This window comes from Tamandua tetradactyla, chromosome 6 (genome assembly GCF_023851605.1).
Source record: "Tamandua tetradactyla isolate mTamTet1 chromosome 6, mTamTet1.pri, whole genome shotgun sequence".
Lineage (NCBI taxonomy): Eukaryota > Metazoa > Chordata > Mammalia > Pilosa > Myrmecophagidae > Tamandua > Tamandua tetradactyla.
Genome location: NC_135332.1, coordinates 59,325,258 through 59,468,701, shown reverse-complemented (window position 1 = coordinate 59,468,701; position 143,444 = coordinate 59,325,258). Strand labels below are relative to the sequence as shown.

Here is a 143,444-nt window from a genome sequence, read left to right as displayed (position 1 = left end):
GGCCGTGCTCTCTCTGGAGCTTTAGGGAAGGATCCTTCCTGGCCCCTGCCAGCTCCTGGTGGCCCCAGGTGTTTTTTGATTCGCGACAGCATCTCTCTAATCTCTGTCTCTGTCCTCTTCTTCCTGGGTCTTTACATGGCCTCCTTATAAGAACACCACGCATTGGATTTAGGGCCCACCCTTATTCATTATGACCTCATCTTAACCTGTTGTATCTGCAAACACCCTATTTCCATTTCCAAGTAAGGTACCAGGTGGATTTTTGGACAACGTTATTCCACCCAGTACACTTAAACAAATAATTCCGAGTGCAGCATGAGAGAGGTGATCAGGGCACTGCAGGGGCTAAGGTTGCCCACGGACGGAGAGTTGACCTGTTGAGAATAGGCATCCTGAGGAAGGACATACAAGCTGAGACTTAAAGGCTGGGTAGGAATGAGCTTGGCAGAGGCACGTGGGGAGTGAGAGCTGGGGAAGCATAGTGGGCAGAGGAAACAGCCTGTGCGAATGCCAGAGGTGAGAGGAAGAAACTGGCTTATGGAGGTTGGGGAAGAGGCAGAGCGTTGGGTGGGGCAGGTGTGAAGGGCTGCATGAGATGCACTGAGGAGTTCAGACTCTGTGCTGAGGGCCAGGAGCAGGTCCTAAAAGATTGTAAGCAGAGGCAGGACCTGGTCAGATGCACACTTTTTGGAAGACCACCACTATGTGCAGAGTGGGTGTGGGGAGCCGCAGAGGGTGGGGACACTGTAGGGGATGCAGGGCCGGGGGCAGGAAGACCAGTTGACAAGGCCAATATGACCACTTGCGATGTGAGTTGAATGTAGGTGCCCTGTCTGGAAGGACACATTAGAGAAAGGAGCCTTCTTCCCACGTGGGTGCAGGGCTGGTCTGGGCCAGCAAGGAGCAGGCTGGAGTCCAGCCCCTGCTACCCCGGGCCGGGCATGACTGAATGACATGTGTGGCTGCTTTGCAGGCTGGGGGCAATTGAGAGGTTCAGGGAAGAGGCAATGATGGCTGAACTCCAGAGGAGCAAGCGGGATGGACAGAAAAGGCACATTCAAGAACTATTTGTGAGTCAAGTATCAGATGATGGAAGGTGGGGCAGGTATCTTGAGGCTTTCTTTTTTGCTGTAAGACTCTGGCTTTCTAACCAGCCTCTGCCCATCTTCCTCTCCCTGTCCTGGCCTCTTGCTTCAACTTTGTGTTTCTCCAGGGCTGAGCAGATGCAGTGGGGTGGCTTTAGGGAGGGGTGTCTGGAGCCTGAGCCAGAGGTGGGGAGGAGAGGTCCTGGAGGTAAGACTGCCTTCCCCTCTTCCATAGAAGGTGGGGTGGTAGTGGTGGTGTCAGGGAGTGGAGGAGCAAACCAAGCCCCCTCCCCATTTCGGGCCTCTGGAGCAATAACCCTGGCCAGGTTCTGTCCAAATTGTCCTTAGGTCTCTGCTATAGCAGGGAGGGACAGTTAAGGTGGCACAGCTGAACCCTAGCTGGAGGAAAACACAGCTCTGCCATGTTTGCTCTCCACCAAAGTGGGCTGTGTAATAAACCCGAGTGGCCTCAGTTCTGCAGCTCGCACCCTCTCGTCTCAGCCCAAGCCCTGCGCATCCTGCCCTCTGCTTTCTCCTCCTGGGTGGGAAGCACGGGGTGTGGGATTCTATCCCCATCGTAGCTCCTCCCCTCCCCAGACAGGGAGGGCTTCCTCTGTTCCCACAGCAACTTCAGGACCAAGGTAGATCTGGTTCAGGGACAAAGGGTAGGAAGACTTCTTTCTGCTTCTGGTCAGAGCCAGGTTCTCCAACCCAGCTTTACAAGCCAGTCCTGAACTTGGGATAATAAAGCAGGGACTGTATTGTAATAGCATTAATTTTGATGCCTTCAATGGGCTAGAAAGCATAGGGGCTGTGGGTGTGAGCGTGGGCAATGAATCAAACTTCCTCGGTCCTCAAGTAAGCTTTGTGTTCTCAGGCCAGTCAGTAAACTGCACCAATCCTACTACTCCCACCCAGTGTCTAAAATAGGGATGCAAAGGCCACTTGGAGATTTAGACGTGTGGAGAGCATGGCGTCTGCCACGTCTGGATGTTATTTTGATGAATGGACTGATCTTCCAGATTGCACAGGCTGGCCTGTAGGTCAGGGTCCATGTCAGGTATCAGTCAGAGCTCTCCAGAGAAACAGAACCAACACAATGTATGCATATAGTGTAAGAGATTTATTTTAAGGAATTGGCTAATGTGATTGTGGGTGCTGGGAAGTCCTAAGTTCAAGAACCACAGGGTGGCTGAGCAGGCTGGAAATGCGGAGGGAAGCTGATGCTGTGTCTAGAGGCAGAATCTCTCCTTGGATCCCTCAGTTCTTGGCCAGTAAGGCCTCTGACTGATCGGGTGAGACCCACCCATACCATCAAGGCTAATCTTCTTAAAGTCAACTGATTGCGGCTGCTAATCACAGCTACTCAATACTGCCACTGCAACATCCAGCTCAGCGTTTGGCCAAATAAGTGGGCACCACCACCCTGCCAAGTGGACACTCAAAATTATACCATCCCAGGGACTCAAGCACCTGGCCAGAGAAGACTGAGATGAGAGAGCGGGGGAGGGGGGGAGGGGTGCATCTCAGCCAGCATCTCTGGGGCCGCGGGGGTGGGAGCCTGGCAATGCCAAGACCGCAAGATGGCACGGCAGCAGCAGCCAACAATTCCCGAGTGTTTGTTGTGCTCTCGAAATGGGCTCAATAATCCAAACCCGCTGGGTCCTCCCAGCAAGGATTATAGTCCTCAACAGGAAACCGAAGCCCAAAGAGAGAAAATTATTCAGGGACAGGCAGCTGCTACATAGACAAGCTGAGCTGCAAAACCATGGCTGCCTGGCTCAGAAGCTGCTCAGGGGCAAAGGAGCGTGAGGGCCGAGGGAGGACAAATTGGGACAAAGCAGGAGGAGGTACCAGGACCTTTCATGCAGACCCCTGAGGGGTCCTTTCTTTACCTGCCCTGCCGGGGTGTGTTCAAGTCAAGCTGGTCCCAGGCTAGGGAGAGTTGCTGTGGCTCTACCAAGTTTGAGAAAGCAAATTATAAATCAAAAATCATCGTGTGATTTCAGAAGCAGGCACATCCCCACCACTGGGTGCTCTCCGGCTCTGACTTCTCACACACACACCTCCTTCCTTATCTGGCTCCAAAGATTTTCTTTCTTCTTGCTCAAAAATATTTTTTTTTTTGGTCTTCTGTTTAAAATTAATTCCACAACACTGAATAACCTTCCCCCACAAGGTTGGAGTTAATCAGGCTGAATTTATTAAGATCTTTACAATTAAATGAGCTCATACCAGGAGGAGAAAAGTTACCTTATTATCCCATTTTAAGAGCTTGAATAATTTTAGCCCCTAACTTTACTGTCCACCCCCACCTACTTCCGTCGCGGTCTCCAATGATTTTGGAGGGCACTGGACCATGCTCTTCTCCGTGCTTCCCATCTCTGATGTGGGAGGAAATGGGGACAGACGTGCTCAGACCAGTGAGTCATCGGAGAAGGGACACCAAGACAACAGAGCATATGCAGTTCAGCAGGGATGGAGCTGCGCTAGTTTTACAAGCATGCTTGGGCTTAGGAGGACACGTCAGGAAGGGTTGGTTGACCTCCAAAGAGCTCATCACTGGGACTGGGACTGGGTAGGATCACTGGCAGAGTCTCCTGGATCCCTGCTCCTTCCTGCCCCCCTCCCCCAATCTTTTCTCTCTTCATTGCAGGGAGCTCTTGTTTGCCACCTGCAAGATTAAACAGACCCAGATTTTGGGAGGTGTCAGTAGCCTTGAGGAAGGTTCTCAGCCCAGCCATGGCCCTGATGTTGGCCTCACCCTGCCTTGTACATGAGTGTTGTGCTTTTTGGGAGCCACCCTACAGGTGGGTGCACTAATGTCTGGGGGTTTCCTGCTTTGGTCTCGCCAGCCTTGCTCACCAGAGCCTGCCCCTGGGGAGACACTTGGCATCGGTGAGGCTGATGCCTATGGATTTCTGGATACTCCTCCCTCTCAGCTGCCTCCTGGAGCGTCCCATCTGCTTATTGGATTCATCACTCTTTGTGGCTGAGACCAACCTTCCCACCTCTGCTCCGGATAATCTTCTAATTTCTATCACCCACACTCTGGGGTCACCACTTTCTGCCACATTCTTGTTACCTTCTCCTGGCTCCCCTCCTTTTGTGCTACTTCCTAGCTACCAGCCCAGCCTCAGGGGGCTTATCCAGTTCTCAGACCTCCCTTGCCTTGAATGACATATTCCAGAGGTGGAAGCTCAGATTCCTGTCACTGGGCCCACGCGGCTGACCCCAGGGCCCCTGGGCACAGATCTTTGTGTGTGTGCCTGCTAACCAGTGTGCAGAGCAGCATCCAACCCCCCAAGCCCTCTCCCAATTGTTGGCCCACAGTTCTACCCTCCCTGACCCCCTTGAGCTATAGGAAGGGCACAAAGCACAATCTAGGCAGCTTGCTCAGGGAAGTGCTTGGGCTGGCTTACACTGAGCACCATGAGAGTGAATTCTGCTATCCAGGCAGGGATGCTGGCGAGTCGACAGGCTAAACAAGGGAGCCATGCACCTGCGGGATAGCCAAACCACTCTGACTTCAATGAAAATCAGGGGCAGACGCTACAGGCATACAGAGAAACCCTTTCTTAATTGCTCAGGCTCAGTTCATCTTTGTAAGTAACTCACGTTCTATTCCTTCATAACCAGCATTTGCTGCTGCAGGGACTCCTCTTTCCCCCCTGCAGTTCTTCCCTGAACCTTTCCCAAAGATGAAACCAACTAGATAACATTTTCTGCCAACTTCATATATATGTGTTTTTTGTTTCTCCCTGTAATGTCATTGCCCTGGGGAGGGAATCCCATTGTCAGAGAGAGATGGACAGTACAGCCCTTTGAGGAACCCCAACCTTCTCACTCACTGAGTTCTTGGCTTGCCTCACGTTTTGGGTTTAAGAGTGTACATATTCGGTACTTTCCCCCACCTGATTCTGTCTGTTTCTCTGCAAGGTTTTAGAGATCTGGCCATCTTCCCAACGAGTCTCTGATTTCATATACTGTATTTCTACTAACTAATCCTACTGACTTCCCTCTTCTACTGCGGTAGATTCACCTCTGGTCAATTCTGCCCACTTGATCCCAGCCATTTTGCCCTGACCTTTGACCCTGTCTCCTGGCTGCAATCCTATTCTTGCCCCTTTGAATTTGCAGCTTCCCAGGTCTGTGTTTTCTGACTTCAAGTTATGGGCCCCAGAAACATATGCACATGCAGCTGCAGGAATGCCTAAGCTCTCCCGAAGATTCTCTCTTGGGTTCTCCTCACTGACTTTCTCCTTGTTGCAGGCCAGCGCACTGGACAGCTCCTGTCCAGCAGCCTAAGGAAGGGGTGGGTGAAATGTGAACAAGGGTGAGGTGTAGTTTGAGCAAGATCTTGCATGAAGGTTATAATGTTCACAAGCAGAGAAGGAAGAATAGGCATTTCAGGCAGACAGATGGCCCATGCAAAAGTGTAGCCTAGAAAAGCAAATTTCAAAATATAGTCCTGAGCTCTTAGGGGCTTCTGAGACCCTTTCAGGTAAGCCTATGGGTCAAAATAATTCCAATAATAGTAATATATTATTTGTCTTTCCTGCCATGCTGATATTTGCACTGATTGTGTAAAAGTAATTGTGGGTAAAATTTCTTAGCCATGAATGAAGGCATCAAACTACCAGCAGTTATTGTGTTCTTCACTGCCAAAAAATACAGAAAAACGTTCAATGTCACGTAAAAATGTCTTTAATGAGGCAGTAAATATTATCAATTTTATTAACTCTTGACTCTTGAGTATCTGTCTTTTCAATATTCTGTGTGGTGAAATGAGAAGCAGACATATACTTTCTTAGACATATAGAAAGTATATGTGTTTCTAAATGTCTAAGAAAAACATATACTTAGTTACAGTATACCATATACCCAGGTATACTCCTGGGGTATACCAAAGTATGCAAAGTGTGCAGGTGTTTGAGTTGCAAACTGAACAAGCCCCTTTCGTTGTGGAAGACATCTGTACTCGGAAGAATGACTGTTGGGCATCTATGGTCATTTAAATGTGGGTATATTGCAGATATTTCTTGAAAATGAAATAAGTGAACTTACTACTTTAAAGAAAATAACTGAGTGCTTCCAAGTGACGAGACTCAAGCTTTCAAATGAAAAGTAGAATTCTGTAAGTCTAACAACTGCCAGGATGAGCCTGACAGCTTCTCAACCCTTAGAGACTTTTCTGATGAGATCACTGAACTTTTGATATCGTTTAATGAAGTATGTCAACATTTGGAAGGTCTGCACAGCTCAGTGGACCAATATTTTCCAAATGATCAATGCATGGTGTTACAAAATTATGCATGGGTTAAAGATCTGTTCAAAGTGTAAGGTAGTCCAATGAATTTTAATTTTGTGGAATACAAAAATTGTGTCTAACTTTTAAGCAGGTTAGTAGCATCAAAGAAGACGATCCACAATCATCTTTAAAAGATTATGAAAGTGTTTTTCCTTTCTTCCAACTACTTACCTGCATGAAGCTCCATTTTCTTGATATTGTTAACCAAAGCAACATATCACATTAGAACAGAATGAATGCTATGGATCCTGCTATGGGCATCCAGCTATTTCTATTAAGTCAGACATTAAAGAGATTTGCAAAGATGTAAGACAAAACCACACTCCTAACTAATTATTTTTGGTTTTGTTTTGGAGGCTAATTTTTGGTTTTAGTTTTCATAAAAATATGTTATTTATGTTAGCAAAAATATGAGTTTATTTTTGTTATTTTAAAATGAATTAAGAAGTGAATGTTTTAATAATTTCTGTTTTGATTTATAATATGGTAAATGTTGGTAAATATAATCTACAGAAAGAAAACATCTTTGAAACGATAAATTGATATAGCTGGGGCCTCTGGAGTGTGAGATTAAGGAGGGCTAGAGTGGAGATGAGCTTGGAAAGGAGATTTTTTTGTTGGTGGTGGATATGGTCTTATTTCCTTTGTTCCTTTGCTGGCTGTTTTCTTGTAGCCCCGGAGACTCTGAAATGAGTCCTCCTATATTGTCCTCCTGGCTCCCTTCACCTGGGAACCCAGCATCCAGGATCACTGCAGTGGCCTTCTTTTTGGCCCAGGGCTCCAACCCATAATAATATCTCCTCTCACCTTTTGCGCAACCCCAAAGCATCTCCTTCCCTTAACTTTCATCATCCTGATAGCAATCTTGTTTAGAGCAGGCACCCACACCCTCATTTTTCAGATGAGGAAGCTGAAGATCAAAAAAGGTAAGTAACTGGCTTAAGAATTTATAGCAAACCCATGACTCAGACTCACAACCTGGTACCATATGGTCCTTGACTCTGTTCCTAACCTGGAAACTCCTGATTCTCTCCACTGCAGCTGACATTCAGGGTAGAATCGAATCTCGAACTCTCTGCTCAAGACCATTCCACAGAGTTCCCCACCAGATTCTACTAAGTTACAAGGATAAGATTTTGATTGCTCTTTCTCCTTTGTTCAAATTGGTAGCCAGTAGCCACATGTGGCTATTGAGCACTTGAAATATGGCTGGTTCTAATGGAAATGTGCTTGAAATATAAAATATTCATTGGATTTCAAAGCCTAGTAAGAAAAAAAGAATGCAAAATATCTCAATCATCTTTATTTGATTATTGATTATATTGATATCCATATAATATTTTGGATGTGACGAGGAAAATAAAATATACTATTAAATTTATTTTTATTTGTATCTATTATTATAAGCATGGCTAGTAGAAAACTTAAAAATTACATATGCGATTGATACTATACTCTTATTGTGAATATAAGAGTGCACAGCATTGCTCTGCATCTTGCTTGACCAATGGGTCTGTAAACTCTTCCATGGTAGAAATTTGGCCTTTTTTCTTCCCTTATATCTACTACCACTTCTGCACCCAGAATGTGCTTGAAATAATATAACATCAGTACACACAACAAGTCATTGAGGGTCTGCATGAAGACTATACTCCTAGCACAACCCAACTTCAATAAATGGAACTGTCAGTGAGAATTGAAGTGCTTAAGTATCCTGAAGCTGAAGCTGTCTTAAAAGGTAGCACTATAGATGAGTAGGGAACGGTTGCCTAGTGGGAGTTACATCCTAAACCAAGACTTGTAGGTAGGAATGGACAGGGAAGATCAAAGGGACTGTGCTCAGTGAAGTGGGAGTTAAATTAAAGTCAGATAGAATAGGAGGTAACATGTCTGGGTTTGAGTTTAGACTAAGACAGAAGTTCTCAAAGTCTGGTTTTTGCTCTATCACCTTTAGCATCTCTTGGGAGTTTTTTAGAAATGCAAATATTTGGGCTCCACCGCAGACCTACTAAATCAGAAACTCTGGAGCTGGAGTTCAGAAATCTGTATATTGACACCCACCTGGAGAGGTGATTCTGATGCACACTTGTGTTGGCCCACGCTAGTCTTAAGGATTTGGACTTCATCCGTAAGGCAATGAGAGGCTGTTGATGGGTTTTGAGTTAAACCGTGATGAGATCATGATTGGGGAAGTTGAGTCCTGAGGACCAAGGGTGAGCCTGATCTCTCCACCTGGTCTGGAGAAAGCCTCTGTCTTCTTTATTCATCTTCCCCGTCCATCTGAGCTTGGTGAACAACAATCAAGGACTGGTCGAGTGCCTGGAGGTAGACAGCACCTTTGCGAATGAGCCCCAACTGCAGAAGTGTTGTTTCCCTAAAGCATCTCAAAGGCTTTCTTTAAAAGCCAGCACAGATTCCCGCCTTGGTTCTGCAACCCGAACCAGGAATCAGTCTGTGCCTCCTCACCTGTGTACCATTCAGGGGGACGAGCTTCCCACTGGGTGCCTGGCAGATCCTGCTTGGTTTCGCTGGAAAGGAAACAAGAGCTAGCTGTTCATAACTGTGCGGGGGAGAGCATGTCCCTGAGTGTTGGTGGGAAGAGGTGGGACCTGTTCTTGCGGGCAGACGAAGTGCTTATGAAAAGCCTGAATCGCGTGTTACTGATTCGGTGGGAAATGGTCCAAAGTCAGTAGGTGGTTTGTAAATCCAGGCCGGTCTGCTCCTTCCCTCCCACCCTCCCTCCCCCATCCTCTTCATTCACTGAACTAACTTTTCCTACAACATGCACACAGCACTTAAATGCCAGGCACTTTTCAAACACTCCACATATTAACTCATTTGTCCTCCAAATAACTCTGCACATAGGGAGACCACAATATTTTATCATCTACTCCAAGGCATCTTTGAGAGTGAAAAGAAGAGCAAGGACAACAGAATAAGTCAATATGAATAGTCACCATAATTATAGAGGCAGTTTAAAATCCTTATTTTAGAGATGAGGAAACCTAGGCACAGAAAGGTCAAGTAATGCACTCAAATAAGTAGGGGGTAGAATCTGGATTCAAACTCAGGCAGTCTGGCTCCAGCGTTTCATCTCTAAACAGTAGCTTGTCCTCCTTCTCCATCACCCACAGTCTAAATAACCAAGTAGCAGGACTGTATTTCCGCTGGGGGTGGAATAGCATCTGCAAAGGTGGAGAGTTGCCATGGTTTGGGGCCAATCTCCTTATACGTGGAGCATAGTTTATATGGGAACAGTGGCATGAGAAGATGATTTTCTAGTTATCAAGCGCCAACGTATTTGCTCAGGTGTTTGGAATGTGTCTTGGGGGGGGGCAATGGAGATCCAGGGAATGGTTTAAATAGGGCAGTGCCATTGGTCATGGAGAATCCATTTTGGTATGGTATGTGGGAGACTGGAATCTGATAGGACAGTGAGAAATGATGAGGGAGTAGACAGTGGGAAAGAGAGCCAGACGTGAGGAAGAAAAATATTTAAGTGGTAGAATCAGTGGGATTTAATGACTGGAAGTTGGAAGTGAGGGAGAAAAGGGAACCTATGGATAACTCTCAGGCTTCTGGCTTGGGCAACTGGGTGCCATTCGTGAGGAAAGGGATCACTAGGAGAAAGCCAGGATTTGTGGGAGATGATGGGTTTGGCTTGGACATATAAGGTCTATTTGTTTATTTATTTATCGAACCCAGGTCTCCTGCATGAAAAGAGAGAATTCTACCACTGAACCACCTGAGCACTCTATTAAGATTTATTTTTTAAGTCAGGATTATTGAAGCATAAATTACATATAGCAAAATTCACATTTTTTCAGGGATGCTTGACAAATACAGTTGTATTACCTCTACCGTGTGGTCAAGATATAGAATCCTTCCATTCCCCCAAAAGTTCTCTCCTTCCCCTATGTGGGCAATACTGAATGTCTGGCAAACACTGGCCTGGTTTCTATCTCCACTGTTTCGACTTTTCCAGAATGTCAAATAAATTTAATAACATGCAATGCAGCCTGTTCTGTCTGGCTTCTTTCACTTAGTATCATGGTTATGAGATTCATTTATGGTGTTCTGTGTATAAGTAATTTTATCTTTTTTTTTATTTTCTGGGAAGTATTCCACTGTTTGGTTATACCGTAATTTCTTTATCCATTTACCTATTTTTGGGGGGAGTGGTGGTGGTGCATGGTCCAGGAATCGAACCCGGGTCTCCCGCATGGAAGGCGAGCATTCTACCACTGAACCACCCGTGCACCCTTATCCACCTACCTCCTAAAAAGCTTGGTTGTTTCTAGTTTTGGGCTATTTGAACAAAGCTGTTATAAACATTTCCACACATGCACATCTTTGCATGGACATATTTTCATTTCTCTTGGGGAAATACTCAGTAGTGGAATTTCTTGGTCATATGGCAAGTGTATGTTTATCATATGAAACTGCTAAACTATTTTCCAAAAGTGGCTACCATTTTCCATCCCCACCAGCAATATATGCAAGTTTCTGTTTCTCTGCATCCTTACTAGCACTTGCTATGGCTGGTTTTTAAAACATTGGCTATTGTAGTTGATCTACTGTGATGGTTCATATTGGTTTTAATTTGCATTTCCCTCTGATTAATGTTGAGCATTTTTCATTTGCTTATCTGCTGTCTGCATATCTTCTTGAGTTAAACATCTGTTTGAGCCTTTTGCTCATTTTTGATTGTGCTGTGTGTTTTCTTCTTATTGAGTTAGAGTTCTTTGTGTATTTTGGACATAAGTCCTTTATCACACAGGCATTATTGCACATATTTTCTATCTGTTTGAGGCTTGTATTTTAATTTTCTGAATATCTTTAAAAGGCCAGGAGTTTTAATTTTTGATGAAATCCCATTTATCAATAGTTTATGGTTTGTGCTTTTTGTGTCCTAAGAAATCTTTGCCTAGCCCAAAGTCACAAAGTTTTCTTTTAGAAGCTTTAAAGTGTTAGGATTTTTTTTTTTAACTTTTTTTATTGTATAGATAACATATATACAAAGCGAAGAAATAAAAAAGCAATAGTTTTCAAAGCACTCTTCCACAAGTAGTTACAGGACAGATCCAGAATTTGTCATGGGCTACCATATGATCTTCTCATATTTGTTCCTTCTAACTGCTCCAGAATACAGGAGGCTAGAAGGCTTAAATATTTTTTTATCATCACAATTGACTTTTTTTTCCTTTTTTTTTGTGAAAAATAACGTATATACAAAAAAAGCAACAAATTTCAAAGCACAGCACCACAATTAGTGGTAGAAAATATTTCAGAGTTTTGTAACACGGGTTACAATTCCACAATTTTAGGTTTTTACTTCTAGCTGCTCTAAGGTACTGGAGACTAAAAGAGATATCAATTTAATGATTCAGCATTCATACTCATTTGTTAAATCCTAGCTTCACTGTATAACTCTGCCATCACCTTTGATCTTTCCATACCACTCATTGGAGTTGTTTGGTCTATGACCATTCTAACTTTTTCATATTGGAAGGGCCTGTCACTTTATACGGAGTAGGGAGATGGAACCATCTGATGTCCTGGCGAGGCTGGGCCCTCTAGGTCTCAGGACTTATCTGGCTCAGGGACCCACCTGGAGGTTGTAGGTTTCTGGAAAGTTACTCTAGTGCCTGGAACCCTTGTGGAATCTTATATATTGCCCTAGGTGTTCTTTAGGATTGGCAGGAATGGTCCTGGTTGGGGGTTGGCAGGTTATGATAGGTAGCAAGGTCTAACTGAAGCTTGTGTAAGAGCAACCTCCAGAGTAGCCTCTCGGCTCTATTTGGACTCTCTGCCACTGATATAAAGTGTTACGATTTAACTTAAGGATTATAATTCACTTCAAGTTAATTTTTGCAAAGTTAGGGGTTCGCACATGAATGTCTAGTTTTTCCAGCATTATTTGTTTGGAAGGTGTTCTTTCTCCATTGAATTTCCCTGGCACTTTTGTAGAAAATCAATTGATTGTACATGTTTAGATCTATTTATGGACTTCTTGTTCCTCACTACTATTGATCTGTGTGTCTGTCCTTGTGTCAATATACGGAGCCTTGACTACAGTAATTTTAGAGTAAGTTTTAAAATCAGGTAGTGTGTGTCCTTCAACATTGTTCTTTTTCACAATGCATTGGCTATTCTAAGTTCTTTGTTTTCCAAATACATTTTATAGTCAACTTGCTAATTTTTACCATATAGGCTCCTGATATTTTGTCTGGGATTGTGATCAATTTGGGGGGAATATTGGCATCTTAACAATTTTTGATCCATGACCATGGTCTATGTCTCCATTTATTTAAGTTCTTTTTAATTTCTCTCAGTAATGTTTTGCAGCTTATGGGTAAAAATCCAGCATATGTTTTATTATATATCCTTAACTATTTCATCCTTTTGATGCTATTATAAATGACATTGTTTTAAAATTTTCAATTCTAAGTGTTCATTGGTAGTATATGGAGGTACAATCAACTTTGTATTCTGTGACCAATCTTGCTGGATTCACTTATTTTTAAAATTAACTTTTTGTAGACTTTTGGGATTTTCTACATAAACAGTCCTGTCAGCTGCTAAATAGAGTTAAGCTTCTTCCTTTCCAACCTACATGCCTTTGATTTCTTTTTCTTGCCTTTTGCATCAATAGGATTTCTAGTACAATGTTGAATAAGAGTGGTGAAACCAGACATCCTTGGCTCGTTCCCAGTATTTGAGGGAAAGTATTCAGTCTTTTGTTATTGGGCATAATGTTAGCTGAAAGTTTTTTCATATATATATTTTTAATCAGGTTGCAGAAGTTCCTTCTATTCCTAGATTGTGGAGGTTTTAAAACATGCATCATATTGATATTGTCAGATACTTTTTCAGCATTGCATTTATTGAGATTATCATACGATTTTTCTTTTTTAGTCTGTTGCAATGGTGTATTACATTGGTTGTTTTTTTAAATTCTTGTGTGATGTTCCCTACTTGGTCATGAGATATCCTTTTAATATAGTTTTGGATTCAGTTTGTTAATATTTCATTAAGGATTTTTGCATGTATATTACATGACGGATATTGGTGTGTAGTTTTCTTATCATTTCTTTGACTGTCTTAAGTTTTAGGGTAATGATGGCCTGACAATACGAGCTGGAACGTTTTCCCTCCGATTTTCTGGAAGAGAGTTCGTGTTCACGTTCTCTGATTTTGTTGTTCAGGTCATTTATATTCTTACTGATTTTCTGTCTACATGTTCTATTGATTACTGAGAGAGTGGCGAAGTTGCCAACTGTAGTTGTAGATTTGTCTATTTCTCCTTCCAGATTTATCAGCTTTTGCTTTATGCACGTTGAAGCTCTCGTTGCTAGATGCGTGCCCACAGGATTGTAGTTTCTTCTTGATTATGTAATGTCCCCCTTTATCACGTGCAATGTTTTGAAGTCTGCTTGGTTTGATATTATACAGTCACACCAGCTTTCTTTTGATTAGTGTTTGCAAGATATATATTTTCCCATTTTTTCCTTTTATCTATGTCTTCATATTTAAAGTGTCTTTCTTGGAGACCGCCTATAGCTGGGGCATGCTTTTCTGTTAATCCAATTAGACAATTCTGATTTTAATTGAGTTGTTTAGGCCATTTATATTTAATCCTATTATGGATATAGTTGGATTTAATTATACCATTGTGCTAGTGATTTTTTTTTTCCTTTTTCTTTCATTTAAAAAGGCCCCCAATTGTTTTTTCTTTTTTTTTCTTTCTTGGGCCCCCAATTTTATCCTAAACACATCTTATGTTCAAAATTCCTTTTCAGCCTGAGAGCAAACATGTAGGGACTCTGGGATGAGGAGCAGGAGCCAAGCATGATGGAAAGGGGAAGGCTTTGTTTCCCAGGAGATGTTTTACTTGCTAAGGAGCTTAGCACGGGGCAATCTTCAGATAACGGGTTTGACTCTGATGAACCCTTGATAAAATCAACAACCTTTTGCAAAGACTTTTTAGAACCTGAAATGTTCTGTGGCTTGAGCTAAGGGACAAAGGAAAACAATCCATTTTCCTCCAGCAATGGCCTTGCCACTTTCAGAAATAGCCCGAAGAATGCTGGGTGTTGATTGAACAGGCTAAGGCTCCGTGGGACTGATTCACTCACTTATATATGACCCCAGAAAATCATGCGGGAAGGTGTATTGTCTTTTATGATCTAGCTTTGGAAGTCACGTAGCAACAAGAGTTAAGGGGAGGGGACACGGGCGTCACCTCTGAATGGAAGGAGTGCCCAAATCAGATTATCAGGAGTGCATGTAGGATGGGAGCTATTGATGGGCTATTTTTGGAAAATACAATCTGACTCAGGACTAAAATTTAGAAGCAGCCTGATAAGGACGGGACATTGCCTAGTGTTCCATCTCCCAGAACCCTCAGCAGGACTAGCCCTGAAAAGAGAAATAGGAGGAGACCCAGGGTGTCCCGCCCCAGACTGCCCTACATGGGGCCCCTTGCGATTCTGAAGAAAGAGGCAGTAAAAGCTGGGGTGGTTGGCTCCAAAGCATTTATTAGGGGAACCTGTATCCAGAAAGCTGCCGTTACGGACCCCTAGACCCCAAGGATTCTACTGGGGTATCTGCACCGACGCCAACCACGGCACAAGTTTATGCGGTTGAGAAACAAAGGTAGCTGTTCGTGTGCAAGAATTGGGAACACCTTTTGGTATGTGCTCTTTTCTCAAAACAGAATGCACTTGGGGTGAGCTGCACTCAAGGTCATAGTAGCAAAGCTTGGTGTGCTTCCAGGGGGCCATGCCAGGGAGGAGGGCGATCCTCGGCCAGGCGGGAGATGCTCTATTTATCACCCATCTGTGTCAGAAACCTCCCCCCCGGGAAGTCTTGGAATCTTTTCTGGCTCCTACAGGAGAGGGTTGGGGATGGGATAGAGTATATTCTAAGGCCATTAGTTCCCTACTTTCATAAAGGTTACTTTGAATCCCAGAAGACTAAAAGAAATGGGAGAAGGTGGGAGGAGCCCATCAGCTTGGGGTGGAATCCTCACTTCACTGCTTTCAACCTGAGTGGCGTTGGGCGCATAGAATGACCTCGCTGACCTTATTCTTTCCCATCAGTAAAATGAGGATAATAGTTCTACTTCTTAGAATTGTCATAAGCATCAAATGAGATAATGCATAATAGAGGCCTTAGCTTTGTACCTGGCACAGAGTAAGTGTGCACTGCATGTTATTCATATATAATTACAGAAAGAAATCTTAACTCAAATGGGCTGCAGTCAACTAGTGATAGCTATTATAGAAGCTTCCAAATAAAGTTTCACAATTTTGAGTTCTGAATAAAAATATCTGAGAGCATATTTCTTGGTGGATGCTAATAGTGCTTGGCAGTTTGTGAGCATTTTCTGTATTTCTTTTGAAGTTCATTCTCTCAGGAATCGTTAGAACAACCCAGAGAAGAAAACTCATGCTCAGAGAAGTGAAGTAATCTGCCCACAGACCCACAGCCAGGAACCGTAGTGCAGGAATTCAAGCCACCGGTCGATTAGATTGTCTGGCTCTGCTTGGCAAACTTTTCCCTAACCTAGGACAGTCCTGTGGGGAGGAACAAAAATGAGACACTCCTGGTGGTTCTCCCTGGAAATTCCCACCTGTCATTAATTATCCGTGGCAATGCTTCAGGTTTGCAGCTTCGACTGAGCAGTGCAAGATCATTCCAAGTTATCACTTTTACTAATAATGATCAAAAGCATCCAGCAATGTTTAATGAGATTCTTTGGAGAGACAATTACCAAGGCAGTGAGAGCTGAGAATAATTCATTACATGCTAATGATAAAAGCAGTCTGCCTTAATAAAAAGTTTATAACTTCCAGTCTTAAAACGTTGGACTCTGCCCCTTTTCCTTTCTTGCTCTGAGCCTCTTTTAAAAGCAGAAACGATGGTCTCGTCCCACTTTTTTATGTTGGAGTACAGTGGAGGAAAGGGTAATTGGGGGCTATTTATGATCTCCTAGAAGGAGCATGAAGATGGTCCATTTTCTCACAGCAGTCTCTGTAGAGTTATGTCCCTGCCCTCTTATTGTCCCAGGTGTTGCAAGGAGCAGTGTAGGAAAGAGGGTAGAAGCTGCGCTTGGGATCAGGAGACCTGGGCTGGAATCCCAGCTCTGCCAGTAAACCTCTGGGAGCTCCAGTCCCTGGCTCTCATACTCGCACTCCCAGAGCTGTCATGGAGCTCAATCGCTTTAATTGTTTTGTGCATTGGAAGCCCTTCGAAAGTTATTCCAGAATAACAGTCCCATGCCCAACCAGACGCATGCAGGGTGGATGGGACTGGGAAGGTTTCGGTGACAGCTGCTGGGGTCTTGAGGTTAGTGAAGTGGCTGTGGACAGAATCACAGTGACAGCTGCTTTAATGAGCAAATAGGCTTGCAGAGTGTCTTAAAATGTGGCAACAAAAGTGTGAGAGCCATCGGTAAACACACACAATGTAGACCTCTAGCTATGCCTAAAGCCAGCTTCAGCCCCAGGCTTCTAATTAGGAGGGAGCAGCCTCGAATGCCCAGGTCTGATTGCCACATCAGGATGCAGAGTTGGGTCTGAGCCCTGGTTTATCTACCCACTCATTGTGTGATCCTGGGCAGGTCGCTTGCCTTCTCTGAGCCCATGTGCTCATTTGTTAATTGGGCTTGCCATCAAAATTGCAAGACTGTAAAAAAAATGATAAACTGTAGTCATAAATGTGAAAATGCCTTGTAAGTTAGAAAACACCATGCAGACCTAAGGGATTAGAGTCACAGCATTGATTGAACTTGCAGGGCCATCACCGTGGGTAGTGGATGCTGATGGCATTGCAGGCCCCTGGCTCTTCCCACTATTTCCCATGATTTCAGTAGCAAGCCTCCAGCCGCCATTTTGCACAAAACCCCATTGTTCCCTGGGCCACAGTTGATGGGTTCCTGATTCGACTGGACCAGCTAGAGACCTTTCCACAGTGTCGACCACCCTGACTAGAGTGGTTGGCTCAAGGTTGGGTGCTGAAGCTGACCAGTCACGCTTCTTCCCTAGGAATCTGTAAGACATCCTAGCCTTGTTGTGGCTATCTCTAAGCAGAATTCACCCCACGGTAGTGATGGTGGTGATGGCGGCAGTGCTGGGTTTTTTAAAATTCTGCATACATAAAGCTCATTCTTTGTGATGTAAAGTTCTATGGCTTTGGACAAATTCAGGTATCTGTCCACCCCAGTTTCATATAGAATTGCTGTCCTATCTGCATTTGAACTTTTCATAAAGAGATTCATATTGCATTTGGTTTTCTCCTGTTTTTTTCATTTAATGTTGTTTGTCAACTGCATCCATGTTATTGGATGCTACTATAGTTTCTTTCTTGTAATTGTCCATAATTGTTCATCATTTGAATATAATTGCTATTTATTCATTCTACATTTGATGGGCATTTGGGTTGCTTCCAACTTGGGGCTATTAAGAAAAATGCTGCTATGAACATCTTTGGTTTTCAAACTTGCTTACTGGAAGGGTGATGCTTCTCTATCATTTATGAGGAGGTAGGAGTGAGGGACAGGGGGAATGACACAGGAAAGGAGGAAAGCTCATAGAACGAGGCATGATCAAGCATGCTGCCAAAATCTGAATGATTCTCGGTTTCATGAGGTGACCCCCGGGAAGTGAAACATTTTGTATTTCAGGACAATCTGTCCAGGGAAACAAAGTTGGAAGAATTTATCCACCGAACTCCATCTCCCGTTGGTTAGCGATTCACTCTGCAAGGAAACACCCCTGCACTTCCACATTGCACATGTGAGGGCCCCTCTCAGGGCCTCTTCGTGTCCCATGCCTTGTCCTCAATGAGGAAGCCCCAGGGAGGAGGCGAGAGGTAGAGGGCACTTTTGCGGGGCACAGTGCTGTCAGGGTGTGCCTGCATGAAGGGGTCAGAATGCCTGCAGAGCTGGTTCCTGCAATGAAAGCTGGAATGGGAGACTGGAGAGGACAAGAAGATCCAAACTGGTGCATAAAAGTTGGTGGATGCGAGTATAAGACAGTTCTCATTATCAATGGCAGTTACATTCCATAAAGCCTCTGCAAACACTTCATTAGTGAATACTGAACAATTGCTCTTAGGAGATCTGGTTATAACATTGTCATCAACTGAATAATATATGTAACCTTGTTCTATGTGTGTTTCTGTTTAAAAATGTCTTATTTAATGTATATTGTTAATTCATCAACATCAAGCTCATGGCCAACATCACATATCTATACCTGAATGAAGCTTTTCAAACACGTGTTTTCTCCGTAAGGCACATTGCAACCTTCGTGTGCTGGGAACACCAGACTCGTGGCTCAGCAGGTAAGAGTGCTTGCCTGCCATGCCCGAGGACCCGGGTTCGATTCCTGGTGCCTGCCCATGTAAAAAAAAAAAAACAAAAAACACTAGACAGCACTTCAGGACCACACTTGTGGGCCATTTTAGACAATGAAATCATCAACAAAGAGCACAAAAATGAGGGAACCATAGCACTAAATCTATCAAGAAAAAGACACGTATTTACTGTGTGAGAGCTGAAACAAGAAGGCGGACTTGTTCACCTCAGCTGGGAACACATGTTGAGTCACATTTTTTTGTGGCTCTGTGCATATCCACAAGTGCTGTGAGCATTGATTTTGAAGTGACGAACAAATTTTAGCAAGGAGGTGAATTTGCAAATACAGAATCTGAGAATAATGAGGACCAACTGTCTCTGAAGTTAAAAATGTATCCATTAAGAGAAATAAAAGCAAGTTATCTTTCAAATTATCAGGAGGAAACATTTCAAAGAAAACAGGCCATATAACAAAAACACTTTTTGAAACAACAAAATAGAAGCACTGAAAGTATAAAAGCAGAACATAAAATGATGACAGGATTATGCACAAACATGAATATCTTATCTGTTATTGCAAATGAGATTAAAGGAAAAGCCTTTCAGATGGCATAAAAAAGCAAAGGCGAATTGCATGCTGTGGACAAGAGCATCGAAAACCAAGTGACACAGAAACACTGAAAAATAAAAGGGTGGTTAAGTGCATATCTTGCAGATGCAGGGAAAGGAAAGCAGACATCAAGTTCTCAGTATCAGACAAGGCTGAATTTAAGGCCAAAAGAGCCATTAAACCAAAGGCCAAGAAGAGCTTTTTTTATTCTGCCAAGGGTACAATCCTCAATGATTTGTCATGAATGCTGCACTAGTTTGAAACTGTTACGTACCCCAGAAAAACCCTGCTCTTTTAATTCAATCTTGTGGGGCAGATCTATTGTTGGGAGGGACCTTTTGATTAGGGTGTTTCCATGGAGATATTATTGCACCCATTCAAGGTGGGTCTTAATCCATTGCCTGGAGTTCTTTAAGAGGGGGACATTTTCAGGAAAGCTCAGACAGAATTGCCCCAGGAGATGCTAAGCAAGGATCCACAGAACCTGGTGGATCCAGAATCTGGAAAGAGATGAGAGACTTTAAGGGATGAAATCCAGAGTTTGCCCTGGAGAAGCTAAGAGAGATCCCACAGATGCTCAGATAGAGAAAGCAATGAACCCAGGAGAAGGGACCAGTAGATGCCAGCTACGTGCCTTCTTAGCTGACAGAGGTGTTCCAGATGCTGACGGCCTTTATTCAGAGTCAAGGTATCTTCCTTTTGATGCTTTAATTTGGACATTCTCATGGTCTTAGAACTGTAAATTTGTAACCTAATAAATCCTCTTCATAAAAGCTGATCCATTTCTGGTTTGTTGCATTCCGGCAGCTTTAGCAAACCCAAACAAATGCTTTTGTATCAAAACATAGCAACCAATACACTAGTAATGAACAAGCTGAGGGGGAAATCAAGAAACGAATCCCATTTACAATTGCAACTAAAAGAATAAAATACCTAGGAATAAATTTAACTAAAGAGACAAAAAACCTATATAAAGAAAACTACAAAAAACTGCTAAAAGAAATCACAGAAGACCTAAATAGATGGAAGGGCATACCGTGTTCATGGATTGGAAGACTAAATATAGTTAAGATGTCAATCCTACCTAAATTGATTTACAGATTCAATGCAATACCAATCAAAATCCCAACAACTTATTTTTCAGAAATAGAAAAACCAATAAGCAAATATATCTGGAAGGGCAGGGTGCCCCGAATTGCTAAAAACATCTTGAGGAAAAAAAACGAAGCTGGAGGTCTCGCGCTGCCTGACTTTAAGGCATATTATGAAGCCACAGTGGTCAAAACAGCATGGTATTGGCATAAAGATAGATATATCGACCAATGGAATCGAATAGAGTGCTCAGATATAGACCCTCTCATCTATGGACATTTGATCTTTGATAAGGCAGTCAAGCCAACTCACCTGGGACAGAGCAGTCTCTTCAATAAATGGTGCCTAGAGAACTGGATATCCATATGCAAAAGAATGAAAGAAGACCCATCTCTCACACCCTATACAAAAGTTAACTCAAAATGGATCAAAGATCTAAACATTAGGTCTAAGACCATAAAACAGTTAGAGGAAAATGTTGGGAGATATCTTATGGATCTTACAACTGGAGGCGGTTTTATGGACCTTAAACCTAAAGCAAGAGCACTGAAGAAGGAAATAAATAAATGGGAACTCCTCAAAATTAAACACTTTTGTGCATCAAAGAACTTCATCAAGAAAGTAGAAAGACAGCCTTCACAATGGGAGACAATATTTGGAAATGATATATCAGATAAAGATCTAGTATCCAGAATTTATAAAGAGATTGTTCATCTCAACAACAAAAAGACAGCCAACCCAATTACAAAATGGGAAAAAGACTTGAACAGACACCTTTCAGAAGAGGAAATACGGATGGCCAAGAGGCACATGAAGAGATGCTCAATGTCCCTGGCCATTAGAGAAATGCAAATCAAAACCACAATGAGATATCATCTCACACCCACCAGAATGGCCATTATCAACAAAACAGAAAATGACAAGTGCTGGAGAGGATGCGGAGAAAGAGGCACACTTATCCACTGTTGGTGGGAATGTCAAAGGGTGCAACCACTGTGGAAGGCAGTTTGGCAGTTCCTCAAAAAGCTGAATATAGAATTGCCATACGACCCAGCAATACCATTGCTAGGTATCTACTCAAAGGACTTAAGGGCAAAGACACAAACGGACATTTGCACACCAATGTTTATAGCAGCGTTATTTACAATTGCAAAGAGATGGAAACAGCCAAAATCTCCATCAACAGAAGAGTGGCTAAACAAACTGTGGTATATACATACGATGGAATATTATGCAGCTTTAAGACAAGATAAACTTATGAACCATGTAATAACATGGATGGACCTAGAGAATATTATGCTGAGTGAATCCAGCCAAAAACTAAAGGACAAATACTGTATGGTCCCACTGATGTGAACGGACATTCGAGAATAAACTTGAAATATGTCATTGGTAACAGAGTTCAGCAGGAGTTAGAAACAGGGTAAGACAATGGGTAATTGAAGCTGAAGGGATACAGACTGTGCAACAGGACTAGATACAAAAACTCAAAAATGGACAGCACAATAATACCTAACTGTAAAGTAATCATGTTAAAACACTGAATGAAGCTGCATCTGAGCTATAGGTTTTTGTTTTGTTTTGTTTTGATTTTACTATTATTACTTTTATTTTTTTCTCTATATTAACATTCTATATCTTTTTCGGTTATGTTGCTAGTTCTTCTAAACCAATGCAAATGTACTAAGAAATGATGATCATGCATCTATGTGATGATGTTAAGAATTAATGATTGCATGTGTAGAATGGTATGATCTCTAAATGTTGGGTTAATTTCTTTTTTTCCGATAATTAAAAAAAAAAAAAAGAGAAGGGATAATTGGAGATGAAGGGATACAAACTGTACAACGGGACTGGATATAAAAACTCAGAAATGGACAGCACAATACTACCCAATTGTAATGCAATTATGTTAAAACACTGAATGAAGCTGCATGTGAGGTATAGGTTTTTTGTTTTTTTTTTCTTTCTATTATTGTTTTAATTCTTATTCTGTTGTCTTTTTATTTCTTTTTCTAAATTGATGCAAATGTACTAAGAAATGATGAATATGCAACTATGTGATGTTATTAAGAATTACTGATTGTACATGTAGATTGGAATGATTTCTAATTGTTTTGTTAATTCTTTTTTTAATTAATAATAAAAAAAAAACATAGCAACCAAATTCCTAAGGCAAAAATAGCATAAATTAAAAGGAAAACATAATATTCATAGGTAGCTTCATTTCTCAAACCATGATAGATCAAATAGGTAAAAATAATACACAAAGTTGAGCTACACTTCAAAAAATGGCTTACTCACTCCTCCCAGCCCCGAAGCATCTGATGGAATATTTATCAAATTGACCTTATAGGCTATCAGATCACAAAATAACCCTCAATGCATTTCCAAAGAGCAAAAATAATAAAATTGATCTGATTATAATTTGATAATATCAGACAAGAATTATAATAAAATACAATCATAACAAAAACCTGTCACTTAAAAAAATTCCCACACAAGTCTCATGTCAGGAAATCCAAAGCAAAATTGCAAATATTTATAAAAACAAGATCAGTGAAAATGCCATCCATCTACTCCCATGGGCTACAACTAAAGCAGTGCTCAGAAGAAAAATCATGATCTTAAAGACTTCCATTATTAATTTTTAAAATGAAAATAAATTAAGGGCTCATCTCCAAAAATTAGTAAAAACAAGGACAAAATAAGCTTAAAGAGAGCAGAAGAAGGAACTGCCAAAGATAAGGACAGAAATTAGTGAATTAACTACAGTAGATCTAATAAATAAATCCAAGAGCTAGTGCTTCGAGGGGGAAAGGGCAATAAAATAAGTAAACCACTAGCTAACGTAACTAAGGAAATAATACAAGAGAAAAGGCACAAATTATGTAAAATTAGATACAAGAGTAGGAGAAATCTCCAAGGGTACAATAAGGATATGGAAAAAATGATGCATATACAAAAAATTCAAAGAACTAGTTTCTTTGACCAACTCTCCACAACCACTTTTTTCTCTGCCCTCCTACTTCCACATTCAGGCTCCATGTTTGTCATCTTGAATACTAAACACTGTTGGAAGCGTGCCCCAGTTCTAATTGGAGACTTCCCATCAATGATGACTACTTCACTGATTTTCTTCATCCTGCTCTACTGACAGCACAGTCCTTCTCACCCTGCTTAGATGCAATGCTCCATCGTAATATCACCTCTTCCTTTCCTACTTATCTAAGGAAACTGAGCTCTGGTTGTCTCAACCCCTTGGTTCTAGTTGTCTCCACCCGGGCAGCTGAACATTGCTCAAAGCTTCACATAGCAAGGACAACCGAGGAAGGCAGCACTATTAATCTGTTAAAGGAGATGTGTGTGTGTGTGTGTGTGTGTGTGTGTGTGTGTGTGTGTGTGTTTGGAACTCCCGTGTCATCCCAAACTGTTCCAGCAGATTTCAAAAGTCATACATGATTTAGAGAGAAATATATCATTCGGGCATGTGGTGCTAGCTTCCAGGCTGGTCCTCAGTGATTCCCGCCTTGTACTGTCCCCTCCCACACTGTACCAGGACTGGCCTGTGTGACTCACAGAATACAGCAGAAATGTTAGTTTATCTTTTCTGAAACATAGGTTATAAAAGACACTATTGCTTCCATCTTGGGTTCTCTCTCTCTCATTGCTCAATGGCTCACTCTCAGGGAATCCAGCTGCCATGTTGTCAGCATTCCCATGGAAAGGACCATATGATGAAGAGCTGAGGCCAACAGACACATGATTGAGCTTGGAAGAGAATCTTCCAGCCTTAGTCAAGCTTCGGATGACTGCAGTTCCACCTGGCACCTTAATTCCATCCTCATGAGAGACCGAGCCAGAACCACCCAGCTATGCTGCCCCCGGATTACTGACTCCTAGGAACTGAGAAAATAAATATTTGTTACCTTAAGCCACTACATTTTGGAGATAATTTGCTATGCAACTAATAACCAATACAAAAGAATATCATGAAAGTCAATATTTCCTGTGTTGCAATGTGGCTCAGGAGCTGAAGCTTACTCAGGAATGTCCAGAAGGATGAATCCAGAAGTCCATGGCTGTCAGCTGGGGTGTGGCATGCTTGAACCAGGACAGTCATGGGGAAATGAGGAATTTTCCCTGTATGTGTTCTGAGGCTGACACCTGCTCTTCAGCATGTTCAAGGACATCACCTGTACTGTAGAGCCAAATCCAGCCTTGGAGTTAAACCAAACTGCATCTATGATGTGGAAGATAGAGTGTAGGCTTGAGTCCCACAAGCCTGGGACCACTAGCCCATTATCAGCACTTACTACTTTGGGCAGGATAAGTTGGGAGTGTTGATACTTACATCACGGGATTGATGAGAAGGTTAAGTGGGACAACCTAGAATGCAGGGGATAGGTAATGTTAGTTCCAGCCTAGTGTGAAGAGGAGCACATCCCCTTCAAAAGATGTACATACAGAATCGCCAGATGAGATTGGTGGGTGGTGCTGTTCAAAGTAGTGGAGAACAGGTGGTCCATGCCAGACACTTAGCTATGGGGTGTGGTCATGGATGGAAGGTTGTAAGCAAGAAATATGATAATGTAGATGATGACAGGTTGAGGACAACCGGGGTGAGGAGGAGACGAGGAAGCTAATCCCAGGGGAAACAGCAGAGGACTGGGGCTTGCCGGGAGGCCAGCTCAAAGGAGCACAAAGGACACAGTCTCTCTACCCACTTCTGATGGGCTCTCTTGGGGGCAAGGATTCGGATGTGTACTGAGACCTCCAGTGGCAATGTTGAGACAGGATGGTAGAAGCTTCAAGGTGCAATGTTCTCCTGAACCAATACTGTCCACAGATCAAAGGTGCTATCTCAGAACCTACTCCACAACCCATCAATAGGAGTGTAGGTAGGGATGTACCTCTGCTTGGTAGGGATGTTGCTGAGGCAAACCTAGTAGAACATGGGTGTTAGAACTCAATGATCTATAAAGTCCAGTCCAACTTTAAATACCGTGATTCAGAGCCTTCTGTTGCTGGTGAGGACTCAGGAGTTGTTGGGATGCCACAAGGGCTGCTTGTGGCAGACACATCTGCTGGTATTAGATAGGGGGGGAGCCCCAGGACCTCCTAGACTTTACTGGTACCAATCTCTTTGGGTGGTCCCAAGTCTACTCTTGAGATCCTAGACAACCTACCACCCGTATCATCAAGGTCCTTAGCAAGGACCCCAGTGATGGCAGATGTAAGCTCTTAAAATAAGCTTCTGGTCTCTAGAGGGTGAAATTCCTCAAGCTTTCCCACAGGACATTGACAGATCTTCAGATGAAAGGCGCCATTCTGGAACAGTATGGTGGGTGCCCACTAATGCAGGGTGGGGTGGGTGGTGGTGGTGGAGGGCGTGGGACACTGGGTGAAAGTCACTCCAGTTCAACTCAATACACAGATACTCTCAACTTTCTATTTAGAAAAATGTCAAACCTGCAGAAAATTTGGAAGACTAGTAAAATAAACACCCTAGGTTCATGTTACCTAGATTCACTAATTTTTCATATTCTCTCTTCCTCTCTCTCTCTCTCTCTCTGTCCAAACACACACACACATGCGCACACACACACATGAACACTTTTCCTTGCTGATTTACTTGAAAGCAAATTGTAGGCATGATGATACATTGATTTAATACAGTTTTCTCTACAGTCCATATTCAAATTTCTTCAACTGTTCCCCAAAAGTCTCTCTTGGCTTAGGTTCCCATGAAAAATGAGGTTGAGACAAATGCTTGAATGCAGGTAGTTTGGGAAGTGAAATCTGAGGAAGAAGTGAGGGATGGAGGAGTGAAACACGGAAGAAGCAAAAGTCAGTTTGAGGAAAGATTTTTGAGTTGGCTACTGCTACAAGTGACAAGTGCTTGATCATGTCTTAAGATGTGCATTTTAGAATTGTTAATTGCAGGATGAAGGGAGACACATTTGTCCACTGGCTCCTGCCACTTTTTAAATCAAGAGTGACCCTATGAGCACTAAGAGCCTTGCTCTTTCAGCTTGTTCATGGTCATTCCATACTGCAGAGTCAGAGAAGCAGTGGGGCTGGGGTCAAAAGACTTGCAGAGTCTGTGGTGAGGCATTGTCAGATCACACCTGCACAGAGCTGATCAAAGCCAGCATGGAATGGTTGCTGAAGCAAATGGCTGGAGAAAGAGGTGAGACCAAGAGAATTTGAAATGGCAAAGAAAAGGTGTCTAATGCAATGCCACTTATACTTTTAAAAAAAAATCCAGGATCAATCAAGAAAATTTCCATTTTCTCTAGTCTCCTTTACTCCAAAATAGTCCCCTGCCTTAAAAAATTTATTACATTGCCATTTTTGAAGAGTCCAAGCCCTCAGGAAATGTCTAATTACCTCCTCATGGTTAGATTGAGATGAGAGTTGGCAAGAATCCCACAGAAAGGATGTGTGAAGTTCTCATTGTGTCACATCAGAAAGCGCATATTATAATTTTATCCCACTTTTGGGGATGCTAAGTTTGAGCACTTGGTTAAGGTGATATCCACCAGCTCTCTCCATTGCAGAAATACCTTTTCCTTCTGTGGTTAATAGGTAATCTGTGGGATGATGCTTGGAGGTTGTCTGAATATCCCATTTCCCAACTTCATTTCACCTGATGGCTTTAGCTTCCATGGATGATTCTTCCCTGTATGTATTATTGCATTGTTGGTTGCACAGTGCTGATTTCTTCATGCAGATTTTGAGAGATGGAGGAGGCCAGGTTCACAGGGGTTAAGCTAGGACCCAAACTTGGGGCTTTGGGCTTGATGTCCAGATTCTTTCCATTTCTCTTGGCTACAAGCAAGGCTGTTCCTGAAACCCTTTACCTGTGAATTATGGGGTATGGTGGTATCCCAACAGCACCAGATGCCAAGACACCTGGATTATCAACATCCTGACTGTCAGGGAGTGGGCTGTGAAGACATAACCCTCCTCAGGGCTCAGCTCCTGGAAAGAGACAGTGAGAAGAGGAGAAATGGAGGGAGGATGGGTTGATGAGTGATGTCCATGACTCACTGGTGCATTTGGCCACAGACGCCATCATGAGGAGCGGACTGGAGACTGTAGTCACTGAATCTCCATCTGGGAGATTCCATCTGGGAGATCTCCATCAATGTCATGGCCCTGACTTTGGTTGATTCTGATATCTCTGCAGCCACCTGACCACATGCAGTGGTCCTCTTAATGCAAGGGGCTTGTTTCAAAACTGGTGGTCCCCAGGATGCTATCTCAGTATTCTGTGCCAATATATGTGCCGTGGTACTGATTTGTTACTAATAAATTACTGGCATTTGAAAATGATTTCCTTCCTTTAAAAAATAATAAATGGAGAGAATTTAAGGTTATCCCTATATTAGTCTCACCTGGTTGAAGAAAAAATTTCCTTTCTTGCATGGAGAGCTGTTAAATTTTGACTGTGAGATGGAAATGACACCTGGACATAAGAATTGGTCTGTCTTAAGTGTCAAGAGAGAACCATGGCTGAGAATTACCATTTGAGATGACATAGGTTGAAGGTATCTGGACATGACACATTTTCCTACCTCCTGGATTCTGATGATTGGTTGGTTAAAAAGCTCCAAGGAAGTGACTGCAGAAGATTCTGAGAGAACTCTGATAGCAATGAACCCCTAGTCTGCCCCACATCCAATGAGGATGGCTCAAAGAAGTAGGCAACTGGGCTGGACAAGCTGCTGGGTTGTAGGTCTGAAGAGTTGGAGGAGTGTGGCCTGAACACAAAGGCTGTGGAGTACTCACAGTTCTCATAATAAATCTTTACTTCACAAGCATTTGGGCTCACAAATGACTCTCATGATGATTCTTTGTATTTCTTTTGGTCACCAGACTGCTCAGCTCCAAGGAGACCAAGTTAGAGGTTAGGGTGGCCAACCATTCTGCTCTGCCTAGGACTGTCTCAACTTTAGCACTGAAATTCCCACATCTCGGGAAATCCCTCAGTCCTGAGCAAACCTGGATGGTTGGTGCAATGGTTTGGAGATTTTGTGGGTCACAGAAAAGCTTAAGTTCTTAAAGCTAATCCATTCCTGTGGGTGTAGACCTATTGTGGGTGGGACATTTTGATTAAGTTATTTCCGCTGAGGCATGCCTCGGGTGGGTCTTAATCCTCTTACTGGAGTCCTTTATAAAAGGGTGAAAGACAGAGAGAAACAGCCAGAATCTGAGAAACTGACAGAGAAAAAAACACAGAAGCTGAGAAAGAAAGCCAGAAGCTGAAAGCAATGAAACCAGGGAGAGAAGGGAGAGACCGGCAGAGCAGCCATGTGCCTGGCCTTGTACAGAGGAGCTGAAAGGTGTCCGGCAGCCTGTCTTCAGAGTTCAGAATCATCCTGATGATGCCTTGATTTGGACAATTTCGTGGCCTGAGAACTGTAAGCCTGAAAGTTAATAAATCCCCATTGCAAAAGCCAGCCCATTTCTGGCATATTACATTTCAGCAACTTGAGCAAACTAAAACAGTTGGTCACCCCAGTTGGCTTGGAATCCTGTCCAGATCTTAGAAAGCCACTTTCTCTTACCTGAGAAGTTATTGCATTTAGTCAACCTGCATCATCCTTTGGCTTTTGTCCCTAGGGGAAATATGATAGTCACAGTGAGTACCGATTCTGGATTGTCCACAATCCAGCCCATTCTTCACATAAATGATATGTGTGTGCTTTATTACACATAGCAAAATGCTTTGCAGCATAGTTTTGGATGCTTTTTCTCCAATGAAACAGCCCCAAGTTCACAGATATTCTATTTATTTCTAAATCTAAGGCCCTGTCTCTGTCACCGTGCCATGCCATTCAACAGTCACATAGGAAATCCAAAGGAATGAATCTATAAATCAACTATTAGAATTAATAAGTGAATTTTGCAAGGTTGATGGATTCAAAATCAATACAAACCAATTGTACTTTTATATACCTGTGATAAATAATCAGAAAGAGAAATATAAGCATAACATTTGTGATGACATCAAAATCCACCAAATACCCACAAATAACTCTAATTAAAGATGTATAAGACCACTATGCTGGAAATTATTAAACTTTTAATGTGCATCATGCTGTTCTCTCTGCCTGGAATATCCTCTCCCATGTTTCAAGGTGCAGTTCTAACATCACCTCTCACATAAAAATTTCCAGGACCCTCATCTTTGCCATCATCACCCATAAAGTCACCACTTCCTACAGACTACAACCATGGGAAAGATGTAAAGAGAGGTAGGTGTTATAGGGCATGGGAAGTATAAGACATGGTCCTGCCTGCATGGTTCCTGTCTTGTCAGAGGGAGCTGGTGCTCGAGTTCACTGTGATTCAAGGCAGCAGATTGGGGCTGCACCTGAGGGAGGCAGAGCCAAGTGTCCAGGGGAGCGAGAGGCGGGAGGAAATCATGGAAGGCAGCACGGAAGAGGGAGCCCTTAGCCTGGGTCTTCAATAATCTGTTGGCTCTTGGAAGTCAAAAACAGTGTGGAAGGAACAGCCCAGAAAAATATGAGTGGTGGCAGAAGGGTTAAAGTGATCCCCTGGTAAAACAAATCTGATCATCTGTGTTGATAAAATACTTGAATGGGTACATTCAAACTTTACATAAGGCTTCACCTCTTCCTTCTCATTTTGTTGTTCTGTTGCCTAAAACACATTCAGCATAGGCCCTGTTGTGTGCCAGTGGATCCTTGTCTTCCGGGAATGAGCGCGGTATGTCTGGGTAGAAACATTGCTCCAGGGAGTGGTGGGAGACAGGCTTGAGACAACTACCATGGGTTTGGGCATGGAGACCCTTATGTGTTTCTTAGGTCACATGACTTTTGTCAGGCCTGGCCTCCTTTGCAGGCTTGGCTGTCATTTCTTGGCACATGTGGCTGCAGCTCAGTGGGAGCCACAAGTGGTCCAGAGGAGAGAAGGTCCAGAGAAGAGAAGGTCTAGCCTGGGAGGGATGCTGTCTAGGTGGACAGTGGTAGGCCTGCCCCTATCCGGGCAGACATGAGTCATTTCCTACTGTACTGTATTTATCCACACAGTCAGGGCTGGGTTGCCTAGAGAAGTCCAGGCCTCCGCGTGTGTGTTCTGTGAGGTGGTGGAGACCTGCCCCTGAGCCGACTGCAGGGAGCAGGGAGCAGGGAGGAGACTGAGGTCTGCAAGAAGAGCTGGGCAATATTTGACCAGCCGTCTTTAGCCTAATCTTATCATTCAGATAAGGCTTTCCTTTTCTTGGGAGAAGGAGTTGGAGAGAAGGGTGGGGAGTGTCCCCCAATCCCTTTCCCTCCTGGAGAGTGCAATGAATGCTTCCCGTCTCCCTGGAAACATGAGGAAAGGGTGATAAGCATCCTGCCCCACAAAAGCAGGGTATGTTGTTGAATGATTTGCTGCCCTGTTCAGGGCCTCAGTTTCCCCATCCGTAAATAAGAATCATCAACCCAAAGGTTGTGAATGTCCTTCCATGCTTTCAGATTTGATCAAATCCTATGAACAGCCAAAGGCTATGCTCCCATAGGTTTTCCAGCTGAGAGCCTGTAGGTAATTTGTCATTTAATTACTCCATGAGAAGTTGGCAGTTCAGCCCTCTCTGGGGGCCGAGAGGATGCTCTTATGAAGATCAGTGTGGCTTAAATCCTACATGGCTGAAAATGAAAGGAATCAAGGGACAATGTAATACAGGAACTGGCAAAAACAAAAAGGAAGACTTGCATATCATTCATTCCTTCATTCCCTGTGACTATTTCAAGTATCCAGTACAGGCCCTTTGCTACGGGGTTGGAGTGGAGGGAATCCACACAGCCCTGGCTGACAGCAAGGTCACAGTGAAGCAAGGATGTAGAGCTTGGGTACAAATGACTGTTAACAAAAAACACAGAGAGTAATCAGAGCTGAAAGAAAGACAAAGACAGGGCGATGGGATCATTGCTTGAAGGACAGGACAGCTGCCACTGGGCTGGGGTACAGCGGGGAAGGCTTTTTGGAGAAGGTGACATTGCAACTGGCTTCTGAGGAATTTAAAGCATTCAGACCTGCATAAATAGGGTATGGAGAGGCTTTTCAGGCAGAGGGGACTGCATGAACCAAAGCAGAAAGCTAGCAGCCTGGGGACAGGAAATCCTTCTATTTGACTGGGACGAAAGGCATGGAGGGTGAGAGTTGTGATAGACTCAAGACAGGGCATTGTCACTTTTCCTTTTGCCCCTCCCAGTGAACCCCCCAACCTGAAGCAACCTCTGACTTCATTTCTACTACCCCAGGTTAGTTTGCCTAGTCTAGAATGTCATATAAATGGAATCATCCTGTAGGTACTCTTTTGTGTTTAGCTTCTTTTACTCAGCAAGATTTTTGTTTTGAGATTCATCTCTGTTGTAATGTGTACCAGCAGATCTTTCAAAATTATTATTGCTGCATAATATTCCACGGATTATCCATTCTATTGACAATGAACATCTGGATTGTTTCTAGATTTTGACTTTCATGAAAAATGTATGAACCTTCTTGCACAAGGATTCTCGTGGGTGTGTGTTTTGATTTCTCTTGGATAAATACCTAGGAGTGAAACACTGGGGCTATAGGCGAGATGTATGTTTAACTCTTAAAAAACCATCGAGCAGTTTTCCAAAGTGGCTGCCACCCTTTTCTAGCTAAGAGTTTCTCTGTGCTTCAGAAATCATTAGATAACCATGCATTCTAAAAAGCAACATTCCCTACTTCTGGGCTCCCCTTAACTCAGGCTCTAGTGACTAAACCCTGGAAAAATGTCAAAACAATTCTAAAATTAGGAGTCTTTGCAACCTGCACGTCCAGCTGTTAGGCTTACCACCAAACCTCTTCCCAGTGAAACTCACCTCATGAATATTCAAGATAATTGGTGTGCATCTTTGAAGGCTACATCAGCCCAAGCTTCAGCCCCTCAAAGGAGAACTGTCATGTGTGTGAGTGACAGGCAGAGCCGGTCAGCTCTGTGAGGACACTTCTGGCTAAGGTCTGAGGACTTGGGCTTGGGTGCATTGGCCAGGGGATAGGGGAGGCTTCTTTGGCCCCTCTGATTTTCCTACAGACCTGTTTTCTTATTTTTTGTGTACTGTATGGTGGAGGTCACATTTCATCCTTTTCCCGTGTGAGTGTCCCATTATTGCAGTACCATTTGTTGAATTTCTGTTTGTTTGTTTTGTTTTGGGGAAGTCCATGGGCTGGGAATTGGACCCGGGCCTCCCGCATGGCAGGTGAGAATTCTACCACTGAACTACCCTTGAGCCCTCCAGAGCTGTTTTTATACCTCATACTTTTGGGGTTGTTATCCAGAGACTCAGAGCAGAAACACCTCAGGGGTCACTCTAGTTTCTACAAGGGAAAGAGGTTTGGAGAGAAGAATGGGCTGTCCATGGTCTCCCGAGGAGTTCCTGACCATGCTAGGATCTTCTGACCCTCATTTCCTCTCCAAGCTCTCTCTCAGGTTATTTCTCAGCTGTAGAACCCCAGCTCCTCCCAGGGGATCACGAACTGTGCTAGGACTTAAACCAAGGCCCTGTGCCAAATCAAATCAATCCTCTGCTCATTGGTGCTTCTGTCCTTACCTGAAGGCAAGGTCGGGTGGCCAAGAGAGAGCCTTGTGCAATGATAGCGTGGCAAGGGGGCTCTTCTGGGAACTTTCATTGGAGAGGGTGCTCAATGCAACTCTGATGACCGCTGGGTCCCTTGGCTGCAGTTCGAGGCCCAGTTCTTCCCAATATCCTCTAAGACGTCTGGACATGAGCTTTTCTTTAGACTTCTCAGCAGGACGCTTCCTGGATGGAGCTTCTCTCAACGTTCCGCAGGTTCAGCCAAAAGGTGCTTGGCGATTGGACTTGTACTTCCCAAGAGGACCGCTGTCCAGCATAGTCCACTTCCCAGACAGAAGCTGCCCTCAAGGATCTCACTCACTCCTTTCACCTTGGTCGTTTCTGCTTCCTTATCCATCAGGATGGCATCAGGTGGAGGTCAGGGTAGAAGGTGGAGGACCTTCTTGGATTGTCCTTGATCATTGGCATCTTGCCCCTTGTCTCCTTACTTTACCTGATGCGGGTTCCAGGCCCCCTTATCATCCCTTGGCTTCACATTGTCCTGGGTAACTCAGTGAGCTGGGGCAAGACTCCGGTAAGGCAGTATGCATGTGTAGTGAAGCTTCTAACCTCTGTGAGGGGCCCTGGTTGGAATGAAAGGTGGCTAGAGGGTTCAATGTTGAGGGCACAGGGTGACTTTACAAGGTCACAGTTTCTAGTCATGAAAAAGGCCAGTTAGGTTTAGGACTGCCAAACTCTGTGACCCACAAAGAGGGTCCTGACTCAGCCAGCCTGGGCTTCAGCCCTGGTCCCACTGTGCCCTGACCCTGGCCCCAGAACTGGACACGGCAAGTCCCAGGGCAACATTCTTGTTAGCTTCAGCTGCAGGACTCACATGTGCTCACTCCAATTTGCCCAGCCCTGAATATCCCTGTGGACCAAGTCATATCTGCAACATCCCAAGGTAATTTTATTTTATCCTTTAAGTGAAACCTTGTCATGCATTAGAGTCAGGAAATTATACCCTTCACTGAGCAGCCTCTGCGCTGAAGGAAAGTCAGGTGACAAGACGGACTCAGGCCGAGCACAGCATTAATGCTGTTGGTTATGAAAGTCACGAGAATGACAGCGGCTGCTGCCCACACCAAACCTCCGGCCCAGGTGGCTCCATGTTGGTCCAAGGGCTGGCCCGAGAAGGGCAAACTCTCTAAACTCTGGCTTCTCTGGGCAGTCACAAGAAGCCACCAGCAGCAGTAATGGCGGCTGCTGGAGCAAGGGCACCAAGAGTGCTGAGAGTTCGGCGACGACAGGGGCTGGACAGCCCTTCCTGACCCATAGGTCGGGGCTGTTCCTCAGGAATGCTGTATGGTTCCTGACCGCTGACGTTGCCAAAGAAATGACAGATGCCAAGGCCACTGGTTAGACTCGGATGTACTAAGGGGATCTGGATTGCATAACCTTTGGGGTCTTTCAATGCTCTGCTGCTTGTTGGTGTTGGGTGCAATAGATAACTTAATTAAAGATGAGCAAATGGACGGATGAAGCTGGAGTGGCAGTTAGAGGCAGGGAGACTGCTCTGGGGGTTGTCTGACTGCCCAGGTAGCACTGGTGGGGATGGGGAGAAGCAGATGTCTCAAAGACCCGATTGGCCTGTTTCTCATTCCATTGTGAACACAACAGAAACTCAGGACTGAGGAAGTGAAAACTGGGAGACCACCTGGGCCCAAGTTGAGGAGCAAACTGGGCCCACCTGGGGAGCAAACAGCTTCCCGCATTGCCTGAATTTGTCATGTGTTTGTTTTCTAAAGAGGCAGGGGGACTCAGAGAACCGTGGTCTGGGGTCTGAGTAAGATGGGGTCAGAGAGATAATCTTAGATTGTCCCTTTCTGGTGCAAGTGGGTACACTGAGGCTCAGGATGCAGCAGAGATTCTTCCTTCTGCAAAAAAATGGATAGATCATGATCTCCCAAGAAGTAGGAAATAAGGGGAAGTGTAGGCAGAGGGTCCGAGGTGGGGGTGCTGAAGCAAAGATGTTGCAAAATCTGTCTGTGTCAGTGATTTGTTTCACTTTCTGGATTCTACTCTAGAAATTATTTCGTGATAGGAAGTCATAAGATCATACCCAATAAACTCAAGTGCTTTATTGATTTTTCCTCCTCTTCAGCCATGGTTGTGTTTTGACTCCAGTGTGGAGAAACATTTAGCTAAGGGAGCAGAAAACAAGAAACAACCCCCTCAATTCCCAAGGCAATAAAATCATCAATTCACTGGGACGAATAAGCTTATTCCCAGCAAAGAACAAGTTCTTGAGGGTGCGTTGCAAACTATCAACTGCTCTTGGGCCTGCCTGACAATTTCATCTCCCAGAATCTGGAGGAAATGGCAGGGGAAAGCTACAACCTCTTCTCTCCATCTTTCCCTTTCTAGCCTACCCAGGAGCGCTCACTACCTCTTGGGTGTGTTTTGCACTAACCCCATCATGCCTTCCATTTTCTATAACCCCATAATGCTTTCCCTCTGTTCCCTGCCTGCAGATGAAAATTAAATGCAAATACACTTAAATAAGCTATTTGATTGAAATATAGCATATATTCAGAAAAGTGCACAAACGACACGTGGACAGTTTGTTAAAACTTCACATATCGATGTAATTAAGAAGTAGAATATTATCAGCCACACAGAAGCCCACTTGTGCCCCCTCCCAGTCACCATTCCGCCTTCTTCCCCAATGCCAGCCGTGACCCTGCCCAACATTGCAAATTAGTTTTGCCTGATTTTGAATTTTATTTGAATGAGATCATAGAGTAAGTGTTTGTACGGGTCTGAGTTTTTGTTTAGCATTGTCTGTGAGATTCAGCCATACTGTTGTGAATTGCAGTTGTTGTTTTTTTATTTTTGCAGCTGTTTTAGAGTTCTTTCTGTGAATGTCTCACTATTGACCAATTCTGTTTTAATGAATGTTTGAGTTATTTCCACTTATTGGTTATCATAAATAGGTTGCTATGAACATTCTCATACATGATTTTTTGAGGCCTTGGTGGGCGTTTCTATGGGTTGTATGCCCCGGATTAGAATTGCTGGCTATAGGATTTGTACTTTTTCAACTTTGGGAGGTGTTGCCAAACTCTTTTCCAAAGAGTTTACACTCCCACAAACACTGTAAGAGAGTTTGTTACTCCACATCTTTACCAGTGCTTAAAAACTTTTTATTTTGGCCAGACTATGGATCTCATAATTTTAAGGTGCTTTTCCCTGATTGCAAACAAAACTGAGCATCGTTTCGTAGTTTATTGGCCATTAATGTCATCTTTTGTAAAGTGCCTATTCATTTTTCTATTATCCTTTTCTCCTGTTTATTTGTAGGTATTCTAAATACATTCTAGATTAGACTGCTGCCAGTGATATGTATTGAAAATATCCTTTCCTGAGTTGTCTTGCTTTTTTATTCTCTTAATGGTGTCATTTGATAAACAAAGTTTTAAATTTTAATGTAAGCTAATCTATCAACCATTTATTTTAAGTTTAGTGTTTTTTGTGTTTACAAAATTCTTTACCTACCCTGAGATCATGAGGATAGTCTCCTGTGTTGTTTTCTAGAAGCTTCGTTATTTTATCTTTCACTTTATATCCATAATCCAGCTTGGAATTTAATTTGTGCATGATTTGAGGCAGTGATCAGTTTTTATTTTGTCCCATGTAGATATCCAGCTGACCTAGAACTAGTTAATGAAAAGACTGCCCTTTCCACAGGATTGTGCAGTGCCATCCTTGTCATAAGTCATTTGTGTATTTTATGGACTCTCTGTCCTTTAATCAATACCATACTATCTTAATTACTGTAGCTTTATATAAAATCTTGATGTCTAGCAGTGTAAAAGATTGTATTGGCTTTTCTTAGCCATTTTCATTTTATATAAATTTCAGAATGATCTTAGCAATTTCTACACACTCACATCTACCAGTATTTTGGTTGGTATTACATTGAATCTATAGATGAATTTGGGGTGGATCAATATCTTTATAGCATTGAGTCTTCCAGCCCATAAACATGGTATTTTCAGTCATTTATCTGGGTCTTTTTCAATTTATCTCAATAATGTTTTATAAGTTTCCAGGTAGAGAACTTGCAAAATCTTTTGTTGAATTTATTTCTAGATACTTGACTTTTTTATGCTATTGTAAATGGTATACATAAAACTTTTTCTAATAGTTTGCTAGTTTAAAGAAATACAATTAAGTTTTATATATTGATCTTATATCCAATGACATTTCTAAATTTAATTATTCACTCTTTTTTTTTGGCATGGGCAGGCACTGCGAATCGAACCCCGGTCTCCGGCATGGCAGGCGAGAACTCTGCCACTGAGCCACCATGGCCTGCCCAGGTGGGCTTTGAATTTTATCATATGCATTTTCACATCTGTTGAGGTGATGATATAGCTTTTCTTCCGTATTCATTGATGTGGCAATTTGAAACTGGACTTCAGTTGTTTCTGGTTATCCACTACTCCTTCAGCGTGGTCCTTCAGAGCCCTCCAGAGATCTCTACTAACAGTCTGGGATACAAAGATTCTTCCTCTTTGGTGTTGAATTCCCATGGGAGCACGGCCTATGAGACTACTCAAAGTTTTCAACTTATGATGTGCTATTTAAGGAAATGTTTTGATGGGCTTGTTTTCGCCTTTATCTTTTGCCACGCTGATTTAATTCCTTAGACTTAACTCCTACGTGTAAGATTACTGAGTTGATATGTGACACTCTGAAAAGCCTGTTAGTTTTCTCTCCCCAGCAGTTTATGGGAGTCCTCTTTGATGGGTCATGTGCAATATTTATGCACTTTCCACTAAGAGCATCGGAGAGAACCCAGAGCTGTGGGCTTAAGAGGCAGGGGTGCAGGGCTCCAGGTTCAGGGCACAAGGCTCAGGGCCCAGGGAACTGCTAAGGGATGGGACTCAGAGTCACAGGATAAGCAGAGGCCCACGGTTTGTGTCTGCACGTTACAGAGTTAAATAGCAACCGAATTCAGTTACCCCCTCCTTTCTTCCTTCAGAAGCTCTTGAAAGTCTAGTTGAAATACTGAAAACAGAATAAATTCATTCATGAATAATTAGCCGTCAAATTTAGTTTTGGTGTTTCCGACAGGGCCATTTTTTCTAACCGTATCAGCTTATTTAGTTCTTAGATGGCTGCCTGGACACAAACATTTAAACTTGTGTTTATGAATAATTTAAAAGGAAAATTCAGCATGGTTAGCAGTAATCAGCTCCTCATCAGCTTCCCTAATGTGGTTCCTCCTTTCTTATGCCCTTGGCAAACCTGAGAGAGGTCACCTGCATTTGGGCTGTGGCCTCAGCAGAGAAGAGAATCTGAAGCTCTCAGATGATTTATGGAGGCAAAATGGAATGGACTCAGCAGGTGTTTTATCCTGATGACCTTTCACTGGAATCCTTGAGAGCACAGGGTTGATCAATGGAATGCCCGTATTATTATACGGCGGTCTCCTACTCTCATCCTAACTTGATCTTTCTTTTTGGAAATATCCTTAGCCTGAGGTTTAGCGTTGAGGGCTGCCATATGCTCAGCTCCAGAGGGCACCGTTCAAATACACAGTACAATGGAGTTGCACAATCTAACATAAGAGGCTTGAATATCAGGCCTCAACTGGGCTGCTGGGAAAAATTTATGACCTTCTGGGCACAGAATTATTAATTGCATTAACATACTGAGGATGATAAAAATAAAAGGGGGCCTCGGATCTCAACCTAAGCCAGGCAGTTTTGGGACTCAGTTGGTGTTTTATTCTGATGGCTTTTTATTGGATTCTTTGAGAGTTCATTTTTGTAGGTGGGGTGAGGGCTGGGGACATGCTCAACTATCAGGGAAAGGAGGATTTCAAGCCTGACCAGCTCAGCATTGACTTTAGAGAATGGTGGGTGTGCAGATAGCTCATCTGGAGTTGACAGTGTTTTGAAGAACTCAGGTAGGGGCTAGGAAAGAAGTGGGTGGGTAAAGAGAACAGGAACCCAGCTATAGATTCCAGCCCTCAGGGGAACAGAGAAGGCAGAACCCTAGACCTGAAGTCTCTGGATGGGCTTTTTAAGCAGCCTGCAGACAAAGGGGATGAGGAGGTTTCTGGGCTGTTAGGTAAGGTGGTACTGACCCTCAGAAGACAGTTAGGATCCAAAGTGCCTGCCCCGTGTCTCTAGGCCAGGGCAGGGCTCATATCTCTGGAGCTACTGACTCAGGACCACTCCCAGGCTAGAGCAGAATTGCACCTGCAGGTAGGAGGGGAGAGGCTTCTGCAATGGGATTGAAGGGGAAGAGCCATATGGGAACTGCCAACCTTGATTGGGGGGCCCTGAAATCAGATTCTAGAGGCTATGTTTGATGTATAGGTACTTGCTGGAGGGCAGTCATTGCTCAGGTGGGTTTCTTGAGTCTTTCCTGAGAAGGGGGATGTTGTGGCATCATGAAACATAACAGATCTCAGAGTCACACAGATTAGATCTGAACATTGGGCTCAGACTTAATCAACAAAAATGTATTGAGTGCCTACCATGAGCCAATAGGGTGAGAAGACACAGAATGTGTAATTATGAAAGGAAAATGCTACAGAGTGGGAAAGCTGAGAGCATGTAAGGGAGTGAGGATGAGGAGGGCTTCCATAGGCAGAGACACTGTGTGTCAGAGTGGTGTGTCTGTGGGGGTGGGTGGGGGTGGGGGTAGGGGAAAATCGGGGTGCTGCAGGCAGCAAGAACAACAGGACTGAAAGTCTGGGGGTCAGGTCTCAGCTCACAAGGGATGTAGGAAAGTTCAATATGATGGGAGAGAAGAGGGGAGCAAGAGGCTGAGAGTGGTTTGGGAAGAGGCTGGAGAATTAGGCAAGATCTGGGTCCTGGAGGGTCTTAGGAGTCATTTGAAGCGCTTTGGGCCCAATTGATTGGGCCAAGGAGTGCCACTGTGGGAGAGTTACAGGTTCAAATCTGGGTTTACGGACCTCACTATTCAAAGTGTGGTCCAAGGGCCAGCAGCCTGGTCATCATGCAGCGGCTTGTTGGAAATGCAGATGCTGAGACCCACCCCTGGATCTACTGATGTAGACTCTGCATTTTAGCCAGATCCCTGTGGTCTTGTGCACCATGTTTGAGTCTGAGAAGCTCTGCTTTTCCAATCTCCTACTAGCTGTTCTTTGGAGATCGGATGGGAGGGAGCTGCAGGTGAACACAAATGGTCCAGTTAAGAAGCTATTCTAGGAATTTAGGGAAGAGATAATGGTAACTTAAACTGAGCATGTGGCAGGAGGGATATAGAGAGGTCCACTGAGGGCAAATTTTACTAAGCTACTCCCCTGTCTGCATCCACTCTATGGTGGCTTGGAGGCTGTATGTACCCCAGAAAGTACCTCGTGTTCTTTTAATCCATTCCTGTGGGAACAGTACCTGTTGTGGGTAGGACCTTTTGTTTAGGTTATTTCAGTTGTGGAGTGCCCTAGGGCAGGTTCTTGGTCCTTCTACTGGAGTCCTGTATAAGGGGCTAAAAGCCACACAGGAACAGAGAGAATGTAAGAGAAGCTCACAGAGAAGAGCCCCAGACACGCTGAGAGAGAGGCAACTGAAGCCAGAAGGCAGAAGCATGAAACCCAGGAGAGAAGCACCAGCAGACATTGCCATGCGCCTTGCTATCTGACACAGTTGTCCTGGGTGCCTGCAACTTGTCTTCAGAGAAGGTATCATCCTGCTGATGCCTTAATGGGGACATTTTCATGGCATTAGAACTATAAATTTGTAAGCTAATAAATCCCCATTTTAAAAGCCAACCCATTTCTGATATGTTGCATTTTGGCAGTTTTAGCAAACTTAAACACCCTCCTAGCCCCAACACCGTTCCCTGTACCTCTGCCTCTGAACATCCCATCTCTTCCATTGGGACTCTCTCTGGTTCAAAGCCTTTGCTGATGGCAAAATCTTGCCATGCCCCTCATGTGCGCATCCATCCTTCATCCCCCTGCTCCTGGTAGGTCAGCAGGTCAGTATATCCCCCAGTCTCCCAGCACCCAGTTGTAACAACCTTCAATGGGTCCCTGAAACCAAAGTGAACCAGCAGCAGCACAGCCCTGCCCCTGAGCTCCCTAGCTCAGAGGCCCCCAGTGGCTCCCACCTCCCCTTCCAGATCAAGACCATGTCCCTCCTCTGGCCTGTGGGGCTTTGCAAAGGTGGGCCCATGCTCCTGAACAGCGACATCTCCTGCTGCCCCTGAGCAGACCCTGCCTCCAAATCTTTGGGAATACCTGTGCCTTCCCCTTGCTCCTCACCTCATGCTAGTCTTTCAGAATCCTAAACATCTTCCTAAGCCGTTCCTAACTTCCCCAACCTTCTCACAACCATGTCACCACCACGTGGCCTGCTACTCTCTAACAGAGGCACCGCTCTCATTTTTCTTTACACTAAAAGATAGCATTTGTCACTGTGCTTTCTGGTTGTCAGAGTACAATGGGCATGTTGTAGACATTGGGAAGACGTCGAAAAGAGTAAGGAAGAAAGAGCCACTCTTCTGAAATCCTGTCACACGGAGATAACCACTGCTTCGAATTTGGTGTAGTTTATTCTTTATGGCCCTTCCTGAAAATCCATCGCTGAGAACCCACAGACCAGGCTGACAGCCTCTAGTGGGAGCTGGGGAAAATAAGGACCCAGATGGGACACACAAAGCTCCGTTTAGTGCCTAGGAAAGACATAAAGAACGCCACATCACCTGCTCCAGAGGCTCCTCTAGGTTACTGTGAGGAGGTGGTGAGCCTCAGGGCTCTGGTGAAGGCAGCCTCATCCAGCAAAAGCAGAATCATTGTTGGATCATGGGGTGGAGGGCGGGGGTAGCCTGGAGTCCCCAGTATGCATCTGCCCCTGACACCTCCAACCTGCAGACTCTAGGCCCTGAGCTCTTTGTGCCCCTCGTAGCCAGCATGCCTTCAGTTCCCTCATAGCCAGCATCCACGCACTATTCCCTGTACTGGGAGGTTCTGGGGACAGAGAATCACAGAGACAGTCCCTGCCCTCAAGGAGGTCATGGCCTGGGTTAAGAACAGTCATCTTACTAGGCTCAGCGGGGCTTCTGCAGGACCAGGGTGTCCTAGCCCTCTTTTAAGGGTGAGTTCTGGGCAACTGGGCACTTAAACAGCCAGGTTTCCAGGAAGCCAGTTTCCTGACTGGCTCTCTAGTCCCTTCATTGGGACATGACCTTGTTTTAAATTCTGTCCATGTGGCTGGAACTACTAACTCTTCCCAGCACCACCAGTCCCTCCAAGCCAGGGAATTGCAGAGGACTCTGGGAGCTTTATAAGAAACTTTAACCCTGCTCAAGAATGGAGAGGAGACAAGCTCCCCTCTTTCTCTCCATCCTCCCATCTCTGCTGGGCACTGGGAAGACAGAGAAATCCTAGAACATTGTCTGGGTGCTTCAAGGTCTTGTTGCAAGGAAGAGAGACATGAAAACAAGCTTGTGCAATGTGGTGAATGTTCAAATACCTATACAGAGGAGCTAAGGGTGCATGTAGCTTTTGGTAGGTAGGGAAAGGCTTTACAGATGAGGTGACATTCAAGCTGGGTTTTGGAGGAAGAATAGAAGTTTTCCAAGTGGAAAAAGAGGAAAGGGCATGGTCAGACGTGTGTTCCAGAAAGATCCCCATGACAGTGGTGTAAGGATGGATTGGAGGGGGACAGGGAAACTGGCAAGCAGGCCAGTGTGATGGGCCAGGCTGGTGGTGCTCTGAAGCCTGGGAGAGGATGGGTTGTGAAGGAGGCGGCAGGAACCAACTGAGGAGTCCAACTCAGATGGCTGGGAGCTAGACCATCTGGAGTTTCGCAAAGTCTGGGAAAACATCAAACTGAAGGGGGTGCCAGAGCAGCCAGACCCCAAAGCAGAGCCAGGAGGTCTGTGCCTCCAGCGCTGAGCCCCACTGCAGCGGGTGGGGGTGTTTAGGAGTCTGAAGGCATCTTGGCTCGTGGGAATGCACTTTATAAGTGCTCTTAAGAGATTAAGAGTGTCCTTTATTAAGAAAAGTGGTGACATCTCTGTCCCCTTACTGTGAGTTTGTTTATCTTGGTTCCCTCTCCTTCCCGCAATGGGCTATAACAGTTGCAATTATTTTTAAAATCCTATATTGGTTTCTTTTTTCTAGGAAAATGGCCTTTGATTCAATTAATGACTCTCCTAGAGCAGCAGTTGGACTTCTGATAGGAAGAGGAGTGGAGGGAGAGATGGCTGCTCCTCTTCACCCCTTTACTGTAATCAATTCCACCAATGTTTATCTAGGGCCCACCATGGGCACAGCCTTGGGAACAGACTGCCAGGTGTGGGAGACCCTCACCTGGTGCCCCATGAGAGCTCACAATCTAACAGGGAAGGCAAAAGTGAATGAATAAACTGCTGAACAGCTTTGGTAGCAGGCAGACTGAACAGCGGGGGTCTGTGGAGGGAGCGCTGAGGGATGACTTCTTAGAGAGGGAAGAGAAGAGCTAAATCTTGAGGAAAGGCCAGTCACCGGCAGAGGCATCTGGGGAAAGAAGACTTCCAGGCAGAGAGAATGGCTGGAGCGAAGGCTCAGAGGTTTGGACAAAGAAGCTGTGCATAGGGAAAGAATGCATAGATTGGTATTGCGTGGAGCAGTTCACATTTGTCCAAGACTCTACTGTCTGCAGAAATGTTCATCAGTCTCTTCCCATTTGATCCTTATAACTTACCACCCGGTGTCACTGTGCAGATGAAGAAGGGTGAGTGATGATAACAACAGCTACCGTGTGTCGAGTCCCAAGGATATGTCATGTGCAAGGCAGCGTGCACGTGGTATCTCATTTAACTTAATTCCAGCTTAGTACAGGCTTGACGTACGTATAATAATCCCTCGGTGAATGCTAGCAATACCTCAATAAAAATAATGAGTGTCCTTCAGACAAGTTTCTCTAGGAACCAATTTGGAGGCTGGATGGAGGGGCAGGGAGGTGGGGAGGACGGTGGCTGGGCAGCCATCCTAGGTGGAAACGGTGAGGCCAGCACTGAGGCAGGGGCTGGACAGATGGACTGCAGGGCTGTCCCTGAAGTAGGATGAGCAGGACTTGGTGGCATCCATCAAGGGTGGTGGACGAAGGGAAGAATCCTAAGACAATCAGCCCTGGGCCCTTTCCAGGCCGGCTTTAAAATTTAAACAGCTGTGCTTTTCCACTTGGTCAAAGTCGCTCAGTGCTGAAATTTCCCCGCTGCAGGCTCCAGGAGGCCTGACCTTTGCGCTGTGTTTACAGTATCAACCGGCTAATTTTAGACCCTAACACCAGCAGGATAAGAGGGTAAAAGGCAACTTTAGGAGAGCTACTTCTGCGAGTGTGCTCCTGAGAATGAAGCGAGCATTTATTGCGTGTCTACCCTTGGCCCTGCCTGGCTATCACTAGTGTGGGTATAAATAGCCTGTCCTTGTCAAGACAGGAGAGGGAAGCTGCCCCTTCCAAGCCGGTGGACCTCAGGATCCTGGCCTTGGCTGCCTCGAGGGGCTTCTCAGGGTAAGAGGGAGCCAGAGGGAGCTGGTACCAGAGGAGGCAGCGGGCCAGGCCAAAGTGTGACAGATGTGATTGGTGACACATCTGAGTGTGACAGATGTGATTGGTGAGCAGCAGGGACTGCTTCCTTCCCTTGCTGAGCCCCATTTGTAAAAGTCCCACCACTTTGCATTGGGCAGGATTTATATGAGATGCGGGGCATAAGGAGCCTAGCACAGTGCCTGGGGCAGGCTGGGCATTTGGCAGGTGTTTGTTTTCTTCTTCCTTTTCCTAGCACCCCAAGCTCTTTCCCAGTGCCCTGCAGGGTGCCCCAGGGGTGGGCTGAGCAGGGACCCAGATCACTGGCCCCAGGGAACTGCTAGAAGGTGGGGCCAGCAGCCTCAAACTGGACTCTGAGATGCAGCCCCATGTTGCCCCCTCCCTCAGGGCATCCCTGGCCCGGCTGGCACTGAGAGCAAGTGTGGGGCGTCCCCCACCCCCATAGCGCCACCCTCTCCTGCCCCTCACTGCGCAGAGACCCCGTGGGCTCCACCTGGAGCCCTGTGCAGAGCAGCCCTGCCTTCCACCCGGGCCAGGAGAAGGGTTGACAGCCCTAAGCAGCCACAGTTTAAGAACCTGTGTCTCCTCCCGCCTCGGGGAGGACAAGCTCTAAATTTGAGGGGACGAAGGGCCAGCCTGGCCATATATCCGGGGACAGGTTAATTCCTGGAGGGATCCCCAGGATTTCCTTTCTTCCCGGATAGTGAAAAGAGGGAGTCAGACAAAGCTTGGTTCTGACGTCCCTCTTGGCTTGGCTGTTGTCCTCCTTTCATCCTCATCCAACAGAGGATGGAAGGGTCCCAAGGAGGTTCACCTGGAAAGAGTATGGAACCAGACAGTGGAATCTTAACTCTCAAGGTCAGGACCTCAGGCTTTATTCTGTCAGAAGGGAGGAGTGGTTTAGAGGCAGGGCGTGTAGAGGCTGACCTGAGCCGAGCGGGATTTGCAGAAAGGGATTCTGCTGGCAGAATGGGATGAGATGCTGGTGGTGTTTGCCTTATTCACCAGAACCATAACGATAATCACATGTACTTAAGAGCTTGTAACGGACTTCCTTAATCGTTCCTTCCTCTGAGCTTTGCAAGAGACACAGCAAGGAATTAATTAGTTAATTCATTTGTTCATTCAGTTCCAGAGGACTTATTAGATGCCAGACGTTAGCCCCCCCTTTACAGAGAGGAAACTGAGGCTCACCTCCAGCCTCGTTGCCAGAAATTTGGGGTGGGCTTGAATCGATCCATTTATCTTCCACTTAGCAAGCCCCATCTTGGTGCCCAGGAGCTCCACGGCCCAGCTGAACCTGGCAGGTCCTTCCTTGAAGAGCCTGCAGCCTCCTGGGGGGTTGTTTTGTGGAAGAGCCCCGGCCGCGTGTGGGGACGCCCTGCTGGGCAGGTCGGGAATGCTCCCCGGAGAAGGGCTCGAGTTGAGCCTGGGAGGCAGCGTGGCCCTTTTGGTCCTTGGTTTCCTCCCCATTTTGAAGCTTCTCCCTCGGGGATATGTGAGTGGAGCAGCTTGGAGGAGACCTGGGGAATGAATCTGGTCATTCTGAGCAAGAGAACCTGACTAGTCAAGGCTGCACACCCTGATTCTAGTCGCGGGGAGTTAAAATGGACAGTGATGGGGGCAACTTGGGCAAAAAGTTGTCTTCGGAGCAGATTCTAGACTCTGTCTTGGGAGCTGTCCTGCCTGAATTGGGGCGGGGGTTCTGCTGCAAAAAGATTTAGCTCCAAGATGGAGTGAAACCATTCTTAAAAATTCAGTGAACGTTGGAATATCTGAAAGTGGAAAGAAAAGAGAACTTTCTGATAAAATAATCGTAACCCTGTTCAGACAGCAGTTGCCATGGTTACCCCAAATCGCTGGGGCCGTTTTTTCATTTGGCAAGAGATGGTAGATGCTTTCCCATGGCAAGACTGACTGGCCGCATGGCTTCTGGATGTGGTGAGGTCTGGGTTCCAGACCAGACACCCCTGCTGCAGCTGGAGAGACTGCCCAAAGGACAGGCCGGGCAGGCCACGGCTGAAGTTCTGGAGGGCTTGGACTCCAGGGAGGACTTTCCCCTGCCCGTTGCTCCAGGGAGCAGGGCAAGCTGAACACCACATGCCACAATAACCACGCAGGAGCCGTGCAAACCACAATCACCACAAAACCTGTTCACTGAGCAAGGGGCAGGTGCCATGCTAGATGCTTTATAGAGTTTATTTCAATTGACCTTTGAAGGCAACTGAGGCTCAGGGAAACCAAGACAGTTGTTGGGCAGAAGAACCCATGCCTTTGTCCTATAGCCATATCAGAGCGATCGGTGAGGCTGGAATTCCAACCCAGGCCATCTGGACCCCAAAGTCCAGGGCGTGGTATGTGATCCCCCATTATTCAACTGAAGGGACCTGGAACTTTGAAGACAGCTCCTTCCTCCTGTCTGGCCCCTCTCCAGTGGCATCTTTCTGGTGTCATTCTCTTAAGGGAATTTATTCTTCAGCCAGTGACATCTCCTGCCCTCATCTGGTCCACTTGAGAATCTCAGGATGCTTTGATAAATGCCCAACTTGGCTCTCAATGCTCCATATCTCATGAGCTGGGAACCTGGGAGAAGTGTGATCTCCTCCTGTTTGGCAGCAGAGAGAGAACTTGAGCTTAGGTTGCTGTTGGCGCTCCTGTCTAACAGACCCCTGAGTCTGCCTGTGGGTAGGCTGCTGGGTGGGTATGAACAGGTGGGACCTGCACCCAGGTGTGCTCGCCCACTCCCATTCCTTGGGCCTGGGAATTCTCCACACCCTCCTATGAAGGCAGAAGTTACATCTTTTAAAGTCTGTAGCTTTCACATCCCAGGCCCTTTGCACATCAGCACTTTATTAGTCAACCATTCATTCAATGAGCAAGTATCAAGTTCCTGATGGGTGCTAGGCTCTGTGCTGGCACTGGAAGCACTGAAACGAAATGCTCAGTCTCTGCCATCAAGTTCCTCACCGCCTAGAGGGGAAATACACAGGCAATCACAAGGCCTTTGTGGCTTCTCTTATGATATAATATTGGGAGCCACGGGGACTCAGAGGCCATGAGCTAACTTTACCTGGGAGGCAAGAAAGCCTTTACATAGAGTTGGACCTTTGATCATGGAAAATAATTGCGTAGAAAAGAGTTAACACAGCAAGCCTGAGGCTGCTCTCTTTAAAAGAGTCTGCTTGCAAGGTTGGTCTTTGGCTGGTACAGGGAACTTAGCTTTTGGAAAATTTCCTAACTGATAAAATTGCTTTGTTGTACCTAGACCACTTGCACAAACAATGTGTTTTATGTTGAATGCGTGCTTTGCTTCTGAGAGTCTGGAATTTTGGAAATTGTTAGGCACACAATGCCCCTGTGATGAACCACCAGTAAAATTCCTAAACTCTGGATCTGAAATGGGCTTCCCTGGGCAGAAACGTTGCATACATGTGGCTGCATTTCACTGCCGGAGAAAGGATTGTGCTCAGTTATGTTTCTTCATTGGACAGAGAACACAGGAAGTCTGGGCGTGGATTTCTCCAGACTCCATCTGTTGACGTTTGCCCTTGTTGATCCTGCGTATCCTCTCACTGGGAGGACAACTATACACGGAGTCCCGTGAGTTCTTCTGGTGAGTTAATGAGCACGCAATAGGAAATGTGAATGAGACTTTATTGGGAGCATCAGGAAGAGAAAGCATTCCAGATCCAGGGAACAGAATATTCAAGGTCACAGACATGAAAGTGCATGAGTGAGGAATGGAACAGTGTGGCCAATGGGAAATGAGAGGAGAATAGATGAACTGAAAAAAATTGAGAAGAAACGAGCCGTGAGGGGCCAGGGTGCTGCACCAAGGAGTCTGGGTTTTATCTTAGAATAATGGTAAACATGGGGTGTACTTATAAAAGGAAATGATAGAGGTATTTCTGTTCAATCATTCTAACAGGGCTCATGGCTGCTGCAGTGGTGCAGATGCAACCTGCGGGACTCAGGCCATCCTTTCAAGCCTCCTTCCAGCGTTTCCCTCTTTCTTTCCACCCTTCCAGTTGTCTAAGAACCTGGGTACTTGTTCAGTCCATTCTCATGGGGCAACTGTGGACTCTCCTGCTACTAGCCCAGGGCCCTAAAGAAAACTGGTCCAGCCTGGTTGTATCCCTGTTCACTACTGAGTGATGCCCATGAAGGTCTAGCCCAGTGGTTCTCAACCGGAGGTGATTTTACCCCTCTGTCCTAGGGAGACATTTGGCAATGTCTAGAGACATTTCGGTTGTCACACCTGGGGGTAGGTTTTTCTGGCATCTAGTGTGTAGAGGCCAAGGATGCTGCTAAATACTCTATAATGCACAGGAGCACTCTCCCCTCCCACCAATCAAGAATGCTCTGGCCCAAAGTGCTGAGGTTGAGAAACGCTGCTCTAGATGGGCACTGCCCAGTGGAGTTTTTGTAGTGGTAAAGATGTCCCATAATGTTGTGCTAACACAGTCACTCACCACTTTGGCAACTGAGCCCTTGAAAAGCAGCTAGTTGTGATTGAGGAACTGTATTACCATTGTTATTTAATTTAATTTAAAATTTAAATAGCCACATATGGCCAAAGGCTACTGTTTCGTACAGAGCAGAGCATATTTGCATTCTAAGCAGGATGCAATGATTCGTCTTGGGTTCCTGAGGATAAATCTCCTTAGTTTATACTCTGCAGCTCTGGCATTTGCCCCAGAGCAATTTCCTGGGAAGGGTGGCTTGAAAAGAGAGACTTCCAGATATAGCTACACCCGAGACCAGACAAAGCCATGGCCCAAGCTTGGGGGTGGAGCTCAGCTCACTGCCTTCCATCAAGGTAAGTTCTCTTGGGACCTGAGTGTCCTTTTTTGCTGAAAACTCTGAGTTAGGGCCAAATCCCACCATCAGAAGGGTCCTGGGTCATTGCATGCTAGAGGCAATGAAGAAGTTTGGATCTTGGAATCTTTCTTCCTGGGGTGGGGTGGGGTCCTTAATATAATCACTTCCTTCCCAGTCACCAGCTCAGGAATATCTGGAGGTTCAGGCTTGGTTGAACTAGGATAAAGAGAGGGCCTTCTTGATCTCTCCCCACCTCCCCCCATTTCATTTCTAATGGGGCCTCTTTCAGGGATTCCTGCCAGAAAGAAGAAAATGTCTTCAAAGATGACTTAACGTCCCTACACAGGCAGGAAATTTAAATAGCAGCATCTCTGGCCTAAAAAATATAATAAAATGTACGTTCTGTCTAAACAATCATGACCCCTAGACAGGGAAAATATGATGAGACCTGATTCTAAATGGTGGCACTGGCATGTAAAGGAAGGTACAAATGCATGTAATGAACATTTGTTAGTGACACTGGAATGAATAAAGGAGAAAACCCTCTTCTAACATAGGTCTCAAGAGATGTATATTATCAGTCCCGTTTTAGAAATGAGGAAAGCGAAGCACAGAGAGGTTAAGTGAATTGCCCAAAGTAACACAGCTAGTCCATGTTGGCATCAAGAGTTGAACCCAAGTCTGTGAGGCTCCACACTCACACCCACTCAGGTCCCTGTGTGAAGGTGTGTGCACATTGGACAGAGAGGGGTAGCAGAGACACCCCCTTGTTTACTTGTCCAAGGAAGACAGACAGATGTGGGACTACAGCATCCCTGAAACATCCAAGGAGGGGATGAGATAGAGATGTTCTCTCAATTCTGTGTAGGGATGCAACCACGCCTCTGATTAGCCTCAGGGGTAAAGATGTGGCTGAGCGTGGGGACTGCTATTTACTTCACAGTGGGAAACATCCATTTCGATTTGGATCATTAAAACCCAGTCTGGTGCTCCGGGGAGACTGTTGCAAGGGGTTGGAGAGCTGGCAGAAACAGGCACTGGGCTGGGATGACCAGGCAACTACTCAGCTTTGAAGTGTTTGCAGAGTCTCCTAATTAAAGGACAGGCTCACAGGAAGCAAGTCAAATGATGATTAGGAATTGGAATCTGGGCTGCTGCAAATCTCCATGCTGAAAATTAATCCCTTTTCTGGCTCTAAGACAATGTACTTTGGGATTTTCATAGATGAATGTGGCTTTACCACTATTATCCAATTGGGCTCTCCAGAGTTAAAATGTATGCCCTGGAGCATGGATAGCAAATATGTTGCAAATGTCTGCTAGCTACCCTCCCGCACCGGTGGCAGACATCACTAATCAATCAAAGCTCTATTTCCCACGTAGGCTAAACAAAGCTTCAGAATGATTTTTAGAGCAACATTACAAGCGACTGCTACTAATCAAATCAAATTGAAACATAAAATCTATTTGTCATCCTTGTGCTTGAAGTCAGGTGAAGGTCTATAAGCCTCTTAGCTATGGCTTAGAGGGCAGGTGGGTCTCCTTTAAAGTAAGCTTTAAAGTAAAGCCATTGTCTCAAAAACCATGATGATGCTAGGGTGGATGCAATATGCGATTGGGTGGATGCAGTTTTTCCTTTCAACTACATCTTATGATCTCTCTTATTTTAGTAGAAAATCTCCACTTGAACAGCTCCAGAGATGGGAAACTCATTACTTTTCAAGCCAGCTTTCACCATTTTTTTTTTTTTTTTGCCAACTCTAATTGTTGGGAAATGGTGAAGGCTCTGGAATCAGCCAATCCTCACTTTGTACCCTGGCTCATCCTATTCTAACTGTTTGGACTTGAGCAAGCCTCATTGCAAATATCAAGTGTGGGGAAACCAGGCCTACCTCAGGAAAGTGTGGGAAGTAATTGAATGTATGTTCAGTAGCTAGGAGAATGCCTCACCCATGACTGGTGTACAAGCACAATGTTCCTTCATTTCATTATTAAATTGTGCCCAAATCTGCCTTACTGAAGCTTCCTCCACTGGTCCCTTGAGGGCCTCAGAATATGTCAGCTTCTTCTTCCCTGTGACAGCTTGCAGACGTTTAAAGACACATTTGATGACAGAGTGTCAAATCTTCTCCAATTCCTTCAACAGTGACAGAAATCTTCTATCTAATGCTCGTCTCCTCTGGACTTGCTCCTAGCATATGGACCTAACTCTCAGGTTAGCTCAGACCACATCTGGTAGGTAGTATTCTCAACTCCCTCACACTGCACCCCATATACCTATTCATTTATTCACTCATTCATTCAATCACTTAACAGATACTTCCCTGAGTCCCTGCTAGGTGTCAGGCATTTTGCCAGCAACAGTAGAAAGAGTGACAAACCCAACAATAGATACAACCTCTGCCTTTTGTTGATCAACTCCTGCAAAGATCTGTTAATTCACTGATTCAGGAGACACTTAATTGTGTCAACCCTGCCAGAAGGTGTTGATGCAGCAGAAAACAGAACTGACGTGGTTCCTGTCATTCATTCACTCAACCATTCAGTGATATTCTTTGGATCTATTAAGCATCTAATATGTGCAAGTCAGATAACAAGAAAATACACTGGGATAAATGCTATGAAGATGTGCAGGTGCTAATGAAGCTTGTTTGGGGTGGGGGGGCCTACTCTGGTCTTCTAATTTCATTTTTAATTTTAGGTGCACAGAATTGGATTAAGCACAATGCTTGGTTAATAAAGCACTTTCATCGTTGGTCCAAGCATGACACAAAATTATTATTTAGTTAATTCATAACTTAGTTAATTCAAATGATGTTTAAGTAGCCAAGACCTCACCCCCTGAAACAAAATCTAGGACCTTGCCAATATCCTCCCTTTAACCCCATAGCTTTGCCTTCAGCACATGCTCCTGCCTCCTCAACTCAAGGGATAAAGATCAACCTGAGACCTGTGTTCATTGTTCCCTTGTTTGTGTGTGTGTGTGTGTTTTTTAGTGAATATCTTAAAGGAATGGTTTCAACTTGCTAAAGCTGCTGGAATGCGGTATATCAGAAATGGACTGGCTTTTACAAAGGGGATTTATTAGGTTACAGATTACAGTTCTAAGGCCATCAAAATGTCCAAATTAAGACAACAACAAGAGGATACCTTCACTTAAGAAAGGCCGATCACATCTGGAGTTCTCTGTCACATGGAAAGAACATGGTGACATCTGCTGGCCTTTCTTTCTGGGATTAGTTTCAAAATGGCTCTTTCAGCTCCTGTGGGTCCTCTGGCTTCCTCAGGGGCATTTTCTTTCTTCTTCAAGTGTCTTTGGGTCCTTTCTCAGCTTCTCTGGGGCAAACTCTGGATCTCTTAGCTTAACATCTCCTGGGACAGTTTCCTTCTTAGCTTCTTTAAACTCTCTTGGCCCTCTTAAAAGACTCCAGTAAGCAGATTAAGCGCTTCCGTGAATGGGTGGGGTCACTTCTCCATGGAAACAATTTAATTAAAAGGTCCAGCCCAAGACTGCCCCCGCAAGATTGAATTAGAAGAACATGGCTTTTCAGGGGTACATAACAGTTTCAGACCAGCACAGGAGTATATGCACACACATATTCCTAAATGAATTATTTTGACTTCCGTTTGTTTCAACTTTATAGAAATGGTTTCACAGTGAATGTGGGACCTACTTTTCCATTTAATAGTATATTTCTAAGATGGTTGTGTGTGCTGTAGTTCCCTTGCTTTGACTATAATATTCCATGGTGTGAATGTATTCATTCACTTTCCTGCTGGATTTTTTCCTAGTTTCTGCTATTGTGAATAGTGCTGCTGAGAACTGATGTCTACATGTCTCCTATAGGACATGTGAAAGAGCTTTTGGGGGGTATAAACTTAAAAGAGTGAAACTTCTCTAGCCATAGGGTAAGTAGTTGCACCATTCTAAACTCTCGTCTAGGATGTCTAAAAATCTTGTGGATCTGCTCCCTAGCACTTGGCATTAACTCTAAAATTTGCACAAAAAGAATGGGCATGAGATTCTATCTCATTGTAATTTCCACAATCACTGATAATATTGAACACTTCTTTGTGTGTTTATGGGACATGTGTGTTTCTCACCTGTGCAACGTCTGTCCATGTCTTTTGTTCATTTTCTATAGGGTTAGTTTGTGCTCTCCTTATAGATTTGTAGGAAATGTTTGGAAAATTCCAAACACAAAAGTAGACATACTAGCATAAAAAGCCTTCAAGAATGAGCAATTATCAACAAAGGACAAATTTTGTTTCACACATCTTCCTACCCAGCCCCTCTTCCAAATTTAAATGAAGCAATCCTTGGCATTATATAATTTCAAACATAAGGATCCTTTTGAAAAACATAACCAAGAAACTTTATCAGACTTAAAAACATTTAATATATTTGAATATCTACCAGTGTTCAAATTTCCCCAATTGCTTATAAAGCTTTTCACTTTTTTTTAACATTTTGTTTGTTTAACTAGAATTCAAGTAAGGTCTCTTAATCTCTTTTAATGTGTAAGTTTTTTGTTTGTTTGTTTGTTTTTTTGGCTCTTTTTTGTTTCCTTACACATTATTTGTTGAAGAAAAGTGACTGTATGTCCTTTAGAGCTTTTCACAGTCTGGATTTTATTAAAAGTATCTCCTGCTATCATCTAACCTATTCCTCAGTCCCTCCTGTTTCCTGTACGTTGGCAATGAAATCTAGAGACTTGAGCAGGTTCAGGTATAATTTTTGGCAGGAATAATTTACAGTGGTAATGTGCGCTTCCATCAGGAGACCCGTTTGTTCTGATTGTCTCTCTCTTCATACTGGTGTCAGCCTTTGGTGATCATTGCCTGGATTCTTGTACTTTATTAGGTATTGCAAAATGATCATATTCTAGTCTATTAGTTCTTCTTCATTTCTTAGCTGGATAGCCTATATATAGAAAAACTTCCTCTTGTCAATTATTGGATTACACTGAATTACAGTTGTAGTTCTGTACATGTTATTGAACTAATCTTTGTATGTATTATATCTCCTTCAGCTGTAACTTGCCTTATTGGGTGTGATATGAGGTATGGACATTAAGATTTATTTCTTCCTATCTGGCAATCCAATTGAACCAGCACTATTGTTGGGAAAGAAAAACAACCCTCTCTGAGTCTATTTTATTTATATGTAAATCTACTGTCATTTGTATATGAATCTGTCCCTGAGTTCCATCAGTCCATTTATCTATCATTGCACCACTGCTACTCTAACTGACTTAATTAACATGGCATCAGAGTAAGTCCTCATATTTGGCAGGAAAAGTTTGTCCCCCTGGATCTTCTTATAAGAAGTGTTCTGGCTGTTCTCTGCCCTTTGCTCTTACATTCAGATTTAGACTCATTTTATAAAGTGCAATTAACATTTTTGGCACTGTGGAATTTGGGTTGAAATTGGAGCTGGACATCTCTGTGATGCTAAGACTTCCCATCCATGGTCATTGTATATTTTAAACCACATCAGGTGATTTCAAAGATAATTCAAATGTATCCAAGTAGAATGTGAAGAGGGTGCAGGAGAACAAAGCAGCAGTGCAAGTTTCATGTGTAAAGGTCCTGGGGCATGAAAGTGCAGGACATGCTGGAGGCATAGAAAGATGGTCATCAGGGAGAGGGATGAGGGGGAAATGAGGTAGGAGATGAAGGCAGGACTATGGGCACTGGAAGACTTTAAGAAGGGAATCAATATGACTAGTCTTTCATTCAAAGGGACTATCCTGGCTGCTAGGTTAAGAATGTACTGGGGAAGAGGGAGGAGTAGAAGAAAGGAGACAAGTAAGGAAGCCTTTGCTGTAGCAAGAAAGATGGCTTGGTCCAGTGTGGTAGCAATGATGTTGGAGGATAGTAGGTGATTTGAAGTTTATTTAGAAAGTAAAGGTAGAATCAAGAAGACTTGGTGACTCTAGGCCATGTGGGAGGAAAAGGACAGAAAGGTGGAGAGAATGATATACTAGTTTCTGGTTCAGGTGAACACAGGTGCCATTTGCTAGAAGGGAACAGTTTTTCCTGCTCCTGGTTTCTAGGAGGTGGGGTTTTCCCTGAGCACAGAGAGCCTTTCCCCATCCTTTTATACTCTGTGCCCTTGAGGAGGTCGGCTGGCTCATCTGACTGGTCAACTTGGGAAACATAACTGTGCCTGCTCAAGTTCAGCTTTATCCTTCTTTGTGAGGTCAAGTCTGACTTTGAAGGGCAAAAATTCTCCTCTGCTCCTCCGAGATGAAGTTCTCAGTTGGGCAAGACTCCCCATGTGATGGGAAGCCTCCTCCGGTCTGTCACTCCTAAGACTGGGTGGGCACAGCTACCAGATTTGGGGGTTTGATGCCAGCAAGCCCCTTTCTAATATGCCTGTGCCTGTTTGAAACCGTACCCCAGAAAAGCCATGTTCTCTAATCATCATTTGAGATTGTTGTGTGGGAACTTTTTGATGGCATTGTTTCCATGGAGATGTGACCCATGCATTTGTGGGTGGGACCTTTTGATTAGGTGGGTTTCGTGGAGATATGTCTCCACACATTTAAGGTGGGATCACCTACTGGAGTCCTTTAAAGGAGCCATTTTGGAGAAAGCTTCAGAAGCAACAGAGCCTGCAGAACCAACATGAGACCCAGATGTTTGGAGATGCAGAAAGTAAATGCCCACAGGGAAGTGGTTTGCAACCAGGAGCTAAAGACCCCAGCAGACACCAGCCACGTGCCTTCCCAGCTAACAGAGGTGCTCTGGACCCATCAGCCTTTCTTGAGTCAAGGTATTTTACCCTGGATGCCTTAGTTTGGACATTGTTATGGCCTTAGAATGGTAAACTTGCAACTTAATGAATTCCTCTTTTAAAAGCCATTCTATCTCTGGCATATTGCATTCTGGCAGCATTAACAAACAAATACAAGGTCCAAAGCCACTTTCCCTACCTGGTCTCTATCTTTAATTTTTGTTTTATTTCACAACTTGCTCAAACCCTGAGACAGGGAATGGGATAATATTTATTAGGGGTTTCCTCAAAGAGCTTCAATTTTTGGTGAAGCCAAATATATACATGGGGAAATTTGGGGGCAGCGAGAGCCTGTGACTGTGGGACTGGGCTTCCACACGTGGGCAGAGCTTTTTGACTTGGTGGTTTCTAGAAGCTTGGACTAGGCAGGATTTTTTTTCTCAGTTCTATGGTTTTCTCTTAACAGCTTAGGTGGAATATTGACCTAATAATGGTGGGTGACTGCAGCTTTTGGAAAACATACTACAGTCTCTGAGCCCCACCTACCTTGACAATAAGTAACAGCCCATTCCCTATCTGGGTATCAAACAAACTGAAAATAAAGAGTAAAGGTGGATACCCATAAATCCACTTTCATTCTCTTCAGACTTCAGGCTTACTGGCTGGACCAAGGCAAGTGGTCCCTGTAGGAGAGAGGCAGCAGAGTGGCCAGTTCAGTCCCCAGAAGGCAAAGGATAAGGAGAGCCCAGAAGGGAGCTTGGAAATGCCTTTCTCCTGGCAACCAAGAAAGGAGAGAAGCCTTTCCCTCTAGCACCACCCTTCAATGGAGCTCCAGAAAGAGGAGCTGTCAGCTGAATGCACAGAAGGAGACTTCCAGCCCAAAGAGCATTTGGTCAAAGCTGTAAACTCAACAATCCGTATATTAGATTTGCTCAGCCTGAGGAATCCTAACCAGGCACATCCTTTTCTTTCCTTTGCATCCTCACCTGGTCCTACCCTACTCTGGGGAGGAGCTAGCTGGGGGGCCAGTAGATGTTGGCGAATGCCAGTTCTAGAAATACGACTTACTGAGACTTACTGCCCACCACCGTGCCCTGAGCTAGCAAGGTCACAGGTTGGGGAGGAGAGTCTCTGTTATTTGCTTTGGTATTAGGGCTCAAGTAAATAATTCAGCAGCATTTCTGCTGCTCCAGCATGTTCAATTGCAGCAATTAACAGGGTTCTGCTGGGATTGTCTTGTTTCCAGCATTTCCCGACCTCCAACCCCCGTGAATTTAATTCTGCTCCTTTAATAATTTCTTCGAGTGTAGATTCTGTTGAGTGAGCAGGTTCCCTCCTGCAGAAATCAACTTAAACCCTGGTGCTGTACACCGCACATTCGGGGAGACTGAGCCCTGACTTGTTTTGGGTGCAAGCAGGAGAGGAGAGGAGCTTCGGATGCAGGCTGAGGAACCAGGCAGAGCCCTGCTGGCGTGTCCAGGACTCGGGGGTGGGCTCTTCAGATGAGCTGCCTGCCTGGGAGGTTTTGTTTCTGAAACAGGCTTCTTCACGGGAACTGTGAGCTTGCATGGTGCTCCAGATGGAAAATGCAAGACCCTTTTCCATCATTCTTTCCTTCCTTTTAGTCTATACAAATTTAATGTTCCAGGCACTGACCTAAGAACCAGAGGAGACAAAGGTGAGAAATGTGGTTCCCAGTGGGGCAGACAGCGTGGAGAGATTGAGCCTCTCTGGAATATAAGGTCAGCCTCTTGTTTGGGCTCCATTGACGAACACCTGACCTAATTGGCCTAATTGAAACTAAATCAGAAACTGTCCATCTCTCCAGTGGCCAAATGCTTAATATAAAGCTGGAAGATGTGGGGTGATGATTTTCAACCTTGTGGCTGAGTTGAGAAGGATGCTGATCTACAAAGAGTGAGAGAGACAGAAAAGAGACACATGCAGAAGGGGTGGGGGAGAGAGAGAGAAAGAGAGATTGTTGGACCACTGGGCTAGCTGCCTCCTCACCCATAACCCCTCCCCAGGTTTACCCCATGGGCGAGGAACAGCAGGCTGGGCTGGGGCCGACGCCTCAGGGAGAGGAAACAGCATGTGCAAAACAGTGTACGGTGAATTTGGGCAAGATCACCGGCGTCATTTGTGGTGCCCAATGCCACATGAAAACGTGGGCTCTCTCCTTCAAAAATTATTAAGAATTTCAGGATGGGAACAATGGAGCATGAAACCAAGATTGGAGACCTGGGCAGTTGTATGGGCTGTGTGATGGGGAAGCCAGTCCTGAGTTTGGGTGCCGATGGTCCCAGGTAAAGAGGGAGAGTGGCAGGTAATGTGATCACAGGTGAGGGAAGGGTGCACTTTTCTTTTGTTTTTTTTTTTTTTTTCCTGGAGGCATTGGGGAGCCAGTAAAAGATTGTGAGAAACCCAGCAACCTGATCCCATGTAAGATTGTGCCTAGACGGAGCAACTCCTGGTACCTGCCATAAAGAGGAAAGTATGGCGGAAGTAGGGGTAATTAGCAGTTCCAGCAGGGGTTTTCTTAAAGGAGCCTCCTGACCACTTGACAGTACTGAGAGGATCAGGCCAAAGGAAGTTCAGGGGCTGCGGAGGGAAGATACCCATTTAGGGGACATTGAATCCATTAACACAGAATTTTTTTGAAAAGTCTCAGCTGGAGGAAAATATTTAAATAGAAGTCATTAGTAAGCATATTTCTGAAGCCAACAGTACTTAATAAGCCAAAATTGCTTTCCCCCCCAAAGTGAAACCGATTGAGGGTTTTCACCCCCCGCCCCCCTTGTCTGAAGTGCTCAATTAGGATGAAAAAAAAATCCATAGATCTCCTTGGACCGAAATTACTGAAAGGTGGGAGTGCTTTCTGGTTAGGCACTGTCCAACCACGGTGATACAAATCAGCCCTTTCAGATAATTTATATCTTGGAGAGGAGTTCGGAAATGGGTCCGCTTGGAGCTAAAAGCGTCGTAAATAAGCTGGGTTGGGAGGCTGTGCCGATGGCAGCGGGGAATTATAGAGTGGTCTCCCAGCTCCTGCCAGCGGGGCGCGGGGCCTGAGAGACAGCTGGCCTCAGCCTAGCCAGCCCATGTCGCCTGTCCAGGTGGGAAACCCGACGCAGGGAGGTGCGGGGACCTGTCCCGAGGCCGTGCCTCCTGCCATCCAGGCCACTGATTGACACAGTCACTAATCTCTTACTAGGTACTGGGACGGTCAGCTCCCTGCCTGCAGGAAGCTGACAATATGGAGGAGAGACAGACCAGTATCAGAGAACCAGAAGACACTGCAGTCAATACAAAGGATCACTGTCATCATTAAGAAAATAATCAAGAAAACAGGTTTTGCGTGTGTGTGTGTGTGCAGGTATATATATATATATATATACATGTGCATGCACATGGGTATGTGTCTTTGTGTGTGCATGCATGTATTGTGTGTATGTTGTGTGTTTTGGAGGCACCTAACCCAGTCTCGGTGAGTCAGAGAATTTAACCCAGGGACTGCAGGAAAGTCTTGGGCAAGATTGAGAAAACACGGATGGTGAGTTGGGTGGATCAGACAGAGCTTGTTTCTGGAGTTTGTATCTTATCATGAAGAGCTTTGAAGCATTCTAAGCAGGGGAGTGACTTGGCCAGATGTGCTTTGTAGATACTGTAAATGCCTGGTTATGACATGAGCTTATTTTTCTCAAAAATTTTCCCTCAGCAAAAAGTCCTTCCAAAATCTATCGTGTAACAGACAGGACACCATCTAGATTATTTTGAAAAGCAGCATCGTTTGGGGAAAGCCATGCTGGCCTGAAAGCCCCTCGGTCTGTCAGTAAAAATAAAAGGAGACAAAGAAATGTGACACGGAGTGATTAATGATTCCTGAGAGGCTGACCCCATAATTTTTGGATGTTATGATAAGCAGACCTTTAAGACATTATCTTTAAAAAGTAATGGAGGGCGGTGCAATGCTGGCTCAGTGGCAGACTTCTTGCCTTCTGTGCCGGAGACCTGGGTTCGATTCCTGGGGCCTGCCCATGCCAAATAAAAAAAAAAAGTAATGGAGTCTGAGTTGCTTATTTTGAGATTGTCCTAACGACTGGCTAAGAGGTGCTTGTGCTTCGGTGTGGAGGGCCCAGGTATGTTTTTATAAAAGATGCTTGGACAGGATGTAGGGGTGACCGGTGGGGGCTGGGATGGGTCTGAGGCAGGCTTCAGGGGGTCCAGGCAAGAGGCAGGAGCAGAGATCCAGGGAGCGACCCAGCTTGATCTGGGGGAGGGAGAGGCTGGAAGATGGAGGGGTTGGGGGCGACCTGAGGCCCGCAGTGAAGAGATGATTTGGGCGCAAGGCCTCAGCTTGTCTCTGGTGAACCCTGTAGGGACAAGGGTGTCATGGAAGGATCCACGTTCACTACAAGTCAGCCCCAACTATAGGAAAGCAAGGCGACAGAGAGCTGATGACTCCTGGACTTGCTGACAGTCCCCATTTCCCTTCTCCTTGGAGCTGGTCAGGGAGCCTGAGTCCTACCTGAGACCTGCTGTTCTCCAGGTGTGGGGAGCCAAGAGGGACAGTGGGCCCACCACCTGGACTTCATCTGCTGGGGTAGGGTGGGGTGGGAGGGTGCTGCAACGGCTTACTCACCTGGGGCCTCTGATGGGAAGTAGGTACGTAGCCCACCTACTTGACTGAAGCTCAGCCCAAGATTCTGATTATCAAACTCATACATACAGAAATAGTAAGGCCTCTCCTCGCCTTCCCAGCATCGGTCTCCATGGCAATAGGCAGGCCTGGGGTGAGGGTTAGAACCCGTCACCTCTCACCCTCATCACTATTTCTACTCATTGATGAAAAACCTTCAGTGCCTCCCCCTCGCCTCACTCCAAGATAAATGTCAGACTCTGAAGGTTTGCCTACGACGCCTCTGCTACCATCCACATGCCAACCATTGGGAGTTCCTCAGCATTCCCTGTCCACTCCAGATACATCTGCTGTCTTAGACTGTGCCGACTTGGCCCCTCGTCCCAGAATATCCTTCTCCTCCTTCCACCCAACACGCCATTTTAAAAAATTTTTTTTAATTTATTTTATTTATTAAATGTACCAACATACAAACAAACATTCTTACCATATGATCATTCCATTCTACATATATAATCAGTAATTCACAATGTCATCACATAGTTGCGTATTCATCATCATGATCTTTTCTTAGAACATTTGGATCAATTCAGAAAAAGAAATCAAAAGAACACAGAAAAAAAAAATCATACATACCATACCCCTTACCCCTCCCTTTCATTGATCACCAGCATTTCGATCTACTAAATTTATTTTAACATTTGTTCCCCCTATTATTTATTTATTTTTAATCCATATGTTCTACTCGTCTGTCGATAAGGTACATAAAAGGAGCATCAGACACAAGGTTTTCACAATCACACAGTCACATTGTGAAAGCTGTATCATTATCAATCATCTTCAGGAAACATGGCTACTGGAACACCGCTCCACATTTTCAGGCAGTTCCCTCCAGCCTCTCCATTACACCTTAACTAAACAGGTGATATCTATATAACGAATAAGAATAACCTCCAGAATAACCTCTCGACTCTGTTTGGAATCTCTCGGCCATTAACACTTTATTTTGCCTCATTTCTCTCTTCCCCCTTTCAGTCGAGAAGGTTTTCTAAATTCCTTGATGCTGAGTCCCAGCTCATTCTAGGATTTCTGTCCCACGTTGTCAGGAAGGTCCACACCCCTGGGAGTCATGTCCCACGTAGAGAGGGGGCGGGCGGTGAGTCTGCTTGTCGCCAACATTCCATTTTTAAAGCTTTCTTTTCAAACCCTCCTCCTACTCCATGGAAACTTATTCCTTGTTCTTCTGGGCTGCTAAAACCAAAGAAAGCAGGGTCAGCAGGTCTGATATGAATTATATAGATGCCCCCTTTGTCCCTAGGTCACCGCCTGCTCCCAGCCCTTACCCACCATCTCCAGCTGTCCACCCTGGCCAGTGTCCCTCCTCCTGGACTCTAGGACCATGTGCTTGGCTCACACACCCTCCTGGGCAGAGGTGGAGGGAGTGGATGGAGAAGGAAGGGGGCTCCCAAGCTCTGTTCACCAGGCCCGCACTGCACCACAAGCAGCGTGCTGCACGCTGGCCCCTGCCCTGCGGGACTAGAGCCCAGTGTCAGAGGCAGGCATGTGAGCACGTAGCTCGAGGGCCAGACACAGCGTTCTGGACCCCAAAGACCTAATCCCCCTTAATTCTCATCTTCTCCATCTTGCAGATGGGCACCAGAGGCGCAGAGAAGTGGAGAGCCCTGCTCAAGGGCACAGCCGCCCGATCAGGGCACGGCAGAGTCACCTGGTCTGTTGAGCTGCTGGGGGTGGAAGAGTTTCTTCTTCCCCGGATTCCTGCTCCTTCTTAGCACCTCCATGCCTTACTTCCCCTGGGGAGCATAAATAAAAGGGGACAGAAGGAAACAGAGGAAGCATGGAGGAAAATTGTATTCACGCAAGCATTTTTGCCCTCCATTCCCGATTTATTTCTCGTTGCAGAAGAGCTTTCTCCTAGGTTCAAGTCCACATGCCCAGGGGCTCCGCCTCTGGCCGGACATGGATGTGGGTTGGCAGCTGAGCATCCCTTTCTCCTGCCTCTTCCCAAAGGATTCCTTGATCAAGGACCTGTGAGAGTCATGGCTTCCCTCCCCCCTTTCGTCCCTCCCTCCCCCAATCCCCCTGGGCTCTGGCAGTGACATTGTCCACGTCCTCTGTGGGTAACGACTCAGCGGTGTCCTTTCCTTAGAATCACTTCATACCCGGAGGGGTGGAGGACAAGCATGGGTAGGTTTGCCTGTGAGACGCTGTACTGGGGAAGGAGGTCAAAGAGTCCTCCGGTTAGAGAAGAGACAGCTGTCCCCACGTGTCCCATGGGTGGGCATGGGGGACTAGGCAAGAGCCCATGGAAATGGGTCCTTTCAAGCCAAACAGACTGAGCCCCAATCTTGACTTTGCCACTTTCTGGTGGTGTGATCTTGGCTTCATCGCTTCGCCCCTCTGAGCCTCTCAATTTTCTCTTCTGGAAAGTGGTAAAAAGCGTACCCACTGCACAGAGTTCTGAGGAGGTCTAAACAAACCAACGTATGTACGATGCCGAACCTAGGACCCAGCAGGACATGGGGGCTTCCTAAGTGTCCTGCTTCTCATGCACTGCTTAGAGGCAGAAGGCGGCAGTGTTACCTTCTGGGACTGTAAGTCCTGAACAGTTAAACCTCAACCTCCCACCCCACCCCCAGCTCCCTACTCCCTTAGCTCTTCCCACACCCACCCTCTGACACCTATCTTTCCCTGTCCTGGCTTTTATCCCATACACAGATTATGGGATAAACACCCATGGGGGAGGGGGAGTAGTAAGATGTTAACAATGGGGAAAACTGAGGGAGGGGTGCATGGGAACTCTCTGCCCCATCTTGGCTATTTTTCCATAAATCTAAAAACAGCTTGATTTTTAAGGTTTCTTGCAAGTTCAAGGTCTTTGATGAGTGACTTCCAGGGGAGTTCATAAAAAGAGAATAAGTGCTTCCTCGCCTGCCCTCTTGGGCTGTTGGGCGAGGGCGCCCCCACCAGGTGGGCAGGATGAACAACGCAGGGGGTCCACTCTGCACCCTCTTGCACCAGAGCTTACTTGCTGCCCCAGGCCCCTTACACCTCCAGCTGACAACTGATCCCACAGGCTCTGCGTCTAAGCCAGCTGATTTCTGCACTTGCCAGTCCTTCATCGTCTTCTGTTTCTCAGGCCCACATAGGTGTTGCCTCTAGGCTGGTAGGAGGGGTGGAGGGTCAGGCAGTTATAAACCCAATGCCAAAAGCCTTATCCCAGCACTTGCAATGTCAGCAGCCACACCCAGGCAGGTTAGAGCTGGAAGGACCATCATGGCTACCTGCACTTAACTCTCTGCCAGGATCTATGCCCTAGAGATGAAATACTTTCCCTGTTTTTCAAACTAAAAAAGACACTGTTTTAGTCTACCAAAGCTGCCAGAATGCAACACACCAGAGATGGATTGGCTTTCAATAAAAGGGGGCTTATTTAGTCAAAGTATAGTTCTGCAGAGGAAAGGCAGCTAACTTTCCACTGAGGTTCTTTCTTACACGGGAAGGCACAAGGAGATCTCTGCTAGCCTTCTCTCCAAGCCTCTGGGTTCCAACAACTTTCCCTGGGGTGATTCCTTTCTGCATCTCCAAAGACCTGGGCTGAGCTGCGAGTGCTGAGATGAGGTATGCTGAGCTGCTTGGGCTGTGCTATGTTGCGGTCTCTCATTTAAGCACCAGCCAATTAAATCAAACATCATTCTTTGCAACAGGCATGCCTCCTAGCTGACTGCAGATGTAATCAGCAACAGATTAGGTTCACATGTCATTGGCTCATGTCCACAGCAACAGAACTAGGTAGTTCACCTGGCCAAGTTGACACCTGAACCCAACTACCCACTTGGAGAAATGATGTAATATGCCCAACTACAGAATTAGAACCGACTCTGGAGCGCTCTGATTTTACTCCCCTGTCTCCTTCAAAGAAATGCTCTTAAATGGCAACGAGATGATGTGCCCATTTTATGGAGGGACAAATCAGAACTCAGAGGGGAAAGTGTTTTGCATGAAGCCACAGAGCCTATTCAGGTCTAGCCAGAAAAGGAACTCAGGCTTCCTCATCCAAGTCCAGTGTTCTCTCTGCTGCCCCGAATTCCTGAAACTTTCTGGGCCCCTCAGGACCAAGCACTGCCCTGCCCTTGGCCCATGCAGGGGAAGTCCCTCTATTCCCAGGTGAGTTCTCAGGAGGCTCCCTGCTTCCCAGACAGGTACATAGATTCCCCATTCCACCCTGCGCCTCTCCGCTATCCTGGTGTCTGCAGGCGCAGCGCAGCGGGGGGTACAATTACCATCTGTGTCACTGGCATCTTTACAGAAGCATATTTAAGTAGCTGCGGCACTTGCTGGAGAGAGCAAGTGAAAATGCAGCCCAGCTAAGTACTGAACGCAGCCTCAGGTCTGGCCACAGGGAGAGGGCATCAAATAGTTCAGAGCACCACAGAGGGAAATAGAAAGGCAAAGAAAGAAAGGAGAACCTGCAGCTCCACTTGTGAGACGTTGTCGAGGGTCCTCTAGAACCTCAGACCAGTGCTTCTGCAGATGCTGTGATGCTGCACAGGAGCAAAAGGCAACGCTTATGGGCTGCTCTGGGATGGCTGAGCCGGGGTCTGTCCTGAAGTCCAGGAGAGCAGAGGTGGGGCAGCCGGAGCTCCTATGTGGTCCCAGGAGAAAGGTACTCAGATGAGGGTGTCTCCAGGTGCTGATGGGGCATCTGCCTCCCCGCCCCAGCACAGCAGGAGGGCCTGGTGCAGTGAGCTGTCCACACTGTCTGCCCAGCCCGTGTCCCCGGTGCCGAGTTGTATCTGACGAACAGGTGGATCCAGCTGGCTGGACACCGATGGGGACCAGTTTGTGACCAGAGCGAGAGGAAGGAGGCTCTGATTTCCTAGGACACAACATGGCGACTGCAGGGAACCAGCTCGGGTTCAATAAAAATAGGTCATGCTGGACACACCTCATCTTAACAAATCAATTCTTTATTTATATAATCAATATCTCATGATTGTGCCTTATGTACCAAGAATTAACCATGACCAGGGATCTAGTTCTGAATGGGATGGAAGGTCCCCTGGCTTTGTAGGGTTTAAGCACCAGCTATAAGGGCTTGTGAGAGTCTGGGAGGAGGAGATGGATAATAAAGAAAGAAATACACAAAGTGATGATGAGGCTGCAAGATTGTGAGGCTCGGGAACTGGAGAGCGAAGCTGTTACTTTAACTGGGGTGTCGGGAAAGGAATCTCTGGGGAGTTGGCGTTTGGAGGACAAGAAGATGCTGCAGGCCTGGAGATCAGGAGAACATGGCACCTGAGGTATACTTGGATTTCAGCAGTCTTGGAATAATCCCTTCATAGAATTATTCCTAAAATCTGTTATTTGCTTGTTCTGTGAAGATGCTAACTCTCCAGGCATTTGATGGGGTCCTTGCAAATGCCCAGTAATGGGCGCATTTTCTCTAATTTATAGTTGAGAAGCTGAGGCTCAGAGAGATCATGGCTTGTTTTCCAGGCAAGAGGGAGCCATGGAGCAGGGATTGGAGCCTCTGCCTGAGCTTGTCATCGTGCTGCCTATGACTTTGCAGCCTGCCTAGGTCAACACAGTGCACCAACATGCGATGATGATTTGTTACTTGTTGGATGACTATTTCCAAAGAGTGACAGCAACTAGGTGACATCCCTGTAGAGGGAGATCACCACGGTGGTGGCTCAGGGTTGGTACTCAGTCCTGCTTTGTCCATTGGTGTCAAAAGTCTGAAGGAGGACTTGGGCAGTCAATCACAGTCCCCCGATCTCGCACCAGCTGTGCCAAGCTACTGGTAATGCCCCCAACACACCTCGTGTTTCTTGCTCCCTTGCCTTTGCACTCAGTGCCCCCTTCCTTCCTCTGGAATGACCACTTCTTGTGATGTCCTAGGTTATAGCTATTGCTCCTTCCAGAGATAATTTAAATGTCACCTCCTCCAGGAAGCCTTCCCTGAATTTCTCCAATCTGGTGTTGCAAGTTTTTTTTTTTTTTGGTTTCCAGTGCACCATTTACATGTGTGGTACCCATAGCTAGCTGCCTTACCAACAGCCATTGCATGTTCCTTGGTTGCAGAGGACAATTTTGATTGGGTGGCAATGTGCTCAGCAAATACTGGCTTAATCTACATCCATTCCTCCTGGCCAGTGATTGGTTCAGGGATGTGCATGTGCCTCAGTTTTGGCCAATGGACCTGGAAGTTGGGGGTGGTTGTGGGAAGGTTTTTCTTCCTTGGTAAGGAGGCTCATGAGAAGAAGTGTCCCCTTCCCTCTTGCCCTTGGGCACCGTCATCTGGGGAAGTCATGTGTGGAGTAACAGTAGCCATCTTGCCGTCAGGAAGGGGAAGTCCTGAGAAGGGCGCTTTGGATCAGTTTCCTCGTCAAGTTTCCCATACTGGAAACTCCTGGAGGGGACTGTTTCTTTCTTACAAAGAGTTCCTAATGTTCAACCCCGAATGGAACACACAGTGGGGGTCCTGCTCAGTGAATAAATGAAAAGATTCAGGGATGGATGGATAGGTGGACAGATGAATGGATAGATGGAAGGGAGGAGGGAGGGAGGAAACGTCAGCAGATGACATGAAGCTGGGAACCAGTGTAAATACTTGGGATCTAAGAATTGGGATCTACAAATTGAGGAGCAGATGGGATTGACATGGGATCAGATTAGCCTGATTCTTAGTCACAGACCTGCAGGAGAGGTGGGAGGGAGTACATTACTCAAAAGTAACTGGACAGGTGTCAGCACCCTTGTTGGCCCACCACAGAACTCCAGATGTCTGGATATCTTCCCACAATTGCTTTTAAGACATGGCCAGATGATAAGCAAATGGCTGTCAAATGGTCCAGCTTTTGTAGAGAGGAAAGCTGTGGGACAGGGAGTTGGACTGGGGCTGGGAGTGACCACTATCAGGTCCACTGCAGGCAGCCTCCTCCTATCCTTTATCTGTCACCGTTGCTGGGGAGGAGAGCCTGGTCCCCACTCTGAAATACTCCTGGCCTTTCTGACAGCCAGTAGGTGGCCCAAGCTGCATCTCCCAAGCTCAACCATTTCATGGATTCTTGTATGCACCCCTTTTCTCAACATCGCTGTTCAGAGTCAGAAGGGATACCCACCTGTCTCCCCACACAGGGGCCTGTGGTTCTCCCCTGGAGGCTGTGCAGTGCAGGGGCAGGGGGATATCCGGTGCCCGAGAGCCAATGCTTCCATATCAGGCAGCTTTCCTAGAGGCAACTCTCCTTCCCTGGAGGCCGCCGTGGCCTCCCCCAGCAAGAGGCAGCTACGGGGCAGTGCCTGGCCTCCCACAGGAGCTGGGCTTGAGTGCCCCCCACCTTACTTGCTGGGAGACTTGGGCAGTCATTCACTTTTGACCCCCAGGACCTCCACCTGTAAGTGGGCACTTGGAGACACCACGGGATTATTGTGACTTTTAAGTGGGACAATGGGTCCCTGGGGACTGGGGCCAGCCTCACGGGTGTGCCTCCTGTGCAGTCATACAGAGCCGCATGCTCAAAGGGCTCAACGCTTGGCTTCATGTTCTGCTGTCATCATCCTGAAATTCTTAATACTATTTGAGCAAGGAATTCATATTTTCATTTTGCATTGGTCCTCCAAATGAGGTAGCAAGTAATGGGTAGGGCTTTGAAGCCGGAAAGCATTGCAAAAGTGCATGGTGGGTTATTGTTGTGTTGTGTTGTAACAACACACATATTCTCATCTTGTGAGGGAAATGCATGTGCAGGAGGGTTTCTGCAAGCTAGAAATGCTGGGCTACAGAGGGCACGTCTCTCACTCTCTGTGTACCTTCCCCCCCCTCGGCCCCCAATAGCCCAAGGACTCCAGAACCCTCAACCTTCATTCTGAGGGTGCAGACTCTGTCCTAATCCTGGAGCTTTTCCTGACTAGCTGTGTGAACTTAAGCAAGTCCCTTCCCTTCTGGGTGCTGCTTGACTGACCTGCAAAAACAGGGCTCCTACCAATCTCGGGCTAATCCTCTCCCTGCCTGTCCTGCACCTGTTGAAATCGGGCTGCTCTGAGCCTTGCCAATCAGCTCTGCCCCTAGCGGGAGTCAGAGGCAAGAAACTGTTTCAGGAAGACGGGGTTAGAGCCACGGCCACCTGCTCCCGCAGCCTCTCCGGGTCCTCAGCCTTCTGGAGCGTCTTAGTGGCCAGCCCTGGGTGAGGACAGAGCCCTCTGGGGCCCTTGGCAGGGCAGGGGTGGACGCTGGGGTTTGGGGCTTCTGGGGGGCAGGGGTGGGGTGTGTTTGTATGTGTGTAATCCTGAAGGTTGGATCCAACCTTTAGAGAGGAGTATTGGATACAGCAGTGTGGTTGTACACCCGTGTCTGTATCAGTGTGTACCCACCTCAGTGTGTGTGTGTCAGTGCCCTCTGGGTGTTGTGCAGGAGGGTGTCAGTGGACTCTGGTGTGTGTCCCTGCTTCTGTGAGTGACTACGTCAAGGCGTGGGTCTGTCACCGGGTGTTGAATGTGGCTGTTTGTGCCATGTGGGGTAGTGTAGTAAGCTGTTGGCGGAGCTCCATGTGTGTAGGCAGGGGAGATGGTGTCAGTGTGCTTGTCCATGGGGTAGTGACTCCGTGTCTAACTGTATCAGATGTGTATGTGTGTGTGTCCCCACATGTGCTGTTTCAGAGTGAGTGTGTACATCTCTACAGGACAATGTGGTTGTCAGTGTTTTGTGTTTACAGGACAATGACCCAGTGTGTCTGACTCTGTGCTTGGATCAGGGGGAACAACTGTGTGGCAGTGCATGTGTGTGTGTGTTCATATGTGCCTGTCACAAGATCATAGTTCGTTTCTGGGGAACAGAGCCCGAGGTGTGTGTATATGAGAGTGTAGGTGTCATTTTATTTGTCTGTGAAGTAGGATTTTCAGCGTGTCTTTTCATCAGTCAGTGTACACCCGCCACTGTTTGCATCTGAGGGTGGCGGCGTGCTGGTGTGTGGTAGTGCCCAGTTGTGTACGCGTGTGTCGGTGTGAGTGCCGAAGCCTTCGCCTCCGTGCGTGTATCAGAGTGAGTGCGGCCGTGTCTGGGCGGGTGTGTGAGGGAGTGGGGGTCAGCTTCTTCGCGTGGCTGTGGGGCGTGGGGCCGTGACCCGTGCGCGCGTCTCCGGGTCTGGGTCAGCGTGGTGGTGGGGGGAGCCCCGCCACCGAAGCCGCGACCCCTCCGGGTGAGCCGGGCGGCGCGCGCCGGCGCCTCTAGGACCCGGCGGCGGCCGGCCGCTGTCCCTCCGGCGCGCGAGTGAGCATGTGCAGAGCCGGGCGCCCGCTCGCCCGCCCGCCGCGCTCGGTGCCCGTCGCCCAGTGCCCGCCGCCGCCGCCGCCGCCTCCCGCCTCGGCGCCCGCTCGCTCCGCCGCGGCGGCTCAGCCCGGACGTCCGCAGCCAGAGGGAGCCGGGCGGCGGGCGCCCTGTGCGGTGGGCGCCTCCGTCCGCCGGCCGCGGGTGGCCCGGGGACTTGCGGGCGCCAGGGGCGCAACGACTCCGGGCACTGCGGGGCTGCGGGCTCGGCGCCCCGGGGAGGCGGGCGCGGGCCGCGGGGGCCGGGCGCCCCGGCCGGCCGGGACCGCGGGGTGAGTGCTGTCTCCCGGTCGCCCAAGCCGGGCCCCCCGCGCGGGCTCAGAGCCGGGTTTTCCCCAACCGCGGGCGAACAAGTTTGTGTGGACGCGTGTGGGAGCGCGGAGGGGCTGCACCTGCTCCGGCTTCTGGGCGGGCTTGCGGGCGGCGCCTTTTCGGGGGGCTGGGGCGGCTTCGCCGGGTCAGATGAGGAGCGTGAGTGTGTGTGGACGTGGGAGCGCTCCGTAATGCTCAGGATGGAGCGGGTTGTGGGGCGGGCGGTGCGCTAGGCAGTTTCCGAAGCTGCGTCCTCCCCCTGGAGTCCTGAGAAACCGTTCATTTCCCCGCAGGGAGAAGGGGTCAGCAACCCGGGAGGGAGCCGCGGATCCGGGCCTGGGGAGGGGGGCGAGGGCAGGATTTGGGGGTGCGCACTGCTTTCCTCCTAGGAGGAGACATTTACCAAGAAGCATCTCCTCCTCGTTCCGCTACCCAGCCAGGCTTCCGGTCACCGGAGGGTTCCCCCACCCGCTTCTCTTGGTGAACTTGAACAGAGGCAGAAGCAAGAGTGAATGTATTTTGTTTGGAAAATTACCCCGAGGTCGAGCTGTGCATCTTCCTAGGTGTGAATGGAGGTTCATTACTGGAGGCTGCTAATTGCGGGGTTCTTTTTAAATTTTTTTTTTTTTTCAATACTCAGATGCGTTAGTAGCTGGGTAGCTTGCCTAGGGACAACCTCCATGGATATCTGCTTTCCTGACCATCTGTGCCCTGGCTGCTACCTGCCCAGTGTTGGCTGGTCCGTGGAGAGGTGGGGGCCTGGGTGGCATGGGGGAATCGCTGTCCTTTCTCAAGAGCGGTGAGCAGATTGGATGTAAGGATTCCAGCCCCCAGGGCCCTTCCCTGGAATCCTGCTGCTGCCCACACTGCCTTGGTCCCCAGCTGGCCCCAAGAAGGACACATGCAAAACTCCATTGCACTCCTCTAACAACAGTAGATGCCATCATCCCTCTTGCTGCTGGGGCAGCGTGCTTCAGTTTATGGAGGCACTTGGGCTCTGCCACATTGGGGCCCCACAGCTGGCATCAGGAGAGAGGGACTTTGCTTTTCTCCTCTCTGTTGCTAATGTTGTTAGGCACAGGATGTGAAGGCTAGTAGACGTGTCAAGGAGAGGAGGGAAAAAACTGACTGGCCCTACCTGGTCAGTATCAGCCCCCTACCCTGTGGTCTTAAGTGCTGGAAAGAAAGCAGGAGAGAGGTTTCATTGGGGTGTGGAAGAAGGAGGCTCATTTCTTTTAAGCATGAACCCTTTCACATAGCTAGGCCCTCACCAGCCACTTGGAGAAGGTGCCTCGGTGGCCGCTGGAGACTGGGGGTTTCCAAGATGGTTAAGGAAGAGCAGCTGCTTTGGTCCATGAGTGGATTTGTTCATCTCCCAACCAGATGCTCGTTTGTTCAATGGCTGGAGGAGGCTTGGCAGGCAGAGGGGCTGATGGGCTGAGCCTGGCAGCCTTGTCTTCCCCAGGAGAAGCCCTGACCCTTACCTGGGGTTGCACCCTTTTCCTCTCCTTAGCCCGGCCATTTCCACAGCTCCTCTTGAAGAATGCCTTATTTGGGAGTGAGGGGGTGGGGTCCCCTTTTTCAGCAGTGTTGGAGCTCTCCAGGATGCTGCCCTGGGCCTGTAGGGTGTCTGGCTAGAAGCAGCAGAAGCTGGAATTAGGCAAAAGGCCAGAGCCCCCGCCCCTTGCTGTCTACCTAACCAGGCAGGAGCGGACCTTCTGTGCCACCAGCTGAGCGGTTGCTCAGGCCTGAGCCTCTAGCCATGTCACTTCAGCCTGAGCCCCAGGGAGCGAGTGGTGGAGCTGGCTCCCTGTGGGTCACCTGAGCAGACCACCAGGTCATCAGAATCCACGCTGGGGCCAGGACCCCAGAAGGGCTTCTTAGAGGTAATTCGCTCTGTAGACACGCTCAGCTTCTCCTCCCACCCAGGCCTTGATGAGACTCGGCCCCCTTGGTACCCCTCTCGAGCTACAGTGAGGTTAAGGCCAAGGACTTGGGGGTTTTGGGCACTTTTTAGACCTTCCCGATCTTTACCACCTTTATCCAGAAGATGCAAGTGATAATCTGAGCCACCAGCGGGGGCAGAGCTGGGCCCTAACATCTTGGGCCTGGCTGGGCCCGAGGCAGCCCTGCCTATTTGGTTAAAGAATGAGTGAAACCATTTATAAAAGGTCTGGCCCGTCACTGCCTTCTCTCTGGGCCTCACGGCTGTGTTTTCCCACCGCTTCCTCTAATCCCTTTGTAGCTGTGAGAATTGCCATGTTGACACATCACCTTAAAAATGATTGGAAGTGGGCTGTTTTTGAAGCCCTCTGTCTCTGCCTCCTGCCTGTGTCTGTCCTACCTGCCTAGGGGTGGATGTGAGACCTGAATGGAAGATGGGCTGCATTCACGTGTCAGCTATAAAATATGGTACACCTGTTGGTAGCTGCTAAGGCCTTTCTGTTCCTCTTTGCTTTCCTTCCCTTGCTGCTGGGAAGCACTGGGGAAGGCCCTCTCCCAGAGGGCAGCTGCCTTAGAATGAGGGGCTCTGAAGGTTCTGAGGTCAGGAGGCCCAGGGTGTCTTGTGTCTCCTCTCATAGCATCAGCCTCCAACCCAGTTCCTGCAGGCTGGGTGGGCGGAAAGCATGCGAAGGGCAAGCCACACTTAGGGCCCTCCAAGCTTTATCCAAATCACTCAACGGCATTACACACCCACTCACATGCCAGACCCTGAGTCAGGCCTGAGACAGCCCTCAGGGATTCACAGGGTGAAGAAATACAGAAACAGCGAACTAAAAGCGCAGTCTGAAGATAAAAAAAAAAAAAAAAGAAAGAAAGTGTTCTTTTTTTTCCCTTTGCATTGTATAGTTTTTACTTTGAAATTATGTTTTGTTTTACACCATTCTAGCAACTTTTTAAAAAGACTTTAGACCTTTTCTCTTATGTTCTGAAGTTTAGAAAATCAAGAGAGGTGCCGTATCAAAGGCAGGGATCCTACTTTGTCCCCCTTTTCCAGATCTTGTCCTCTGCAGGTTTATATTTGTTGAGTATCATGCTCTTTTTCTCAGCTTTCTAGATCCAGAGGTGTAGGGGACCCTGGGATGAACCCTGAGCATTAGCGGCTACCCCAACTCAAGGGAGAACAAATAACCCAGGCATAGATCATAGCTGCATGTGGCCTTGCCATCTGGGTTCTGGGGAGTTCTTTGTTTCAAGGATCAGGAAGTCTTCATGGAAGAGGTAGCATTGGAGCCGAGCCCTGATGGCCAAGAGGCATTTCAGAACCCCAAGACGGGGCACAGACATCCCTGGCTGATGGAAGAGCATGTGTGAGCGGGCATGGAGCATTTCACCCTGGCCAGGGGACACTGACACTGACTGGGACAGAATTCTGGAAGGAATGTTGAGAGGAAGGAACTAGAGAGATTTCTGGGAGACTGGACCGAGAAGGGCCCTTGAATACCAGGCTGAGGAACTTGGACTTGCCGTCCAAGCCCTATGGAGCCATTGCAGGCTGTAGCATTAGTAGTTCTTTAGGTTAGAAAGGTTGCTTTCTTAGGCTGCAGGAAGGGGACAGCCTACTGGAGAGGGCTGTGGGGTGCAGATGACAGGTGAGGAGCTTGAGCAAGGGCAGAGGTAGGCATATGGAGGAGTGAGGGAAGGCAGGGGAGGGGTGATTCAGGAGCTCTGAGCCACCTGGAGACTCCCAGCTGTGACCTCGCTGAGTTCCTGAGTCTGAGACGCCCCCCGGGACAGCCAGTCATCGAGGCTGAGGTTCCCAGCAGCTGGGCTGCACAGACCTGGGGTGCCAGCTCCTTGTCTGGGGAGTGGCACCCTGGGGCCCTGTTCTTTTGTCTTTAAGGCTCTCACCCTCCCTGCTGGGCACACACAGCTCTGAGTCCCCAGAGGTTCACAACCTTTATTAGAGTGGCCACAGGGTCTGAGATGCTTCAGGGGCATCTGGAGTCATTTTCCCCATGGCTGCCACTGTCTTCTCTCTGGCCAAGGGTGGTGGGAGGTGGAGTCACGTGAAGAAACGCCAGTGGCCGCTGCTCAGACCTCGGCCAGTTCTGAGCTCTGTTCTCTACCCCCAGGCACCGGGCACTGCCTTCTCCTTACTGCCACCTTCACCTGCTCAGTCTGTCTGATGCCCCAGCCTGACCTCTGGCCTGGCAGAAGGTTTGGCTCCATCTGTCCAGTCCAGCAGTTCTTTTCCAGGCTACTTCCCTGGTGCAGGTAGCAACAAAGTAACAGGCAAAGACTCAGGATCTCTGAGTCTCACCAGCTCTGGCTCCTGCCTCCCTCCCTGAGACCGCCTAGAACTGGACCTTTGCCCTGTCATTCTCTCATTCCCGAGAGGCAACTCGGGGTCCCTGTCCTTCAGGCCCAGCGCTTCTCTAGGGTGACTCTAGGGCTTCCTGGCAGGCCCCAGGGCAGGGCAGTGGGTGTTCAGGTGTCCAGCCTGAGACCGCCAGCTTTCCCTGGAAGCACTTCGAACGGTTCCAGAACGGGAGGTGCTGTAGATAGAAACATGCCTTGGGAAAAAGTTATCCAGAATCCCTAAGAAAGAGAGGGGTCCTGAGGCTGCCCCAGAAGGCCGTGATGTCCTGAAGATTTGGCTTCAGAGGTGCCATGTTCAGCATCGTCCCTGGGAGCTTTGGTCTGGCATATTTTCAAAAAGGTGCTGACAGAGGCACACTAAACTCCTTTGAAGAATAAATCTTGTCTGGTGTGAATCCAGAGCTGGGGTAGGGAGAGAGGCACAAGGCTTGGTGGGCACAAGAGTGGGTTCTGGAATCAGGTGGCCTGAGTCAGAATGTCCATCTGCCTGACGTTGGGCAGTGAGTATCAGTGGGGTGAGGTTTAGTGTCCTTGGCCCTGACGTGGAAATGATAAGGCCATCTGCCTTGAGAGTGTGTATGGACTAAATGATGGCATTATCCAGCCTAACACATTCATTAATGCTGAAAGTGCTTAATAAATGGTGGCATCAAAAAAGAAAGCAATTGCTAACAGCAGTCTTAGTGGGGGGATCAGTTTCCAGCAAGAATGGAATACTGGGCCCACCGCCCTGAGAGTGGGGGGCTAAGAGGGAGGTGAGGGACCCCTTGAAACTGATTTCACCAGTGGCAAAGCTGCTGCGGGCCTAGAGCTCTTCCAGCTGTGTATCTCTTTTTCCATTCATAACCAATTCATGCCACAATCTGCCCGTAAAAGAGTTTTCCATCCCCTCCCTAATTTGATTCCCATAGCATTGCTGAGATACCCCATTGAACAGGTGGGGTTTTCCATCCCCTCCTCTGTGCAGTGGTTGGCCTAGATTTGTTGTAGTGGAGGCCGTTCTGGCTTTGGGGTGCAGTAGCAGAGTTATTGGCCTCCCGGGCCCATGGGCAGTGGGTAGAGCCCCCAGGTGTTGGCTGCTTCTGCTATTCTGCCTGACTTCGTGGCATGTCCCCAGATGCCACCTCTCCCAGGCTGCCCATAGGCTTCTCTTGGGTTCAGCTCCTCATTTACCATAACTGCCTACTAGCTGGGTATTGGCATCTGGGGACATGGAGATAAACCAGGTGTGCCAGGGAGGGGATGGAAAACTCTTTTATGGGCAGATTGTGGCATGAATTGGTTATGAATGGAAAAAGAGATTCACAGGGAAGAGCTCTAGGCCCGCAGCAGCTTTGCCACTGGTGAAATCAATTTCAAGGGGTCCCTCACCTCCCTCTTAGCCCCCCACTCTCGGGGCGGTGGGCCCAGTATTTCATTCTTGCTGGAAACTGATCCCTCCCACTAAGACTGCTGTTAGCAATTGCTTTCTGTGCCCTGGAGAGGCTTCCAGCCTTGAGGAGAGGTGGGCATTGCAGAGGGTAGGGGGAAGATTGGCAAGTGGGGTATTGGCAGTGAAGGGTGGTGGAAGCTCAGTACCTGGCGCATCAGAGGACTAGGTAGCTAGGGCCTCGTGCTATGAGCATGAACTCCCCGAGCCGAGCTGGCAGCACATGTTCTCCTGTGGGAGCTGGGAATCAGCTTTGCAATTTTAAAAGTTCAGAGTGTCAGCCCTCTTTACAGAAGGGCTGCGTTGTGGAGCTCTGGGCTCCACCCACCTCCCCAGGGCAGGAGAGGAGAGCTCCAGAGGGGACTTCTGGACGCCTTGGGAGCCCAGGTGTGATAACTGAACGCTGATCCATTAATCCTGGCAACCTCCAACCCCATCTCGTTTGTGTCATGCTTCCAAAACCTGCGTACAGAACGCATATGGGATTCCTGTGGCATCTTGTCTTCATAATTCTGCAGTTGATCTCTATGAGCCACCTTTCTGGTCCATCTCATCAGAAACTTTGTTTCTTCATCAGGAGTTCCCACCCACCCACCTTTTATTCTAACTTTATAGGCGTTTTCACTTATAGACAGGCCTGGAAACCCCTGGTTGAATCCAATATAGGAAGGCTAGCACATAAAGCTCAAGTACTTTCGTCAACTTCTGTGCATTTGAAAGCCTCAGCTCTTTTAAGCTGTGTCAAGGCCGTCTTTTCTGTGTTTTAGGCTGAGCTCCCACATCCCTGGATGAGGGGAGTTTTGAGATTTCACTACCCTAAGACATCTCCCACCCCTATCCCGTACCCCCCTCCCCAGGAACAGGTTTTTGATATCAGGATCTATCCATGGATTCATCTGTCTTCCCATTCATTTTTTTTTAACTTTTTTATTGTATGGTATACCAAAAATACAAAGCAAAGAAAGAAAAAAGCAATAGTTTTCAAAGCACTCTTCAACAAGTAGTTACAAGATAGATCCCAGAGTTTGTCATGGGCTACCATATGATCCTCTCATATTTTTCCTTCCAGCTGCTCCAGAATATAGGAGGCTAGAAGGCTTAAATATTTTTTTATCACCACAATTGACTTTTTTCTTTCTTTTTTGTGAAAAATAACATATAAACAAAAAAGCAATAAATTTCAAAGCACAACACCACAATTAGTTGTAGAACCTATTTCAGAGTTTGACATTGGTTACAATTCCACAATTTCTGGTTTCTACTTCTAGCTACTCTAAGATATTGGAGATTAAAAAAGATATCAATTTAATGATGCAGCAATCTTACTCATTTGCTAAACTCTACCTTCTCTGTATAACTCTACCATCACCTTTGATCTCTCTATCCCTCTCTTTAGGGGTATTTGTGTCTTTCCATTCATTAAAAAAAAATCTATTCATAAACAGAAATCATTGAGCATCTATGCCATCTACACACTGGGGGCTGGAGTTGCAAAAAGGAGCAGGGCAAGCCTGTAGCCTTGAGTTGATCTCAGTGTAGCAGGAATGGTTGACAGGTTATCCCAAATGGTGAGTGCTGGGATAGAGGTCAGCATTGGCTGTGGGAAGACAGAGAGGATTCTAACCCAGTGGGTGGTGGTGGTCAGGGAAAGCTTCTTGGTGGAGGTGACTCCTGGGCTGAGCCTTGGAGGATACAGAGGGATCTGCCAGGTGAAGCAGGAGGAAAAGGCATAAGAGGTAGCATATGCAAAGGTACCGATGCAGATTTGCTGTGGTTGCATGTGGTTCTGTTGGACCGTAGTGGAATGTGTGTGTGTGTGTGTGTGTGTGTGTGTGTGTGTGTGTGTGTGTGTGTCTGCATGTTGGGGAAGCCAAAGGAAAGAGGTTGGCAATACATGAGGCTGGGCAAGCCGGATCATGAAGGGGAGCTTGTATGTATGACATGCTAAGGAGCTTGGAGTTTATCCCAAAAGTCACAGGGAGCTCTTGAAAAGGGTTTTGAGTAGAGAAGTGCCATGATCAGCTTTGTGTGAGGGTCACCCTAGCAGCCTCGTGGAGAATGGATTGGAGGAGCCAAGGCTGGAGACAGGAGATCAGTCAGGATTTCTTGGGATTTTCTCTGTGGTTTTACAAATCTGATGCAGATGACTAGGGCAGCCTAGTACACACCAGCTTAGAGAACAAAATAAAAGCCCCGGAGCCCCGCTCTGAAATGGCTTCTTGACTCAGAGTTTAACTCAGCCCTCGTTTGCTGGTGACCGGACCTACCACCTCCATCCTGTGCCTAAAGGAACAGCCAGGCCGCCTTCCTAGATCTGCACCCTCCCTGGCCGTGCTGGTCTGGGCCTCTCTGGATCTCGGGCCGCAGTCTCTAACCTCTCCCGTGGCCTGGAATGCCAGACCCCAAGAGCCTAAACATTGTCTTTCCTCTCACACCCGGCCGGCTGTCCCTGGCGCACAGAGCAGCCATTGAGCCACTGTGCAGGCCTGGCGGGGATCCCGGGCCACGTTTGTCACGGGTAGTGGTTTAGTCATGCTGCTAGGAGCCTTTCTTTCTGGGACAAGCCTGCCCTTGTTCTCGGGGCTGTCCTCACACAGCAGCCCAGCTCGCGGCAGCTGCGGGACCCTCTGCCAACCCTAACACCCAACTTCAGAGGCACCGCCAGTGGGAACCAAAGCCCAATGTGAGCCCTGCGGCCTGGGTGGTGGGGGCACCCGGGGAAGGCCACTGGGAGAGCCCTTCCACTCTGTCCTCACTCCCCCGGGCGTGGCCTGGACGCTCTCCTGCCCCTTTGCCACCAGCCTGTTGCACTCAGGAGGCATGGGAAGGCCATATCTGCCAATGGCTCCCCACCCTGCTCCACCCTTCCTGGGTTGAAGCTGACCAGCCTCTGTGGCAACTCTGTCCAAAACACAAGCTCAGAGTCCCAGTGCACCTGGGGAGGCACCAGATTGTAGACACATGTATTGAGCCCCTGCTGTATACTCATGCCCTGAGCTAGGTGCATTCATACACGGTGGGGTCTCATTACGGGCCGGACTATGGAGTAGATAGATGTGCGGCTCTGAGTGCAGACTCTTCAAACGATGGGCCCTCTGTCTGCCAGCGTGCGACTTGGGGAGGTAACCTACCTCCCTTTGCCACAGTTTCCTCATCTGTAAAGTGAGGCTATTGCAGTATCTACCTCGTTGGCTTGGTGTGAGGAGTAAATGAGCTAATAGATGAAATACTTAGCTGGGGACCTGGCCGTAGTAAGGGCTCAATAAAAAGCTGCTGCTCCTCCTCCTCCCCCTTCTCATTGTTCCTGTTGCCATTACTGAATCTTCACGATGGCTTGTGGCACGGAGTGGGGGAAGTTTTCCCCGTTTTACAGATGAGGAAGCTGAGGGCCAGAGAAGTTAAGCAATCTACCCAATGTTGCACAGCCCATGGGTGCAGAGCTGGGACTCAAACACACCTCTCCTGCAACACAGCTGGCCCCTTTGGTAAATTGTGCACAGGGGGAAGGGTGCCCTGGCCCTGAAGCAGAGGGGGCTCCCAGCAGGCGGTGGTGTGTCCTCCTATTACATCTAAGTGCCCTTTTTCTGCCTTTCCAGATCTCCCAGCCAGGAGCTCAGGGATGGCGGAGTCACTGGCACTCGAGCAGAAGCTGCAGCTGCAGCGTCCAGTGGCTGTTAGAGATGAGTGATAGTGCTGTCCGGACACCTGTTGGAAACGGGGCAGGAACAGTAATACCGGGGAGAGCCAGGATGCAGGGATGACACCTGCGGAGGCCCTGGCCTCCCTTCCACCCGGATCCTAGGAGCCGTCCCCGGGCTCCAACCAGGAGCCCTGCCACCCAGGGGCATGGCCAAACCTTTCTTCCGACTCCAGAAGTTTCTCCGCCGAACGCAGTTCCTGCTGCTCTTCCTGACGGCCGCCTACCTGATGACCGGCAGCCTGCTGCTCCTGCAGCGGGCCCGTGTGGCCCTCCCGTCTGGCCCCAGGGGCCCTGGCCCCCTGCAGACCTTGCCCGTGGCCGCCGTAGCACTGGGCGTGGGCCTGCTGGACAGCAAGGCCCTGCACCACCCCCGTGTCAGCCCGGAGCTGTTGCTCGGCGTGGATGTCCTGAGGAGCCCCCTGTCCCGGCCCCGGCCTGGCCCCCGCTGGCTCCGGAGCCGCAACTCAGAGCTGCGACAGCTGCGACGCCGCTGGTTCCACCACTTCATGGGTGACCCCCAGGGGCTCCCTGCCCTGGGCCCTGAGGCCCTGAGGCCAGCCGCCCGCAACCACGGTAGGTGTCAGCCCTGGTTCCCCAAGCCTGTTTGGGAGCTGGCCCCAGGAGCCCTGAGCTGGGTCATGGGCTTGGTGTCCCCTTTCTCTGGCTAATGTGGCACTACTGACCACAGCCTTCCCAGGCTGCCCATTCCCTTCTCCTCTGCAGGAGACCTGGAAGGGCCTGTGATGGGAAGTCCTTTGGCGTTTTGCTCACTTACAGGCTGGAATTACACATGGCTCAAGGCTGAGATGTGTGAGCAGGTGACTAAGCTCAGGTGCTCTGAACTCAGCTTGAACTTGCCTTAAGTTCTCCAGGTCCCTCTGAAACGGAGATGCAGAGACTGACGTCAGGGTTATTGTGACAAATGTGATGGCATAGAGCAGTGGTTCTCAAAGTGGGGTCCCAGACCGGCAGCAACAGCTGGGAGCTTGTTACACGTGCAGAGTCTCAGCCCGCTCCACCCCAGACCTACTGAATCAGGAATTCTGGGGATTGGGCCAACAATCTGTGCAGTTAACAGGTTCTCCAGGTGATTCTGGTGCCTGCTTAAGTTTGTGAACTTCTGGGAGGGAGGATCAAGTATTTTATTTGGCACTCAATAAATAGCAGCTGTTATTTAATAAAAATAGCTAACACATACAGCATTTATTGTAAACCAGTAAGTGTCCTATTTATGGATAATATTGTCACTATATCCCAGTTTTACAGATGAACAAACCAAGGCCCTAAGAAGTTAAGTAAATTGCCCAAGTTCACTCTCTTAGCTTTGGTTCCTTAGAAGCAAATCCTGAAACAAGGATGCAATATATTTTAGAAGCCGTTCCAGGAGACACTGGCGCTAACCTATAAAGGGTGCATTATCAAGCATGTTACCGCCGTGGACTCTTGGAACTTAATCCAGCTAGGGACCCTGGGAGCCGGAGTAGAACACACATCTCAGAGAGCAGCCTGGCATGCACCGAAGTGGCAGGGCCTGAGAGGACATGGGCAGGGCACTGACAGGATCTGCCACCATCAAACTGCTGCTGGGTGGCAAAGCCGGGCCCAGCATGGGGTCAGTCTGGCTGCAAGTTGGGGCTTCTTATGCTGTGTTATCCCAACTCTGCGTGAAGGCCCAGCACATAGCCATCAGTGAGTGTTGTAGTTATTAGGTGCTGACTGAGCTTCTCAGCATCCGTATCTCCACGCTTTTTGGTCCTGTACTCTAAGTCACAAGGGAAACTGCTTTCTTGCCTCAGGAAAACTTTTTTAGAAAGCATGCTTGGAACAAAGAGCTCATTTTACACAGGTATGACTTCTCTAAACTCTCCCCCAACACCCTAGGAAACAGGATCGCTAGGCAGGTTACACCAGTGCCACTCATTTATACTAAAGTATAAATGGTTGACAAAATTCAATATGGAGTCCTTGAGAGCAAGCCATGGAAAGAGTACAAGTTTTGAAAACAGAAAAGTAGATTCCTCTCTTGGTATTGCCACCCAATGGCTCTATGGCCTTGGGTAGGTGAACCTTGATTCCTCTCTTCATGTGTCTCAACACACTGATGATTCACACATGAGCCTCCCTGTTTGTTACTGGTCTTGGTGCCTTAGTGGTAGAATCAGGAATGCACCCAAATGAGATGTAACTGAGGTATGTGCAAAGGGCTTGCAGGCTTATCAGCTAGAGGTGACTAGGTCTTTATAACTAAATTTCAAAGTGACTGGCCAACAGAGGGAAGACCTCAGGGTGACTTTATTATACCCTGGGTGTAGGGTGTGAATGTCCAAGAGGGCCAATAGACAGTACTTTTTATGTCCCTAGTCACTTAAAGGAGTAATGGAAGGGGATCCAGTGAAACCTCAGGTGTCTATGGTTAGATGTAAGACTGACATTCAGTTGTCATACACCAGTATGGTCCTGTCAGTTAGAATATTGAACCACTGCCACGCTGGTTGGTAAATAGCTGCTGCTGTGAGCCTCTGGGCTGCCCTGTACACTCTGGCTGCCCTCCCCAGTGACCCCCAAATCTCTGTGTTAGCCAGCAAGTAGAGGGTTAAAGCCTAGTACAGCAGGGGGTATCCAGGATCCTGCCTCGGTCCCCAGCAGGCTGCATTTCTGAGTGGTCAGTGCCCCCCCCCCCACACCCAGTTGCTGAATATTTTGAATAGGATTAAAGAAAGGTTGTTCTCACTGTAGAATAGGGAAACCAAGGGCAGGAGGGGCTGTGGTGTCACGTGGCTGAAGAGCTTCACAAAAGTGGGGGAAGGCAGGGCACCTGCCCAAAAACCCTCTTGGAGCCCTTTCCCCTCCTGCCCAGCCAGGCCAGTAGGGATAGGTGGAAAGTAGCCCACACCCCGGCCCTCGGGACAGCTGCTGGGGCCGCAGACAAAGCGGGCGTCTCTTTGCGGCCTGGGCAGCCGGCCATCCTCCTGAAAGGGGATCCTGCAAGCCGTGGAAGCTGCAGGCGGCACCATCAATCACGCAGCATTTCATTATACCTTGGACAACGTCCATAATGGAATAAAATGTCAGTAAGTTTACTAGGGGAAAAATAGTAACTTCTCCATAGCCAGTTTGTTTTTTATTGATAGTAATTTCCAAAGACATTCCAATATCTCCAAAGCCATCGTTAATAGCCTCGCGGCATGTCCATTTCGATGTGCAAATGAACAGATGCGGAGTCACAGACAATAATACATCGCCTCCATTTCAGCCGAAAGTAATAAATCCGCCTCAGAGTGTGCCCCAGTGTACCCCTCGGAAGCTCTTCTCCTTCCTGCACGTTCTTGCCTCTGTCGAGAAGTGAAAAAAAGCCATTCGTTATTTTCCCGGAAGGAAAAAAAAGGGCTAAACTTGCTCCTCAGTGGCCAAGGGACCACGTGCAGCTCAGGCCTTTTCTACCAGCTGGGACAGGGCTGCTGCCCCAGGCTGGCGGGCCCCATTGGCTGGTCATCTGGCAACTCATTAGCCTCCTCGCTGTGTTTCAGAATAACTCAAAAACCTCGGCTGCTGTGAACCGTTTTTCCTCTCTTTTATTAATGTGTTCGTTCCGCTGATATTTACTGGTCCACCATCCCAGAGGTCCCGGGTTGGAGCATGTGATTGGAATAATAATAGCTGTTATTTATTTGAACATCTGTTGTGTGACAAGCATTGTGCTGTGTAGATGGACATCTGTTACCTCATTTAATGTAATCTTCAAATAGCCTTAGGATGTAAGTGGTGTTATCGCCATTTTAATGATGGAGAAATGGAGTTTCGGGGAAGTAAAGTGGTTTTCAAATGTCAATTATTAATAATGATACATGAACAATTAAACAGCCGCTGCTGCACACTCTCTATATGCCAGGCTGCACACTAGACACACTTGATATGTCACCTCATGGAGTTTCCACCACAGCCCCCGTGCAATTGGCTCCCCATCCCCGTTTTACAGAGGGGAAAGCTGAGGCTCAGAGAGGGAAGGCTGCATGTCTGGGGTCACACAGCCAGGTGGCGATGGAGCTGGGATTTGGACCAAATCTGCTGTTCCCAAAGGCTGTTACCATCTACTCCCTCGGAAATGCTCACGTCAGAGTCTTAGCCTTTGGGGACCTCAAACCCAGCCATCTTTAGAGCCTTTTGGTTAATTTCCCCATTTAGAGTGAAAAGTATTTCACTACCCCAGGACTTGTGTTTTGGATAGTTCATTGAAACCTGTGATGGAATCTCTTCTTTGCAGAGCAGCACGTCAGAAATTTCTCAAATATTAGTTTCCTTTTAGGAAGTAGACAGGCTGAGAAGAAAAATGAATTCACTGACCTGGGTGAAAGCTTTCTGCAGTGGTCCATCCTGGTCTCAGTAATCCTGAGACTGAGAGAGAGAGAGAGAAAGAGAGAGAGAGAGAGAGAGAAAGAGAGAGAGAGAGAGAGAGAGGGAGGGAGGGAGAGAGAGAGATGGAGGGAGGGAGGGGGAGGGAGGGAGGGAGGGAGGGGGAGGGAGGGAGGGAGGGAGGGAGGGAGAGAGAGCGCTAGCGGAGGCCTGGGGTCCAAGCAGCATCCTCTGGAGAGGGTTTAACATGTACCGGGTACTCCTTGCCCGCATGGTGGGTGTGGCCGTGTGCAGATGGCATCCTGGGGTGGATGTGGCCTCACGAGGCCCCTGGTCTGGGAGGTGGACAAGCCCTGGCAGAGATGGAGCTGTGTCCTTCTCGGCTCTGGGGTGCTCTAATCTGAACATCTCCAGGTCCTTCACCAGCTCCTGTGTGGCAGGGATTCTAGCCCCCCACCATCTCAGTCCCTCTCCCCTGCTTTGTCCTTCTTACACCCTGGCCCTGGTGGGAAGTCAGCTGCACTGTCCCTTCCTTGGCTGTGGGCACTCTGCTCCTGGCCTGCACCCTCAGAATATATCGGAGGGTTTTAGGAGCTGAAACCCACAGTTGACAAGCAGCCTTCCCCTGGTGAGTCGTGGGGATGGCGTGGGGGCATGGACAGGGAAGACGTGATCCCTGCCCCCAAGGACCCTTCAGCCTGGTGGCAGAGACCAGACACCCAGATACAAAAGATTTTTAACAACAGCTAATGACAAGGATTTGAGTAACAGATAAGTTTTTCAAATGCAAGAGTTCTGGGAATCTAGAGACTCTAAGGCCAAGCTGTAGACGGCTGGGGAAGTGAGCTCGAGGTGTGAGGGAGACGGGGGGTGTTGTCAGCATTTGTCTGTTGGATAGTGGAGGAAACAGGCACAGAAAGGTGAAATAATTGAACCCAGGTCGGAGGCGGAATGAGGTGTGGACTTCACAGGTGGTGACGTCCCTCCGTGTGACCTGAGCCCCAAGAAGGCGTGCTGACGGGCTCACTCCTCCAAACCAGCCAGCAGGCGGCACCCGTGCTTGAGCTTCTGCTGGAATGAAATGAGCCTCCCCTGCCCTCAGGGAGCCCCCAGACCCCTAGACCAGGATTTTATTCTTGCCAGAAAAGCCATTTGGGAGCCTGCGTGCAGTGGGGTGGCCTGGGACGGGCTCCTTCCCAGAGACAACCTGATTTCCCTGGAGCCTGCAGTGTGCTCTCCAGGTGACATTTCAGAGGCCTGGAGCTGACTGCAGACACTCGGGAGAGAGATCTGCAGCATCTTTATCACAGGTGCCCGATCTGGATCTCGGCACAGCTATTGTGGGTGTGTGTTCACAGCTTGGGGACTGTGTGAGTGTGTGTTTGCAAATTCCCAACGTGTCACTCTTTCAGAACACTGTGGTGCGTGTGACATTTCATGCCTAACAGGTTTGCATTGTGCTCGCATCCCTGAGTGTCCCTGGGCCTCTCCGGGAGACATCGTCCTCCCTCCAGGTAACAGCGCAGTGCTGCTCCAGACTCCCACCAGGGTGCATACCAGGGCTTGGATGTGCCACTGCTTTGAAGAGTCAGGTCACCCCAGCAGCCCCTTCCAGGACAGGGATATTCCAGAGGTGACGGGGCAGGAAGGGGGCACAGCCACACCCTGGTCCCACTGACTCCCCCACAGGACGTCTCCGTTACACTCCGAACAGATAATTGTTCAGACTCTGCTTACATACCTCCAGCGATGGGGAGCTGACTTCCTCCTGGAACAGACTCATTTTTTTTTTCTTGAAATAGCTCTCCCTATTTGAAAGATCTTCCTTACATTGGCTAACATCGGTCTTTAATTTCTCCTCTCTAGATCACAAGGAGGTGACAGAAACTATCTATCGGGGTGTTTGTGGAGGCAGGGAGGTCAGGGACAATGAGTCCCTCAGAACCTAGGAAGGGAGAGGGAGCTAATTAAACTGTTCAGACTTGGTGAGTTAGGGGTTGTGGAAGAGGACAGTAGTCAGGCTGATTCCAGGTTCCTGGCTGGGGTGTCTGGGTGGATAATGGGCCATTCACTAAGAAAAGTGGCAGGAAATAAACCCGCCATGGTGTCCGGAGGCCCAACTGGCCTTGGCGCTCATGGGGATGTTGGGCTACAGCCTGTTTCCCTGGCCTCTGCTGGAGGGTCTGCTTTTCTTCAGAGTAGGACCCCCTCCTTCCATCTCCCAGGCCTCTGAGTCTCCCCTGGGCCTCCCCTCCCTGCAGGCACGTATGTCGGGTGTTTCAGCGATCATGGCCAGGAGAGAACCCTGAAGGGTGCTGTATTCTACGACTTGAGAAAGATGACCATCTCCCACTGCCAGGATGCGTGCGCTGAGCGGTAAGTGCACGGGCAGCCCTGGAAATAAACTCATGGGCTGGCCCCGTCACGAGGTGGGGCAAGACCTTGGCTACCAGCTGGCTTGCATAGCAGAACTAAACCTCCGTGGAACAGTGCCCATTCATTGAGAATAAAGCAAGTTTGTTGGTGGGTTGGCTCAGGGTTGTGCATAAAGCCCCCGGCCCGGTGTCGGGAGCCCTGAGTTCTAGTCCAGCTGTGCTAGGGATGCATGGTACAAATTTGGTGAATTACTTTCCTCCTCCTGGTGGGCCTCAGTTGACTCATATACTTAAAACAAAGGGCCTTAACCCAGATTTCTCTGAAGACCTTTCTAGCTCTGATTGGAAAAGTTCATTTTCTCTCTTATGTTTACAGCCAGATTTGCCTTTTCTGATTCTGACAGCTCATCCAGTAGTACCAGGCATTTGTCTTATGCCAAGGACTTGTCCCTACCCCCAAGGAAGGGTTCAGTGGGTGTAGGGGGGAGTGGGGGTGGGGTTTGAGAGAGAGTATAACAATAATCAGTCAGTGGTGCTCTTGATTTCTTTCTACCACATAAGATTTTTTCATCCTGTATAATCCTCACTTCCCTCTGCACAATTAATTTATCCCCATTTTACAGGTAGAGAAACTGAGGCTGGAGAAGGAAAAGATAGGGTCCATGCTGGCAGGGACTTCATAGTCTAGATGAAACTAAAGCACAGACTGACACAGCCTCCATTTTATTCTAACAGTCAAGCACACTGAGCCTCAGAGACAGTGTGTGATTTTTCAGAGTCTCATAACTAGTACGTCACCAAATGGGGACTAGAAGCTCATGTTTGGGTTTTCAGTTTGCACTTTTTACATCTGGGTCCACTGAGACGAGAGTTTGAAGATGTTGGTCTCTTTCTGTTGCTATAATCCCTTGTGACGTGAGTCTGATTCCTGGACACTGTACTTGTCAAAAAAAAAAAAATCCCATGTGAGGCCTTATCGATGCCATTTCCAGCCTTTCATCGCCTGCAGTGATGGAGCTGGGGAATACGGGAGAAGGCGTGGCTTGGGGGGAGGTGGGCTGGGCCGCAGGGCCGGGCGGGCGTGATGTGGTGGCCACAGGAGGTGCTCTGAGCCCGTGAGTGCCTGAACCAGACCTGGCTCCAGCCACTCCGCAGGGCCAACTGTGAAATTTTCAGGAATGTTGTCAGCTTGTTATTAAACTGTTGGTAGCTTGAAATCTGCTAAGGTGGGAGTATTTACTCCACAGAGATTGGCAAACGCTGCAAATCGGGGCTCCCTCCTGCACCCTGAGTACTGGTTTACCAGCACCCCAACTGTTTCAGACCCATTGCAGCCTGGAACCACATTCCACGCCTACAGGGCAAGCTCAGGTCTGACAAGAGGAACTAATGGGGCTGATTAAATTAATATATCACGAAGGAAAGACTGTTTCCTAAACTTAGCCAGGTGCCCCTAATGTCTGGCTGCAGACTGATCCCTGAGGCCAGCCATATACTCTAGCTTCAAGCCCAGCCCTCCTCCAGCTGCCCTTCCCCACTCAGACCCTTGGGCAGTTGAGACTTTAGCCCATGCTCAGGCCCAGTTTCTAGGCTGACCGCAGGTCCCGCTGTCCCTGCAGGTCCTACCTCTATGCCGGCTTGGAGGCTGGTGCCGAGTGCTACTGCGGGAACCGGCTCCCCGCCGCGAGCGTCGGGCTGGAGGAGTGCAACCAGGAGTGCAAGGGGGAGAAGGGCTCGGTGTGTGGGGGCGTTGACCGGCTCTCCGTGTACCGCGTGGAGGAGCTGCAGCCAGGCTCCAGGAAACGTGAGTGTGCCGGCCTCCCCCTCGGCGCTGTCTGCCCTCCATTCCCCAGCTGCTCCCCACCCTCCACCCCTCGTCCAACTCCCCGGGCAGAACCTCTGCCTTCCTTTCCTGTTTCACTCCCTGGATGGGCTCACGCAGGGCAGGGGCTGGAGTTGAAATCATGATCGAGGTACAGCGTTCCTTGTTCCCTGCAGGAGACAGAACCTGGTCTAGGCATAGGTATGCCTCAGGCATGCTGTGGGGCCTCAGGCAGTTCTCTTCCCCTCTCTGGGCTCCAGTCTCTTAAATAGCAGAGGCAGACTGAAATTTCTAGCAGTGTGGCAGGCGAGATAATCCTAAAATGTCCTACCTATAAAACACTAAGAAATGCTGGATGACGTTTATCAGCCATTATTTTAAAGGCATACCTGAACTTGGAGGGAAGTAGAGAAATCCCTGGGTCTGAAATGAAGAGGCAGCTAAGAACTGCAGCTGTTTGAGAGAGAGACATGGCTCAATAGAGGGAAGCTGCCAGTCCTCGTTGCTGTGGGGCTCAGGTGTTAGTACCCAAGCAAGACAGAAAAGAGACCTTGGGCCTGTCAGGGTAGGGAACTGTATTTTAACCTCTATGTAAAGGTGAGATTCAATTTCACCAAGATATAATTCATTCAAGTTTAGATTATAAAAATCCCTACCACCCACCAATTAAGGGAAATAATAAGAAAGCTTGTCTTTTTTGACCTGGGTTTCAGGTGAAACAATAAAAGTCTTCCTGAGAATTTGTAACCAGAGGCCTGAGTTTTCATGAGTTTTAGAAATCGAATTTATACTCTCTGCCTTGTCTAGAAAGCTCTAACGTCAGAGGGGCCCCTGCTCACCTGGGAGTACCTGGCAGAGGCAAATGCACAATCTCTCTTGAGAGCCAAACCATCAACCCAGGCTGTACATGGTCCCCCAGTGGTCAGGTCCCATGAAGATGAGGCTATGACTCAAAATCAAAAAACTCTGGAGGAAATAATTGACCGCGAGGGAGAGTAAGCCGATACATCACACAGCAAGATTGGATCCCCAGGAATTTCAGCTAAAAGATTCATCAGGTAGAGATTACAATTGAAGGGACCCAGCTAGATGAGATTGAAGGTCAGATTTGTCCTCCTTGCTGGATGTGAGCCAGATCCATTTAGTCTAGGGACGAAAAGCTCCTTTAAAATGTGTTTGCACATATTTGCACACGTCACATCAGGGCCACCCCTTTCATGGCTGGGAGGGGCCGGCTGGGAAGAGGCCTCCCCCCACCGCTGGCAAGGCTGGGCCAGCTGATGCTAGAGGCACACAGCGCGCAGGCTCCAGGCACATGGGGTCATGGACACCACTGCCTCTGGACATGGCCCCAGCCCCAGGATTTGGGGAAAGCTGGTCCCTGAGTCCCCAAAGATGGGAGCTCAGAGAAGAGGTGGCAGGTCAGAAGCCAAGGCTGCAGAGGGGCTCCTGGAAGGGCTCGCCTAACGATGAGTGAGACCGGAAGCCCAGCCCTGAGAACTGGGGGTGAGACTAAAAAGTCAGTACTGGCCTGGGTGTGGGGTCAGAGTAACAGGGAAGTGACGGGATGCTTCGCCTTTGGGGGGATGGTGAGGCCCCTTGGGTGCACATTCAGACAGATGTGCCCTGGAAACGGGAGGTCCAGATCAGGGTGCCTGGGCCAGGGTGGCCACACTGAGAGCACACACTTCAGCTGCTGGATTAATTAAAGAGTTCATTAATTTGACAGATGTCCATTGTCCCCTACTCTGAGCCGTGCCCTATCCCAGGCACAGGGGTTTTCCCTGGTACCTGGATAGAGTCCTGTCCTGGTGGAGCTTACCTATCACCTGGCCATCCAAATGAGCTTCCTAATGACCAATCTGCTGCTGTAATCTGGCTTCTTGGATCTTTAATTTTTCTAGAATCAGACAACATTGACCACCCCTGACCCCTGATCCCAGCAGGACCGGGCCCATATGTGGATGCTAGGTTGCCCTGCCAGCCCCTCCTGGCTGCTCAGTCATAGGCTTCTGGAGAGAATTGCTTTGCTTCAGGTTGCCCATTGATTAGGAAACAGATGGTCAAATTGTTGACGCCAGCCCTTGATCTCGAGGTGGCAAGTTGGCTCTCCCACTCTCCTCTGGAGGGGAGGAGCTGGGGGCCATCTGTCCAGAGGTGACCAGATCATAACCCAACTTCAGTTGCAGCTTCTGTTTAGCAAGGAGCACTCGGAAGCAGCCAAACCCATGACCAGAGCAGGGGTAGGGCCTGAGCATCTCATGGAAGTCTTCACTTCGAAAGAGTTTTTCTGCCCTAAGTGGCCACTGGGTTCTAACCTTGGAAGTGAGGGAGAAGGCTGTGGCGTAGCCTGCACCAGGTGATAGCCAGCCTGTTCCCACAGTCACATCAGTGAAGTCTAGAGACTGCTGCTATCACCTTCTGTAGCTCACACATTTTTAACACGTTACAGTTTATGCAGTGCTTCCGCATGTGTCATCTCATTCAATCCATCCACCTAGTATATGCCTATTGAGCACCAGCTGAGTGTCAAGGTCACGGCTGAGTGTGGGGAACACAGAGGTGGTCCACGTACAGCTCTCCCACCAGGAGCTCTGCTCTGGGGCCCTTGTGGCCCCTTGCTGACCTCCCTGTGGTCTGCATTTGCTTTGAACCCTGGTCATTCCACTCTCCTGTGTCTTGCCTGTCTGGATGGCCCACCTCTGGCCACATACCACTGAACCTATTTCTCCTGTGTCTATCCTTGTCCAGTGGAGCTGGCCAAGAACCAGAGCCTGGCCCTTTGAGGTTCTGGCTGGTGAGAGGGTTTCCACTTTTGTCCAGGAGAAATGGCAGATCAAGAATGCTGGGAGAGACGCTGAGGCTGGGAGAACTTGTGTGAAAACCAGCATGAGATGGGAATCAGGATGCCAAGTGGCAACCGAATGAGTCTGGAAGAAATATGAGCAGTTAGTGCTGGGACATTCCAGAATGTTCAGTGCAGAGGAAGCCAAGTAGGGAGCCAGATTTGTCCATGAGAAGGTCTGCAGAACAACTTAGCAGGAGACTTCCTTGGCAGTGTGGACTCTGGGAGTAGTTCTAGAGTTTGGGTGGGAATCCAAGGTTAGAGAGAAGCAGAACTTGCTAGAAAGCAAAGCAGTGGTGTGACTGTGATGACGCAGCAAGAGGAATGTGGTAGGATTTCAGATTTCCAAGTCTATTATTCTTTTAATGCGTGCTCTGGGAGGACATAGGCTTTCCCACAATATCAGCCTCTCCAATCACCTAGTACAGAATTAGGCACATAGAAGGATGCCCAGTGTACAAATTTGTGGAAGGAAGGGAACAAGGGAGGTAGGAAGGGAAAAGAGGAAGGAAGGCAGGGAGGGAGGAAGAGAGGCGGAAGGGAGGGAAGATAATGGACAGACATAAGCCGGGAGAACTGGTGGGAGAAGCGAACCTGAGCTTGAAAGTTGACATCCCAGCGGCCCCTTGGGTGGCTGAGGTTTGGTGCCTGGCGTCTGTCAGGGTGTGGCTTGGCTGACCTGAAAGCTGCCCCCTGGAGTATATTTACACCCACTTGGGCATCTGACAGGTGCCAACGACTGTGGGCACTGTTTCTCACCAGAAACCCATTTCCTCCCCTGCAGGAAGGACCATCACCTACCGCGGCTGCTTCAGGCTGCCCGAGAACGTCACTCACGCCTTCCTTGACTCCCTGACACAGGCCAATGTGACCGTGGAGACCTGCTCGGGATTTTGTTCCCAGAAAGTAAGACCAATTTAATTTCCCAATCCGGCATGTGCAGTGGTCTCCAGAGAGGGAGCCGGGGCCCGTGCTGGGCTCAGCCGTCCACGCCCGGAGCCGGGGCGGGAGCTGCAGAGAGACAGGGGTGGGAGGCCGGCATTACACTGGACACCAGGTGGGAGCGCCAAGCTGAGCCGGCCATTCGAGGCTGGGTGGGGAACTGTCAGTGGAGGTTGTAAGGCTGAAAGGGTCGTGCCTTTTCCTGATGTGAGCTTGCCACAAGCCTGAGTGTCAGATGTTAAATGGAGTTGACTTGGAAGTAAGAAGACTCCGGCTCAGGCCTTGGGGACAGTGGACGGGTTTTCTTTTGTTTGCGCAGGCAGCCCTGGGCTGTGAATCTGGTGGCAGGGGCTGTGCTCTGCACGTGTCCCCTTTGGACCAGCCCTGGCTGAAGAGCGGAATGTGACTGTGCACAGCTGGGCTGGGTGCCAGAGGCCCCTGCCCCAGCCTCACATCCTAGCTCTGGGGTGAAGAAAGCTGGGCAAGGCTGAGTGAGGCTTGCAGAAGCAGGCCTGGGAGTGTGGGGAACAGGCTGTGTCCAGAGGGCACTGGGGTCCTGGGATGGAATCCAGTGGTCCCTGGCTCAGGTGGGTACTGCGACTCTAGAAATAGCCTTAGGGGGCAGTCAGCTGGGGTTTGACGCTGGTGCAGAGGTGCTGGGGTTCAGTAGCTGTCCCATGATGGCGCTGTGAGGCTTGACAGCTTAACAGACCAATGCTAAGGAGAGAGGGGAGCCCTGGGGGTGGGGGGCAGGGGAGGGTGATGATGACGATGAAGAATAGATAACATTTACTGATCATTTGTTACATGCCAGTAACTGTTCCAAACTCTTTCCATGCGCTAACTCATTTAGTCCCCGTAACCACCCTGTGGATATGGACAGCTATTGTTTGCATTTTCTAGGTAAGGAAACTGAGGCAGTGAGAGGTTGAGCAGTCTGCCTGAGGTCACACAGCCACTAAATGGTGGAGCTGGGAATTGAACTCAGACAGTCCAGCTCCGTAGCCTGTTGGTGGCTTGAAGGGCTTCCATGAAAGCAGATGGGACTGGACACAAACAAGTGCATCCTCGGCTGTGCCCCCCAACATCCAGCACCACCCCCAACTCGGGAGCTGCCCTTCCCGTTTCCCTTGATCCTCAACTCGTGCAAGATGCTTCCCTTGGAGGGCGGATGGAGAACAAAGCCTCTCCTTTCCTTTCTTACACAAGTACATCCTTTGAAGTGGCTCTCCTGCGTCACCGGCACTTGGAGGCCGCCTCCAAGGACGTCTTGGCTCACGCAATGCCATGAGCCAAGGAGGCAGCTTTCCTGAGTCACAGACATCTGGTCCCGGGACACCTTCCTCCCCTGGGCCCCCATGCAAGAGCAGAGCCCTGGGTAGCTGTGGCACTGATGCCTGCCCAGGTGGCCCCTACTTGCACCTGCAAGGAAACGGGCTGCCTTTCCCAGGGCCTCCCTTGCACCTGCCGCACAAAGCAGTTCTCGGGAAAGTTCCCTCCGTCAGAGTCAGAGGAACTTAGAGGGTGCAGACAAGGCTGAAGGAGGTCTCCCCTGGGCTCAGCAGACACGGGGGTGTCCTCCTGTGTGCCAGGCACTGTGCTTGGGGTCTTCCTATGGGTTACCTGCTTTAAACCTCTCAGCGCCTCGGTGGGGGAAGATATGCTGATCCCTGGTTGCTGCAAAAGGCAGCAGAGGTTCACAGAGGTGAGGATGCGCACACGAGGCGCCTTCCACACGCTGCTGCCTCTAGTGGGACAGAGAGGGGAGGATGGAGAGTGAGTGTAGGGGGAAAGAGTTGAGAGAGATGAAAAGAAGCAACAGGGAAAGCAGCAGGCAGCCGCCGCAGCTGTGTGCCTTGAGTTTTTGTAATTTCATTTTTAATAGGTACTGTGTTCCCATGGAACAAAATAAAAAGATATCAAAGGGTGTAGAGACAACAGTCTTCCTCTCATCCCTCTTTCCTCTACCCAGTTTCCTTCCTAAGAGGCAACCAAGATTCTGCAAATAGTTCCTCTGTCGCGTCTGTGTCATGACTCCTGTGCAGACACACGGATGGCAGGGGCTGCACATGCATGGTGCTGGACTTGCCTCTTTTCACTTGACAATTTGTCTTCCGGATTGTTCCACATCAGCACAGAAAGTGCTTTCTCATTCTTTTTTATAACTGCAGAGTATTCCTTTATATGACTGGACGATCATTTATTTAGACAGTCCCCAGTTCTGCTTTTATAAACAGCTCTGCGGCTGGCTATTCTTGAACCTAGGTCAGAGTGGATCTGTGAGAAAACATCCCTAGGAAATGCTGGATCAGGGAGCCTTTGTCTTTATCAGGTTCATCAGCTTGCCCCTGGCCCTGGTTGGACCCATTTACCAAGCCCCCAGCGTTGCAGGAGAGGGAAATGGCATGTTTTGAGGATGTGACCTTTCATGGGAGGGTGACTTGAAAACAGCCTTCTAGGCTGATGTCCCAAAATGCTGGGGGCCCCTCCTCAGGGGCAGCCCATTAGGACTTGCCCATTAGAACCGAGCGAGTGGGTTGTCAGCTTCTTATTGTCAGCCTTGCCTCATATTTTCTGGCACAAATCCAGATGGTTGCAATTTCACATCAGTGATGTGTCAAAAGATACCTGCCAGTTCCCGGTGTCTTGTGCCATTTTGCACCTTGGCACCTGTGTGTCTCTCCTCATGATGTGTTTCAAGGGCAGGTCACCTGCGTGTGCTCTGGCTAGCACTGCTGTGAGGTGTTGGGATCAGAACCATTTTGAAAGGGCATCCAGGGTTCTAAGCAATGGCCTCTGCCCTCAGGACACATGGGCTTTGTAATCTGTGCTGACACTGCTTTTCAGATCCCCGCCTCCCCTGTTTATCTGACCGGGGTGGGAGGGTGGGTGTTTCCTCAAGTCCCATTGTTTCCTTCTGCAGAATTTTGCAGCTGTGAGGAGCCCAGTCATCATTTCCAGCTTTAAAGTTGAAATTGGATTCTTGAAGGAAGGTATTTAGTGGGCTTTGGCAAAATGCACGTGCGGATGCTTATAGTGGGTGAAGCAATGTGTTGGGTGCCAGCGGAGCCCACGGTGGGTGATACCCAGCCCCATGCATAAGACTGAGCCCCCAGTTGGACTGGAGCTAAGATAGGAACTCACATGACGCTGACACGTGGCAGAGTAGGGTCAGTGCTTGAGAGGGGATGCAGGAAGCTTGGTGGGAGGCTTAGAAGAGAGCAGGATTGAAATTTGGGGGAGCTGAACGACATAGGGCAATACTGACAGGTGCACGAAAGGTTTTGCAAGTGCATTCCAAGAGGAGGAATTGTTCTACCAAGCAGAAACAATTGCAAAGGGCCTTGGCTGCTAGCTCAAAGCCCAGTCCTTTTTTCGGCTGGTAAAAGGGAGCTGCTGATGGTGTGATAGGGAGGGAATGGTATGAAGAGCATGGCACTGGCGGCTGTAGGTAGGAAGTGCTGAAGCAGGGAGAGGGTGAGAGCTAATAAAGGGGGAGCAGAATTAAGGGATGCTGCAGGGGCAGAATCTCCAAGTGGGACACAGTGGAAGGAGAAGTGGGAAATGCCGGGAGGATGATGGTGCTCGGGTCAGGGAGCAGACCTGGCGAGTTGGGGTTGGGGGTTCTCTGGACCTCTTGGGGAGGTAGCCTCAGAGAGCAGTGCTCCGGGTCATGCTCAGAGATGCCATAGCCCCAGCTGTGAGAGGGGCGGACCTATGACCTGGCCCTGGAGTCAGGGATTCCACATTGTGCAAGAATGCTGCCCCGGTGTCATTCTCTCCAAGAAGGCCACCACTTACCCAACAGAGTGAGCTTTAGAGTCACAGTCAGTCCCATCGCCTGTCCCGTGCCTCACCCTGCAGATGTGGGTATACAGGCCTGCAGTCCCGCCTGGGCGCTCAGCTCGACAGCGTCTGGTATTCTCACTTCACCCTAGAGCAGGGTTTCTCGCCTCCAGCATTCCGGATGTTTGGGGCCAGATTCTTCCTTGTTGTGGGGTCTGTCTGTGCACTGTAGGATGTTTAGCTGCATCTCTCACCCCTTGACCCACTTGATGCCTGGAACACGCACAGCCAGGCGTGATGCCCAAAAACATCTCCAGATATTGAAAGATGTTCCCTGGAGAGCAAAACCAGCCCCCGTTGTGAAGCACTGCCCTCGGAGGCCCGTTTGCACGTGTTGGCTCTGCAGTGCCCAGGCCTGGCCCACCTCCCCACTGGTCTGAATCCTGAATGACTGCCTTCTCCAACTCTTTGGTGAGGATGAAGACGCAAATTCTCCCTCCAGGGTTGAGGTGTGCTGGATGCAGGATCAGGTGGGAAGTCATCTGTCTCTGACTGGTTCTGAAGGCCAGGGATCCATTTGAAGCAAATGGTTTTCTCTGGTCTCTTCTGAACGCTGGGGTCAGTGAGAGAGATGAATTTGGGGATTCCAATGTGGATTATGCTTCCCTGTGCTGAACCACCAAGCATGCCTACCCAGCAAGGCCAGTGGCATCGAGGCTGTGGAGTTGGCCCTATGGCAGCTTCCTCCTTTCCTCATTTAGCTGAAAATTTAGCTCCAGTGCCCTGTGATAATGGGGACAGTTTAATTATGCCTCGGCCATACAGAGGGTGATAATACAGCCATCGAAAATGTTGTCAAAGATTTTTATGATGGGAAAGTGCTCACAGTAGAATGTTAAATGGGGCAGAGCTGCTAAGCCTGGAGTGGGGGCTAGGGGCAGTGGGGCTGGGAGCAGCAGATGTGGGAGGTGGGGCTTGAATGCACGAAAAGAGGTGGAGCCCTCCCTGCAGCACCCCTACTTTCGAGCACTATCTGAGGTTTATTTGTGGCCTCAGCGAAAAAATCTCTACTGTTTTTTGCTAGTTAGTGGAAACAGATTTGGGGCGCTCCAAGAGCGTAGTTTGACTGAGAAAGAACATTTGGGGCAAAATCAGCAGCATCTTAATTATCTGATTAACAAGAGGGCCTTGACCAGTGTCATGCGTTTTTAAAGCCCAGTAAAATGGTCTTGTCTGGTTTTCTGCGATTGTGTTGGAGATGGAAGGAAACCTGCTCAGTCTCAGTAGCCCCCAAGAGCCTATCACTTCTATTTCTAGTTGGAGGCTGAGAATGAACAGAGCTTAGATATTTGCGTTGATACCAATTTGGATCTGGGGTCATTAATTTTGAAGCCTGATATTTTGTGGGTAAGCAGAGAGACCTTCGTGGGAGCGTGCATTTCAGTGATGGGAATGATGCGTGAAATTTACCACCATCTGCAAACAGGGTGGTGATCTGTGACGCTTTACCGGTTATTCTGCTGTGTGCGCTGAGATCGGTGGATCTATGGGTAAAGGCATTGGAGGGAGAGGACGAAGGAGGGAGAAAGGGCTTATCCTTTCTTTCTGTCATCTTTTGGGTGCATAAGTTCTTCATGCGGAGTATTAATGACCTGGATGTTTTCCCACTGATATTTCTTCTAAGGTTTTTTCTTTCTTTGGCCATTGAACGGTCGCATTAACTGCCCTCCTGTGAGGTGAAAAGTGTGCTGTTTAATGAGCAGCTTATTTGTTCTCTGCTGGGCGGCTGCTCTTCATAGACCCACGGGGGTCCCCACGGATGCAGGCTGTCCTGGTTCCTTGTCTCCAGGTGACAACAATTCCATATCTTCATCTGGGTCTGTAAGGGACTGGGGTTTTGTGAGTTACACCCTAGCTATTACAGAGTTTTGCTTTGCCAACATGCCGTTGAGTATTTTCACTAAGTGACTGATAGGGAGTTGCTCTGATTTCTTAGAAAAAGTATGTAGTAAACCTGTTGCTATTGTACTGTGTGGCTTTTTTTTAAAGAACGTTTATTGTTTGTTTTCTGGTTACCATGATAGAACACATCTGTTTTCGAAAATTTGGAAAATTGGGCAATGCAAGAATAAGATAAAATTTCACGTGTAGCTCCACTGTCTCAGATAAAACAATGAATAACATCCTGTTTGCTATTAGTGTAAATCCTTTTGGTTTTTTATTTTATGTATATGTATTTAGAATTTGATTTACCAAAATTGACTCATATATTGGTTCCCTTTTTTCATTTAATATGTCATGGGCATTTTTCCTTGCCTTGCTCTGAATTTCAGGGAGGTGTTTTGTTTTCTGTGGCCGTTCAGCTGTTTCCTTTTTTTGGCATTATAAACAATACTGTTTTAAACATCCTTGAAGTTAGCGCTTTGAGCACATTCACAGTCATTTCCTTGGGATATGGTATCAGATGTAGAATTTCTGGGTCAAAGGATATGTGCCCTTCATGTGTGTACTTTTAAGACATATGATACATTGTGACAATCCCTCCTTGATCCATTTCTTAGGATGATGGGAGGAAAGCTTTAGAGTCGCCGTGATCTGAGTTCAGATTCTGGCTCTGCCACTTTCTTGTTTTGTGATCCTGGTCAAATCACACACCCCCCAAGCCTTGTTTCCTCACCTGCTAAACTGGATTGGGGAAGTGATAAGACCTCGCCAGGTGGTGATAAGGATTTGATGATTTCTGTGGTCATGAAAGACTTTCATAATTTATATTTTTAAGTAGCTGGTGTTCCAGAAACTGATTGCAATGATTAGCATTCATCTGCCTCTAGTTCCTTTGCTGTGTGGGATGTTTGAGGATCTGCCTATGAGGAGGGGCCAGTCCCTTCCCAGACGTGCAGAAACCAGGCACCCTGGGACCTCGATGATTTGATGACTCTGTGTCGGGCAGTAGGTTTCACCCACTCTTCTTTCCACTGGGTGTTTGGCCTTGAATATGGGAGGTATGGCCTGGAGGTGGGTTAAAGAGGTCTGCTGTCTGGGGCTCAGGTCTGTGGGGAATACCCACTCAGGAGAATATCCATAGGGAGACACTCTGGGACCAGCCTGGCTGGGCTTCCTAACCGGTGGTAGCCCCAGACAATCTTGCCTGGCCTTTCCTCACGTCCACGGAGAGGATATTTACAGGGCCCATGTAGAGTTGCTCTTCTCCAGCTGCCAGCACCTTTGAGGCTGGAAATTTGGATGGGGACTGGTGAGGAAGCTCTTTACATGGAAAAGAGGAGCTGCTGAGGGAGGGGACAAAGCCCCTGCCTGTCCCCCACCCCCATATATTTAACCTCACCCAGACTCAGACCCAACCAAATTGCTGTGTCTGCTCTCTGAAAGGTACCTTCAGTGCAGTTCATTCAATCCTCAAATCCTCCTTAGAGATGGAAAAATCAAGGCTCAATCCATCTGAACTTAATTTCTTACCTGTCTGACCCCAGAGCCCTTGGTCATCCAGTTATGCCCCTTTTACAGATGATAAAACTGAGGCTCAGAGATGCCTGGTGGTTTGTCAGCAGTCACATAAATGGGATTTAAAACCAGGGATTCCTGACCACAAGCCTTGGGCTGTTTCCACTGCCCAGTAGCCACCACCCCCTACCACACAGACCCCCACTCTGCCATCAGATACCAGGGCAGAGGGAAACACGGCCCTCAGCTACAGTATCGGGGAGGCCTTTTCTTTCAACACGACATTTGCTTGAAAGCAATAGTCTTGCCTTCCGATGGGGACGTCCCTGCAGCCTCATACAAAGGGTGTCTTCTTTCCTTTTTGTATATTTAATATCCAGACCCATTTCTGGAGTGAAAGGAACTTCTCTAAAGGCAAAAAAAAATAGTCAGAGCTGAAAACTCCATCCCTTTTTCCCAGGAAGGTCCATCGTATTTATGGGGCTGGGTGTGGTGGGGTGGCAGAGACATGAACGGGGGGTCCAGAAGGCTGGCTTCTGTTCCCACTAACCCTGATGGGCCAGAAATCAGTTCATCTCCTGCCTCTGAACCTCAGCTTCCCCTTCTGTGAGCTCTGAAATCGCTGTGATTCGGATAATCCTGGGAATATCAAGAATGGTGTTCAAAGAAGAATGAAGATGGAGCAGTTGAGGCCCAGAGGGTCTGGTTTGTTGGAGGTCCCTGATGTCGGACCCTGCCTCCTTGCCTGTTGGCATGTCCAGTCCTTCCACCACCTCAGGGCCCTGCCTTTGCCAAACTCTGACCTGGCTGAGACCCAGGCCCACTCTCAACACAGGCCTCACCACTCCCCACCTGAGCCCCCATCCTGGGCACTCAGGCTCAGCATGGATTCAGGATGCAGTACCCACCTGCCCAAGGACAGACTGAGCTGGCTCCCTCTTTAACCTGCGGCCCATTTGATTGAAGCAATTCCTTTTCATTGACATCCATCTCTCTTTCTGCCTTGCTTTCCCTGATCGTTTTCTCCCTTTTCTCCCTGGTCTCTCTCTCACTGAAGCTTGGAGGGGAGGAGGCAGGGAGCAGAGAAGTTGGCAGAGAGAGAAAATTCATCAATATTTAATTTTTATGGAAATCATGTCCTAGAAATCCCCAAGGGGCTGAAAATTGTTCTGTGTTTTCAGAATCCAGTGATCTTACCGAAGCGGTTATATTGTAAATAAAACCACATTACTGTCTGCAGTTCCCGCGTTGTTCTGCAAATACCTAGGAACTTGGCAGTTTAATCCACTCAAGACAGCAAAATCTTTGGGTCACTGGCAGGGGCAGCCTATTCCCCAGTCCTGGGACAGAGGATTGCAAGGCATCAGCATCAGAGTTGCTTTCACAGCTGGGAGGGGCCACACAGCCATTGCACCCTGCACAGCTTGGCCCAGCTGGGGAAATTTTCTTCCTCTGAACAGGAATCCCAGGACAGCAGAGCCTTATGGGATTTCTGATGTTGAGGAGAGTTTGCTTAGATGTCATGTGCTTTCTTTACCTGCCAGTGGTGAAACAACCAGATGGCCGATGGAAGGATCTCCCAACTCCATTGCCAATAACTTTTGATGGAGTTAGAAACTCCATTCATTCATTCATTCATTCATGCTTTCATCCATCAAACGTTTACTGAGTGTCCACCATGGCCTAGATACTCTTTACTAAGGATAAGACAGTAAGCAAAGCACACAAAAGTTCCTGCTTACTTTATAGTGGATAGAGACAGATAATAAACCAAGAAGTAAGTAAAATATTTAGTATACCAGAGGGTGATGAGTGCCGTGGAGAAATCTGAAGCAGGAATCATAGGTATTTTCCAAGAAAAATGAAAATACTTGTTCACCAAGAGTCTTGTATGAGAATATTCACATCAGCTTTATTTGCAATGGAACAAAAATGCAAACAATCCAGGTGTCCCTCAACAGGCAACTGGATCAACAAACTGTGATACATCTGCACACGGAGTTCCTATATGGCTATCAAAAGGGGCAATCTACTCGTTCTTTTTTGTTTGTTTGTTTGTTTTGGGGGGGTGTCTGGTCCAGGAATCAAACCTGAGTCTCCTGCATGAAAGGCGAGCACTCTAACCACTGAACTACCTGCGCACCCCCAGTCTTGAAATGACTTACAGCATTTTTTCCTTGATGAAAGAAACCAGACACAGACACAAATATTTACCAAGTAGTTCTTTATGTTTGAAATTCTAGAACAGATGCACTGATCTGTGGTGACAGAAATCAGAAGAGTGTCTGCTTTGGGGGAGAGAAGTTGGCTGGGCAGGGGCACACAGAAATTTTGGTGGGATGGAAATGCTGTGTGTTTTGATAAGCATTCATTAAAACTGATGGAAGAGTACACTTAAGATCAGAACATTTCATTGAGGTGACTTACTCCTCGATTAAAAAAAAATTGAGCATGGCAAGGGGTTGGGGTGTCTCAGTGAGGATGAAATGGAGTGACTGGGGAGTGAGGAGGTCTCCCCAGAGAAGGTAACTGAAAGAAGGTAGGGGAGAGCCATGAGGGTATCTGGGGAAAGAACAATCCAGACAGTGGCTATAGCATGTACCAAGGTCCTGAGGTTCATGGAGCAGCCAGAAAAGCCAGTGTGGACAGAAGTGCTGGTGACACAGCCTGCTCTGTCCTCTGCATGTGCCTGCTTGGAAGCACTGGTCTGCGGAGAGGTGGAGCGAGTTCTCTGTGGGAGAGGATGGATGGCAGCAGCAGGGGCCGGAGGCTGCCGTCCTCGTGGCTGCCGCGCACTAACTCATATCTGCAGAAGAGCTTGTTTCCAGAAAAGCCAGCCGTGCTCTGATTGTGGGTCAAGTCACAAGTTTTGCTTTCTGCTGAGAACTGGCCTGGGGACCATGGGGACGAGATCAAGGTGAAGGTGCTAATGGGGTCTTTTGTCCACTCACTCCCAAATCCAGCTGCTCAGCCGTGCGTCCGGCACTGTATGGTCCCTGCAGCTCTTGACGGTGGCCAGGCCTAAGTCTGCAAAGCAGGTCTTTTCTTTATGTAGTTGATCAAGTCTCAAGGACCACAAATGCTAATTGGGTGAGGGGCACCAAATCATGGCTTAGTCTGAGATTCTGGGGACTGGCAGGGGACCCAAAGCAGGGAATTTTAGGAAAACAACTCTCGGGTACTCTGAGTGTTAGAAAGGTGGTCCGGACCGGGTCCCAGTTCAGTGAAGGGTCTTGAGAAAGAAGAAAGAAAAGAATAGGTGAGCCCCTGCTACATGCTGGACCCTGGCCTGGGCTCCTTGCATCAGCATCCTGCCTTCATCATCCCAACACTTACAGAAGAGACAACCAGAGCTCAGGTTGGCAATGACTTGGCCAAGGTCACTCAGCTACTGAACTCTGAAACTGGGGATTTGAGTTCAGGTCTGTTGGATTGTGAACCTGGAACTTTCTCTACTCCACTACCACATGCAAGGTGAATTTTATTACCTTTTGATGATGGTGAAATTTGGGGAGTCTAAACACCTTGCCCCAAATCACCCAGCCTGGCAGTCAGAATTCACATGCAGGTCTCCAGAAGCTGGAGCCCCAGTGTGAGCTGCTGTCTGGTATGGATTCACCAAGAGAGAGCAAGAAACCTTTTAAGAGGCTGCCAGGAGCTGGCTGAGCCTGCAGAGCTGGTGCCGCCCCTCTCCTGTGCCCGGGAGTGCCCCCATCCTGAGCACCGTGGATGGGAACGGCACCTCCTCTGCCCCACCCTCCTTGTCTTTGGAGAGATGCCTGCACTGCAGGAGACGTGGTCCTTGTTTTCACCTGATGTGTTTCCTCCATGGTCCCTCTGGGTGGGGAGCCTGTGGGTACCTAAGACTTGCTGCCCCATTCCCCATCTTTGGGGAAATCTGGGTCTCAGTCCTCTTCCAGGGAAGGCGTGGGGATAGATGCCCTAGTCCCAAGGATCCTTGGGGTGGGTTCTGCGTAGTAGGGTACTGAGAGAGCTAAGGAGAAATGAGAATGTCTGACTCTTCCAGGCAGGCAGACCCCTGGAATCTGTCCATCTGACAGACAGAGAAAGGGGCAGCGACTTGCTTATGGCCCCATAGAAAGTGAGAGTTGTTCCAGCACAGGAGGGAATTTGTGCTCCGGAAGCAGCTAGTGCAAAAGGAAGCGTGCGAATGTGGAGGGCATGGGGTGGAGTGTGACAGACGTGGTCGCATATCTTCTCCAAGCCACCCAGCGAGGCAGCTCAGCTCTGCAAGAGAGACCTGGCAGAGGTGAAGCTGCCCTTAAGCCTTGAGGCAGCGGGAAGGCAGGAGCCAAGGCTTTAATGGGGGGCGGCCTCAGGTAGCCTGTGCTTACCAGAGCAGCCGGACATTTGCGGGGGAAGGGGTGGCACCGCCCAGCAGCCCTTCCTCCTGATCACCTTCCTCAGATAACCTCCCCAGGCTCTGCATCTGCCCTCCCTTGGCTGGAACACCGTCTGTTGTCTCGTCTGAGTGCCGAGATCCCCGGCTTTGCCAAGCCATCTTCAGAAAACATGATGGATGTTCCTTTATTTATTTATTTATGAGATGTTGCTGTCGGCACAAAATGAAAAGGTTTGCGTGGCATTTCCCTTGGCACTGAGGAGTCTTCCCCTCCCTTGTGCACTTGTACACAGCTCCCCCTCCCCCTTTCCCGCCCCACTGCACTCCCGGTAGTGAAATGCAGGGAGGAGCAGAGATGAAATGGGGCTGAATGGCCCATGCTGCCTGGTATGGGGTCCGAAACATACTCGTGGGATAGGACAGGTGGATGAGTTTGGGAGCAAGCCTTGGCCGATGCCCATGGGGTGAGGAGGTGAAGAGGGCCCGTTGCTCTCTGTGTACTCCTACTGTGCGCCAAGCCAGGGCCACGCAGCCGGGAGCCAACTCCTCGGGTCCCCACTACCAGCATGCAAGGGGAATTTTATTACCTTTTGATGATGGTGAAATTTGGAGGGTCTGAACACTTTGCCCCAAATCACCCAGCCTGGAAGTTGGAATTCACATGCAGGTCTCCAGAAACCGGAGCCCCAGTGTGAGCTGCTGTCTGGTGTGGATTCTCCAAGAGAGAGCAAGAAACCTTTTAAGAGGCTGCCAGGAGCTGGGTGGACCTGCAGAGCTGGTGCCGCCCCTCTCCTGTGCCTGGGAGTACCCCCATCCTGAGCACCGTGGATGGGAACGGCACCTCCTCTGCCCCACCCTCCCTGTCTTTGGAGAGATGCCTGGGAGTCTGTGCCCCGAACCGTGCTGCAGCGGGTTGGATTTAGTCTCTTTGCAGGAAGGCAGCTGGCCAGGTGCCCCGGGGTTCTGGCCCTCTGCAGAGGGATTCCAGTCTTCCCTAAGGGTGGACCTCACTCGGGGTTCAAGGGCTGCTGTTAAAGGTGTGACTCATGGGGCCACCTTACCCACCCCACCGTGACCCAGCACAGTGTCGCTCATGCCAAGCCCCCCAGAGTCACCCTTTCCCTTCCCGGCCCTCCCCACACCCTTCTCGATGTCTGCAAGTCGCGGTTCCAGCATCACCTCCTCCAGAACCTTCCTCAACCCCAGCAGTCCTGGGCGGGCTCTGTGCTGTGCTTGCCATGCTCGGCCCACCCCTGGGTTATTGTCCCGATCGCACTGTGACGGTTCACTTGTCACCCCAACCACCCATCAGCTATCTGGGGACAGACACCACGTGGGGTTGTGCTTTATCTGCCCTGGGCTTGGGCACAGCACCCGGCCGTGGAGAGCTGTCACTGCGGCTCCCACACAAACCACCACCCATCCCAGCACCTGCACCGCGAGAGATGTGGTCCTTGTTTTCACCTGAGATGCTTCCTTCTCTTCCCCTCCTTCCCTGGCAGGAGTTCCCCTTGGCCGTCCTCAGGGGATGGGAGTGCTACTGTGCTTACCCCACCCCCCAGTTCAGCCTGCGGGATGCTGCCGAAGACTCTCTGTGTGGCCAGGAGCCCGAGGCACAGAGGCTGGGGGATTACTGCGAGGTCTACCAGACACCCGTGCAAGGTGAGTGCAGAGCCCCCCAGAGGTGGGCGAGGACTGCAGGCCTCTCCCTGTCCTGCCCACTGGCTGTGGCATTTAGCTGGGGGGGTCAGGGCAGAGATCCCGGGATGTGGAGGTGCCCATTATGGCTGAGAGTGCAGTCTTGGGGTGAGGAGAGGGTCCGTAAAGACCCAGCTTCCTAGGGGGTAGTGGGGATAATGGGAGAGTGCAGCCTCCACTCTCCCTGAAGGCTGGACCCCAGGCCCAGGGGCCCCTGAGGCCTCAGAGCCAGTCCAGGAACTGGGGACCAGGAAGGCCTCTGGGCTGTGTCTAGGCCCTGGGCAGCCTCAGGGGTCAAGTGGAAGAGTAAGTGGGGAGGTACGTTACCACGTTACCACGTCTGATGTGAGTCCACACTAGCCGGGTACCCTTCGGGCTTTCACCTGATGATTTCAGGTGCCCCTTGCAGCAGCCCTGAGGAAGGAAGATGAGCAACAGAAAATTTACTTGCCTGAAATTAGGCCTGCCCTGGCTCACTGATGGCTGTCCCTGGGTGTGTGGCTGCCTCCTTCCCCACCCCGAGAACGTGCTGGGAGCCAGGATGTGGCTGTGGCCACAGAGACAAAACTGAGGCTGCAGGTCCACATGCCACCTGATTCCCAACCCACTGTGCTGGGCATGGGAGGCCTCAGCACCAGGGCTCCCTCTGGCTAGCCACCGACCCGTGCAGCCCAGGTCCAGGTGGCCAATCCCTTCCCTTCTTCAGGCCTCGATTTCCCTGTTTATTAAATGGGAGTCTTGGATTAACAGTCCCTGACTAGGGGACTCCAGCTGTGACTCTCTGAGTTACCATGGCAGTGAATAACCCTGAGACAACTTCTGGACTTTCAGACACTCGGTGCACAGACAGGAGGTTCCTGCCCACCAAAGCCAAAGTGTTTGTAGCTTTGTCAAGCTTCCCAGGAGCCGGGAACACTTGGGCGCGGCACCTCATCGAGCACGCCACCGGCTTCTATACAGGGAGCTACTACTTCGACGGAACCCTCTATAACAAAGGTAAGTCCAATCTTTAGGGCAAGGAGGAAGGCAGCTCCCCGTGACCTGGACTAAGACTGTTCCCTTGCCAGCTGAGCTCCTCGGAGCACTAGAGCAGCGCTTCTCACACTTGAGTATGCAAAAGCCTCACCTGGCGGGCTTGCTAAACACGGATTCCTGGGCTGCACCCCAGAGACCCTGATTCCATTCATCTGGGGTGGAGCCTGAGGATTTGCCTCCCAGCCTTAGAACCACTCTTGGAGGAGAACCATGGGGTATAGCGCCTGTTCTGGATGTGAAGGGAAAACCCAGCAGGTTGGGCTCCTTCTCAATAAACATTTCTTGAATTTCCCTTCATTTCCTACCTCTCAGTGACTAGGTGACACTGACTTCATCTGCTCATTCTTTGATATTTATTTTGAGAGAAAATGTTTTTTTTTTAAATTAGGTCCAAAAATCCTCAAGAGTTTTATGCTTCTAATTTCTCCCCTGTAGAAATAAGAGACCTCATTATGCCAAGTAAATTAACTTAAATGGCTCGGGTCTGTGTTATTTAAGAACTAAGTGCCTCAGACAAGTCAAGTGGCATCTAAATTTGGCAAAATATATTTCTCCGTTGTCAAGTGATACGTTTCCTCTGTTTCTTCACTGTGTTTAGCTTAGGAAAAGATCAGTAATATCCTAGAGAAAGTGGAAACTTCTGAGCTTGACAACGGACCCTGGAATTTTCTGCTTCAGTCTTTGGACTTGTTGGGAAAAAGCCAGGGTTGTCCATATTAATGCAGCCCCATCTTCCTTGGCAGTCTTGAGTATTATGGAAGCCTGTGCTGGGAGTTGAGGGTAGGGAGGCTAAAGGAGGCATTTACTCCTTCCCACTCTGGCCTCCTTCCCTGGGAATTGCCCACTGTGCCCAGGCTGTGGTCACTTCACCTGGAAGACCTTTACCTTACAGCTGGCTGTTTGGTCTGCATATGGCTAAATGGTCCACTCTCTGAAGCAGCCATGTGTAGGGACTGGGGTGACACTGCCATAAGGAGGTTTTAATGTTGTCTGGCATGTCCTTGAGCCTTATGGGGCTGACCACAGAGTGCTGACAAAGCAAGGATACCCACATGCAGAAAATCACAAGGCAGTTTCAATGCCACCAGGCTCTGGTGGGTAAACGTGGTCTGAGCCACAAGGCTGCTGTCAGAATGGGCTGCAGCAGTGTGTCTCAGGGTTGTCAAAGACCAGATCTCAAGTTTATTCAGCCTGTGATTTGACTCCCCCTTTTCCTGGAATCGCCAAGCTGTTTGACGGAATGAATCAAAGCAAAGGCTTCTGGTGTTTGGAACACAGCAGAGATAAGTTTGAAACATGCATTGAGGTTTTATTAGGTGGGCCCAGACTTCCAGATTCAAAAGACACCTCCATCTTCCAAGCATCAAGGAATTCCTTGCAGCTCCCTATACATACAGTGCTTCGCTGCCATTCGTGAAGGGGTGGGGTGGTTAGGAAGGAAGAAGGACTTGGCTTCCAAAAACCTAAAATAAGCTCATGAGCATTTATGGAACCCATGGCCAGAGCTGAATGGTAGCATTTATCCAGGGCATGGGCTCTGTTGGGTTGTGACCAGGAGACTAGGTGCAGTTGATATCTTTCCAAGGAAGCCTCCAATGACATACCACTACATGCCCCAGATTGGTCCCTCTAGTCTTCGCTCACATAAACTCTTATGCTGTGTATTATATACTTGGCTGTCTTATGTGGCTAGTCCCCTTAATTGACTATAAGCCCCATAAAGGCATGGTCTGGCTCTTATCCCTTTATCCTTGACATAAAGTCTGCCACATAACAGGCACCTGTAAACTTTGTTGATAAAAATGCGATTATAAATGAATGGGTAGAGCCTGGCCTTCCTGTCCCAAGAGGTCCAGGAAGAAGATTGACCCCGTTGGTTTGGTTGATGGGAGCAGGGCTCTGTTCATAGAAACTGCATCATGGAGTCCCCATAGCTGGGATCAAACACTGTGGACAAGACCCTGGCCAGACCTTCTTTGGGGCCCATTGTGGGAAACTGCCTCATATGAAAGGCTAGGGCCCAGTTATAGGACCATGGCATAAGATCGGGGTTGGGGGAACTAAAGCTACTTACAGTTCTTAAATCTAATGGTAGGGATTAATTATGTCCCCTACTGTGGGGAGGTGGGGGTGGGGAGCTGGGGGTCTCAAAGCGAGACCCAAAGCTGTGTGGAGAAAGCCATGTTGTCATAATGCTGTGTTATCCTGGGCAAGTCACATGCCCACTCTGAGCCTCAGGCTCTTCATCTGGCTATGCCTGCATCTTTCATTATTGATGAGGTTTATTTGAAATTGCCCAAAATTCATGCATCTCTGGTGTCCATGGTTAGGCTCTCTGCTTCCTGACTTCTGGGGATCTACAGGAGGTGCATTATTTCCTTTCTCTAGCAAACACCACCTTCCCCCAGTGTTAGATGCCCCTGCCCAGATCACTCCAAGGGCTGCCCTGTCAACCATCCACAGGCCATCCTGGTGCCCTCCTGCTGTGCCATCCATGGGCCTTGTCCTCTGTTCCCAGCCGGTTTTCCCTCTAGGTGCCAAGTTGGCATTCAGACTGTGCAAGGACTTGGGAGCATCCCTGCATGCTCATGGACACCTCCCTTCAAAGGGGCCCCCTCATTTTTCATGGGCAGGGTTTAAGGGTGAGAAGGACCACTGGCGGAGCCGACGCACCATCTGTGTGAAGACCCACGAGAGTGGCAGGAGGGAGATCGAGATGTTTGACTCAGCCATTCTGCTGATCCGGAACCCCTACCGGTCCCTAATGGCTGAATTCAACAGGAAATGCGCTGGGCATCTGGGCTACGCGGCTGACCGTAACTGGAAGAGCAAAGGTAAACAGGAAGGGGCCCAGGGGCTGGGGCTATCCGGTGTCCATCAGGATGCGGGATGACACGCACACATGTGCATTCACACCCACCCTCCCGGGGCTCTGTACTGCTGTGCCTGTGTCCCAGCTCACCTCCTCTCCACCCTCCATCCTGTGCAGGGCCAGGCATCATGGTCTTTTACGTGGACCACCAAGCCTGATGGCAAGAATGTCCTCTGCCCCCAAGGTGGAATCATCTACACCCTTTCTGATCCCTGCTTACACCCTGTAGCTCACATGGAGCAAGGGGTCCAAGTGGACCTTCTCTGCCTCCAAGAACAGGTTCCTCGTTTATAAAATGGCAAGGATGGTCGTCCCTTAGGGGCTACCTTACAGGGCTGCAGGCAGATGAGAGGAAACAATGCCTCCTACAGTCTCTGAGGCGTATTAAGAGCCTAATTATAGAAACTTTTGTTGGGCTGATTCTTGACATTTGCTGCTCTAGACAACCCACCCCCCACCCAAAGGAAAACTAACTTCTTAATCTGCTGGACCAGAAATCCCAGGTTTAGACTGTCTGCAAAGGTTTGAGGCTGCCTCCACCTCTGACTTCGTGTGTGGCCAGCCAGTAGTCGTCACAGGTTCAGATTCCAGCCAATCAAATTCCCAGACACCATTAAGCCTTAATCAAGCGCCATATTGATTTAGCTCTATAGAAGAATATGAAACAGGAAACCGAGCCTGCAGAGCATCCTCTCCTCATCAGACCCCCTGCAGTTATCTGCACCCACACTTTTTGGCCCCAGCCCCCACACTGGCCATGTATAATTACCTCCAACAAGAACAAGGTTCTGAGTGGTTCAATGGACAGAAACCACTGCCATGGTTTCCCACACAATCCAAGTGTGGAAAACCTTGGTTTCTCATGGGTCTGAGATCTGGGGTCCAACTCCCAGCTTTCCCAGTCCAGGTACAGTCCCAAAGATCAAGGGTTTCATAGCACACCAGACAGAGAACCAGTTCTTGGCACACAACATTCTGCATTTGTCTTAACTTGGTATGTTTCCAAGGAAATGCTGCTGGGGAAGGCAGACTTGAGGTCGCCATATTCCAGGCAGGCCTTGGTCTCCTCAGAGCCCAGACTCGGGTTAACCTTTCACACACTTGATGTCTAAAGGGTCTTCCTCTCAGGGGGGTTCCGGGCAGGTTGGCTGTGGACAGTGGGCCACCAGAAATCCTGGCTGCTTCCCCACGTGACACAAGCCAGGAGGGGCCCAGGAGCCTGCCCGCACTCCCTCCTCACCCCACCCTGACTCCTTTCGCCCACCCCCACCCCTCAGAGTGGCCGGACTTTGTGCACAGCTACGCGTCGTGGTGGTCCTCGCATGTCCTGGACTGGCTGAAGTACGGGAAGCGGCTGCTGGTGGTGCATTACGAGGAGCTGCGGCGCAGCCTGGTGCCCACGCTGCGGGACATGGTGGCCTTCCTCAACGTGTCGGTCAGCGAGGAGCGGCTGCTGTGCGTGGAGAACAACAAGGAGGGCAGCTTCCGGCGGCGCGGTCAGCGCCCCCACGACCCGGAGCCCTTCACCCCGGAGATGAAGGACTTGATCAACGGCTACATCCGGACGGTGGACAAGGCCCTGCGCGAGCACCAGTGGGCAGGGCTGCCCCGCGAGTATGTGCCCAGATGATAGGCCCCACCTGCCCCCGCCGAGGCTTTGTGCCCTCCCAGGGCCTCCAAGACGCCTCACCCACAGGGAGGCAGCCACAGCCCTTAGCGCCACGCGTGCACACACAGCCGCTGGACAGACACCGACGGACCCACGCCTGGACAGACATTCCCGCCCTGTGCACGCCACGCCACGCTCGCTGGGCCCTTACTGACATGCTGGAGCCACACAGGTGGGAGTGCACCGAGAGGCTCGGCTCCACAAGCACAGTCACACCAAGACACACACATGCCAGTGCCGGGTTAAATGTCCCCAGAGCTGTCTGTCTGTCTCATGCATGGCCAGGGGAGCTGAAGGAGGCGCGACTGCCTGACCATGGGGTGCTGGACTGGGCGGGAATGAGTGCTCTCGGCAGGAAGGACCACTGGGACCGAGGAGGGCCGCAGATGGTTGCTTCTGGGCCGTGCCACTCTGCCCGCGTGTCTGACATCATATAAATGTGTGTGGCGTGACTGTGGGCACGCCAGTTCTGTAGTTACGCCTCCCCTGGTCTGTGGGTGGGCTGGTGGCACTGTGGACAGAGCAGATCCCCCACACACACATACCCCGTTCCCCAGGACCGGCTGCTACAGGTTCTGTGCACCCCAGCCATGCCCTTCCAATCCACCCTGTATCAGCACTCCTCGGAGTGGGGTTTCCTTGCCTGACTGTCCCGGGGAAAGTTGGGCATTCACACCATGCCCTGGAAGCGGGGTGAGAGGGTGAAGGAGACAGTGGGGCCAGACCTGGACCTCCAGGGGAACTCCTAGCAGAGTGAGCCCACACTCCAGCGGGGGAGGCTTGGGGTGGAAATGGGGGGACCAGGGAGGAATGTTTTGGGGGAGCACTACAACTGGTTGCAAACTCATATTGACAGGCCTCTGCTCCCCATGGCGCCCAGGCTGGGCAGCAGGAAGAGCCCAAGCCCATGGCAGGTCCTGGGGACAGAGTCTCAGAGCCCATTACCAGGTCCCTCGGGGAGAGGCCATGGCCACAGCTTCCGGGCCTGGATGGCAGGGCTCTCTGGTCACTTTTTCATCAGCCTCTTCCTGTCACTGTTACCTTTGCACTCACCCTCTTTGCCACAGCCTTTGTCTCTGTTTCTGCAAGGCTGACATCTTTTCCATGTATTCTTTCATTTCTTCAACCCATAGCCTAGCAGACTCCAAGGATGCCAATGCCTCCTGCATGCTTGCCGTGGGGGGGGAGATGGCCACTCAAGGCACCCTCCCCCCCAACTCCCTCGGGGGCTCACAGTCTGGGGTTTGGGAGGTGGGGCAGAGGAGAAGCTGTCACACCCAGTGGCAGAGTGTGTGTGCCAGTCTGCTGGGACCTTGGGGAGTGCGTTGCAGTGCTATGAACTGGTCTTGATGAATCTGGAAATTATCCCAGCAAAGGAGAGGGAAGGAGAGTTGAGGCAGCGAGAACAGCATATGCAAAGGCTCAGAGGCTTGAAAACCTTGCTGTGTTTGAAACATGGGTGAATAGTTGACTGTGAGGGGTGTGTGTCCGTTTCTGTAGAGCAGAAGGAGGGGAGTGGGTGGGGAGGATATAGAGTGGGGACAGACAGAGGGACTCTCCTTACAACCACCTCGTGCTCAGCCTGACTCCCAGGCGGGAAGGGGGGCAGTGTTGGTGCCAATTGCCCACTTTCCCTGGAGGTTTGGGCTCAGAAATGAGGCTATGGGGACTAGGGGACTTGGGTCTGGAGGTGTATGTGCAACCCTGTGGTAAGGCCCAGGGTGTCCAGGAAGCAGGCTGACCTCTGCGCAAGGAAGGAAGGTAGGTGGGCCTGAACTCGGGAAGCCACCCGAGTTCATCTTCTCCAGGCCTGGAGTAACCCCACTGGACCGTGAAGGAGATGTCCTCTCAGCCTGAACCAAGCTGCATCTGGAGGAGAAATGGAGGGGGTGACTTGAGAGAACCTGGCAGGGGTACACGCTGGACCAGGGGTGGGAGGGTGGCTGAGAGCAAGGGATGTGGTGTGCAGCGGGAGCTGCCCTTCCTTACAGGGACCCTTCCCCCAGCCCTCAGTTTTGCCAGTGGGTGGTTTTGAGCATCTGTGCTCCTGGTGGCCTCCAGGTCCTTCCGCTGAGATTCCCCTAAACTCACCCTGATGCTGAGGATGAGCTTGGCTCTCCCACAGCACCACTTAGCTCATGACTGGAAACACCAGTGTCCTTGTAAATATTTACTTGTACAGGATCCACTTTCAAGTCTGTAAAGGTCTCTGATGAGGCCATTTCTCCTGAGTTGTACCAGCAGTTGAAACCCACCCAGAAATTCCCACCCTGCCTTGGAAGTGTGTTGGCGGGTGGCAGTGGGGGCTGCATCCTAGAGCAAATCCTAGGGTCTCAAAAGACGCTGCAGGCACTGGACTCATGGAGAACAGGGTACCTGGCCCCCTCCCGAGATTGCCTTTCTGGCTCTGACCCTCACTCTGCTGGGCCACCCAGGCCATCTTCAGGAAAGAAGACTCAGAGTCTGGGAAGAGCAAAGGTGTGGATGGAGGACCACCCAGAACTCCAGCCTGGCCAGGACCTCCTGGGCTTTCCCTTCACCCTGAGAGTCGAGAGGGAACAGCATCTGCCTCCTGAAAGATGGGCTGATCCACCCACTGCTGCCTGGTGCCCATGGATCTCACTTCCTTCCAGGTGAACGTGGCCTGCTCAGGTGGCCTTGTAATTTACTGGGCACCTTAGCCAGCAGTGCAGATGAGTAGAAGGATGGGCTCGGGGTCCATCTGGGTCATGTTGAGTCTCTCCCCACAGCAAGGCACCTGACACTTGGCAGGTGTTCCCAGATGTTGGAGGAGTAGGGATGAGCATGACCTGCCTTCTATTGATGGTCCTCAGCAGCCCCCATCCCAGGTCTACCTCTGTAGGTAGCCTCATCAGAAACATAGAAAGGAGGACTTGTCTGTCCTTTCAGGAAAGACCATTTGTCTCTCTCCAACTTAGGTTTTATTGGTAGGTCCCAGCTTCTCAGTAAGGAGGATACTGCCCCAACCAGCGGAGGAGATCTGTTTTTAGTGGAGACGTGTGGCAAATGCATCAGGAACCAATTAGAAAAGAACAGTGAAACCCTGTCTGGCTACAGATTGCAACTTTAATAGCAAGGATATGGAATTACATAGACCTGTGCCAAAAACGTGTAATTTTCATGGATTTTCTCTCCCGTTGTGGATCAATTTGGGAAAATCAAAATATGTAATTTTAAAACACTAAAACACATTCTGATAATCCTAGTGATGTACAAATGAGAGAGAAGAATAGACAGGCTTCCAAACCCTGGGAAGAAAGCTGCTTAATTATGTGAACATCTCATAATGAAGTCTCTTGAAGCTAAAATTAGATTTTGAGTACATGAATATGCAATAAAGTTTGCACACCAGAATGTTTTTTTTTCCTTAAAAGTAGCAGTAGCTACTTGATTCTAAGGGCCCCCAAGAAGAGGAGGAGGAAGGGCCGAGGTTAATCCTTGTGGCTGTGAGGATTTTTTGCTGTCTTTTGAGTGGAGGGAGACTCTTTGAAAGTGTTTAATCACACTTTGTGCGATTCCTCCAAAGTGGTTTGTTTATGTTTGGGGAGAAATTGATTGGTCTGACCTCACATTCATCAGCAAAGTAGACCATGCAGAGGAGTGAAAAGAATATAGTGTGCAGACAGGAGGGCTGGGTTGTGGTTGCAGCTCTGCTCTGTGATCTTGGACGAGGCATTTCCCTCTCTGGTCTCAATTTTCCATCCAAAAATGAGGGATGTAATGGACCTCGTTGGTTGGATCCCCAGTATCCATTCCCAACCCCTATTTCCTTTCCCAGCAGCCATTGAGTTGTTTGGGGATCCACATGATCTGGGTTGCTGACTCACTTCAGAGGATGGAGCACATGACCTGGACTAAGTCAATCAGCACATCCCACCTCTCAGGGTACAGTGATTGGTCCAGGTGTGGACATATGATCTGAGCCGGGGCAGCCAGAGTGACTCTCAGGAGTTTTACTAGGCATGCTGGGTAACAACAGTTTTTTTTTAATCCTGGAAGAGGAAGTAGGCAATGGTGGGTCTTGATGGTGGAGCCATGAAAGAAAACCATTGATAGGAGAGTCAAGAAGCAGAAAGAAGGCAGGTTCTTGGTGATACGGTTCCAGTACAAGATCAAGCCTTGCCTGCAAAGCTGGTCCAACCTCTGGACTTTTTTGTTACATGAGCCAGTAAATTCCCTTTATTGTTTAAGCTGGGTTGAGTTTGGTCTTCTGTTACTTACAGCCCAAAGTATTGTACAGGGTTGGACTGGAAAGCCCAAGGGGCTCTGACATTCTCTGTCTCTCTAGCCAATGAAGATAAATCCTGAAACTCAGACCGGCATAAGCTTTAGCTGTATCTTTCCTAATTGGATTAGAAGTTGCCATGGATAGAAACAGAGAGGTATGTGAAATGTTCAAAAGGAACCTGGGACGAGTAGCCTTTTTACGTTAGTACACCTAAATGTCCTTAGAAAATAACTCTTCCTGGGTGCCCAGTTCAAACCATTGGTTGTCTCATTTAATCCTTAGCCAACCCTTTGGTGTGGATATTATAATGATCTCTGCTTGATGGATGAAAAGACTGGGACAGCAATCTGTAATGAGTGTAAAGGTTCAGCACCAGTTGTATTTACATAACTCCTTTCCTGGAGAATATGGTGTGGCTTTGGAAGGAACGCTTTGATAAGCTACTTGAATTGGGGATGAGACTCCTTCATGGGACATGCTTGAGAAATTCCATCTAAGGAGGTTAACCACCCAGGTTTGGCTTTGCCAAGTGGGACACCCAAGCTTAGGGTAGAACAAAATTGTTGCCGTTGGAGGAGAGGTGGAGTGATGCCACTCAGAGTGCCCCTTCTCTGTCCTTCCCTCTTTACCCTATTGTGTACCAGAAACTGGAGCTATCAAGGGAGTCATAGGCGGTATCCATCTTCAAGGAACTCTCCTTGGAATGTCCTACTATAATACCTTATGTCAGGGTGGAGGTTTGTACAAGACAGAGATCCCAGAGATCCCAGGGAAACTATGTGACTAGACTTGTCCATGGTGCTCCCTTTTGTAACTGAATGTAGATCTGGGCCTCTCCTGAGAATTTTCACTGTGCAGAAGCATTGCAACGCTCCAGGTCCTTACTGTGGGAAATAGGAACAGATCCACCATAGCATGCATAATTGCTTATATAAAATGAGGAATATTGATATAAAATTAAAATAAAACAATTCCAGATGATGCTGCAAGCATAAGCATGCACTGAACAAATGAACTTCCAAAGGTTTCTTCAGTACTTGAAACATCTTTTCAGGTTCAGGTATCAGTTTTAAGACGTCCATAACTTGAAGTCGTTGCAGGTGATAACAGTGAACAGTGTTCTATGGGCGAGGAAGTTCCCCAGCTAACATCTCACCTGTGCCTCAGTGGGATGGCCATTATTCTTGCCATTTTGGGGGAAGAGAAAACAGTTTTTTAGACTGAGTTGCCCAAAGTTCAACCCTTTCACTTTACAGATGAGAAAAATGAGGCTCGGAGAGGGGAAGTGTCTCACAAGAGATGATGTCGTGAGAATGTGGTGGAGCCAAGACTGGAATGTGTGGTTTTCCCATGAAATGACCCGATTACTCCTGAAGTTGTTGGAAATGAGGTCCTTTAATGTCACCACTAGTTGTTGCCAGAGTGCATTTTGGTGGGCACCTGTGATCAGTTTTAAGGCCCATGTACCAAGGATCCCCAGTACTTGAGAACCTGCTCAGAGGGATCAGGCTTTTCCACAGGAGTGAAGTTAGACAGATGGACCATGGCTACCCCAGAGATAGGAGCACAGAGTGACGTCATAACTCACAAACATCACTGGCAGCAGAAAAGTCTTGTTGCTCTAAGACCTTGACAGAGAGCTGCCTTTTGTGGCCTGGGTCCAGCATGGTGAGTGCATTTAGGAGTTCAGGTGCGTGTGGGCATGAGTCAGCTGCTGACAGACGCCTGCCCTTTGGATCATGTGCCAGCAAGAGCCTGGTCACCTGGGCTTTAAAGTCAGTGCAGCTGGATAGCTTTCCCTCCCCCAGTCAGAGTGACCACATCCAGATGACATAGTAATCCACCCCAACTTCGAAGGCAGGACACATACCCATGTTGTCTGGAAGGAAGTGGAGGGGTGAGCAGAGTCATGGAACTGGGCACAGACACTTCCCTCCTTCCCCAGCCTTTAGCCATCCAAATTGCACACCTGTATTTGTTTTTTGTTTTTTTTTTTTTTGGCGCATAACAAATCACCACAGATTCAGCAGTTTAATACAATACACTCTATTATCTCACACATTCTGTGGGTCAGAAATCTGGGCATGGCTTAGCTGGGTTTTCTGCTCTAGGATCTCTCTGGGTGCAATCATGGCTATGTTTTTGTCTGGAGGTATAAATGGGGAAGGACCCACTTCCAGGCTCACTCAGATGGTTGGTAGGATTCAATTCCTTGGGGATGCAGAATTAAGGCGCTCAGCAACTATGGGTTGCCTACAATACCTTGGCCTGCATGCCTCTCCATGGGCAGTCCACAGGATGGGCATTTGCTTCTTCAGGAGTCTTATATAACACAGCATCATCACAGAAATGACACCCCACCACCATTGCCATAGTCGACTGGTTAGACTCAAGTCACAGGTCCTGCCCATGCTCAAGAGGAGTCAACGCCAAGAGGTAGGGATCTCCAAGGAGCACCTTAGAGTCCATCTACTATGCCACCAATGTGGAAAAAGTACAGAGATCAGTAATCTGTCGGGCACTGTTGACTGCTGGAGCCCACTAAATGTAGTGGATATTTTGAAACACTATTAGGAAGGATCAGGTTATATCCATGTCACAGCAGTGAATTGAAAGCTAATGTCCCAAATCCACCTCATGGATGTTAACAGAATCATCTATTTGTGAAGCCAAAGGAGTATCTCCAATTTATATTGGCCAGCTCACTGCTCTTTGTATTTATCTTTTTTAGCCCTTAGTGGGCCTGTCAATATATGGACATCTTTCCTCAATTTTAGGACATTATAAATTCTTATGTACTTAAATATTGCTCTCTCCTTCTCTTATTCCCAATTTTGGCATTCCTTTACACTGATATTATAATCCAAGCATCTAGCTTCCTCATCTCAGTTTTTTTTCATACTTTCCACTTCTAAATCCCGTTGTTCTGAGATCTGGGAGACTCCTTCAGTTTGATTGTTAAAATTCTAATTTGCCCTTCACTGTGTGCGTTGTGCTCTTTGACCCACCTGTTGGTTCCTATAATTATGCTTTTATTCCTAAGACCTTCAACTAGTTTTTTTTATAACAACCCAAGCTGAAGTTGTTTCACGGATATGATACCCTTCCACATCTCTCTGAGGATATTAAATATACTTATCTAAATGCTATGTACTTCTTGCTCTAGTAACTGTTTCCTTGGGTCTAAGTGTGTCCATTTGTTGATTTTGTTGTCTCCTTCATGGTTTTGGCTTTCATTAAAATTGTGGTGATTTTGTTGTTTATGAAAGGAGAGGGGAATTGTACAGGGGTCAGCCTGGCTGCCACAGGTGTGATATCTCAACTAACTACCCCAATAGTTACCCTTCAGCCACCTTCTGCTCCAAGATTTCACCACCTCTCCTTGGGAAGCCCCCACCTTTCTGAGGCAGAACTTCCAAGCCATGTCCTGCACTCTGACCTCCTTCCAAGATTTTGATCTCATTTTCTGTCTTGCAGAGTTTGCTCAGGGTTTGATCAACTCTAGTTCCCCTCATTGTTTCCCAGCATAGCTATGTTATTATTCGATCTGATTCCAGGAGGGAGAAAATGAAGCAAGGTCTTGCTTAATCTACCATCATGAAACCAGATGGCTTCAAAGCATCATAAAACAACACTAGCTGTGACTAAGAAGACCTGGGTTCTAACCTGGAACTATAGTTTACTTGCTGTGTGACCTTGGGCATATTCCTTCCCCTCTCTGAGTCTCAATTTATTTATTGAAAAAAAAAAAAGAGAAGTTTGAAATAAGAATTGTCTAAGGCCTCACCCAGCTTGGGATTCTGAAGTTCTGTTTATCTTATCCACAGAGTCTGGTGAAGGGGGCAGCCACACCTGGGGCAGCTGGCAAAGCCGACCCTGTACAGTTCCTCTTTTTGTTCATGAAGACACAGTCACCAACATTTTGATGAAAGTCAAAACCATGAAAGAGACAACAAAATCAATAAACAGAGGGCTTCGGTTTCTCACTGGCTGTTGCTCAGATGCCACTTTCGGTGGCCCTGTCTACAGGGCAGCTCACGATAAGGCAGCTGGCTTCAGCTGACCAAGCAAGCAAAAAGAGCCAGAGAGTGAGAGCAAAACAGAAGTCACAATTGTTTGCAGTTGGAGATCCCTACCTCTTGAAAGTACTGTCCCATTGATTTGACCGTGTCATCTTTGTCAGAAGCAAGTCATGGGGTCCAGCACCCACTCAGGGAAGGCATTTATCCAGAGGCATGAATGCCAGGAGGCAGGGATCATCAGAAACCTTTTTTCTTTTTGATGTAAATATTTCCTTATATTTGTACAATTAACCACCATCATTGTCCACTCTAGGTTTTGCTAAGTTATACCTAGTTTTCCTTCTGGTGACATACACAGCCCTCATGTTCCCCTTTCGGCCGTGCTCACACTCAGCTTTGTTAATTACATTTACACTATTGTGCTACCATCACACACGTTCCATTTCCAAACCTTTGCAATCAACCTTATCAAACATTCTGTACTCCTTAAGCATCGATTGCCCAATCTCTGCCCTCTTTCTATCTCCTGATAACCTAAGCTCTCGAATTTAACACTCAACTTGCTCATTATGGTTAGTTCATGTTAACAAGGCCATACAATATTTGTCCTTTTGTTTCTGGCTTATTTCGCTCAGCCTAATGGCCTCAAGGTTCATCCATGCTGTTGCATGCCTCATCATTTCATTCCCATTGGGAACCACCTTAGCATACTCCATCATACTCCTATTGAGACTTCAAGCTGGGTGGGCCCCTCCCAGTGCACAGGCCCCAGCACCCTGCTGCTGCTTCACTTAGCCCCACCCATGCACGAAGCCACACCACAGCCTTCAATACCCCCCGCCATGCTTCTCCAGGCCCGTAGGCTGGTTGTGCCTGCATCACTGTTGGGGGTGCAGGCTCTGTTGGCCCATCAGCATCCTCCCTTAGGATTGCTGCCTCTGCTTCTTTATACCAGGAAGAACTGTCCTGGACTCCCAATTCAGGCCAGCAGGGAACAGGCAAGACAGGAAAACACTGGCCAGACCACGTAGTGGGACGACCCACTCCAAGGGCCACCCACATCAACATGCCTTCTCTGCTTCCCATGAAACCCCACCTTAGCATAATCTATTCTCCCCTGTTGCGCCCAGCCTCCCCCCATTCCATGACCACATTAACCTCCATCAGGTAATTAAGGGCTTCGCTTTTCATGAGAGACCTTAAATGTCACCTTTCTGCCACCCAATATGTCTTTGAATGACACGGGCTCTAATGAGATGTTCAAATATAGAAAACTGAACGACTCCTTGCTTTCGTCGTGACATTTATTCAGCCAGAGTGATCTGACTACACCACTACATTACTTATAATTTCCACCTGACCTTGGGTGGCAGAGTGTAATCTTTAAGGAAACTATCCATTTAATCTCCCTCGCCTTATTAGCATTTAATTACTATGACAAATTTCCAGATGTACAAAGGTGTTAGGATTATAATTCAATTTTCCCCGCCAGTGGCCCAGTAGCCAAGGGCAGCAGGGCCAGCTTTCCCATCAGCATACTCTGATGAGGGAAGCGGTGTCCCAATTCCATCTCCTGCCCACTCAGACCACCCAGCAGAGCTTATCTCAATCACGGCTCCCCTGGGCTGAACCAGACTTTCTGTCAGGCCCTTTTTCTCTCATCGGTGTGGTCTCAGCCTTGATATGGTGCTCGAGTGGAAGAGGACATCCTACGCACAGCAGAGGCTCGGATCCAGGAGCTGCCCGTGGACGCCACAAGCAAAATGTTTTGTGCAGGTTGTGGATTAAAAGAAGAGCCACAAATGGAAATCATCCAGAGACACCCTTATCTTTTTCACCCCTTTAAAAAGCCGCACTCTGGTCTGCAAGCTGCTCCATTCTTTTCCCATGTAGATGTCCCACTTTAACGTTTCTTGCTGGACTTAACCCCACACATGGCTGAGCAATTCTTTCCTAAGGTCGGCAGTTCTTGGAGGTAGGGAATAAGACAGCTCCGAAGGGCAGAGAGGTCCCCAGACCTGGAATCCAGGGGACTTGGGCTCTAGAATTGACTCTGCCACTAATTGGATGTACATCTTTGGAAAAGTCTGCCCCCTTCTCTGAGAACCATTGCTCCAGCATGGGAGTGACACCGAGTTAAGTTTGAGTTCATAACCCTGCCTCCTTGGCCAGGGGTCCCTGGACCCTTGGGGGTTGCCTGACGTGAGCCACAGCAATCAGATTCTCTCTCTTGATCATTTGGACTTGGGCCTAGAGATACCAGCCAGTCTGCTGGTTGTCTGAAATGAGGACTTGTCAATGCAGGGCCATGTTTGGGTCTAGGCATGCGTAAGTGGAGAGGACTGGTTGACCAAGACCACAGAGAATGGCATTGCGTGCTGAGGGGAGGAAGAGCTAGAAGTAAATAGCCCCAGAGAGCTAGAGTGAGTAAGAGAGAGACCGAGATGGTAGCCATCACGGTAACTGTGGGCTTTCCAGGGCCTGGTTCTAGCCCCGTGTCAGGCCTGGCTGACCCACTCGTTCTTGAGTTTTATAAACTCCCCACCCTGTCCCTCTGCAATGCATACCCTTTCCAGCTTAAGTATTTGAGTGGGCTTCTTTTGCTTGAAAATGAAAAAGCCTTGAGAGGACATTCCCTCATTGCTTCCTAGTTTTTTTTTAAATTGGGTTAAGCATGTATTTTCCTTTTTAAGGCTTACTATTAATCATACATGTCAAATATTAACAATATTAATATTAACAGGACAACCAAAATCCAAGACAATCTTGCACCTAATCAAAACAATACTCCTTTATGTCCCTGTTGCGTAATAGACTTTTTTCATAGACTAATTTTTCTTGTTTGCCTAGCTGAACTAATGTAATATATAGAATTTTACTTTTTTTGATATTTTCTGTTTTGCTACATTATTTTTTATATCTTATTTTCCCCAAATTCCTCTCCTTTTCCCACTTTCCTCTTCGGCCTGGTGTTATCCATTCACATTCTTCTCTATACTCACATAATATATGAAAGGAGATATGAATAAAAAATTGAGGGAATAATTTTTTCTTGCAAAAAAATATGATCATACATGCAAAGTTTTTCCCTGTCTTTTTTCTTATTATTAAACAATTCACTAAATCCAAGTGGTGGCGTCCTAAATAGATGTCAAGGGAAATAATATTCAGATTTCTAGCTCATTTTTTTTTGGTCATTCTTTTATAATTTCTGTTTTATGTTTGCTTACACTACACTTAAAATATTCATGCATGGAAATAAATATTGATATATTAGGGGCACATGCTATCATTAAATGAGCAATCAAAAATGCCCATTTAATAGAATATGGACCAACGATCTACAGAATCAGGGAATAATTCATTCACGCATTTCCCTATTGATGGATGTCCAGGCTTCTTCTAGATGGGGCCACTACAAACTATGCGACAACAAGCATTGCTCTACGCATGCATTTATATAGAACAAATTCCCCAAAGTAAAGTTGTAGATTCCAAGGGTATGTGTAATTTTTATTTTAATTGCTACATTGATAGACTGTTTTCCAAAAAATCTGCAGCGATGCATCTTCCCACCAGAAACACATGTAATGCTCATTCCACAGAATCTTTCTGACTTTTTGGAAGTTAGCGCTCTTTTCCACTCTCACCTCTCCAACGGATGGCTTGAGAAATGGCATCCAATTTAAAAGTATGTTTAGGAGCATCTTCATGTATTGGACAAAATGATTTCTAAGCTTCCTTCTTGTTCAAGTGTCTGTGATTAAGATGATCTGTTTTCAGAGCTCACCTGTCAGCAGGTGTATGTTTAGCCCCACCCCTTACCTAGATGTGTGTGAATCCCAGAGACATCCTTGGAAAAGTTGCCAGAACCCAACAAATCACGGGCTGGAGAGAAAGAAAGTTGAATACAGTCCAGAAGATCAGCGTGCCAACACCATTCAGCTTGTAAAAGCTATCTAGGCCAAAGCCCTGCAATTTCCTCCAGAACAAATAATAAAAAGCAGTGTGTAATATTTCTAGGATGAGCATGTTCATAGTAAATATTTTAAGATCAATGGCTGCACAAAATGCATTTTCCTTGGAGGCTCATGTTTCAAATGGCTTTGTATTAAAAGTGCTATTTCAATAAATATTCATGGGGAAATTCATTGATGTGTTTTGCCATTTATAGCTAAAATTTCAAAGGTCCTAGAAAAGAAAAAATGCAAGATACATAGTTTACCTTCTTAGGAGAAGTGCTGGGGAAATGCATGCTATGCTTTGTTTCTCTCTGATGGTGAATGCTTCCAGGCAGAAGTTTCCTCTTGCCCTGCCTGCTCGTCTCTAGCCAGTCCTGGATGTACCTGGTTATAGCCTGGCACAACTGGCAAGAAGGGCCTGGGGGAAGGGGGGGTCGGAGGCTAGGAAGGCCTGTGTGCTACCATTGGGTGAACACTCGCTGCATCCCCAGCATCAGGCCAGAAACTTCCCACAATGGATTAGTCACCATATTATTCCCATTTTACAGATGAGGAAAACAAACCTCAGAGAGGTGAAGCAATGTGCTCCCAAGGTCACACAGCTCATCGAAAAAATAGAGACTCAGGCCCACCTGGCTTCAACGTGCTTGGCTACTTGTCCCTCTGCACCTCAGTTTCTCATCTGCAATCTCTCCAGATCTCTGAACGAGGCTGCGGGGAGCAGAGGAAGCTCATGTGGTGCTGAAGGTTGAGCAGACCCCATGCCTTCTTCAGCTCCCCTGTCTCGTTGGCCCCAGTAAGGGTAGGTTGGCTGCTGACTTCCGACATGAGGCTTCCCATGGCCCCCATGGCATCATTTTTCTTGGATCCTTTGCCTGTGGCAGGAAGCAAACCCTCACAGGCAAAGAATTGAAAATCTGGCCTCTAATTCCTGCCAATTTTTCTCAGAGCCCCGAATAAGCATGTTTATTTTTATAATGGCAAGTGTTACCCTTGGCAATCATTAGATCCCATTGCTCCCTTGCTTCAGATGCCTGAATTGCTCCCATGACCAATAGAATAAAGCTCAAATCCCCCACTTGGCTTGGCACTCAAGGCCTTCTACAGCCTGGACACGTAGCTGTCCCTTTTGTGATCCTGAACTCTCCAGTTATGCTTCAGCCACCCCAAGTGACTTCTTGCTTCTCTTTCTGCTTTGAATGACTTTCTTCTTCTTCTTTGAATATCAGAGTGAAACATCCTTTAAGGCCCAAACTGAATAGAGCAGCCTCCTTCAGGGAGTTTTCTCTGCCACCCAGGCAGAATGACTAGGTCTCTCCTCTGAAATCCTTAGAGTTCCATTTCCATTATTTAGCCTCTAACCGTCATCAGTGGTTTTCCCATCTCTCCTTGTGAACCAGGCTGTGAGCTCCTCAAGCATCACAGGGCGTGCTACCCATCTCTGTTTCTCCAGTATCTCCCGCAACACCTGGCCCAAGGTAATAGTAACTGTAACCACATCAACAACAAGCAAAGGTAGCAAAATTGATGGAGGGGTTAAAATATGCTTTTATGTAATCCTCAGGACAATCTCATAAAGTGCTCTATTTACCTCGGTTTAGCAGATAAGGAAATGGAGGTTCAGAGAAAGGACATGTGGAAATGGCAGAGCTGGTATTTGAAGCCAGGGTGTCTGATTTCTGAGCTAACCATTCCGACCCCCAGCTTCATTAGGTGCTTATTAAATGCTTGCTGGGTTAATAAAGAAACACATTCATGAACACATGAGCAATTAGGGGGAAAAATCACACCCAGATAAAAAAATTCATCCTCTCCCTTGACTAAAGCAAGTAAACTAAAGTTTCCTAGAATCCAAGCAATGACAGTGAATGTTCTTTTCATCATCCCATCCGATAACTGACTTCCTCCTACCGAGGAAAATCCCATCAGTACACCTCCATGCCAGGAGGGGCCGTTTCAAACATGCACCCAAGGAATATAGAGAGGACGACACATCCTTTTGGGTTGAGCATAATGCCTTGCTGGCTGTCCTCAGGAGGACATGACCCTAGAGCTGTGCCCAGGCAAGTAGGGGTGGGAAACTCTGGCTCATTCGTGTGCCTTGCATGACCCTCCAGGGATGAACACTGTGTCAAGGCTACTCCATAGACTCAGAGAGCAGGACAGACAGGAAATGTTTTCAGACCTGAAGAAAGCCAAGAGGGATGTAGGAAGCAAGAGAATGGGCAGACAGAGGGTGCAGGAGGAGCAGGGCAGGGGGAGTGGGTCATGGCAAGCATGGCGCCATGCTGTGGTGGTGGCTGAGCTCCTGGCAACCTCAGGTGCTGGACCTGACTGGGTGGGAATGTGGGCAGAATGGCCTGGGTCTCTGTCTTGGGTGATGGTTGAGCACATGGAAGACACGCTTAGCTCAAGAAAGGGCCACACTGACCTAGGCTCTGCACAGGAACAGGGTCCTGGCCCACTTGCCTATTGGCTGACCCCAGTCTTATGTGACTCAGAAGGATAGTGCTAACCCTGGAGAGGCCCCTGTCCTCTCCTTTCTCCTCTCACCTCCCACACTGAGAATCTGGGGACAAGGGAACACATGGACACTCAGTCTTACACATACATACTAGGCCCACACTTGGAAGGCTTGCCAGGCTTCCAAGCTCTTCAAAGCACAAGAAAAGAGGTGAATTTTGTTTCTGGAGTGAAATCAGCATGTCCTGAACACCCGTGGAGCTGGGTTCTCCCTCTGAGAGGCAGTCAACTGGCTCCTTAATTTCCATTTTTATCCATGCACATGACAGGAAAATGGACCTTCAGGCCAGAGGTCAGTCAGGGATGAGAAAACAGTTGCATGACCAAAAGGAGCCAGAAGGAAAAGGCAAGTTATTTCCTGGGGAGAATTTAATTTCCAGTTAGGAAGATTGAAATAATTTCCTAAGGTGATTCTGGAAGCACATGAAAGAATGTGAGAGGCTGTTCTGGAGGTTGCAACCACCTCCCAGTGTGCTCAAGGATCTGGTCCCCTTACCATGAGAGCTGGGAACCAAAGTCAGTGTGGTGTGTAGGCTCTTCCAAAACCACAAGAGTGGCATGTGAGAAATCCCATCCAGTTCACCTGAATCCCTCCCTACCTTCTTCTTCCCTCCATCCACTCACCCACCCACCTGCCCATTCGTTCATCCGTCCATAGCATTCATCTGCCCACCCACCCACCCATCCATTCATCCACCATCCATCTGCCCACCCACCCACCCATCCATTCATCCACCATCCATCTGCCCACCCACCCACCCATCCATTCATCCACCATCCATTCATCCACCCATCCATCCACCCACCCACCCTTCCATCCATCCACCCTCTCATCCATCCACCCATCATCCATTCATCCATCCACCCATCCACCCATCTGCCTCTGTTAACATTTACTATCATCTATCATGGTCTGCCTTTGGTTTGGGTTTAGGGTTCAGGGCCCCATTAAAGAACCTCGGGCCTTTCTTTATTAGCCATGAAAAAATAAATGGTACATGTTGCCAGGGTTCATCCTTTTCTAATTCAAATATAAAAACAAAGGATAAATCCTCTCAGGTATGGAAGCTCCCTTGGCTCGAGGACAATGCAGCATCTAGTACTCAGGAATGACCTGCTGATTGGAGGATGACGAGCTCCACCTGTTTGGATGCCCTTTGTGAACTCCACACTTTCCAACTCTGAAAGCCTTTCATTTAGGTTTGCGTGATGGAAGTGAGGCAAAATGATTATGTAAGAGTGGTTGTTGTTGTTTGCAACATGTTAATGGTTTTGTTTTGTTTTTTTTTTGCAAGATGTTTATGGGTACATTTTGAAGGAAGAAAACATATGCCTATTAAGCATGGGGAGAATTATCATGAATGTTTTTAAATGACCAATAAAAATGAAATTATCATTGCTCATTGTTTTTATAGATCATAATGTGTTTTTTCTGATGGAAATACCCAACAACTCCCCTTCTAGATGACGGCCGCTAATTACATAGTTAGCACCCAGTAATCCATGCAAGTGGGTTCTCGCCTGTCGTAATTCATCAACATAAATGTAATTGGCCCAATGAAAGAGACCACAAAATAATTCTGCAAAGAGAAAACGGATTCAATAAAAAAATTATTTCATTCTTATCTTTTCCAAAACTACAAACTTGGGATTGGAGTTGTTAAGAACATAGAAGACTTTCCCCTAGATAGCCACCCATACCCCAGTTTGTTTATTGCTCAACTATTTATTGATGACCGACTACATTCAAGTCATTGGCTAACTACTGGAGTAAAGCAAAACTTGAAAACAAAACTACTTGCTGCAAGGCCCTGGCAATCAGGCCGGGAAGTATATAAGCAGCAGGTAAGAATTAACTGTGTACAAGGGGACAATAATACATGCTCCAGAAGAGATGCAGAGAATGAGAGTGAGAGCAAGCCAGGGGAGTTCAGGGACCAAGTGGTTGCTTCCTGCTGGGAAATATAGGTGGGCTTCCTGAAAGAAGTGGCATTTAAACTGAATGTTGAAGGATGAGGGAGTGGGTTGCCAGGAGGTAAATGGCCATACTGAGGAGCAAAGGCCTGGAGTGAGGTCCCTTCAGACCAACCTGGGAGCAATTTTAGTGCCATGCAGGCAGGTGATAGGTTGGGACAAGCGGGGTATAAAGGTAAGTGGAAGATTGTTGTGAAGTGGGAGAAGCATATTTTAGCTTTTAATTTGGGATTGTGTCACCCTCCCTTTTGTATATGCAGTAATTATTAACTTGATGCAATGCATACATACATACATACGTACCCCCTGCAGCCCTGCTAGAGCTAGGTGGGAGACCCAGATGGTTTAAGTACAAAGCCTATACCCAGCAGCTTAGAGGGAGGTAGAAATGATGATACAGCCAATAGTACTTGAGCTTGGGTCTGCATTTATAATTGGGGGCAAGAAGGTCACTGTTCAAAGGAGGCAATTGGACCCAGATGCACCCACCATCCACACAATTCTAAATCACAGCAGGCACTTATTATCACGCTGCTCTAGTAGCTCCCAAGGCAAAAGATTTTTGGACCGTTTACTGCCAGATACTTTTTCTCTCTATCACAGTCTCTGACATTTTCCTCCTTGAAAATTCAAACCAACCAGAAAAAGGCACGAAGAAGAAATGTTCAGAGAGAGGAGGGAAATTCAACTTAGAATCACTAAGCAGAATCCAAGGGAAGGGAGCATTTCAAGAAAGCAGCTATTGATAGTATCACATACTCAAGAGAATTAAAGTAAGAGAAGGGCCGGCAAGGGTAGGTTGGATTTGGCACAGGGATGATCAATGATGTGTGGATAACATGGGGAGAGGGGTGTCAGAAAGTGAGGTCAGGGTGCAGAGGCCAGGCTGTGTGTGGTGGGGACTCAGCTAGTATGGGAGAAGGAGTCACACAGCTGGGGACAGAAATCCAGTCACCTGCCCACCATCTTCACCTCCATGGCTTCAACAGACCCAATAACTCTCCTGAAATTATATTTTACTGCCTTTTGCAGAGTAAATTATGGGCTACTATGACATTTTTGCTTTGGGAGATATTTGGATGCCTTGGAGTGTGTCCCTTGGGAATGCTCAGTCTAGGTGAGATGGTTCTTACCTTTTAATGGGACTAGAACCCCGATCCAGAAACCTTCGATTTTCAACACCTAGATGATGTCATAGATTCCTCCACTCTTTTTTTTCCACTAACAATCGATCTGTTCCCAACTTCTATTTACTCCTCCTTGTCGTCTCACATATCTCTTCCCTCTTCTTTATCCCTATGGCTTCCTTTGTGATAGACTTAATTTTGGGTTTCAGTTCTTCACTGCTTTGCAGTAGGATTTTAATTGCACACACTTTCCATGACCTCATAGTATACAGAGTATACTTTCCCTCTCTTTGACTCTTGGGTTGACTGTCTGACTTGTTTTGGTCAATCAGATTTTAGTGGCTTTTGATACAGTTGGAGGTTTGAAATGTCCTTGTGCAGTTGAAGTTGCCCTTTTTGTACCCCACTGATACACCATTAGATAAATAAGTGCCAGGTAGATTCTGTTATTTCAGACTGGGCTCCAGAACAAACGCATGTCATCAAACCTAAGTCTGCCCCACAGCCTAGAGCCCTGCTCAGCCCACCAACAGCCTGAAGCAAGGCCATCCAGCTGAGCTCAGCCAAGATCAGCCATACTGCAATCAACCCACCCATGATTATGATAGTAAACACTCAATTGTTTTAAGTCAATGAGTTTTTTGGGTGGTTTGTTAAGCAGCATTAGCTGACTGATAAAACCTCACCAATTCAGGTCTTCTACTCTTACTCCTTCAAGTACAACTGTCATGCAGACTTTAGATAACCTGAATCATTGTAAACATGGAAGACTGCCACTTCAAGTTTTTTCAGTATTTTTCCAGGCTTATTCCTTTGTTCATTCATTCATTCATTCAACTGACAATTTGTGCTAAGCCTTTGCAAGGCAGTAGGAGCAAATAGAAGGTGGCTATAAATTGAACGAGACCATTTCATCTCTTTAAGTGAGGGAAACAGACGCGTAAATAAATAATTACATCCCAAGATATCTGCCATATTTCTTATCCTAAAGCAAATCAAGTGGAGATAAACGAATCATTCTTGCAAATGCCTTGTTTATACTTATAAGCAATTATCCGTAGGTACTTAAAAAAATAAAACCTATAGCAATTATGAGTTTGCTTTTTCCTTTTGTGCATATCACACAAGCCAGTGTGGAAGCGGAATGCAAGGCAGTCTTACCATATGTCAACATCAAATACATTTCCCTTTAAAGTGTGCTTTGTGCATCCTTCTGGAAGATGGGGAATGAGATTCACTTGTAAACAGGCAGAATTGATTCACGGGATCATGATTGCTTTTCATCAGCTGCATCAATTATATACAGCAACGGGACTTGGTGAACAAATACATTTACAACTTGTTAAAAACACTCCTTGAAACAATTCAGACCTTGTTAAGTCCTGGTGTGCTCAGCCAAGTGTGGCTGGGCTGGGCTGAGCTGGGCTGGCAGTTGGAAGAACTTAGCCCTTATACCAAGTCCAGGCTGACTTTAGCCAAGAGGACTGGCATGCAAGTCTGACTCCTTCTGATTTTGGTCTGATTTTCAGACCAAGGAGAGACTCCTTCTGATTTTGCTCATTGTCATGAGATGGAGGATGGAGGCACCATCTATGAGTACAGCTTTTTATTACATCATCCGTAAAGGATTCGATCATTCATCAAGCCAGTTCACCATTATTCTGCCAGGTGCTGGGGACATAGGAATACAAGTAGAGCAATAAATACATGGTCCTGCTCTCGGGTTGCTTATAGTCTCATAGGTGATAGAGATAGCTAAATGCGCTTAGTTTGCCAGGCTGCTGTGGCATATATCACACAATGGGTTGGCCTAAACAATCGGAATCAATTGGCTCATAAGTTTGAGGCTAGGAGAAGTCCAACATCAATGCACTGGCAAGACCATGCCTTCTCTCCAAAGATTAGCATTCTCGTACTGCTTTGCCACAATACTTGGCATTCCTTGACTTGTATCTCACCTCCCATCACGTGGTGATCCCCTCTCCTCGTGTCTGCTCTTCTGGTTTCTGTGGATTTACAACCTTTCCCTCTGGCCTTCTCCCTATAAGGCCTAAATTATACAGATGAAGGCCCACCCTGACTCAGTGGGGCACACCTCAACAAAAATAAGATCCTTAAGAGGTCCATTTACAATGTACTCACACCCACTGGGACGTGTGTTAAGATTAAGAACATGTATTTGTTGGGGTACATAATTCAACATACCATACCTGCCATTCCCAGCATCTCAATCTATTAACGATGTAAGCTTTACCAAAAAATACTTAACTTCCTTGTCCTCAATTCCCTCATCCATAAAACTACAACAACAGCTGCATTATAAGATCATTGTAAGAATGAAATAAGTTAACACATGTTATGGCAGACACAGCTAGTTGCCTACCCAATATCCACAATCCCTTTCCTCTTAACTAAGAGAACCCTGGTTTTGTTGGGGTGGGGATGTATCCTACTAAAATACTTTCCCAGACTCCCTTGCAGCCAGGGGTGACCAGGTAGCTCAATTCTGGTCAAGGAGAGGTAGGTGGAAGGTCTGAGGAGGGCGTTCTTTCTGAAGAAAGGGCAATGCTTCATGAGAGACACATCCTGCCTGAACCACGTATGGGCAACAGCAAGCCGTCTTGAGACAAGGAAGATTCAAGCATGTGCTTGGGTGATGGAGCAGGATGCTGGACAGAACTTGACTTCTAAATGACATCCTCAGGCACCTGCATAAATGATTCCACTTACTTCCAGACTCTGTCATGGGAAGAATGTTTCTTACTTAGGACACTTTCTTGTGTAAGCCACCCTTTGGGGGATTTCTACTCTACGTAGGTGAATACATTCCCATCTGAAAATAAGTAAAGTGCCTGGCACACAGAAAGCGCCCAGTATGTATTCTAGTTTCCTAGCTGCTGGAATGCAATATACCGGAAATGGAATGGCTTTTACAAAGGGGAATTTATTAAGTTGCAAGTTTATACTTTTAAAGCCATGAAACTGTCCAAATTAAAGCAAGGCTATAGAAATGTCCAATCTAAGGCATCCAGGGAAAGATACCTTGGTTCAAGAAGGCCTATGAATTTCAGGGTTTCTCTCTCAACTAGAAATGCACTGGTGAACATGGCGATGTCTTTTAGCTTTCCATCCTGGTTTCCTGTTTCATGAAGTGCCCTGGAGGTGTTTTCCATCTTCATCTCCAAAGCTCTGGCTGTGTGGGCTCTCATGGTTCTGTAGCTCTCTCCAAAATGTTTCCTCTGTTAGAGACTTCCAGTAAACTAATCAAGACCCATGTGGAATGGGTGGAGTCGCATCTCCCTCTAATCAAAAATTAAAACCCATAATTGGGTCTGTTACATCTCCATAAAGATGATCTAGTCAAGTTTCCAATCTATACTGCTGAATAGGGATTAAAAGAAATGGCTGCTTCCACAAGAGGGATCAGGATTAAAACATAGCTTTTCTAGGGTACATAATCCTTTCTAACCAGCACAGTGTGTCCTCCATGCAGTGGCCATGGTGACCGTGGAGGGTGGTTAGTGGTATGCTGAGGGAAACACAGGGAACCCTCCTTCCCCTAGTGGGGAGCTCTAATCCATCCCAGATGACAACTGCTGGGAAAAAGAGCCACCCATGCTGAGACCTGGAAATCTGGATGAGGGTGCTATCAATGTCAGCTTTGAGAGGTCTTTGTACATCCCTGTTATCCTGCTGTTCCATGGAATCTCCACCTTGAACCATTCCAATGGGCTCTGGGTGGTCCTCCTGCCTTCACACTTGCTCAGACCATCTTCCACACCCGCTGCAAGAGAAACCTCCCTATGACAGGTCTGGTTGTGTCACGTCCCCAGATGAAAACCTCCTGGAGCATCCCCCTCACCTACACAGAGCTGCTCAAAGTTTCTGTCAAAGGCCCCATAAGCAACAACCCTCTGTCTCCCAGGAGGCTGCAGCAAGACCTGAAGTGGTGCAAAATGCCTTTGAACTTTCTAGTTCAGTCTTTCAAAAAAAAAAAGTTTTTTTTTCATTTTTATGAAAGTTTTCATAAAAGTTTTCATTTTTATTTTGCATATGAAAATGTTTTAAATCGACTCCCCAGGGGCTTAATTCATGTTCTAGAAAGATGCACTCTATTTACCCAGCAGTTCCTGGTGTCCCCTCACATACTACTCTAAATCTCAGAAGACATGCCAGAGCTCTGTGTCCGGGTATTGGGACTCTTCTCAACCTGGCCTACGTATTTGGTCTTTGTGACATGTCCTTGGTTTCCAAGTGCCATCCCTTCCCCATGGAATGCTCTTCTCCGGTTGTCTGGAAAACTCCTACACATTCTTCAAGGCCCAGCCTCAATGTTTCCTCTTTATCAAACCCTCCCCCCTTTTCCCAGGCAGGGATGCTCCTGTATTACAACACTCAGCTTGTTGTATAGTTTGAGCAGTGGTTAAAGGGTCTCCAATATCTAATTTAATTGTGAATCTGTCAATGGCAAATGCTGAGTTTTATTCATCATTGGAAGTTTTCCATGTATTATTGTGTAACAAATTACCCCCAAACCTAGAGGCTTAAAGCACAATTTTAATTTTGCTAACAATATATGGATTAAGAATTTAGGAGGGCCAGGGAAGGGGGATTTAGGAGAAGGTAGTGTGTGTGTTTGTAAAAATAATTTAATAATTCAGGAAAGTCTCAGCTGTGCAGTCCTTGCATGGGGTATGATGTAGTTTGCAGTCACATGTCAACTGAAGGCTTGACTGGGCTGGAAGTCCAAGATGGCTCACCCACATGGCTGGCAGTTAGTGCTGGCAACTGGAGCTCAGATGGTACATTTACTGGAGCATCTGTAAGGAACCCCCTCTAATCAGACTTCTTAAGGTGTGGCTTCCCCCAGAGCAAGTGCCTCAAGAGAACCAGATGGAAGCTGCAGGGTCTTTTCTGATCTTGCCTCAGAAGTCATGCAGTGCTACTTCTAACCATCTCCTATAGGTTACAACTGAGTCACAAGGCCAACAGGGGTTCAAGGAGAGGGGAATCAGACTCTACCTGTGATGGGCTAACATGATAGAAGGACATGGAGGATGGAAGCTATTCTTCCAGCCGTCTTTGGAAAGTACTGTCTGCCACAGTTAGTTTCTCAGCATTTAACCCTGTTTATGGTAAGTGAATGCATGAATGAACAGAGATCCAAGTGTTCTGAGAACTGCCAGCATTCCCAGGGTAAAATTCTAGCATGGAAGGGAAAGTAAGCTCTCTCTCTCTCTTTTGCCTTCTAAAACCTTCTTTTCTCCAGGAGCCACTCTGCTACTCCCTACCTGAAAGTGAGAGTAGAGGCTGAGAGATGCAGGAAGAACAAGAGAGGAAAGGAGAGAAAAAGGGAGTCAGAAATAAATTCCTCTCCCTTGCTACTTCCTACTCCGTGCAAGCTTCAGTTTTTCTCCCCCACCCAAAATGGGAAATGGAGGGGTTGGGCTTCATTTTGAATAGAGATCAAAGATCAGTAAAGAGATATAAATTAAGCTTGGCATCTCATGTTCCTCCACTGGAACCATTTCTGCCCCTTCTCTCTCAGGGTCTACCTGCCCCCGCCCCTGACTTCCCACTAGGACAAAAGGACTTTGGGCCAGCCCACCTCTCACAGTCCCTCCTGGGGTTCATTCCTGGGTCCTAAGCCAGCCGTCCCCACCCAGCCTCCCACAGCATCAGCCTCCTGGGGAGAGGCAGCCTGTCATTCAGAGAACTCTCCTTCTCCAAAATCTAATATCCCCTCATCTCCCATTATGAGTTCAGTTATGGGAGCCTTCATAGCAGGTGTCATTAAATAGACATTAAGACCCAACAGGGCATGTTTTACAGGACCATTACCATATGCCTGGTGTTTGCTGTGAAAAATGGAGATCCAGCCAACCACACCATGTGATAATGGGCTGGGAAACACCCCCTGGGGTGAGGTAATGTGATTAGAAGATGAGGCTTTCATTGTTAATGCCTCTAGCCTGGAGGCTAGGTTGTACCTTCTTCTTCTTGGATGCTTCCAGCACTCAGGAGATGGAGAGAGCCGGGGCCAGCACGGCCAAGTTGAGCATGTTCAGGGAAGTTTTCCTTATGATTGAGGTACAGAGAGCTCTGCTACCTCAGTTTCCCCCATGTTGTGTGGTCTTTGGGAGCCAGAGGCCAGGCAGTGAAATTGAGATGGGCTAATTTATCCTTTTGTTTACCTTAATAGGAAGTCCAAGCTCACAGGACTCACCATTGAAAGCTCAGCTCAGATCATGTGCTCAGCCTCACAGGTGACCAGGCAATAGTGGGGGAGTGAGCATGAGCTCTAGATTCCACCTGCCTTGGGTTTGAATCCCAGCTCAGCCACCTGATCTCACTAAGACTCATTTTCCCATCTCCCTTGCAGAGATGCTTTGAGGATTACGTGGATGACTTATAGGAAGTGTTTCGCATGCGGCTTTATTTAGCAAATACAGCTTTCCTCACCCTCCCCGTTGTTTTTCACTCTGGGTCCCCCCAGTCCTTGACTGTTCAGAGGACTAAGGGTGTGTGGTCCAGAGAAATGGAGAACAGTCGCAGGACGTGTCTGAGAATCCTCCTGTCTGAGGATGGACATAGCCAAGGCCAGGCTACCTCGGGGGTCATCTGATTGTACCTCATACCCAGCATTTTCTGGAGCTCCACTGTCTGCTTTCTCCCACACCTTGATGATGGAGCAGTGCTGGGAGCAGGCCTCAAACTGCCAACCTGCTGACCAAGCATGTCCCTCATGCCTACCGCTAATAAGTCCTGCTCCCAGCCAGAGCCTGGTGATGTTTTGAGCAAATGTCCTACTTGGCTTGGAGCTATTGACCCTTTGTGCCAGTTTATCCACCAGCCTGCTTCCACCGATACGCTTTGTACCCTGCCCTCATGCCTCCTCCACCAACTTCTCCCCTTACTTTCCTCCCACACTCCTCACCCCTGCTCTAGCCCTCTCACCTGGCTGCTTCCTCTAAGCTAGCCAACACACTCCATCCTAAAGGAATCCTTTCTCAACCACTACCATCCCCTTCTGCAGAGTGCTCTGCCTTCATTGCCTCCACTTGCTTCCATCCTGTTCATTCCTCCACTCCTTGAAATTGGAGGACTTTACCACTCCACCCCACAACTGCATGAAAATTGCTTTCTCCATCTTCTATTCCAATATCTTATCACCCAGTCTAATTGCCTTTTCTCTACCCTCATCCACCCCCATCCCTTGAGAGTGTTTGAGAGCATCTATTGCCTTTGGAGTCTGGGTAAATGACTGCGGCTCTTCCCATCTGTCTTCATGAGTGGCCTCTCTTTCCTTCACTGGTTCCTCTTCCTCCCCTAGGTTCCTACACCTAGGTCCTCCCAAAATGTCTATTTTCATAGCTTTTCACTCCCTTCTAAAAACTCTCATCGCTTCCTCCATTCCCATGGCCTTGGCCATCATTCCAGGCTGCTGACTTCTCCACCCTATTCTATCCCCAGCCTCTTTCTCCAGTTCCGATCTCATGTTCCCAATGCCCTGCAGGACCAGATGTCTCACTGGCATCCCAGAACCTGAATGTTCTACACTTAAGCCATCTCCTTTCTTCCCCCAAACCTGCTCCTCCTCCTGGGCCTCATTTCCATTGATGGCACCATCAGTTCCAGCACCTACACAGATGCCCAGATTGGCTCCCTGGCCTCCCCAACCCTCCCTCTTCTTTTCTTTCCCACGTTCTGTTAGTGAGGCCTCCATCCTCTTTTGGCCCTGTCCTCAGCCTCACCACATGGTGAAGGCACCCCAAACTAAATTAGGGATGAACTCTGCTCTGCTGGCTTGGCCTTGGGCATTTTCCAACTTCTTTCAGCCTCACCTTTCCACACCTTCTCTCAGACAAGACCCTTCTGCACAGACAGAGAGTATCCAAATATCTCAGCCCCCAGACCTGCAGGATCTGGCCCCTACCTGCCTCTTCAGCTCTGTCTTGCCATTTTCTCTTCAGAACTTTCCAGGTCCAGCCATGCCACTCATCCAAGATTCAAACTCATGCTCCTCTCAGGGCCTTCTCACGGGCTCTTCTCTTTCCTGAGATTTCCCTCCCCCTTCCCCTTCCTTCTGCATTTGGGTAACTCCCACTCCTCTCCTTCAGCAAGGACTGCCAAGATCTCCCAAACTAAATTAGGCCTCCTTGGTCATTCTCCATCATTTCCACCAGATATTTGCCTTCATTGCATGTGTCATAACTTGCAGTACATGCTCACATGTTTGTTTACTGAATGCCAGTCTCCCTTGCTTGACCATATTCTGCACAAGATCAGCAACACGGTCATGTTCATTCCAGAACCCTAGTACCCAGCACAGTGCTGGGCACATAGGAAGCATTCAAGAAAGCTTGATGGATTGAAAACAGGAACCCCAACAGATAACTGTTCACCAATCTTCATAGCAGATTATTTGCAATAGCCAAAGGTGGAAGCAACCCAAGTGTCCCTCAACAGATAAATACAAACAAAACACAGTATATCCATGCAATGGAATATTATTCAACCCCAAAAAGGAGTGAAGGTCTGACGCATGCTACAACCTGGATGAACCATGAAAACAGGATGCAGAGTTTAGAAGCCAGACACAAAAGGATAACTATGGCATGATTCCACTTATCTGAAGTCTCTAGAATAAGCAAATTCAAAGAGACGAAAAGTAGATTAGAGGTTATGGGTACAGGCTTTCTGTTCGGGGTGATGAAAAGTCTTGGTAACAGACAGTAGCGATGGCAGCACAGTACTGTGGACATAATTAGTATTACTGAAGCATCGACTTTAAAATGGTTACAATGGGAAATTTTGTATTTACAACAATAAAAAAGAGGAATGCTTGATGAGTGAATGAATGAAGACATGAGATGCCTATCATTGGTTGGCCCGTACTGTGCCATTCTAGGGGAATAATTGTATCCCTGTGGTCCCCATGGAATCCCCCTGCTGTGTTTAATCACGGACTTTGGGGTCAGATGATGTGGGTTCAGATCTCAGTTCTACCGCTTCTCGACTGGCTGGTTTGAAGGGACGTAGACTACAGCCCTCTGTTAATACAACTGGGAAATAGGGATAATGATGGCATTTAGCTTACAGAGATGCTTACGAGGCTCAACCGAGATGGTATTGCCAGGAGCTTGGCACAAAGTCTGTCACATGGTAATTGGAGCTGTTGTAATTACTCTTTTACAGTCTGTGGGCAGAATGGGTGGATAGTTAGGAGAACTGTTGGGAGAGTAGAAGGGCCGGGTGAAGTCGGCCTGGGAGGGCTCCTGGGTGGGCCTGGACAGAGGGATGGAGGAGGGGGCACTTGTGAGAACAGAGCCAAGCGGGTGTTGGAGAAGAGGGAAGCATGCAGCTGCTTTTGTGCAAGTCTAAGGCTCACGTGGGCCCCAGGCACCCCTGGTATTAATCATTGCTCTGTTGTGGCCATGAGATTATTTTCTTAAAACTTTTTGATTCGATTTTAGTTTTACAAAGAAGTTTCAAAAATGGCATCGAGTTCATGGCTTACATAACCTGGGCATATTTATCAAAACCAAAAGTTAACATTGTCCAATACTGTTAACAAAACTACAGACTTTTATGCAGATTTCCCCAGTGTTCCCAATAACGTCCTTTTCCTATTCCAGGATCTAATATAGGACACCACATTGCTCATGGGAAGATTCTTTTCTTAAAGCCAAATGGTCACACTCAAGCCCACAACCGTTTGTGCCTGCCATGGACCCTTAGTGCAGACTTTGTGTCACCGCCTTCCTGGGATCCCCAGGGACTAATCCTGCCCCCGTGCAGAGGTGCAGCCCTTCCATCGGCCACAGGCTGCAAACCCTTCGCATACCACCCAGAGGCTAGAGAGGGGGGCAGAGCGTCATGAGCTGTCTTAAGAATGACGCCTCACTCAGCACCCCTTGCGTGGCAGCATCTCCTCTGAGCCCACCCTAGGCACCTTCCACCTGCCCTCCTGTCCCTTTGCTGAAGCATCCGTCTGAGGAAGCCAGACGTGCTGGTCCTCTAGGGCCCCCGTGACAAAGTGCCACGAACCGGTTGGCTTAAAACAACAGAAATTTATTTTCTTGTGGTTCTGGAAGCCAGAAGTCCAAAATCAAGGTATCGACCTGGCCATACTCTCTCTCTGGAGGCTCTTGGAAAGGACGCCTCTTTGCTCCTTACAGCTTCTTGTTCTTAATGAGCATTCTTAGCATTTCTTGACTTGTGGCAGCATAACTTCAGTTTCTGCCTCCGTCCTCACGTGGCCTTCTTCCCTGCCTCCGTGCCTCTTCTCTTCTTCTTATAAGGGCACCAGGCACGTTGGGTTGAGGACCCACCTTACTCCATTATGACCTCATGTTGACTAAGAACCTCTGCAACAAGGCTAGTTCCAAATAAGCTCATTTAGGGGAACACGGTGCAACTGTGACACGAGCTTATGCTCGGACTACAAACAAGCCTGGAAACCTCAGTGGCTTAAGGCCACCAGGGCTCATATCTCTCTCGTGCACCACGTCCACTGAGGGTCATCTGGTGATCTGGTTCCACATCCTCCTTCGTGACATTCAAGTTGCTGGGGCGGCCACTCTCTGCAGCATTGCATGTTGCTTGGCAGAAGGGTGCAGGCAGCTCACGAGGGTCGTGCTCCAGCCCAGAGTGGACATCATGTCCTTGTAAACTCATTGGCCGGAATTAGTCACACAGCTGCAGCCAACCACAGGAGCCAGGAAGTGCCACGAACTACATGCCCAGAAGGGGGAGAACTGGACAATTTGGCAAGTAGCACCAAGGACTACCACTCTCAAGGATGATATTGAAGGCAGGTTCTGCAAACCTCCCTCCCCAGATGCAGTCTGGGTGCACAGAGTGGTTGGGTGCTGGGCTGGGGCAGACAAGGGTGGGCAGGGGGAAGAGGCAGGACCAGAGCAAAGGTGGAAGAAACTGCACCAGTTCCTCACCTCAGATGCTCATATTGGAGCAAGGGAACATCTGCAGAACCAAAGAGTCAGGGCCACAAACAGTGAATAATGAGGGGTTCTGTCACTTCAGCAGGACAGGGTATAGTGAGACAATTCCTGCAATTCCTGCTCCCAATAATTACCATGTCTCAACCACCTCGTAGACCCTCTGCCTCCTGGGACCATCTAAGATTTATCAATCATCTACAGTGTTTGCTGTTTCTACATTTATAATCTCATTCAGTGAGGTCGGTATTAGGATCTACAGGGCTGAATTATAGCCCCCCCAAAAGATGAGTCTGGGTCCCCGGAAGCTATGAATGTGACCTTATTCGGAAAAAGGTTTTTGCAGATGTAGCAATCATTCTGGATTATCCAGGTGGACCCTAAGCCCCAAGACAAGTGTCCTTATAAGAAGCAGAAGGGCCATGTGAAGACAGAGGCAGAGGCTGGAGAGACACAGCCACAAGTCAAGGAAAGCCTGGAGCAACCAGAAGCTAAAAGCAGCCAGGAAGAACTCCCCCCTAGAGCCTGAGGAGGGAGTTAGACCCTGCCAGCACCATGAACTGGGAGCTCTGGCCTCCAAAACTGGGAGGGAGCAAATTTCTATTGTCTTAAGCTACCCAGTTTGTGATCAGTTGCTACAGCAGGCCTGGGAAACTAAGAGAGTCTCCCTACTAGACAGAGGCAGAAACTGAGTATCAGAACCACTGGGCAATGCGTCAAAGTCCAGAGCCAGAACGAGCAGCTTGATCAGGCTGTTCCTGAAGCTGAACCTACAGCCTAAGAGGTGGCATAGAGAAGCAGGCAAGAGCTCATTCTGGGGCCAGGCTGCCTGAATTCTTACCCCAACTCAGCCATTCATGAGTTCCATGATTTGGGACAAGTTTACGTCACCTCTCACCCCTCAGTTTCTTCATCTGTAAAGTGGGTTTGCTAATGATAGCCATTTCCTCCCCAAGTTGTTTTGGGAGTTAAAGGAGTGGGATATATGAAAAGTATTAGTGCCTTGACATAGCACTAGACAAGCATTTGCTCTAAATACACGTCTGCAGGATGGGCAATTACCTTAGTTCTCTTAATCACACTCTCTGCCCCCCTCCCCTTCCGCTAGGCCCAGGTTCCCTGACTTCAGCCCTACTGGCAACTGAGATGGATAATTTGTTTTTGTGTTTTGTGGTGGTGGTGGTGGGGGTGTATGTTGTATGGCGGGGGTCACATTTCATTCTTTTTCCAGGTGAGTATCTCTGTTTTGCAGCACCATTTGCTGAATTTTTATTTGGCTTTTCAGTTGTTTGTTTGCTTGGGAAATGCATGGGCCGGGAATCGAACCCATGCCTCCCGCATGGCAGGCAAGAATTCTACCACTGAACTACCCTCGCACCCCCTGGTAATTTGGTTTTTGCCGTGGGGGTTGCCCTGTGCAATGCAGGATGTGCAACAGAATCCCTGGTCAGTAGTGCAGCCCCTCCCCAAGTTGTGACCAACAAACATGTCCCCAGACATTGTCAAATGTGCCTTGGGGGACAAAAATCACTCCTGGTGGAGATCCACGCCCTTAGGCCTGGAGAGGGACATGACTTCAGGACCTGGGCGTCTTTACTGAGCAAACTGGCTTGCAGCTGGGTGCCGCAGGCAGGCCCCGTTCCTGTCTGAAGGTGCAGTGCTGTCAGGCAGATGACCCCCAGCAAAGGGATGGAGGCCCCCAGCCCTGGGTGAGGAGAGGCCGAGCATTGAGGGAACGGACAGTGGCGCTGGAAAGACTCACCACGTGGGAGCCCAAACACCATCATTTCAATTTTCCGAGCCTCATTTCCAAATCTGTAAAATGGGAATAATATCAGCCACCTCTAGTGGTTGTGGGCAGTCAGTGAAACGTCAGCTGTGACGAACGAGATCAGCAGTGGCTGGTCACAGACTCGGCACCCAGTCAACCTCGATCATTATTTTCACTACTATTGGGACTCCAATCTGGTGCGCTGACCCAAAAAAGGGACACAAGAGGAAAGTGGCTGCTCCTAAAGGCTGCAGAGGCCGCAAATCAAATCAGGGCATGTTTGACGGCTGCTGCCAGGAAAACATGCATCCCAGGATCAGGTGGGAGCCCGATGTCATTTAAAGGAACCTCTCTGCCAGGGCAGAAGGAGGCAGTGAGAAATTTACGTTGATGTGACAGAGGTTCCCGAAAGCAGCAGCTCTCCCACGGCCTGAAATGATGATACTTCTGTTGGCAGACGTACTGGAATTGGAAAAAGAGAGACCGCGCTTACACATTGTCACTTCATTTTATTCGCCCGTGGCTGTCGTCCAAAGGACTGGGGAAGAGAGTTCCTCCCCGGAGGGGGTTCCCAGGGTCTTCCTTTGCCTCCTCTTCTGCTTTGATTTCCTCAGTGGCCACAGGCTTGAGGAAGGCACAAAAGAAAAGGGTGTAGAGCTAAGGCCACAGTCAGGAAGTCTGGGTTTGAATCCTGGTTCTGTCACTGGCTGCCTGTGTGACCTTGGGCAAGTCCCTCACTCCTTCTGAGCTTCTCTTTCCTCAACTGCTGAAAGTAGACAGAGAATTGGTGCATGGGGACAGCTGAACTGTGCTCTCACCTGCCCGGTGCTTCTAACCTTGCTTGGCCAAAAGCCGCCTTCCTGCCCACCCCCAACCTTCCTGCATCCTCATCCCTGGGGGGGTTGCATGCTGTGGTCTCTTCTGTGAGCCTCCAGGTCTGCAGCTTCATCTTGGACAGGAGCAAGGGCCTTAGGGCTATAATGTCCAATGCGTAGCTCCTGCTCTTGAGTGTGCTTTTCTCTGAAGAGCTAAGTAGCTGGGCAGCAATCTCGCCAAGAGGGCTTCATGAAAGTGCCACACCATTGTTACAGAAACAATACTAACAGAGACCGTGGTGCGCTGACAAATTTATTGAGCACTTATTCCTGGGCCGGCAAGCATTATCTTGAATCTTCAGGATGATGTTCTGAACAGGGTCCTTTGGTTATTCCCATTTTCCAGAAGCCATGGAGGCTTAGAGAGGGAAGATCATGTGACCAAGGCCAAACAGCTCATTAGGACGGTTGTTCAAGCTAAGCACTGCACGAGGGAGCCACATCTGAGAGGTGACATTTACAGTGCAAACAAACGCTAACTTACGTGACAGCAGGAAGGGGGCACAGAGATTCCAGGCCCCACAGCCATTGGAGTGTCCGTTCCATCCTAACCCACCCAGACACCATGCCCAAGCCCGTGTCTGGAAACACGGGAGCTCGCGCCCTCACTGTACGTGCAGGTCCTAACCAGGCCCCAGGGAGCCCCTGAGGTTGCTTCTCTCACTACCTGACTCTCAGAGGCCAGATTCCCCACTGTCCCACCCCCGGGACCTCTGGGTCTGGTATGACTGTCTCTGGGGTTGGTGCGTGAGCCTGGGAGAGCAGGGACGCGTGTGTCCGGGAAGCTGGAGCCTGATGCCCAATCAGTTGTTGTCTTGCACTGGGCTTCCCAAGGAAGCAGGGCCG

The 143,444-nt window shown here is 48.0% G+C and overlaps 1 protein-coding gene and 1 long non-coding RNA gene across 3 annotated transcripts; both read left to right on the top strand.

Annotated features, from left to right (window-relative positions):
• The first annotated feature begins 44,496 nt into the window (after positions 1 to 44,496).
• On the top strand, positions 44,497 to 59,534 carry LOC143686072 (uncharacterized). Its single transcript, XR_013176875.1, has 3 exons — positions 44,497 to 44,571; positions 48,099 to 48,220; positions 59,384 to 59,534. It is a non-coding gene; the product is annotated as an uncharacterized LOC143686072 (long non-coding RNA).
• A 9,375-nt stretch (positions 59,535 to 68,909) lies between these two features.
• WSCD1 (WSC domain containing 1) lies at positions 68,910 to 111,608 on the top strand. Of its 2 annotated transcripts, none has more exons than XM_077165629.1 (9): positions 68,910 to 69,015; positions 79,815 to 80,491; positions 86,530 to 86,644; positions 88,263 to 88,447; positions 92,095 to 92,216; positions 105,363 to 105,522; positions 106,390 to 106,554; positions 109,227 to 109,427; positions 110,743 to 111,608. In XM_077165629.1, exons 2-9 carry the CDS (start codon positions 80,065 to 80,067, stop codon positions 111,093 to 111,095), a joined length of 1,728 nt encoding a protein of 575 aa, XP_077021744.1. In that variant the 5' UTR covers positions 68,910 to 69,015; positions 79,815 to 80,064; the 3' UTR covers positions 111,096 to 111,608. The 2 variants fall into 2 exon arrangements, with proteins under 2 accessions (XP_077021744.1, XP_077021745.1); XM_077165630.1 differs by lacking the exon at positions 68,910 to 69,015 and adding an exon at positions 70,392 to 70,426.
• Positions 111,609 to 143,444: the final 31,836 nt, after the last annotated feature.

What these genes read in the sequence shown, in the direction of transcription:
- WSCD1 (XM_077165629.1), top strand. Translation starts at nt 80,065, where the DNA reads ATGGCCAAACCTTTCTTCCGACTCCAGAAGTTTCTCCGCCGAACGCAG. An exon ending in CAGGATGCGTGCGCTGAGCG is followed by an intron (nt 86,645 to 88,262) that starts GTAAGTGCACGG and finishes CTGTCCCTGCAG; the next exon opens with GTCCTACCTCTATGCCGGCT. An exon ending in CTACCAGACACCCGTGCAAG is followed by an intron (nt 105,523 to 106,389) that starts GTGAGTGCAGAG and finishes CTGGACTTTCAG; the next exon opens with ACACTCGGTGCACAGACAGG.